The 144179-nt window shown below is 45.2% G+C and overlaps 2 protein-coding genes across 2 annotated transcripts in view; one reads left to right on the top strand and one right to left on the bottom strand.

Moving 5' to 3' along the window:
- The window catches only part of LOC135259900 (interferon-related developmental regulator 1-like), a 12242-nt gene extending 4194 nt beyond the window's left edge, over positions 1-8048 (bottom strand). Inside the window, exons 1-6 of the mRNA XM_064344822.1 lie at positions 7822-8048; positions 3950-4054; positions 3056-3137; positions 2119-2243; positions 991-1148; positions 648-698 (exon numbers count right to left, since the gene is read on the bottom strand). Coding sequence (XP_064200892.1) covers positions 648-698; positions 991-1148; positions 2119-2243; positions 3056-3137; positions 3950-4054; positions 7822-7858 — 558 coding nt within the window. The 5' untranslated portion in view covers positions 7859-8048. The remainder of the gene's footprint in view (positions 1-647; positions 699-990; positions 1149-2118; positions 2244-3055; positions 3138-3949; positions 4055-7821) is intronic.
- Positions 8049-35460: 27412 nt separating this feature from the next.
- Positions 35461-143225, top strand: LOC135258647 (dedicator of cytokinesis protein 4-like). Its single transcript, XM_064342090.1, has 54 exons — positions 35461-35634; positions 70189-70272; positions 73850-73890; positions 74236-74291; positions 75063-75159; positions 75611-75759; positions 77386-77470; positions 79484-79632; positions 85106-85187; positions 85761-85821; positions 86444-86576; positions 87431-87519; positions 92580-92705; positions 94350-94474; positions 95026-95188; positions 97533-97639; positions 99138-99291; positions 100024-100121; positions 100451-100534; positions 101407-101507; positions 103738-103819; positions 104483-104653; positions 107502-107694; positions 109525-109580; positions 109876-109884; positions 110982-111116; positions 112240-112338; positions 112946-113040; positions 113501-113576; positions 113962-114062; positions 114328-114386; positions 114663-114811; positions 115074-115159; positions 116353-116379; positions 116488-116583; positions 117283-117343; positions 118024-118117; positions 118359-118507; positions 119897-119983; positions 120738-120842; positions 121672-121813; positions 122930-123096; positions 123917-124003; positions 125436-125612; positions 126992-127075; positions 127860-127979; positions 128628-128749; positions 129491-129611; positions 130032-130113; positions 131967-132076; positions 132363-132435; positions 134270-134389; positions 135638-135699; positions 140593-143225. The coding sequence occupies exons 1-54, from the start codon at positions 35598-35600 to the stop codon at positions 140998-141000; spliced, it is 5826 nt and encodes a 1941-aa protein (XP_064198160.1). The 5' UTR covers positions 35461-35597; the 3' UTR covers positions 141001-143225.
- Positions 143226-144179: the final 954 nt, after the last annotated feature.

The raw sequence follows: 144179 nt of genomic DNA, 5'->3' as shown, positions 1-144179 counted from the left end.
ACGAGCGGCACCATCGCAGCAGCCCCGCAGGCGACGGACTGGGGTCCCCGAGCAAAGAGAGGGGGAGTGGGTGGAGAAACGCGCTTCGGGCAATGGACTCCAATCACGCCAGAGATACGCGCGTCAACGAAACGCACTGCGCAGCAGGATTCCACATCGCCGCTCACTAAAGGCTCTGCCACCACTGTATTCTGTACAGGCCCGGGTCGAATGTGCATTTTAAATGCAGTATCGTAGTATCAGAAGTGCTGAAGTCCAGCCATTATACATTGGCGTACAGTAGTGTTCAGACAGGACGATCTTATGAAAAATAATTCTTACGTGGGTGACATCCATATAGACCAGCGCTACTCAACTCCAGGTCCTAGAGGCATTTTCTCCAACCATGCCCTACACCACCCGATTTCACTTATTTTACCTCCTTGATTCAGGAAGTAAGCTCACTAGTGAAATCTCTTGCTGTAGTGCATGGGTGGAGTAAATACCTGCAGACACTGCAGCCTGCAGGACCTGGAGTTGAGTAGCCCTGAAATAAATTAAATCCAAGGAGACAAATTTCATAGCTTTTTCATGGACCATTTTCCAGGCTTTACTCATGATTGCTCATTATGCAGAGTTCTAAAAATGAGACCTAGCGCTATGCTTACCAAGATGTCGTCTTCAGCGACCAAACTGCAAATGCCCAAACTTGTTGTACACTGAAAAGATCAGAAAGGGGGGGGGGGGGGGTTAGGGAGGGACAACACAGATGCACAAGTCCTGAAGGGCCGGTGTGCGTGCCAGTTTTTCTTCCAATCAATTGTGGCTTTACAATCCAAACGTCAGTACCGAGCATACCAACACTGGTGCCAGACTACGCTAAAACATTTCCAAGAAAAGTAGTGTGCTGCTATAGTGAACGATAGTCAAAAACAGTACGGAGAATAAACGGTCGAGCCAGGGCTTGTCTCCACTGAAAATAACGCCGACTCCCTCTTGGCTCTCACTCACCGCTTGCCGAGCCTGAATGTTGGCAGTCCCGTCGTTGAGGATGTTCTTGAAGACGGGTTTGAGGGTCTTGAACACCTCCTCGCTCTCGATCCCGGAGCCCAGCTGGATGCAGAGGAGGCAGGCCAGGGAGGCGGCCGCCCGTTGCTCCTCCCCTTTGCCTTCAGGTGATAGGACGACACCGGTCAGTGGAAACAAGGCCACGCCCATCAGTACAACAGTCATTCCCGTGCTAATCTCCCAGACCTTTAGATTTGGGCTCCAACTCTGGACAGCCACTGTCAGCTGCTCTTTGTGGCTTCTTTTTAACTCGCCGTTAACGTAACCCTCGGAAACGAGGTTCAAGGACTCTAGCCAATGACAAGTGTACAGAAACACCAGCTTTTGGCTTGTCTCCACCCACTTCAATTTTAAAAAGACACAAACTGGGGTTGTGAGTGAGAGCACAATTATAAAAACTAGTCCAACTACTAAATCTTAACAATAAACAAACTATAAAGTACTACCGTTACTACCAACTGCTAAAATGCCAAATAGAGCCAAAGAATGATATACAAAATGGAACTGCAACAGAACAAGGAAAGACTAAATAAGATTTCTAGCTAAACTAATCTAGAGGCGGAGAAAGAAAAATAAAATAAATGGCCAAGCTCTCAGAACTCGACCATACACGGTTTGAAATGTGCAGGGCTCCAGGCGAAAGTAAACCGAAACCTTAGCGTTTTTTTCCTCCCTTTTTTTGGAGTCTGAAGCACAGCTTAATACGATTTGTTTCTTTACTATAGGACTAATATGATGTATCAAATTGAGACAGGATATTTTGAACTGGGGGGGGGGGGGGGGAACTATTTAGTGTTTATTACCACTGTGAAATGCTGAGATGCACTGAAAACCAAGAGACACTTCAGCCTTCCTGGACTGGAGATTCCAATCAGGCTGTAGCTCTCTACGCGGTTTTGCTTCATTACAGTATATTGTAATATCCATCTTAAGGTACACGATAGGAGGCTGTGATTGCCACTCTGAATACGATTGGCTGTTACAGAAATGAATGTGGAGTACTTTATGTAACTATACAGACAGCACTGAGCGAGGAGAGACAGCACAACAGGAAGAACACTGCTGAAATACCTTTCTTCAGACACCGCTCGATGCTGTCTGTGATGGTCATTCTCCTCTCCAGGATAAACTCGGACAGGATTTTGGTTGCCATGGCAGTCTTCAATCCGTCTAGAGCGCTCTGCCTGGTTTTAGCACTGTAAATGCAGAAAACGCACTTATGACTGAGTGTATCAGAATGCATCAGATAAGGATTGAAAGGTTTGGCAATTAAAGTCAGGGGGGGGGGGGGGGGAAGACTGTGTTAGTTCTGTGTTACTAATTGGAAAACACTGGACAAAATGCTTTGAACGGTATGGACTCCATCCTCAAATTGATGCCGAATGCAGTCTGTTGAGGAATTTGGATTAATGTTCAAATGTGTTGATATATGAAACTATATAAATAGCTCTTGAACCACTGCACTAAGCTGTATTGGCAAAACACCATGGTTTGTCTATACTGCCCTACAAAGCCTAACTGCAGTAACTACGCAAAGGGTAAAACTGAGAAAAATGGCTTTATAGTGATTTAACTGGCCAGTCAAATGGGTTATAGGTATACAAGTGATATTGCACTAATTGTACATGTATTCATGAGGTCATTTTTATGCCCAAAAACCATGACGGCTGGCCAGTTAAAACACTTTAAAGCCATTTCTCAGTTTTACCCTTTGCGTAGTTACTGCAGTTAGGCTTTGTAGGGCAGTATAGAAATTGGTCATTCAGGTTTTTCAAGCTGTGGCGTGCAAGTGGGTCCTATTCCAATCGAAATGGGTGTAACCGAGATTCCATTCTCAAAGGGCTCGATCAGAGGCTGCACTCAAAGTTACAGAGACAATTACGGTTCTTCCTGAGACTTCAGCCATTCTTATGATCCAAATTATCAAAGAGCAGCACTCCTACTCAAAGATGATGTACGAGTACAGTGGACTGGTGAGCACACAGAACAGCCTTGAACAGAAACGGACCTTTTATCCACAGTGCTGTCGATGAAACCCTTTAGCTTGTACTGGAAGTCCTCCAGGGCCACGTCCTCCGCCGCCTCTCCTCCTGCTCGCGAGAAAGGAATTTTAATTAAATGCCCAAGAGACAAAAATCTGTTAGGCAAATGTTCCTCCAGCATTAAGCGCCATTGATTTACTTCAGCCGGGAAATACCGAAGCTGAGCGTTAATGTGGCGAGCCTCATCTGCGGCTGCACAGTTGCTAGCTCGTGCACGGAATTCCACGGTATCACAGTTACAAACCCCGGTCTTCCGCTTTTCCTTGTTCTATTGATTTTGCCCAGTGCTTACCCTGCACAGCAGTCCATGGGGAGCCATTACGGCTCACACGGTTTGTCAGTTTCCATCACTGTACGCTTGGCAGATGCCCCTTTGCACAGGTTTCGGTTAGCCGGTTTCACCTTTTGACTTCCAGTCATTCAAGACCGGGCTTTACACAGTGCTAGATATGCTCTATTCCAGCAGTTCTCAAATTCAGTCCTGGGGGATCCCTGTGCATTCTTGTCTTCGTTACAGCTGGCCTCTTGATCAATGAATTTTGAACACTTGTATTTTTCATTTTAGAACATTTTCCTCAAACAACTGTCCCCAATCCACAGTCAGAGTCTATGGAGAGAGTATAATATCCTGTCTATTGAAACAGTGTAATATACAGTCAAGACCCTAGGAACCACAGACACTATATCCAGGTCTAATGGTGAATGCCCTGATTGTCAGTCAGTTGTTCTTAAATTGATAAACCATGGAGTTACGCAACCTTGTCCGAATGCTCTACTGTAGAATGCCAGTGCGCCTCCCACTCACCCCCCTCCCCCCCCCACCCCCCTCGTATGGGCACACCGGGTGACCAGTCGCTCACCGTCGTCCGCCACGCTGGCCGTCTCGCTGAAGCTGCTGCAGCGGCTGAGGGTTTCGATGGAGGCGTCCTCATCGCTGAACGGCTGCACTGCCCTCTGCTGGCCCCCTGTAGGCCCCAAAAACACACGAACACATGAGACGTTACTTAACTGGGGAGGGGTGGGGCAAATACGGTCTGTCAGATTTAGTCCTCAGCCCTCAACAATTCACCAGGAAATAAAATTGGACAGAAATTTTGATCAGTGATGGAACATTTTGATAGGTTAAAACAAGACATGTGACAGACAGCTTACTGTAGCTCCACTGATTACGGGCTTCAAACCTCACTCTCCCACCGTCACATGAAGAGACACCTTCCCACTGGGGTCCGTCATTCGCGAAGTTCGGTACGCGTTAGGTTGTACCGCTGTGGCCTATCCCCTTTCTAAAGAGGATTTGATACCAGCACTAGGAAGAATTTTATCACGCACACAGTCAGTGTGTGGAATAGTCTGCCAGGTCACATGGTAGAGGCAGGAACTCTGGGGATTTTCAAGACAAGGCTTGATACAGTGTTAGATACCATCTAGTCTGTTGGTAATCAGAGCACTAGGTACAATTTAGTTCAGGAAAGGGCAAGCATCGTTTGGCTGAATGGCCCGTTTTCTGCATTATGTTGTATTATGAGTTATACATTGTCAATCCAAAAGTCCAGGTATGAACTGAAAAATGATGGCATTTGTAGTTTGGCAAACTGCCAACGATACGCTTAAAACTATGCTTGGCACGCGAGTAGGAGTAGCCTTGATTACATTAAGCTAACACCACTTTCACCTGTCAAGGCCAAGAGGCAGTCTCAGAACACGCGTCTTATACACGGTTATTAAATTCTTCCACCTTACAGAGCACAAACACGTCTCCAACTTCCTCATCGAATCCTTCGAATGGTTATTCGAAAATGCATTAACTTTGTGACCTTTAAGCCCAGTTCCCTTTACAATTAAGAGTGGGAGGACTTGCTGCCATGGAAATATTACCGTGCTGTAACCAATGTGCTTAACATAGCCTATGTCCCATATTGATAACATGTGAACCACATATTGCGCTCCCCTCTTTCACAGATGAAACAGAAATCATAAGCAACATTCATACAGCCTTCCTCCCGTGCAGTGCCAAGAACAGAGTGTTATGCTACTTTTGTAAAGATGACAAAACTGGTGTTTGGGAGCAAGGTCTTAAATTGTAACTTTCACATGGAGAATTTGGTGTAGGCTAGAAGTTTTTGAACCAAATGAGGGATCTGATATCTGGTTGAGAGTGTAGTGCAGTGGTGTCAAACTCGTTGCCATGGAGGGCCGTGTGATGAGTATTGTCAGAGTTTTCATTATATTTCTGAATGGCTTCAATTGCAGTTAAAATCTATTGGCTTCAGAGTTAGAGGCTGAATGAGTAATTGGACTCGATTAAGGCAGCATTAATTGGTTGGAATGAAAACCTGCATACACACGGCCCTCCATGGCAACGAGTTTGACACCACTGGTGTAGTGTAATGGGTATGGTACTGGTCTTGTAGCCTAATGGTTGCAGGTTCGATTCCTGGGTGGGACATTGCCGCTGTACCTTTGAACAAGGTACTTCACCTGAATTCCTTCAGTATACATCCAGCTGGATAAATGGATACCATGTAAATGTATGTAAAAAGTTGTGCAAGTCGCTCTGGATAAGAGAATCTCCTAAATACCTGTAATGTCATTTCTTATCATTGTGGTTAAACAAGTTTAGTTAGTTACTCCATTGTAGAACAGTACATTCCATAATCTCCATATCAAACTGTGAAACATAGCATGCCAGCCAAAAAAAAAAAGGTAGTCAAACCCAGCTAGCGATATTAATGGGAAACAAACTGCAACCTTTTTTGGACACATTCCTTACCAGGGTTTCATCTAGTCATTTTAAAGCAAGCAGACCAAGTATCAAACTAATGCAGCAGTGCATTCATTATGACAGACCAAATAGCCTAATGCTACGACCTGTATTTACAGGCCAGAAGTCCACCCTTGTGAGGACCTGTTAGGTGGATTTCTGAAAGAGCATCACATGGGCCATTTTGAAGCCATGCATGTGCAGCACCTTCAGTTATAATAAGGAGTGCAGGTGGATTTTCCATTCTTCGCAGTTCATATAAATTGGAACAAACGACAGGCAGCAGCAACAATAATAATGGCAGCAAAACTAGCACCAAGTAAGGCTACAATTGTTTTCCAAGCAAAACAACCAAAATGACTTATTCCCTTGTTGCAATATAGGCACAATATTTGGGGGCGTGAAATTTTCAAGATCAGCTGCCAGGTAGGGTGCTAGGCAACACAACAAGGACACTGAGTATTACAGGCTACGTTAATAAGAACCACACTAAACCTGAATAGTTTTTGTTGTTGCCCCCCCAATTTTGCAATTACGGTTGCAATTAAGGATCTTTAGTCAATTTCATGACGCCTTCCCTCTCTGGCACATACGGACAAGAGTACTTGATGCCAAAAACACCCGTTTTGATTTCACCATAATCTCCGATTTAAAAAAACCCTGATCGCAGACTACATAAATGTACCGGATACTGACCATTTCCTGTGTTCATTATGGGGACTGGCCTAAAGGCTGTGGTAGTCTATACAAAGCTGGTTTTAAATCCTCTATCTCCTCAGGCTGAATCTAGTGAGACTCGCAGCGTTTGGCATCATCGATATACAACATAGTTAACTAGCTAGCTAACAAACAGAACTTTACAAGCACGTGTAGTCTATGTAACTAGACTAGCTACTTGGAATTTAAACGGGCCGTTTATGAGAGTTGATGCATTCAAAAATAAACGGACTCGAATTTTCCTTCATAACGTAATCTAGTCTTTCAAATATAAGGTAGAGCTGAATAACATTTCAGAACAAGCAACCGCAAACCCAATGCAGTACGATCTGGCAAAAATAAAATACAGTAAACCCTGAAGCAATTCACGAGGGCAACATTTTAGAACAAGCAATTAACGTTATAGTGAATCGGGTTTCCTTGACGTTTAGTCTAATTTAACGGGTTCAATTTAGGCTACGCCTTATGCAATCCTAGCTAGCTATGATGGCTGCTTAAAATGGGTCAGCTGTTCCCAAATCTAGGTAGTCGGCCTGTCCTCAAATAACCCCAGAGCTAGAGGAAGGTTCAACGTCCCGAATTCGAGACAAAATAAACACCCAGCCATCGCAAATGGAAAATAACTTAAATTAGTTAAGACAGATCAGAGATCTTAAGGATAAACTATTTGTTTCTCTACACTGGAACAATGTGTCCCCGGCAGTAGTCAAGAACGGAACACACTGGGACAAACGCCAAATTCTCTTACGTGGTGGTTAAGCACATCACGACAACAATCTTAATACCAGACGGACCGTTTTAGATGACAATGGGAGTTTCTAAACGACGAATTGGGTATAGGCCCCCATACCGTGTGTGTAACTTCAATAATTAATGGATTTCTTGCTACGCATTAGATCCATAATACATTGTTCCAGCTCAGTAAAGCTAGCTATCCACCGTACTGTCATTAGCCTGAATGCTCAAATTAGTCATTATAATATTCCGTCTTGAAATACTATGTGCGCAACTTCGCTCAAAATTCTAAACAAAATGCAATGGAACAACTTGGTATTTCTCAAGAAAATGATGGCTACCATCCAAATAAAACACAGGCAACAAACCGATGGGTAATGTAGTCGTGCTCACTGTAGGTCATCGTTGATCTGGTGACACGGAACGTCATACAAAGAACTACGTATCCCATGCTTCCTTTCGCGTAAAGCAGGGCTGGAACATGCTAACCAGTCAAAACAAACGGACACCGACTCTTACCTCGGTTACTCCTCTTCTTGGACCTTGGCATTTTCATACAAAATTATAAGAACGTTCACAAAAATCAGCCAATCGACGACCAATTTCTAGTGCAATGTCTCTTCAAATAAAAACCTTCAAGTAGCAGCGTTAACAAATAGGAGTTGAAAGCAGTCCCGGTGAAAATCTGTGGACAAAAACGATACATTTTCCCTCTAAAACTAGGGCTGAACGAAGCTTTGCTGGCAACAAGCTTTTATAGTGCCGACATGCGCTACGTATACGAGGAGGTCCTTAACGGGAAATCGAGCAGTTTGTCATTTATGTAGCCAATCCGGTTGCAGGGCACCATGTTTGTGATTGGCTGTGAGTTTGTCACGTTTGCTTGTCACGTCTCCATGCAGACAGGAAGAGAATAACGTTAAGACCAATGGTTATACCAAAAATTCCTACAAACGTCTAACCTGTCTTAATTCCATCTTTTATCGACTATCTTTTTGGGGCTTAAATCACCGGCGTAGCTAATAGCATACACACCAGATTTGAGTGTCAGGTAGCATCTAATAGCAGTGGTGTATGGTGATACTGTACATAAGTACTGATCTATTTCAATGTACTGTAAATATCCAAAAAACATAGAAGAACTGTATACTTCTCCACAGCCTATTATAGGCCTACACGGGTACAAGGTAACAGCAATACCTTTTCAAGATACTACAGCAATATGGTATTTCAACTGTTCTCAAGCCTACTTAATAAGCTATACATGTTCAGTGACCCACTCCATTTTAATTTTTTTTTAATTTTTACATATTTCAAAATAACTGCATGCACAGTACACGTGAGAGTTGCGGTGTTTGACTGTAAATTGAATTTGTTGGCTATTCCGTAGTCTTTTTTTTTTATTGTTTAAATGAAAAAAATAGTTATTTGTTTATTTGACAAGGTCAATGCATATTAAGAACATGCAGTATCTAAATCACTGAGGTTCTGTGTTGTGAGTGACTGTTCAGTACCACTGAAGCAACGTCTCAGGGCTCAGTAAAATGCTAAATGATACTACACCGCTTTCCTTTTCCAAATTTCTGATGAGGTTGCAAAATTAAAGAAACGCTATCTGCAAAGGAGGCCTGGTGCTGTGCCAAATTCACCTGCCACAATGTAGGAGATCTGGAAATTCAACTTGTGGAGGAAAATGCACTGCACACAGTTCTCTAACATTTATTTATCAGGAGTACCAGCCACTAGGCTATCAGACCTGAGGACCCCAGGGCTTTCCTCGCTGCCACCTTATCTGCTATGTACAGATGGGTCTAAATACAGTGTATACAGTACTTCTCACTTCAAGCATGGAAAATGGTTCTCTGTGTGGGTTCCATTCAGGAACTCATCTAAAACACTTTCTATTAAAGAGAAGAGTTGGGCTTTAGCTTGCCGTGAATTGATTGCATTAATGTATCACATGCAGCACTACACACAGAAACCTACTGGAAGCAAGTCCAGGATAATTCTGTATACAGTAAAATGTCATCCTTTCTCTCATTTCATATCTTGCACTGATCTGAAACTCAAATCGCTTTTCCACATGCGATGTTTGGTGAATTTCAAAGAAGTTGCGTGTCCTTTGAAAAATGTCAAAGTCTCCAATGCACATGTGCTTTTCTTGAGCTCATAAAAACGTCATATGGGAAACCTATCTCATATGTGCAGCTGCATGTCCCTTTGGTGCTCTAGTAGGTTCTGCGTCCAAGAAAAAAATAATCTTCTTTGCCTCAAAATGACAAAAAAGATTACAAATGTGAGTGTAGTGAAACCCATTTTAATGAAGAAGTAAATCTAGCTTTATATGTATGCCCCTATAAACACACATTGCATCTATTCTGCCAGTAATTCTGAACATGTAATAATGCCAGTTGGTTTCATTGTTCAGTAGTATCTTTTGGTGCACATCTCTACAGGTGATGCGGCCATGCATGTGTACTTGTACAGGGGAGCAGGATAAGGCTGTTGAAATCAAGAGGCTGTGTAGGAGGACAATTAGTGTAAGTGGACAACTGCTGTCACGCCATGCCATTTCAAATTAACATATAAATGGAACAGCGTGGAATACTGACTGTGTGTTTTCTGGCAACAGAACAACAGTATCAGAGTCAATTTATTATGGTGTCGGCTACTCGGAAACTTGTTGTCCCTACTAATGTTCTTGTTTTTTTTTTACATCCTGCCTAAAATAGGATTCTTCGGGGGAATAAAAAGTTTAATGGACCTTGCATAATGGCATTTAATTTCCATCATCTTCATCTCTGTCATTTTTTGCCTTGTGGATCAATTCGTATGCAATCCATCACAACTGGCACACGTTGTTGTGCCTGCTTGTACAGTGTGGATAAATGTTAATTTGTCAATGTTATTGGTCATTTAGTTCAATGGGATTATACTTTTGGTCCACACGGAACAAAGAGGTGCCTTTGACATTTCTGAGCACATAACCATTAAACTGTGCAGTTTACAGTGCCTTTGGGCAGCATTCAAGGATCATATGTGCTATTGTGTTGAATGATGCTGCTGTTCCAGTCACTCAAAATGTGCAATGCATTGTATTTTCTCTTTTACTTGCACTAGACCTGGGTCAAATACATATTTGTTTTGGATTCAAATACTTTTCTATGCTTTACTGATCATGTCTGGTGTATTGGAACCAATGAAATACTCTCAAAAAGTGCAAACCCCGCCTTCTGGTCATATTGGCAGGTTCAATTGCGCCTGGCCAAAACAAATACGTATTTGACCCAGATCTGACTTGCATCATACAACATGATGCACAGTACATTTCAACATAACTGTACTTCCTTATTCAGTGGGGTTGTACCATGTCCAAGTAATTGGTGCAATATAATATGGTGAAAGTCAACACAATTCTAGAAAACATACCTCTACAGTGTGAGGTGGGGGGGGGGGGGTGTTTCTGTACTATGCTGCAGGAGTCCAGCCAAAGTTAGCCAGCGCTGAAGGTGCCTCAACCAGTACAAATCGGCATTCAAACGAATGGGGCCTCCATACACACAGTCTCGTGTTCTCTTCTGTCATTGTTTGCAGTCGCTGCATCTGATTTACAAGCACATCAGCCGAAGCATGTGCACTCTGCTAAATCACACAAAAAGCATTGTAGATGGTAAAGCATCACGGAACAAAGTTTGAATGTGACTAGTAGGAGCCACACATACTCTATCAGTGTTAAAAATACTCTTATCAAAGTTGATTTTGTGCTCAACATTTTGCTGTGTATAGTCAGCCTGTGAATCAGTGTCTATTTTCCCACTGATGACAGCTGGCAACCTGTGAGTATCCTTAGGGATGAGTGGATGGGGGTATCTTATGCCTGGACTTAAATCCACCCTGTCTCGGGGAATGAAGGGTGAAGTCAGTTGTGTCCTGCAGCTGTGGAATCCCAGCCATAGTTGGCTAATGACGTAAATCAAAATTAAAATAGAAATATCTGGGCTACACAACTTCATACGTACCCGCACAGAGTGCCTTTACCGTCTGACTGGGAACCCCAGGCACACAATAACATACATTTGTACAATAAAACAGACACAGAGATGTCTGAACGTTTTTTTGTTCGTTTGTTTTTTGTTCGTTACCTCTGGGAGGATTGTGAAAGCCACTGTACTGGGAAACTGGTATTGAATTCAGTACTAAAGGTAGACTGCCCCCCTGACCTGCTTCACAAATCTTAAAACCTTCCTCTAAGTCAGATATATTTTACGCCGTCCTTTCACATTCTTCGGCTGTAACTCCTCAGTCTGATCAGAAAAAGGTGGTTTATGGGCTTATAAAACTCCTTGAGTGAACTGCCCAGAGATTTGAACTTTGGCTGACAGCAGTTTAGCAACCACATAGCGTGGATTCCAGCACCTTTGCTGTCTGTACAGAGACAAAGTTGTGGAGGAGAATAATGTATTGTATATAGTGCTTTTCAGGATTTCAAATCACCTTGCAGTGAAGCCAGTGAACCCACATGACACAAGAGATCATGCATGGCAGCCTTTTTGTTCTGAAAAGCTAACGGAATGTTCTATACTGCAAGCAGCCGGAGCTGCTTGAGGAACATCTTGGTTTTTCGCTGTTACCTTGGTGATCCCCACAGCCAGGGTCCTTCCTGAGAGTCCTCCAATCAGGAAGTGTTTGTAAATCCAAGTAACCAATCAGAAGTTTTCTTTGGTAAAATATTCAAAGAGGAATTCTTCTATGCCCTGTGGGTACATAGCATGATTCTAACTATTAAACCTCCTTAAAAAGAGGTCATTTGAGACTAGTAGGAACAGCATGTACTGTATTAAGAGTTGAAAGTAGTCTGGGAAATTTACATGTGAATGAAAGACTAAAGAAAGAACACAGTTCATTAAAGTGCAGGGGTAACTCAGGTTAGTCAGTGAACTAAGTTAAACCCTAAAAACAGCATAAATGGCCAAATAACTGTACAATGGAGCATGTATTGCTTTTTATTATATTAGTAGTAACACAGATATGTGGGACTCATCTGTTTACACATATTCTTAAAGAAAAGGGAAGCATAACGTAACCTACATGCCAGTATGTTTTATTCCTGAGCTCAGTGAACTATAAGATTATTACCACCATTTGGTACAGTAAGCATTATATTAACAGCTGGCAATTTATCATGAATATTTTCATACCTTAACAGTTCACTATGGAAGCAATAAAATAAGTTTCCAGCCTGTACAATTTGCCAAGTAGTAAAAGATTGTCAGTCAATCACACTTTATACAGGTTTATATTGGGCATGTTTCTAGGTTAATAACCACTGCTTGTGTCACAATGCTTACCAGTCAGAGTGACAGGTAGGGAAAGTCAATGCTGATGAACCTCAGTCTCCAAACTTTTTCATATCTCAATGTCAGACATTTGGAAGCACGGTAGAAGCCTCGAATGGAAATTACTTCATAAAAAAGTTAATAAAAACTCAGTGTATTAATTTGGAGATATGGACCCAGAGGGACTCGGAGCTGCCGTTCATGGACTGGCTCACGTTAGAGAGAAAAATGAAAATTGTGCCATTTGAAATACCATGGAACTGAATGAGAAGAAAAATAGAGTCTGCCTTAGAAAGAGTGACCATACAGGGGAAGTTACAGCACAGCACAAACATAATGAGTATCCACGCAAACAGGGAGTGTATGCATTTCCTGTTGCCTTCCTTCCTGTTTGAAAAAAATAAGAAGCATTATAGAAGTGTACATATGCATAAACAACAAGGTTAGTTTTGATGTAGTTGTACGATGGTCTCAAAAATTACTAAATGGAATTTTAAAAAACGTAATCGTAGTCAGCATGAAGACAAACACATAGCTGGACGTCTGGATGAGTGTTACTAAAGGGCTTAGGGTCAGTACCAGGGGTGTTGCAAGAAATTTTGGGCCCTGTGTAAATGCAGTCTCTGTCTTCTTAGTCCAGGCCTTTTGAGCTCCATCCCCCAAGGCCGCCCCCCCAGCATTCCCCCACTACAAACCCCTGGTCAGCACAGAGACATTCAAAATCTCATGGTTTCAGCTGTGGTTTGTGTGTGTGTGCATGCACGAGTGCTTGCCTGTGTTTGTATGCATTTGAGTGGGTGTGTGGGCCCCGTATGTAGTCCAGCGCGTCCTCTGTCTCGTTTATCCGGTGATCCCACCGTGACCCGTCGTGTCCTATTCAAGAGGCACTCAATCAGGCAAAACAACCAGCCGAGAGTCCCCGGCTGCCAGAGACACGTGGAGAGCAGAATCGTTCCTGACGTGCGGATGTGTCGCGGTGATGAGCAATCTCCTGCCTACGCTTTATCCCCCCCCCCTTAAATGATGGGGGTTACATCGCTCATAGCGCTCCCTGGGGGCCCTCGTCGGGGGCCCTCGCCAGCGGCTCGGCGAGATGGAGCACGCCTACAACGCGCCGGGGACAGAGGTCGGTGGAAGGCCGCCATCTTTGACAGATCTCCGACGTCCTCGGGAACAGGTAGCTTGCGGTGATTTATGCCGCGGGCTGCCTGGCCCGCCGGTTAGGGAGAAGCCGCTCGCCGGCGGTGGCAGGAATGCTGGGATATGAGGAGGTCTGGCCGGTGTGCGAGGGGAATACGTGGGGGGGTCAGCTGAAGTTGAGTTTCTATCACGGGAGCAAATGATAAAAATGCACAGAAACGTTGCCACAGTGGGGCAGCCATTGAATTAGCTACATGAAGATGCCACCAAGGAGCTGCTGTAGACTCACGTTTCAGGCCAAAAGGGTTGAGAGCTAACGTTTTCAAGCTGTGTGTGTGTGTGTGTGTGTGTGTGTGTGTGTGTATCTGTGAGCATCTGTGTGTGCAGATTTGTGAAGGCATGATTTTGCACGAGTGGCAGGTAGAGAAGCAGAAATGAACTTTCTACACAGTACTGTACCAAAATATTCTCATTGTTAATAGTATATTCAAAAATCAACATATTTGGTCTTCATTTTCCCAGTCTTACCATAAACTAAAGATGGGTCGCCCCCATAAAAAGATATATTGAGAGAGAGAGAGAGAGAGAGATATTCATTATTAAGAAGGATTCATTTCCCATTGCGGCTGCACAGACAGTGATCTTTGTGATGAAGGCTAGTATTGATTAGTTCAGTGTGCTGAATACTGAGAGACTCTAAGTCAGTCACCCCCTGCTGTGTTTCTGCATGATACCAGCATTTGAATTCAGCAGACAGCAGGCCTAATGTCATCTACCCAATATGCTCAATGTGAGGGGAGGCCAAGATTAACTTTAGCTTCCTGGAACCGAACTTCAGAGTTTGATTTTATAAATATTTCACTGAATCCATTGTGGCTTTTCCTGTGTAGTCTCAGTTAATGTGAACAGCAAATGAAACATCTATACCCAGAAACTGCACATTATTATTATTGGGTGTCATTGGTTGTAGCATATTAATCTGTTTGGCTATCGTATTATATTCAGGAGTTCAAATGCTTAAACTGACTAAATATGGGTATTTGAAGAAACCAGGTTTGACTCACAAACAGAATGTAAGAATTTTTACCAGCCAAAATGCAGCATGATTTTTCCACTAAATGTGCACATAAACGAATGAAATTGAATGTGAACAGGTACAGGAATGTGTGCAGAGTACAGAAATTTTGTTTGGTCAAGACCCGCTGATCGTGAAATGTCTTTTCCAGTTGCTAATTTAAGGATATCTGAAAACAGTAATTGAGAGGGGAACCACGCTGAATATTAGCCTACATAGTAGCATTTAATTACCCCCTTTTCCTGTTTTTCTGTCGTAATTAACGCGATATAAGCCGAATAACAAATTGAACCAATGGTTCCAAGTTTGAAAATATCCCCAGCAATAAGGCTTAATCTAGTCCTAATCGAATCACAACCGTGACCGAATGACACTGAGGTGTTTGAGGCCATCAAAACAGTCCCTACGTCATTTTTAGTCTGGGACAGGAATCCTTCCCTGGTTGACTGTTCCAACAAAACATTCCGTCAGCGTTCCAGCAGGAATCCTCCACCGAGGACGCGACCTCGCGACCATAAACAAACATGGTTCCGCCTCAGTCATTACAGCGTGTAATCAGGTGAACCTAATGACACGATAAAAGGCGTTAAATCCGGTTACAAATTACACCGTAACCGACTGATAACGGTTAAGCTTTTGAGATACAGCACAGTGCTCTTAGCAGTGATAGACAAATACGTTAGTGTTTACATTGAAAACAGTCTAAGCCCCCTAAATGGTACATTTAATAAAAACCTCCTGATTAAACACACACGTGGGGAGTAAATTAAGGTGCTGAAAAACTTCCAAAGTTAACATCAGTAGCACAGATTTGACGGAAACCAGCTCAGCAGCTTCTTTCTGCTTGATAAAACACATGGTTGCATTTAAGGATGTCACAAAGCAAGCTACAGCAATGCGATCCTGGGAAAGAATCAGATTTATTTCAAAACCTACAAATACCATTGCTATTTTTAAAGTTGCTACTATTCAATCCAAACTCTCTCTCTCTCTCTCTCTCTCTCTCACACACACACACACACACAGAATCGATTGTAGGTTTGTTGATGACATAGATAATAATGTGGTCACCACTGTTATATCTAATCTTGTGACGCTTCCTCTCTCCCGTGTGATTTGTCATGTCAGACAGTGCAGCTCTGCGAATAAAATCAATCCCAAATAGCATCATCCAGTTAAGCAAGTAAAGGTGACACTAGGGGGTGCTCTTCTTTCAAACAACCAAAAAATACCAAAGACGAGCAGCAAATATATACACAGTGATATTCAGGGCTGGAGACAGTAAACCACTACAGTCTTACCAAAATACTATATCAGATAATAATTTACATGTTATTTGTTTTTGTTTTTTTTTATCTTTTGAAAAATACTACTACTACTAATGCCAAAATAACTACTAAATAATACTTCTTTAATGCCTCAGAAGTCTATCTGGAACAGGGAATAATATTAAAGGCCATTGCATATGCACCCAGTTCGAAAGGGGTTGGTCATTAACATCAGACCAGGCAGAAATCTAGTCATTGACAGCTGTCATATCAATCAAGACTCCCACTGCCCGCCCACTCACCTGAGCTTTCGCCATTCCCACACTCGCTTCAGAAAGAAAGCACAGGAGCTGCACTGACAGTGTGTGTGTGTGCGTGCGTGCTTGTGTGTCTGCCAATCACGTCGCGGCAACACGAGAGGCAGTATTCACACGGCCGTGCGATTGGAATACCAATGACTGGTTCCAGAGGGGAAGCCTTTGAATATCAATCTGATCTGCGAACGGCACGGCGTTCAATAATTCATACGACTCAACCAAGGGTGTCGCATCAGGGAGAAAACATGCCACTCTTTCGGCGCGATGGAAGTCTCTACAGTACAAAATAAATAAATAAACCTTAACAAAATGGTGCTTCGAAGCTGCTAGACCATACCGAATCTTGATTTGATCTGTCGTACTGTTATTCTGAAGTGAAATTGCGACTGCTTTGATTTCAGTAGAGAGGAAAGCATAAGGTAAACGGGGAAAGCAGATCGACTGAAATTACGCACATAGCACAGGAAGAAAACGCGCCGCTCCAAAGCCTTTACTCTTCATTTCTGCTCCGCTTCCTTCATTTTTTTCAGTTCGGAATGCTCGATCCAGATCGTGGGCCTGTCGCGACACTTACTGCTTCCAAAAGCAGCAAAACATGTACTTTATAAAAACTTTAAACAGACAAGTACAATTCAATCACACTTGAGCATTCAAACATCATACAAGGATATTTCAAAGGAACCAAGTACATGCAACATGAAGGAAATCCATGTATAATACTCTCCACTCTTAAAGTTTTGGTTAATGGCACAGTATTTTGCAGTATTTTGGGCAATATGATACTGTGAAATAATTTTACTGCTTATTACCGTGAATGGCATGCATTATGTGCAACCATTTTGTATACATGGCAAGGGATATATGGGAAGTCCTCCATCAGAGTTGATTTAACACCAAACATTTTCCCGTGTCTGCTTCAGTCTCCATTTTCCAAGTTGGAGTGCACCGAGAGGGACAGACAGGCTGAGTTACTTCGACAGACAGAGAGAAGAGCGTTGGACGGAACCAGGCATTTGGACAGGCTCTCACGGCTGGAACGCGCGACAGGTTTCATATCTCCCAGTAGCAGGGCTCTCGGTCTTAAGGATTCCTCTGTAGGATGTTCGGGAGCCTCGCGGTACGCTGTGCCGTCAGTCACACGCAACCTGGAAACGTACTCTCTGTGACAGCTGAGGCTGAGCGGTGTAGCTCTGGCGAAAAATCCGTCTGAATGGGGAAATGCAAAATTTGCATGACTTTACATTTTTGCAGACACTCTTATCCACAGAAAATCCTGCAGATGATATTTTTTAAACATACAATTCTCTATACAAATATATGTTTCACTGAAGATATTCAGGTTAAGTGACTTGCTCGAGGCTACAACGGTAGAGCCTCGCCTGGGAATAAAACTCATAAGCTTTGAATACAAGCCCAGGTCCCTAACTATTAAACTATGATACGGTGTTCTGTTACCTTAAGTTACCTAGCATGCAGTGGTTAGCTCATCCCTACTCTTTGGTGGCCTGGATCCAGACTAGATTTATCCTGAACTTTGTCTCACGATGAAACGCTGGAAAATAAAATGCCAATTAAAGGGGTTTTAATGCTTTAAAAATTACTTGCTTTGAGTTCAACCATCGCCAACATTAAGTCACCAAACTGTGTGGGGGGATTGCGCTCGCATTTATTTTTTAAGTAAAAAATGACAAAATCTTGATGAAATTCAAGCCTGCACGGTATTTACCCTGCTTAAAATTCTCAGGGATTCACTAGGAGCCTTTGAGGTAAAACACCCGCATGTGGTGGGTCTGCCGGGATTCGAACCTTTGACCCTCTGGTGCAGGCGCAGCAGACAGTTTTCTTAATTCTCTGTCTCTCTAAATCCCAGTTTGGCCATGGAACTGAGGAGGAGACAAAAGGAGACGTTTTCTCAGATGGATCTTATCCTGTCACACCCTTCTCTGAGGGAGAGCATCTCAAACTGGGGTTTTAATTTAACAAAAAAGCAAAAAACAGCAAGCTGAACTCTCTTTTGCTCGCCCCTCTTCTTTCATCTGTGTTCTAACAGCAGAGGAGAATAAAGAGCACTTCTGGTCTGCATTTAGTAAATTTGTGACTGGCAGATTGTCATGCTTATTGCTGGAATGTATATTAGCATTCCTCATTCACTATCCATTTGTTACTGCTTTATATTGTGGGTATTTTGAACAGTTCACAACAGGGCTACATATTTCTGAATTCACTGGACTCGATGGTAATGTTCCCTGGTATGTGTAGGACCATATCTGCTTCGAATAAAACCACTGGGTATGTAATATGGAATATTGGCATAAAAATGTTTTGAAACCCTGTCAGACGTCTAGAAAGAGTTCATTCTAAAGGCAGCCAAAATGTATTTTGCCAGTTGCAGTTAAGCATATTGCATTACTGAAAATAAATCTGTCCAAATTCCTCTTGATGAAATAAGCTTTGGTCCTGACAGTTTTTAATCTGAGCAAATAAGAGACTAGCAAATGCTACTAGGGTGAATTTATACCTTTCCTTCAATTAGTTGCATCCCCCCCATGTTATATAGGCTACATTATTGCTGTAAATCATTTGAAAGAAATAAACTCTTAATACATTTTTCAACTAATATAAGACTTTTAGACTTCTTGAAATCTTCCATTACCATCAGCAGGAGTTTATACAATGGCAGTACTCTAACAATTGTAGCATTTCAGAGGAAATATGATGAGAAAAGCACATTTCTATCGGATGTTGTGGCGTGGTCATGCTTCACAGGGTGCAAAGCGTCGGCCGCAAAAATAAATAAATAAGTAAAAATGAAACGGCCTCAACAAAGCGCCTAACAGCATTGTGATGATGGATTGTAAAAGCTATTGGCCTTCATGACTGCTGGCGCTGAAAGCAAAGTCGACGCCTCACCCTCTGCCAGTCTGTTCCCCTCGCGGGAGAGCGGGCTAGCGCCTGGCGGCGCACGTGATGATCGCTTATCTCGGAGAGGTGCCGGGGCTATTGATCCACGCGGTTTTATTTGTGTCCGCGGGGCTGCAAACCCTCCACAAATCTCAGACACAATAACCCCGACTACGCCTCAACAAGACCAGAAAAATGAAGGGAAAAAGCCGAAGCTCCTATAAATCCCGTGGTGCAATCAACTTCGGCTTTCGCTCTAAAAGGAAAAAACTCATCTAAACCCAGCCGGTCAGAAACGGCCCGACAATCGTTGATGGACATAGTTTCCTGCAAGAAAAAAAGTTGTATTTTTTATATAAAAAATAATACTCTGCTATCGTATATGGCGTTATAAATCTTGCTGTCCGTTGGGAGCTTGGCTGCTCCTCTTCCTAACAGGACATTCTAAACATATCGCTTAATTTCTGGCAGGACATGAGGGTGAACTTCAAACTGTTTGGAGAGGCTTCTGGGGCACAGTTAAAGATGGGCAGGCTCACACTATTAATTAATAGTTCATATGATAGGAATACTAATTAATGTCAATTCACATTATTATTACACCGTGTGAAGATAGGTAACTTAAAACCAATAAAAGGCTGAGGCTTTCGGTTCCTAGTTTCTTAAACCAAGCGAAAAGAGTCCATGGCTGTCAACTAGGCCCATGAGACAATGACTGTACCAAATGCTCAGTCTCTCTGAATCTATGAATGGCCTGTTATTGTTGGGAATCGATCCCTGCTTGACCATTTCGGTCACCCTGGCCTCAGTCGTCCCAGTCTGAGTCCCTTCCTCCTCTCCCCCCACGGGAGAGTCTTAGTCATGGCAGCAACCTGCTGAGATACTGTCACATGGCATTATGGGATTTTTTTATTTCCCATTAGGAGCACCCGCTCCCTGATGTTCAATTTACTCCTAAGGCAAAAGATAGCCTCACATGGCCATGACACTGGAGCTGAGCACGTTCCTATGTGACAACAGCTATGATCATTAGCGGTGGTGACGTGTTAACAGTTCCACAGAGCTGGGGTTCCTGTCATTTTTTTTTTTTTATCTCAGTGGGTCTTTAAATGACCATCCTCTGTCTGAACACCTCCATCTGAGTAAAATGGTTCACTGTTAATGCTTTTATGCAACTCCCACTATAGGCTGCTACACAATGGCTATTTAACTCAGCAGTATGTATCTAAAATTATTAACTTCTTCAACACATAGTACACATGTTTTTGCGCAATGTAACAATATCAGAACATCATAATAGTTCCAAGGGTGTGTTTTGAAAGCCTGTGTTGTATTATTTTGAATGTAACAATGTAATTTATGATATATGGAAGCATGAACAATATAAGGGTTTGTTTGTTGTTATTATTCTTGCTTTGGACTTCTCAGGACTGCCTCACAGATCCAAGTTTGGGGACCTCTGTTACAGAGCGTATTCTGTCAGACTGAACTCGGAACAGTCAGTGTTGTCAGGCTGTGGGGATCTTTGGATGATTTCCTGTCAGGCCTACTCCAGGGCTTGTCAGAAGAAGCCTCTGGCTTTTCAGTAAATTCACAAGAATAGGAATAAGGATACACAGCAGTTTCACATTTCTACTGCACGCACCACCGTACTGTATGTTTTTTTCAGACAAAAGGAGGAAGCCAGGGCTGCCTTTGCCGGTGGTTTCCGAAACCATTATTTCCTCCTTCGGGATACAGAGCCGTTTCAGTAGAAGAGAACTCTTTTGGGGAAATTCCGCAATCCGTCCTCGTACAAAGTTTCCGTTCCCTATCCCACATATTTACTTTTCGCTAGAATAACTTTAAAACGCATTTATAAAAAGTGCTCCATTCTTTTCTAACCAAGCGAGAAATTATTAAAGAGGGAAGGAAAGAATAATGCCTTACACAGTAAATGCCCTTGCAATAAAAGCAGGGGCATTTAAATTGCCATACGTAACTACCTCAGCTGAGATGCCAGGAATGCGGGCTGCCTGTGAGTTGCCTAGCAACCCCTTTTGGCTTAAAGAGAAATTCTCGTCCAGATATGCGCGATGACATCAATTAAAGGCAGAATAATTTTAGACCTCTAGGAAAAACTTATGCTTCCTCAGTTCCCTATTTATTTATACGCTCACATGAATCTGAAATGCCAAACAGAAATTATAATAGTCCTGCTTATATTAATGTGCCAGCAATAAATAAAAAAAAACAGTGGAACATGATAAAGCATCCACAGTAGTAGTCAGGACTCTGGAGCTTGGAACAGGACTGCAAAGAAGCCAGGATTCAGGTGTTTCACTAACACCAACATTGCTCAATCGCCGGTCACATATACCATATACCTGTCTGTGAGCTCTCTAAAAGTTCACAGTCACCATCAATCCATTTGAGTGGAAGCTCTCTAACAGATCTTAGTTGCCATCCATTGGACTTCCTCTCTGATCTCACCAACTCATTGTCTAACTGGCTGACTGACTGACTGATTTATGGACAGATCATAGCAAACATCTATCATCAGCTGTCTATGTCTGGGAGCTCTGCACGGTCTGAAGATTAAAAATCCACATTTTGAGGAGTGCTCTTTTTTTCCCTTTAGTCGTTTAGTTGGGAATTAATTTTAGGGGGTAAATGCTGTACTTGTGCCTCTAGATCAGGCTTAAGTTTGAAGAGATATTAAAGACCATTTATTCCCCTCCTAAATGAATTGGAACTGATGTTCTCACTAAACGATGAAATTGAACATCGGCTTTGGTAATGGACGTGAAAAAACATACCAAGGACACGACCTCGGTGTTCTCTAGGGTAGTTACAGCCCTGCTTCCAGTCATTACACTGGAGCGGTAGGGCAGGTCAAACGCCCCACCCCCACCCCCCCGCCCCCAAATGGAACCAAGCTCATTCATGCGACTCAGAAAAGGGCAGCCATTTCGTATCGTGTGCCCCCCGATACATCTTTGAAGACGCGCCGAACTCGGCCGAGCTCGAGGAATTCGCCGCTGGCCTTTTCGCCGAGAGGAAAGGCCACCGGGTCCTCGCCTTCATCACGTCTGTCGCCATGGCGGCTGACAATGATAAACAATGACGATCGCGTGAGAATTAATTCAAATATACGCAGACGCCCCTTCACCTGGAGAGGACACGTAAATCTTTTATTTATGCCTCTGCGGACACTGAGCGATTAAAATCGATGACTGTAAAGAAAGAGGGATGATGTATATGAGCGTGAAATTATGATTTACTGTAAGTGACATCCTGGCAGTCGTTGAAACATAATTTCTGCCACACAGGCATCCGATAGCTCTGGAGCAGACAGTGACATAGCACACGCATGTGACAGGCTGAAATTAAATCTGGTTTTGCTCTATCTTTGGCCATCGCTCAATACACAGTACATGTCTTTAAAAAAAATTTTTTTGAGCTTTGTCCTCCCCAGATACATACTTGGCACTCTGCCCAAATGATATTCATGACAGCCTTTTTCTGGTGTGTTTAGAGAGCCGATCAATGTTAGTGTTTTTATTATTTTATTTTTTTTGTTGTTTTGTTTTTTGTGGTAGCGAGTAGACGTGAAGGAAACGGGGTTGTCTCTCCCTCTGGTACGTTCACTCAGAGGAGAAGCATTCCTCACACCGCACTCCTCAAGGCAATGAAAGAAGACCGTCAAATCTTCGCTGAATTAAAAGAGCCCTGTGTTCATTTTGATGATCTTAGGAAGGGAGGCGGGCAGGGTTGCATAGGGAGGTGGGGTGGGAGTTGGGAGAGGGATAGAGAGTGCGAGAGATCGCTCTGAGCAGTATTTAAATGAGACTGGCAGAGGAACACGCAGACAGAGCCGAATGAATACCCCTGCGTGTTCAGCCTCGTGCTCGTTTGCGCTCGTGGCCGCCGGGAAGACCGCGCTCTCCGCGCAATCCAGAAGGACGCGAACCGGGGGAAGAGGAAAACGCCGCCATTCCCCTCCTGTGTCTCTCCCGGCTTCCTGGCGGGTGGAGCAGACCCCATTCAGGGTGCGGGGATGGGATGGGACAGTGGCCCTTAAGAGCCCAGTCCGCACTGGTCGCCGGATCCAAATAGCAGGCCCCGCGTGGCTGATTGGCTGGATGGCGACGGGCGGGAGAGACGAGGCCAGAGAGGCGCGAGGTCGATCCCGGACGCCCAGCGTCTAGGGGACACCCGAAGACCCGCCTTCCATTACCTTCGCTCCTTGCCTCTCTGGATACAGGAGATGGGTTACTGGCACAGTAATTCCATTACGGAGATAAGAGAGGCCTTCCGAAGGCTCCGTGTTACCTTGGTTGCCAGGCTTTTAAAAGGCTCTTAGTGATTCATAAAAAAATGGTCATGATTTTTTTTTTCTTCTTCACTGAACCAATCTTTTTCATCTGTTCCGCAGAAAAGACTGCGGCTCACCACGTGTTCTTTTTTTTGTGCAGAACTGAAACACAGTGATTTAATGCACTCCTCAGTGGTCGCGTTCTACGCGTACAAATCGGTTTTGTTTCACACTTTTCATTGCGATCGCCACATCTCATCGAATGCCTTCTCAGTCATTCAGTTTTAAAATAATAATAATAATAAAAAGAACACCACCCAAATAAACTGCATTTGTAGAAGCCGCAAGAGCACCAGGGCAGGGAGCTCGCTCAGGACGAGCCATTTCCCCACAGCCCACAGCTTCATGGACTGCAACCTGTAAAATGCATGAAACCGTGAACCGATTTCCAGAAGGTTCTTTTTTTTTCCGTTTTTGCCTCCGTTTTTTGCTTTTGAGCCAAACACCTGCGTCACACCGTGGCCATGGAGGAGAGTACCGCAGGGGAGCGGCCCAGACTGCTTTGTTCTTACCTGCCTCCGGTGGGGGGGGGGGGCAGCAGCGGTGTCAGCGGTGGGTTGCCTGTAAACAATAACACCCCCTCTCTCTGCCCCCTTTCATCGATTCTTCTGACACAGACACAATGGTGGAATCCCATTCCCGCCATGGCAGAACGGGCTCTTTTCTGCATCGCCCGTAGCGCCGTCGCGAAAGCCGCCGCACGGACGTCCCCGCGCACCTGAGCTCCCCCCCCCCCCTCGCCACAGACAATCGATGCCCAACAATAAGCACTTATACTGTAGCTCTGCAAAATGGCCACCGTCATCACCGCTGCCTGAGTCCCCTCCATTAACAGTCCATCTTGATTACCCCCCCCTCCTCTGGTCAATACCGCCATTTAATGAGACACTCATGCTACGTTTGAACAGCAGGGCAATTAAAAGCAAGCTAACACATTAATGCATTACCTACTTTTCAGTTCTGCGCACGCTGTTAAAAAATGTCCTGACGCAAATTTAAATACTCTTTTTTTCCCCCTTTTAAAAACCTTCCCTTTCATATATAATTTAATGCTTACACTATAAGTAAGCTCCCATGGGCTTTCCAATAGAATTGACAAAATGTTTTTTTTCCTTAAGTAACATCCCCACAATGTGGTTTGAGAGCACACCTGACCTACATCTACCTCATGATCCGCTGGGGATGGACAATATCAATGGGGGAAAGGCATGCTGATGGCAACAACACATGATATGGTAAAATGTCCCAACTAGACTCATATGTGTTCTGTCAGTTGAATTAACACTGGACATTTTACTGTGCATGAGCAGAACATAACAAATGTACTACCACGACGCATGCAGCATTATACAGACATGCCGCTTGAGTTAAGTACAGCGCGTCAGAGCAAAAACGACTGCATTATTAATGAGTAAATGGATCGCCACCGCTGTACTGAGGTGGAATAATGTTCACGCAATGCAGCCACTGGTTGGACTGCAGAGGTCTACAGCACGTCAGGTGGATTGGCAGGAGAGCCTTCCTGTTTAATGTAGAAGTAAGAGGTCAGAACTGGTCAAATCACAGAGGTGGGATTTACCCCTGGGCATGGATTCAAAGATCGCCTGCGCTTAAATATTGGCTAGGAAATAAAAGCAAGCATTAGTTTTTTGTTTTTGCCAACACAGTTTGAAGTGTTGCTGAGAACAAGAGTTAAGCGATGCCCAAAACTAACTTGGCTAGCTGTGTTTTCTAAATAACTTTCAATTATTTTGAAGTCTAAGTTAAGGAAGGAAGTTGGTGGAATTGAGGTCTGTGCTGTCGCAGCTCACTTAAAGCCAGCGGTGGACTGTGATTGCCTGCCATGGCTTTGTTCGAGTCACTTCGCGGGAAACGCGTCCCGCGGCTTCATCCGATTGGCTCGGGAGAGTGTCGCAATTTTCTGCTCGGGGGAGCAGCAGACGGAGCAGCGCTATTCTGCGAGGTGCTTCCACGGATTTCGACAAGAGGAAAAACAAACTAGGCCAGGCTTGCTTCTCCCGCTCAGCGGCCATCCAGCTCGATCGCGACAGTACGCTTCCGCGCCGGGCGGGCGTCGAGTGCTCGGAAAACAAACTGAAAAAAAAACGGCCCGAAGCCCATTAACGCTCTGCCACCGGCACCCCGGAGTGACAGATCCGGGCCTTCGGAAACCGCGGGTGACGGCATCAGAGACGCATCATCCGCGCCGCTCCAGCACCACACGCATAATGCGGGAAGGTGGAAAAAAAGGGAAAGAAAAGGCAGTGTAAAAACATGCTTTTGTAGAGTGCAGCCTGTCTAGGGCTCCGGGCCCTCATCATGCATTCTGACAGCTGAGGTATATTTTGTGATGCAGCAGAATCCATACGGCGTCAGGCGTTATATCAGAGGAGTGAGCTGCGCTTTAATCCGTGGCAGCGTGTTGTGAGTGTGTTTTTTTTGTTGTTGCAGTATTAGAGGTAGAGGTAGACCCCTTGAGTCCCCCTGTTTTGTCAGACAGCCTCGCGGCGTCTCCTTCACAGCTGCAGGGACAGGCGACGCGGGACGGGCCCTCTCGCCGGCCTTGATCTGCGCGGGACGCCGGAGTGGCGGTGACAGACCCTCGCCACCGCTAAACGCGCAGCATTCTCAGCATCGCCGCGTCTCGCTCTCTGTCGCGGATACGGGAATGTCACACGTACAAATGCGCCAGCGCACTGTAGCTAATGAAAAAGGCTCCCATTTAATAATCGAAACATCAGGGTTCCTCTGGATGTGTACGAATGCACGCGTACAACACTTGCTTCCTTACGTGTTTATGCACATGCGTAATAACTGAAGCGGCTTAATTTGTGTAGCTCAACAATATGAAAGTGCGAAACAATTAGGATTAAAAAGCTTGCCACAGGGCAAAAAGGCAAAAACAGATAAAACGGTGATAAAAGAACCAAAGTAATACTAGAATAAAAATAAAAGATGAAAAAAAACTGGAGTAAAAGGTTAGCCGGAGTTAATAGAATGTTCATAAAAGGGCTTTAAAGCATGGATTTAGCAGCTCTCGTTTCTTAATGTATGGCAAGCTGTTTCACAGATTAGGAGCCTGAATGTTCTGTACTGTACGTGTGAACATTGAGTCAGCTGGTTCTCAGCCCAAGGTGGCACCATACTGGTCCTGATCCCTGTATAACTGGCTGAACAGAATGCTCTGCCTGTACCGGTCCCAGGCTGTATCAGTCCCAGTCTGTACTGGTTTCAGTGTCTATTGTTGTCTGTCCATAATAGTTCCAAACGGTACTAGTCCTAGTCAATGCCCATGCTCGACTGCACCGGTCCCAATTTATACCAGTTCCAGTCTGTATCGGTCCCAATCTGTACTGGTTTCAGTCTCTGTTGATACTAGTTCCAGTCTGTATCCAGCCAAGTCTAGGCTGATTCTAGACCTCACTGTTCCCCGTCTATACCAGTTCCAGTTTTTCTAAGTCGCAGTTTATACTTGTTTTAGCCATTATCAGTCCCAGGCTGCATCAGTCACAGGTCTACATTGTGCCCAGGCCTTGTATGAGGAAAAGCATTCTCCCACTCCTATCTATCTTTATTCTCCATCTATCTGTATCTCTCTGCAAACACACACTACCTGAGATTAAATGTCTACTTCCTGTTTGTTTGGTTTACATATTTCTAGTCATTCTTTAAATGCAGCACTATACTCAGTCTGCTATTAACCCAGTAAAAACTAAAATGGAGGTTAACAGTATGATTTATCACTAATGAAGACCCAAAACTCAATCAATGGTCAATGGTGCGATGCAGCTCTTTCTAGTTCTGGGTCAAATCAATGTGACCATACGACTGCGTATTGGGCCTTTTTTCTGTGGAAAGTAACAGTATATATTGTGAGCAACACAAATTATTTCTAGAGTCTTACAGACTTCTAGGAGCAAAAAAAAGTCAACCATTTGTTACGCCTTTCTTTTCTCAGTTCCCAGCATGCCCTGTAGTAACTGTTGTGGGCGGTGCCACGTTCTGGTTGTTTTTTGTGTGAAAGTATCCTGTTAAACTGCTGTGAAAGCAGCGCAGACTACGCCCAACCCCAGATTGACAGTTAATGGAGTCACAGTTGGGGTGAAGTCAGTAGCTAGGCTTCCCCAGGTGAGGATGTGCAGGTTGAGTCTCTGTGGTTTGGGGGTGGGGGTGCAGGGGAATGGGTTTTGAATGTTTTCAGTGTGTCAGAAGACACAGCACTTTCACAAGAAGCCATCTGTTTGGAGGATATGACTGCAGGTGGGTGTGGTGCCCCCCCCTCCCCCTCTGGGTTTTCTGCCAACACTACAAAAACAACTCAAATGAGGGGTTATACTCCAGCCATTACTCCCCACAGCACGTAAACTGAATCAACCACTAATCTTCTGAACGAATGTCATCTGGGACAAACAGTTATTTATTTGTGTGAGTAGCTGCCAATTGAGGCAACCACCCCTAAGAAAAACAGACTTTTTTGAGAGACAGAAGATAGTGTTCTAGGACATTCACCGGTTCTCACTTGAAAGCCTTAAGTGCAGTAGTTCTGTTTAATGGTGGAATAACCTGCAGTGCACATGCACTCAGTCTGTGTGGGATATTCATTCAGCCCATTTGAGGACTAAAGTGCTACTCTTGGCGCTTTACATAAGACAAGCACGTACTGTTATTCACTGATATATCGGATACACACGCACACATTACTTTCCAGTGTGCTAAAAAAAAGTCTGCCTATAGATTATTTTGATTTGCAAGTATGCATTGATTGATTTATCAATACAATTCGAAGCAAACCACAGTGAAGACATTCATTTTACACCCCCTAATTGTGTTACTTTCATGCTGCAGCTCCTACGGAGAGAAACGGCGGTTTTATTTTTAGAAGCGCGTGAATATGCTTACAATTCCAACAGCGAATAAAAGTGTTTGCGCACTGTCGCGTTCCAGCACAGTTCGACTCTAGTCTGTAGTAGCTCGCTGAAATGAATACGGCAAGCCTTTATTATGGACATAAAAGATTCGTGGGAAATGAACGTATGCTGGATTTGGAGCCGGCACTTACTTCTGGAGCATGCACGTGCTTCCAGCTGATTAAATCAGAAGCCGCTGTTCACTGTGATCTACGGAGCCACGTGACTGCAACAAACACGTAAATGGAAAGAGAAGTCGCGGAACTTGGCTGGTGCAGATGTCTTCGACTTGGCCTTGTGGCGCCTTTCAGCACTGAAGTGGGGGTATATTAAAATATGTGAATACATTTAGCAATGAAACTATTATATTGGAATGCCTTAATTTCACAGCACTGATCATTCCTATTTACAGATGTCCTGTTCTGAAAGGAATTGCTACAGTTTTAAATTGTAAATGGGCACCAAGGAGTCTTTACTTGAATTATTATTTTATATAACTCTATGTGGTAGTAATTTGCATTTGACCATATACCAAAGTGCTGGATATAGGCTATTATATTATATAGATATATATTAAATACATTCTATTTTCGTAAGGGTGTATATGATGGGACTCTGCATATTGCGGCATTAAGGTTTCTAGGGGAGGAAATCTTGGCAGTGAACCCCGGGGAATGTTTAATGTGGAAATTCTATGCACATCCATTTCCACAACTAAAAGTCATCCATGGAGCCCTGAAGCTATCAGAGAGTAATTACACATTGTGACATCACAATGGAACTGCTCCTGGACCCATTAAAAATAGAGGTGAAGGAGTATCCTTACCGTTACCTTCGCCTTCCCTTGGGGGTCACACAGTTATTCCCTGAGGGCCTCCTCAGACTACATCATATTTGCCCAATATTGGCCCGTTCCAACAGACGTGGGGCATCGGGAACGATAATGGGAGACGAAACCGGGGATGACAACCGGTCGTTGCATCTCGTGTAGTGTGACATGGTAGAGGACAGCAAATGCAACGTCTGGACCGCCTCAGGACACCCATGAAAGAACGATTAACATGTCAGAACTTTTTTGTGTGCCTTTGCCTAGTGTCACAGCTTTGGACTGAAGTTTGCTTTCCCCCGTGACGAGTTCAGTGACATTCACCAATCAGAGCACACTACACTGGAGAAGCATAGTGTGCTCTGATTGGACTGCAGCCCGCGAGAAGGCTCGAAAAGGAGCATGCTTTGGCTGCTCGGTGCATTGTGGCAACAGAGGAGGAATTTGTTGAACTGCGGCGAGAAAAGCCATGCAACGTGTGCCATGACAGGGTAATGAATAAAAAAAGTTAGCGTGGGATAGCAGAAGCACTAGAGCAAACTGGGAAGTCCCCTGAAGCTGCATGCTGCTTATCTGGTGGTCAAATGCTTATACATGCTAGCTTGTCTGGTAGTCATATGATTATGCATATAAAGTATCAGGGCTTGATTGATCGCACTACTAAACTAAAATCTGATTTAATTGCTTTCTTCCTAAAAAGGGGATATCTATGGAAAAAACAAAAGGGCATGTATTATTCACACATTAATCAGCCATTTAAACAGATGGGAGAAAAAGTAATCTTCTGGCAGAATTTAACAGTGTGTGTGTGCGTGTGTGTTTAATCCTGGCATGTGGCCAAACTGATGTAGTTCATTCTCACTCTGTACACACAGACACATGCGCATACTCACATACACATACACGCACACACACGTGTTGGTGAATATGTTGTTTCAGGTGTTTACAAACCCCCGTGCTGACTGCACGTTTTCTATCTCCATACCGTTATATGAATCTCCCTCCCCTCTTCATTTATTCATAACAGATCTCATCTTCATGAGATTCATTTCCACAGCAATGTCCCGACGTTAATGGCGTTTCCACACTACACAGAGACACAGAGAAACTGATAAAACGGTAACTAACGCAAAGTGCGTGCTGTTTGGTTTGTAGACAACGGTCTGCTGAACATTCGAACCACACTCCTCCCTCTTGGCAGGGACATGGCCCTTTTGTGTCCCACCATGACTAGGGGAGGGGGGCCCAGGGGGATCACAGATTTCAGTTCTCTGAGGTGGAATGACCTGTCATAGGCTGAGGGGATGTGCTGCAGGCCTGCAGTCTGAGGCAGTGGAGGGTGACGATTATACGGCAAATCAGTTGCGAGCACAGTTTAAAATGGGCTGTCAGGCCCCAATCAATGCACAAGCTTTGGGGAGGAAAAAGCTAAACTGAAACCAGAGGGCCTGGTTAATTATTACTGGACTTCGCTGGAACTTCTTGTTCTGCTTTATCTTAATAAGAGAATATCGGTGGCGGCTCACATCCTGCCTTCAAGTTTGAGAGAGAGAGGGGGGTGAGGGGGGAGGCAAATGGACAGACAGACCAACAGTGAAAGGAAAATTAGGACAGTGAAGTACATTTTCAAGGCTTGGAATTCATCAAGGTGGAAAACATTGGCATTTTCCATGCTTTTTCAAAAAGGCCTGGTGAATTTTTTAAAGGAATACCAAGACTTACATCAGTTCACCTGGTTCATGAATAAATTATTACGGGCAGGGAGTCATCTGTTCTCATTCACATACTGTGAAAGGCATGCTATGCAGGATTTCTTTCTTTGCTTCGCTCCTGTGTTTACAATCAAAAAGGTCTCCTCTTCTGTTCTTAGCTGCTCCATGTATCTATTGCAGCAAAAATCTCTTCCGCCACATGGGGAAAATAGTCCGACACTTTTACGGGCGACGAGGTGACACAGCCCCAGTGACGGCCAGCAAGGCCGATGACACGAAGGCTATGAATAAGCAGTCTATTCAGGGATCTGATGGGATTCCTGAATGCAGCACCAAGCTATGGGGGAACTTCTGGCTGCGTTTGGGAGACGGGGGCCTCCGATATCCATGTGCGCTCATTTATTCTTCATGTGCCTGTCTGACCGTGCGCCTGTGCAGAGAGGCTGTTTTTTCCCATCTTCCCCACCCAGAATCCCACTCAGGATCACCCCCCCCCACCCCCCTCCAGGTGTGTTTGATGCAGAGAAGGAGGGCCTGTTACTGCAGTGCCCGGTCCACAGTGGTAAACACTTGATCACGTGACATGCAGCCAATCAGAGAATCTACTACTACAATCCCACCTGACAATCAATGCTGGAAATATTACTGTGTGTGTGTGTGTTTGTGTGTGTGTACATTACACACTACGCAGCCACTGTAGGCAAATAAATAATATAAATAATATGAGTACTACTTAATTCCATATTAAGTGTTAGGATGTAGCAGCAATTATAACAGCCCGGACAGCCAGCAACTGCTGAACTAGAGAACATTTAGCATATGGTGCATGCAAATGAAATGCGCAGTTACCAAAAGGGATAGACGCAGGGGAAAAATACTATCACGAAACGGCACATGGAATGCGTGAATGTGCTCTGTCGATTAACGAGAATGATTTTCGTGACAGAAGAAGTGAATAAGTTCATATGCGAAAGAGATTGGGCACAGTACAAAGCTCCGCCTCTCCCCTTTGCCAAATACAGTAGGAGGTTAATGAGACCGAGGCACATTACTTCTCCTTGCAATGATGTAGAATCCTTCAAATGGAATAGATCAGAATGGGCGTGGCAAGCGTAAGGAATGGCAGCTCTTATCTCCCATCTCCGTGGTAACGTCTGTATTCTCTGAAATACGGTGTAAAAGACAAAAATGACTCACAAATCCCCACGACTGCAATTTTACCTGTCCGGTTTTATTAAAAGCATACTGAAAAAATTCTGGCTGTCTGTTTCTTTGAGAGTGTGGGGTGGGGGAGAGAGAGGAGATCGCATTCAGAGAACAGCACACACCTACACTGATCTCCAGGGATTTCAGGATGGATAACGGCTCTTGTAGACAGTACTTCCCCATGTGATTAGACAGGAGTCTCATCTCACACAGCACCTTCAAAACAGTAAACCGGATGAACGTGAGGAAGATGTATATTCCCTTATCAGATGTTAAGTGTGATTTAACTGAAACTGCTGAAATCTTTATTAACCTTGAAACCCAAATAGACCAGATGAGCAGAAACAACATTAATATGCTCACAATATCTTGCCTGCTCTACACTTCCATTAAAACTGATGGTCATAGCACTTTGCCTTAGTCTGTGTAATGCATTTAAAAATGTTCTCAGACTGCAGATGACAAACACAGTCCCTCTGAATCAAGACTGGTGATTTCTGCGAATGCTAATGATGGGGTTGTGCTTCATGAAGGGAACTGTTGTAGATGGCTTATACATGCAAAATGGGTGCAGTAGAGATACCAGCAAGAAGGCAAAACAAACAAAAGTGGGTTTCTGAAAGCAGCCCATTACTGATGCTTAGGCAAGCCATTACCAATGGTTTTTTTCGGGTCAGCCTTCCACCTACACGGTCTCTGACCTGTCACCACGCGTCTCTCATCTGTGCTGGCCCGGCTGTCCTTTCTGTCCCATTTCATCAGACTTCCGCTCATTTACATGGGGGAGAAAAACAACAGCACACCGACCGAACAGGATTCATGGGCACAACAACATGCCACCCCCGCTGAACGCAATCCGATCCCTCCCGATTCCTCAAACCCCCACCCCCCACCCCCCCCACGTGCTCCCTGGCACATCAAACAGCATTAGTGAGTGCGACAACATCAAAGTCTTTGCTTTGCCCCTTTCAGTTAAACCTATTTATTAGTCTAAATCCCGGTTGGTGCTGAGCTCTTTTACTTTGAAAAAATTTGTCATTCTACTCCTTCCTCTGCATTGCTGGAGCATTGTGACATCACAGGACACAGAATATACAATCACAGATACCCTAGAAAAAATAGTTTAAATTAGCCTTCAATCTGAATTGCTACAGCACATATCACATTTTTAAATAGCTTGAAAATTTAAAGTAAGAAAATAGCATCTAGTGAATGCCAAAAATGCAATGCAAATGTGCCGTTGCCCCATCCACGTGATGAAAAGACTTATCGTTAATGTGAAGCATTAGAGTTATTTACTTTACAGCAACTCTCTAATTGATTCCCATTCATGCACAATAAGTTTGAGTCACATTTGTGGGCAAAGTGGGGAACTCCCGCGCGAGATGGCGGTTTGAGTCAGTCCCTTGCAGATCCGCGGAGAGCCAGCGGGATCTGGTTTTCTCATTCCGCCGCTCATAAGCCCTCTTCAGATGGAAAATCCCTGCAGAACACACAATCTAGTCTCCACTGATTGCCAACCGCTGGGTCTTCGTCTCGAGGCCCATCCAGAATTTCATATTAATTGAGAGCGTTCACCCGCCACTGTAAATCTCGCCCGTCACCTGGTGAATTGACAACACAGGAGGTCTAGAATGCCTCGAGTAATTCTGTGAGATTTAAAATTTGTTGGAGGAAGGGTTCCACCCTGTCTGCTGTCGTGTTAGTAGCACATGCCGCTTCCCGGTGTGGGATGATTTGATGGCCTAAAATCAGCATATTGTTGTGGCCCCAAAGTGTTCCAAAAAATAAAAAAATAAAAACACTTGAATTGCATAGCCCAGTAATTGTTGTGTCCCTAAACAACTACACTTTACATGGTCATATAATAATAATCATAAATAAAATGAGAGCAGTTGCATCATGCAGCACATTCATGGCAAGCATGTGCTAAAGTGAATAAACAAAAAGAGAGAGAAAAACTGGATAATGTATGCATGACTCAGCGTGTGTGTATACACATATGCAGCGGCTGTAACAGTAATTCCCAGCAGTTGTGAACAGCTATAATGACTATAATTACAATGTATTTAGATTTTTTTCCCTAACTGAATGTGGTTTGGCATAGCCTACACACACAGCCTTTTTATATGTGCATGCCCTCACCAAAGGAGACCTGGTATTGCTTATATATATTATTATACAGCTTGCTTTACACAACCAGTGGCCAACAAGGCAATTGGGGAAAATATGGTCATTAGGAGTATTTTTAACTAAGTTTATCCTACTTTTAAAGACCTCCCCCAGCCCCAACATGGAAAATTAAATATAATACGAAAACAACAAAACAAGATATGTTAAAAAATGTATAAACGATAAAAATACACAATTAGTATGCAGTACGCCATTCTTGAGTTGGCTAATGATACGGTCGCTGAAATCTTCATAAGCTGCAAAATGCATTGGTCCCATATAGCCGACTTCTTCGTTAAATATGTATTTACTTTGATGTACATGGGTAAAGGGTGCGAATAGGGTATAGCCGTTAGTTTATAATGCTAACCAAATATAAGCAAGGTTTCTTCAGCACGCCTGCTTAAATGCATGCGTCTGTCTTCCAAGCATGTTACAATTTATCAGTAAAATTTTCTCCAAAAATCCATGCCAAGCACGATATTCACACTATGCCAACGAAGCGACTTACGACTAACTAGCTCGGAAGCTGTTTATACGGAGATTTTGATATTACAGCAGTTTTCTCGGTTATCGTTTACTATTAGATAACGTATTTAAATAACTTTCCGCACAACCGTGAAATCTCTACATTGGCTTTACCGGTGAACACAAACAAAAATATCAACTACAGTAACAAACAACCCACAACAAGATCCCCACTGCAAAACTATATCAGAAAAAATAGAACACAATCTGTTCATTTCTTTTAATCATTATAAACCGCCATGCTTTCATCTTGTTTCACGTGATACACTTAATTGAGCATAGACCAATGAGAATAGCAGATGACAAGAATGGATGATGGGATTCGAAGTCTTTCAATGTTTGTTTACGTCATTAAGTTTGACTACTCTTCCCACAATGCAGCGCCATTTTGTATGTGTGTGATAATGCATTGTAGTTCGCTCGAGCTCCTGCAATCAGAACAATGACTCCACGGCGGACGCTGAGGAGTCAGTAGAATGCGCTGTATCGCACACAGTTTTTCTGTTGTGATACTGTTTTTGCATGTTTCTTCAATGCGCAAATCATAATTATGTGGATACCTACAGAACACGAAAAATACGGCGTCGGTAAGTTCATTTGCGGATTTTTTTTTAATAAGCTATTTTAATAAATGGATAACTGATATATTAAATAGCGCTATACTGTGTGCAGCGCTACATTGCAACAAAATATAATATCGGATAATAACGGAATTCTTTATGAAGGTTACTACTTGGCGGTCTGAACAATAAATATGGAATGGCTCCCAACTGAGGATTTTTACGTACATTTAAACATGCACTTCATGATGTTTTATAAATAAAGTACAGATAATGGAACCAATATTGCAATTTACAGTTTCAGTTTGATTTTTTTATGTTTTTGTTTTTGGCATGGTGTTTCAATATTTAGCCTATTGTGGGGGATTCTTACAGTCTATCCTGAAACTAAACTAATAGACAGCTGTCTACGGTAAACCTATTTGGTAACCCATTAAACGAGGAGAAGAGATGTTCTGCACCTTCTCAAATGCAAACGTCAGCTGTGTTTTACTTCTTATTCTCTTGACCGTAATTTCTAAATTTTAACGACCGCTACCTGCCAATTCCTAGGACCTATATGTGTAATGGGAAAAAAGGTCTCGGATGACTACTGTTAATCCTGTAATAAATGTGTCCATCCTCTTGGTAAATTGACCTGTGGTTGGCAATCGGATGTTTGCAATGGTGTCACTGAGCAGCTCTGGTGAAATAATAATAATAATAATAATAATAATAATACAACCTAATTGTACATACGAAAGCGGACCGGGATAACAATGCAAAGGCGATAACAAAGAGCAACAACTAAGAATAAAAAGGTGTCAGTATCTGTATGGGAAATTCAGCAAGGGAAAATTAATTACACTTTTTGCAAAACGGTAAAGTCTTTAAACGCAGTCTCGTTCGTAGAAATGCATTGCACTGCTCAATGTATGTTGTGTTAAGACAAAGCTGAGAATGAGCTGTTCGGGTGGATGGAAGCAAGTGAATCTTTTCATTTCTTCACTGTCTGAAAGCTGCACTTTTTCCTAATGCCTCCAGAAGGAGCAGAGCATTGTCTAGTCTTAATTGTGCTCCCGGTGCCCAAGTGTTCAGATTCTGTCGCTTTCTCCCAAGTTATAGTTGCAGAGTCAGCTGCAGTCACACAGCTGGTATTCTGAATAAATTACATTGATTAGCCGTCCTACAGATTGTGAAAATATACCCCAGTTGGACAGGTTTTATCATTAGGAAACACGTTTTTTCCTCCCTGCAGTCTCCAAGGCATGCTCAGAAAAGCTTTTTGTTTCATTGTTTTCCCTTGCAGGCAGCAGGGAAAATGTTTGTGACTGTTATGCCATAATTAAAGAGGTTTAAATTGCTGTTATTTCATGTGGTATCTTTTGTGTGGTTGTCTTCCATTGGTTTTAGTCACGCAAGTGACGCAAGTGGGCAACACAGCCAATTATATATGCATTTGCCTTAAATTTATGGCGGACCCCATCATCACTGTCAGGTCTTGCAGGACCTCATCAGTTTTCAGGTCACCAGGTCAAAGGTTGGGGCCACAGACGCTGCTTTTTAAGGTTTTTCCATTTCCTGTCTCCAGCTCGGCTTTTTGCACACGGACCTCAGTGAAGCTCAGTGTTGATCCTCAAGGTCAAAAGGTCAAAGGTCAAAGTCTCAAATGGTCTTGCCACATTTTTCACTTACATGTATCTTATTACATGGACTAATATTTGTTCCGACAGAGAAGATAGTTCCCAACAAAGTAGGGGTGCATCTCTCGCAATGAGGACTGATAGTCTGTGGGCATGCCGTTGAAATGAACTAACATAACGGTAACTCCAGCTACTTTAAATCCACCCTGCCCCTACCCAAGAAAGTGTGGGTGGGCTTCAAGACTGGTATTTCATTGTAAAATGAGATTCTGAACCTTACAATACCTGCTAAAGACTGAATAGGGTGAAGCTGTTGTTTTGTACCTTGCTGACTAATTGACTAATGATGAAGTGTGATCTCATATGTGAAGCTCTATGGCCCCTTCTGTAGTCACAGCAAATTCCCTTCTATGGATGAGCCACTCAAGGGGGAAAAAATCCTTTTTATTCTCATTTTGCAATTTGTTTTTTATAATTACAATCACTTAGAATTAATATTCTCCTCGCATGACTGTGGCAGTATTCTAATGTGTTAAACTATTAGCATTTTCTTGACTATTGTGTAATAAGGGACGGCATGTCAGGGATTGTCTGAAAATCTTGTCTGTTGGATGCGTGGCTTCTGCGGTATCTGATCTACCAAGATGCTGTGTCAAGCGAATATATTTTATTTCTGCAACTTCGCCAAAAGCCAACGCTGCAGAATTAAACTGCTGCCTGTCCATAAAACATGACTGCCGTCCATGGGGAGTCCTGGAGAAAGCTGTCTATCAAAGAGCTGGTTTTCATTCACGGACTAGTGATTATGCCCCCCTACCCAGGAAAGTGTGAAGGAGCTCCAGGTCTGAATATTGTAAATTGAGACTAGAGAAGCATATGTCTTTTCCTTCTGATATGTTCTTTAAAAAGATGATGATGCCGTTCAATTTATCAAAGGGAGTTGTACTACATTTTGAAATTATACTTTGTGTGTTAAAACCCTATAAGACATCTGGTACAATATTATAATTATGTTCAGGCCTGTATGAATTTATGATTTCCTGCTTATATTTAGCACATTGACTGCATTTAGATGCCCTGTTTTTGGGTTTTGTTTGTCCTTGTCTGTCTTGCCCAGAGGTTTGATTTGAACTTAAGACATTCAGTGCCCAGACTATGATGCAAACTGTGTCGGAAAAGATGAGAATTTGGAGTTGAGTGGAAGAGGAGCTCGGCAGGTCCTGGAGCGTTGCTCCCACAGTTATTTTAAGGATGAACTCTCCAACCAGGAAGTGCAGGGAGTTAAAGTTAGATTCAGTGCTACAAAGGATGTATATTTAGATTGGAAGAATTCTGATCTGCTCAAAGTTATAGAATGTTTAGGAATGGTAGCGTGCTGTTGGGCTGAAAAGACAATCTGTCTCGAGAGAGTTGTCATCATGTTAGAGGAGGACCATGAGGGATGAAAAGCTGGGCTTCAGGTTTTGAACATGAAAAGCCGTGAGGTTTAAGTCAGTGTTACTCGGTTAATCTGTGAAGCAATACCCTGTATACCTATGTAATGCTTATTAACAGAAACAAATCTCTTGACCCTCAAACAGCGCCATTATTTCTGTATCATTATCATTACAAACCTAGTTTGTTTGTCTCTCGCTAAATAAACAAATGCAAGCTTTGATTTCCTCACCTTCCTGAAGCCTGAATATGTCTATGCTAAATCAGTTTGCTGCGATGTCTAATTGTCCCTTTGCGCTCAATTCTGTAAATTGCAACTGTGTCCTTGTTAATTGGATTGTAACTCTTTATCCTGTTCTTAGTGGGACTGATAAGCTTGATTTAATTAGAAAGGGAATGGAGGGGGTTCAGTGAGTTGACATTTCTTGTGACCCTTCAGTGACCAATGGCCGAAGGGGGTTTTTCTGTTGCGCAGTGCTAACCTTGGTATCGTGAGAACACCAGGACAAAGTGGCCTGGACACACCAAGCCCTCAGTGGAGGCTTTCAAAGCGGTCACCTTGAGGAGGAGGGAAGTGTTGAGCTCTCCTAGGTACCCTTTGGCACTTCCTGAGTCAACAACCGCGAGGACTGTTTAAACTCTGAGGTCACCTGTAAGGAGGTAGCCGTGTTATTATTTCCTTTTTCATGTTTTTCCCCCTTTTGTCTCCAAATTGAAAATGCCCAATCAGGCTCACACCGCAACACGCTTTGCAACCCTTGTTGCCGAATGAGGAGGGCCGAACGTGCGCTCCTCCGAAGCACAGAACGTTGCTTTTTTCACACGGTGATTGACAAGTCGGGCTCACACAGACATGAGCTGGAGGAGGACTTTTCACATGCGGCTCGAAAGCAAACGGCAGTGATACATCATCAGCCTCGCTGACTGAAACTCCATGGGTGATGCTCGGCCCCAATTATGCACGATACCATGGCCCTGCTAACAGCCACCGGCACTGCCGCGGGCAGCTGTGCTGTTTTGAACGGTTGCTCCAGGTTGTCTGCCTTCAGGTTCAAAATTACTCACAGGTTCAAATTACTGCAGGCTTATTGCTCACTGCTGCGTGATAGTAGTGGAAAACTTTATTGTCCCTCATGGAGAAATTGGTTTTCAGCTAAAAATAAAATAAAAATACAAACAACAACGCAATACGCTACATACAGTACAAATTCCGAGATAATACATTACATTAAAAATGATGAACGTGGACCGGAGTGGTTATTTGCTATTGAAAAAGGATATGATGGCAGGGATGAATGGCTGCCATTACCTGTCATTTTTGCCAAGGAGGTCAGAGAAGCCTTTACCGAGGAGATTGAACTCTGTCGATGGGGGGTGATGTGTTTGTTAATGTAGGAGGAATTGGATGTAAGTGCAAGGATGGAATTTGTGGTGTATGCTTCACCCAAAGGCTTACTCTTGCCTGATTTTTATTTTTATCAGTTGATTTGCAGTGTTTATGCAATTATTACAAATTTATTTTAGCTAAACCTTGAATGTGAGAAATTACTTTAAAGTGATTTATGTATACAAAACCGAATATTTTATAGATTATTGCTACTAAATTGTCAAACTGAAGCCATCATTTTTGAACAGCAAAGGTTCTGAAATGACAGGGATAATGCCTTTTAAAATTATTCTGATTTTGAATTATCGTGATTTTGAATCATCTTATAACTGAGCCACATTTATGATGTGAATTATCATTATTATTTTTTGGAGTGGAGATTAGCGGTAATTAATGCAATGTGTTTGGAGAGTTTTACCTTGAATTTGAACAGCTGTTACCCTCTCTACAGGTTTCTACAGAAATCAATCAAAGAGACACCAAATTTATACCATCTGGTGTCTTGGAGGCAAAAAATCACTTGAATTCAGCAATTCAGATGAAAACAGAGAAATGCCTGCTGCTAGAGAATCTAGTCTAGATCAGGATTCGGATTCTTAATAGATGTGAAATGTAGTTAGCAAATATTCATATGAACAAATGCCTCAACCCTGAAAAAAGTTTAAGTTCCTGTTGGTATAAATGTCATATTTCCCGATCAGATTATTTAAGAAAAGTCAAAAACTTTGAAACCACAACATTTGATTGCCTGTGTTTATGTCTGATGTGACATTTACTGTCTGCTTGTAGGGATCCTACACCCACAAATCTTTATCATTCATGAAATATAAATGGAGTCCAGCAGGGACTGTGTGAATGCTCATTAGTGTGTGGTTTTTTGTCATTACCCAGGTTAACTCGAAGCAGAGGCTGAAGATTGATATTTCACTTCAGCCTTTTTTTGTGTTTGACAGATTTTATAGACTTTGAGATCAAATTACATCACATTTCACAAGAGCGATTTTCAATGGAAGTGAACCAGATTTTCTTTTCAAAACATACAAAGGATCAAATATCCATGTGATTGTAGCCATAGGAAGACTTATGTATAATCTGCAGAAGGGCGTGTGAGGGCTAATTATAGCTGAATATTAAAGATGGCCACTGTTACCTGACGTCAAAGTAGCAGCAGTCTTTAAAGGTAGCGTGTATCGGTCATCAAACTGAGTGTGTGCTTCAACGCTTAATTAACAACAGTTAATAAAATTGAATCCTGCTAGCATTCAAGATCTGTTTGGTTAGCTTTTGTGAAGATTCTACCCCCCACCCCACCTTAATTTGCTCAGAATTGTTTCCACAGCCAGCGTTCCATCCTGATCATTCTGCTAAGCCAGTAGGTGCTCTTCAAGCTTTAAGAGCTAAGCTTTTTTAATATAAAAAAAAGAAACACGTTTTAATTCAGGCTGCCAGTGCCGACTTCATGCTCGATAACTGTCCTCTTGTCGGTGGAGCTCTTGCGGTTGGCTTCAGCACAAGAAAACGCGCTTTGTGGAAGTGAGTCCCCTGCTTCTCGTTCCGTCTCCCCTCTTGGGGCACCTCCTGGTGGTAATAAGATAACAGAGGGCCCCCGAAATTTGCAGAGGCCACATTAGCCCCTCTCTCAGACACATGGTCCGTTCGGAAGTTGGAGGAGAAGAAGAAGTAGAAGGAGAAGGAGAAGAAGGTTGCGAAAATCATCGTCATCGCATGAGCGGAGGCTCACATGAAGATTTTCTCAACCTTTCTGGATAAAAATAACCTTTGACCTTCTCCTCACAAGACCGGCAGAAGGAGCACTGAAATAGAGACAATGACGGAAAGTCCGTTCCTGCCGCAGTTTGGAAACACCAGTGAAAAAACAATGACGTTTCAGCGTCCTGCCCAGATGAACCCGTACCGTTTCTGCTGTATTTATAGCCAGGAGGGATTTATTTACGCGCTGACAGTCAGGCGAGTCTCGAAAGGTTAAAATCCTCCCTCTGAAAAAAGGGTCGAACTTCGCTTCGTTTTTCAAAACTTTGCCTTCCCTTTTTTTTGTACTTCATAGACTAGATGGAAAAATGGAGATTTTCATTAGCGGGACGCTTAATTGCCTTGGAAACGAGTGGACGGGTGAAAGGTCTGTGCTTACAGCGCTTGGGGCAGATTTCGGGGCTCGGTGGCTGCTGTCAGTCTCTCCCTGGGGGAGGGGTATCAGGTGGGGGGTGTCAGGGGAGGTGGTGGCGGTGGTGGTGGTGTGGGCTGGGGTGTGGAAACTAATCGTGTCAGATGCCACCCTGGTCTGTGCCTCTGGGATTTGCAGATTGTTCGGCATGGCTGAAGGCCCTCGGGTCATTCCTTCATCGTGACATGCCCAGAGAGAGGGGGGGAGAGAGAGAGAGATAGATGGAGAGAGAGAGAGAGAGAGAGGGAGAGAGATCGCCCCTCACCAGATGGGGGGCGTGGCTTCCAACGCCTCCTCGTTTGTGATTGCTTCTTCATCCGCTCCCCTGTTGCGATTATTCAGAAATAATGCAGAGGAAGGAGCTGAGGGAGTGAATGGTAGGCCTTTCCCCTCCTCCTTCTGCCCCTCCTCCTCCTCCTCCTCCTCCTCAAGCCCCCCACATGTGAATTCACTAGCCCTTTGGGGATCAGAGAGGGGGAGGTGAGAGGTATTTTGTGTTTCACATGTTTTATGTGGGCTACATGTCACTGTCCACACCCACATACACACACACGCTCACATAAAAAAAAAAATCCATGGCTAATCCACACAACAAAAAAAAATTATCTTCTTCTCTTTGTTGCAACCATATTAATTAATTTGATGGCATCAGTAAACAGAGTAGAATCCTCAATTTGAAATAGTTTGGCTGCTGTGGAAGGGAACAGAATCTCACACGCATCTGCCTTACTGTACTCTGTCCAATCTTTACCCAGTTATAAGTAAGTATGTCACTCGAAACCATCCACCCCAACATGCTAATGATTATTGCAAGTGGGTCTACAAAAACCGTAGTGAAATGTGAAATAACGGCTTGCACACAAACACGTACGCACAGGAAGAGGAAGGTGCAATTTTTACATTTAGCAGTCTATATTTTTCTCTTTGAGTCATAGGTCAGGTCTATTTGTTGAATGTGTGTGGGGTTATTTTATGAACAACTGCACCGTGCTGGCAAAAGGAGACATAATGTCAGCACAGCTTCACTGCCTACCTGAGTGTGTGTTTCTCTTGAGCCTCGATCACTCGGTAATATCTTGGCAAGGCTTTGCGCTATGTAAATACCCTCCAAAAAAAATTTTTTTTTACCTTCAAAGGAATAAATTGACTGCCTTTTTTTGTTTTTGAAGAAACATACAGCACAAGCATTGTGGGTAGTGGGCAGGTTGGCATATGAATATGATAGGCCCACATTTTCCTCTTTTTTTTTGGCTCCTTTGTTGTTGACCTTTTGAGTGTCGTGTGACGGCGAACCCCGGAGGAGTTTCCTAAAAAGCGCAGCCTGTTCGCCCCTCGCGCTCCTTTACTGAACACCTGGTTCCGCGGCGCTCTCTGCCAGACGGATCCGGGCCCGAGGCCGCACTCCCGAGTCCAAGCCCGTCCCAGAACTGCACCCACCCCCCCCACCCCCCGGTTTTGTGTCAGGTGACGACCCCAGCTGGGGGGTGGGGGGGGGCTGTTCGGTTGGTGGGGCGGTGGGGGTCTGCGTAAGTGAAACCATGGCAACGGCGACTCTTGCTGCAAGGCTGCCACGCTGTCCTTTGTGCAGCTTGAATCATTCTTCCACCCAGGTGCACTGGGCGCATCATTGAACGTCCTGGAGTATGAGAGAGAGTGAGACAAAGAGAGAAGGAGAGAGAGAGAGAGAGAGAGAGAGAGAGACAAACAGAGAGGGAGAGAGGGAGGGAGGCTGGGTGACTGCTCTGTCCAAAGTATGGTCCTCTTCTCTAGATAACAGAGATGCCACACACAAAATGCGATATTCCTGTAAAGTGATGGACATTCCAGCCAGTGCTGAATCGCTGGCTGAAAGCACTGTAGCACACAGTCTGGAGTTTGAATTCTAAAATAAGGGCTTGACCACCTTGCGTTTTGCAGGCCAAGCAAAAAAAAAAAAAAAAACTACTCAGGAAATAAAATGTATGATCTCAACAGTGTCGCTGAGGTTCTGCTTTCACTTCCACTTATGCTGAAAAATAAAATTAAAAAAAACCTGCACGGCGGAGAATTACGTGTGTTGGCATTACACACAGTTCGTTCTGCATCGTCAGCTCCTGCTTATGCGTTCCCTTATGTCTTTTTTAAAATATTGAGTTGATCTTTCGCCGGTGTGGTTTTGTGGGAGAAGGACGCTCTTTTTCACTTCTGCCACGTTTCGAGCAGCTGCTGCAGGGAGGTATTCTAGCAACTCTCATCGAGGTGGCTCGCCACCCACTTCACAGGTGTCTGTTCTGGTGTGTCTATGGTTCACAGCTTGGGTTTTTAGCAGAGTGTCTGTGGTCAGTGCACTTTTGACCTCCCCGAGCCATCCCCCCACCTCGCGATTTTTTATTTATTTATTTTGAAATACAACCCAACCCTTTTTAACTTATGATAGGGGTCCCCAGAGTGCCTTTGAGCCTGTTTGGGGGGCCCTGGATTAAAACCAGTTGAAGGCCCCTGACTTAAGAGTATTGTTGCTATGATTTGTCATTTACCTGAATGTGATTAACTTGTTCTGTGTTCCTTCATTTTAACATAAACACGTAGCTTGCCATTCACCTGTCGAAACAAGACTGTCAGTAGAACGAGTGAGATATGGTCGTATCACCGCAGTGTAATTGTTTGATTATATGCCCCTTAGTGAATGTGGATTTATTGTTGCCCGCGACGACGCGATAACAACCCGTGAACTTAGCCTGTGGTTAGGAGCGTGTGTCATTGGTGATGTGACGCATTGACGCCTTGGTGATCTAACACCGTGAGCGTGTTAGCGGGGGTTGTAGGTGGATGCTTACTCACCGACAACACAACACCTTCGTCGTGGCGAACAATCGCCACTGTGTTTAATGAGTCATATGTCCCTGAGCCATATGCACCTATGAGTGCCCTTGTTGCTACATTGCTTATTTTACCCTGCCCTCCAGCAAATACCCATTCATTTGAAAACGCAGAATTAAGTTTATTGTTTGCCTTGCTGTAACTTCATGACAATGCAGTGTGCCTTCATACCCTCAACTTCCAGTCCTGAAGACGCAAAATGTCATCTGCGTTAGCCTTGAACATTCAGCGATCCCGCATCGTGTGGATTTTACTCATAGATGAGCACACTGTATTTGTGTTAGATGTTGGGCATGGTTAGCGAATGAGCTCGGATGATGTGGCAGGAACCTCCAGGTCTCACTGATAAAAGCAAGCTTGTGCTGTATAACAAAAGTAAAAAATAAATAAATTAATAAACCTATCTACCTTTCTATCCTCCTCCCCTCTCCCAAATCCCTTGCTCAACGCCTGCATGTATAAAACATACAGTAAACATGAAGGCTTTGGGACCCTTTGACCTGGTGATGAACAAGGGTGTGTAGGTGTAGATCTCTGGGCGGAAGGTTATCGTGGAGGTCCTCTGCCCATGTATGAACATGGATGACAGGCTGAGGAGGGGGGAGCAGTGATATGGCCCCGCACACAGGCCGTGAGCCTGACCGAGAGGTAGAGATCCCTTCCCTGAAAGTGGAGGTTATGGTCCCTGTGTGGTAGGTCTGTGTGTCTCCCCACGATCCCCCACTTGCTGCCCCCCACCCGCCACCCTCCTTAGACTCTGCCTGTCTCCCAGTCACACTCAGCTCTGCTGTTCTCCTCCACAGAGAGAGAGAGAGAAAGAGGGAGAGAGAGAGAGAGTGTGTGAAAGAGTGACAGTTACATTGAGTGAGAAAGAAAAAGAGAATGCGCAAGACTGAGAGACAGAGAGTAGCAGATTTAGCGTAAGTGAGAACAAGAGAGGGAATGAGAGACAGTGAGAGAGAATGAGAGAAAGAGAATGAGACAGTGAGAGAGGAAGAGACAGAGATGGAGTGCGAAAGAGAGACAGAAAATGAGAGGCAATTAGAGGGAAGGAGAGAGAGAAAACAATGTCTGGAGATATTGCCACAGCTCCTTTAGCGTACTTGAGATTTTTTCAAAATTCTTGTTCCATTGCAATATGTGAATATTTATCCCACCGGTAGCTGCGATGAATATTTATAGTTGCAAAGTGGTTGTCCGTCTTGATGATGCGAGTCCCGGTAATGGAGTGTAGGCTGCATAGTCATGTAAAAATAGGACTCCAAGCTGTGCAACAATTCATTATGGGTTTTATCTTGAATTTAACAGCTCATTATAATTTTGTATGGACCGAATGACTGTAGTAATTATACAAGGCATTGGCATACTGATTTTGTTATTAGTGTTGATTGTATTGGCCAGATGCTGTGGTGTTTCTTGGCTTCAGCTCCTACTCTGTCAGCTCTGTGGACCATTGTTTATTGTCACTTGATGTAAGCATTGATATATCCACCGGAGTACCAGCAGGCTAAAGCTTAGAGCTGTCGTCACAATGCTACTTCATTCCAGCCATGTAGGAGTATTCATAGATTTCACCACCTCGATATCCAGTCTCCTGATGCCAAGTGAAGCTAATCCAGATCCCAGACAAGTACAAACCACTGGCATGGAGAAACTCATTGAGGGGGGAGGTACAGGAAGTGACATAATGTGAAAGCAGTGTATTGACAGTTGCAGTGTGATTGCATCACTGGTTGTTGGGAAGGGAGATGTGTCTCAGTGCTGAACTAATTAAAATCCTGTCACCCCAAGATTCAAACTAACCCCCACCCCCCTCTCCCTCCTGGCTGCTGGCTGAGGTTGTCACTAGTGCACTTGGATTTTAATCAAATTTTTAAAAAATGATTAAAGACTCATTTCATATGCATGTTATTAAATCAGTAAACAGGTTTGGGCCAAAAATTCAGAAAAAAAAAACGGCAAAACAAAACAGATTAAAAAACAACAGCAGAGGAATAACCATTTGTCTGAAAGCTGTTGCCTCTTTGTTTGTATGGCAGCATTTTAACAATTTTAAATTTGAATTGGCTGTGTCTCTTGACAACTGTCTGCATTTCATTTTAACACATCAACACGGACCTTTTTTTCTTTTTGTAAAGTTTAACTAGCGTAGCGTTGGCATCTAAATCTCAAAGACGGAAGCAGCCTCGTCAAAGCTTCTTGAGGTACTGAAAAGCTCTCCAAAGAGCACTGCATTGTATTTACCAAGGGAGGTGGCTTCTCCTTCATCATTTACTGGAATTTGGATTTCCTTTTCATCCCAGCATTCATTCAGCCAAGAGGTGGATGGAAACAGGCAGTAGAATATTCCTCCGTACATCATCACAGCATTTTACACATTTGTTTTTCCTCCTGCTAGTTTTTTTTTACAGCTGTTGTTTTTTGGCTATTGTAGTTTTAAAAAAATGTTATATCATTTCTTCCTCTTAAATAAAAACAAGGCCAAACCATGATATCAAGAATCTCTCTTTTTCGGGGGCCGCTGGGTTGCTTGTGCTCTTAAGGTAGTGTTTCGGTGCATGGATGGGCCCCATAGTCTGATATCGAATCCGGACTCTGCCAGCGGTGGTTGTTGTTGGTCACCGCACGGAACGATGTATAACTGGCTCTAACTTCGCCTGGGGGGGGAAGGGTTTCAGCCGGCGAAGATGACGATCGTCTCACCGTGCACCGAGGGCGACCGCTGCTCAGTCAAGACCCCCCTGCGTGAAACGTCTTCCTCTGACTCATGTCCGTGCAAGTCCGGCTTGCAATCCGCGGTGCGTCTGAAAGCGGCGGCCGCTTCACCCGCTTCGGGGGGAGTGTGCACGCTTGTCTTTAGCCCTCCCGAATTGACGGTTGAGGTTGTGATGAGCGTTGTAGCGTGAGCGTGATTGGGCATTCAAAATTGGGAGAAAAGGTGGGCGGTGTCTTGCTTCACAGTTTTCACAAGGAGTGCCATTTTATCTGCTGTCTGCTGCTGCTGAGTACTGTGCAAATACCTGTGTTGTACACACATGCCAAAAGCTTCCGAGTGATGTATTCTGGTTTCTGCGAAAACGCTAAAAAAATGATTGGCTGGCATATCCAAGGCAGCTTGTGCTGTCATTATCTCTGCATCTTTGACCGAGCCACTTCCGATGATTTGCAGTACGGGGCACTACTGTATGTGACTTAATGGCCTCCAGCACAATGGGGAACTATTTTATTCATATGTCATCCTGTGATGTGTGAATGACAGCTGTCCAGGGGGGTTTTAAACTCCATCTTGAGTGTCCCTCTACATATGCTGGAATCACATTTTCAACCCCAGAAATGTTACGAGCTGTTAATTAACCTTAATTAGACACCTTTAATGCCAATTGAGGGATGATATTACCGCATTACATCAGAAATAGCTGTGTGTGCCGCGAAGAATAAGTGTCCTGTACTCACCTCTAGTGCTTTCATTTACTGTAATGTGCTTTATCCTCCTAAGACCTGGACATTCATTAATGTCCCCTGTAGGGGACATGAGTCTCTGGTCTTAATGTGAAAAACCATATATGGCTATCTTGTAATACTGTGTGTGGCCTGTAGGGTGTAAAATAGTAATTGGCTCTCCTGTAGTACTGGTCGACCTGTCAAGTGTAAAATAGACACTGGCTCTCCTGTAGTACTGTGTGGCCTGTGAGGTGTAAAACGGGCTCTAGCTCACAGCTGAGCACATATGAATAACACACTCTTCAGCTACGGCGCTACTGGTGTTTGGTTGCAGGTGGCACAGAAGTGATTCGAGAGGTACGACTTGCCTTGCTCGGAGCGCTGTCTTGGCTTCAGCTGCAGAAAGAAGGGAATTGCTCGCCCTTCCCTGTGCATCGTGCGCCACAGGGAGCTTTTATTCGCCGCAGGGCAAGCCGATATTTCCTCATTAACCAGGAATCTTTAACCCCTTTAGGGTTGTTCACCGAATGCCCTTTATTCTGCTTCCTCTCCCCAGGAGCGCGAGTTTAGAGCCGGGTGAAGGGCAGTTGAGCTGAAAATGGCTGAAGCCGGTCTCTCTTTGTGTGGATGTGGGGATGAAGAGGCTTGTGAATGCCTTGCTGCAGGCTGTTTGCACAGTTCAGCCTGTACAGGGTTGCTCATTTGGGGAAGATGGGGAACTGAGACTTAATGCGTGTGTGTGTTTGTGCGTGTTTGCGTATGTTCATGTGTGTCTGCACGCGCACATTGTGTGTGCTTGAGCATGTTTGTGTGTGTGTGTTTGTATACCTAAATAGATTACAGTCCTATTTAAATTATGTGCAAATGTGACTCTCTATGTGCAAATGTTACAGCACACTACTGGATATTTAACAAACGATGACTTTAACAAACTGGAAGCCTGTTTAGTCTATATGTGTGTAAATGTCTATCCAGTACTATTGCCTCAGCAAAATTCCTTGATTGAGCAGAACACCCCATTATGGGTTCCTGATATTCAGCGGTTAAAATTATGATGCTAAATGTATGGAGTTGCGTTCTTGATGGTGTGTTGAGGGTTACTAGAGAGATAATGTGGCATGAATGTCTTAAATTGCAAAGAATTTTCGGTTGGCACATTTATTCTCCCTATACACAGTCAGATATATGATTAATTTGGGAGTTAGATGTTTTCCACAAAAAAAAAAAAATTACATCCAAAGTTTCATGCTAATAAGAGTTTTTCCATTTTAAAGATGATTTGACACTGTTTTATGAAAACAGAACAGATTTTAACAGGCTGCTTATGACAGTATCCTATGTGCGTGTGTGTGTGTGTGTGTGTGTGTGTGTGATCCTCTCTCCTGCTGACAGTAATTGTGATATACTCCATATCAGTGTAATTGGAAAGGCTTTCATTGATTATTTTCAGCTGTTGCCCATAAGTCAATGTCCTGTTGAAACTGCTGTCACGGAATCAGCTGCTGCTAAATTAGCTCGGACGCTTTCTATGAGTACACGTTTCCTCTTCAGCCAGCAGTGTATGGCCAAAGTGGACAACACGTCTGATGCTCAAATATGACAGTGGTCTATTTGAGCTATTACCATGACCTACGTCTTGAGCTTCAATGACCACATTGGCAGCACCAAACCCGTCTAACAGCAATGCTCATTTCTTATGACACACTCAAACACTCGTTCGCATGCAGACATATTCAGGTTGTGACTCATTTTAACATTTGAAGATTTAGCCTAGCTATTGTGACAACTTATGATGAATTCATAAAGATCTATTTATAATAATCTTTTAATATGGTTCACTCTAGAGTTGGGGTGGATATTTCTGTTCTTGGCTAAATTGGCTAATTAGCTAGTTTGCTCTCAGTTTAGATATTAATCATGAATGGTTTTGTAAGCCGCGTTTCCACCGCAGGAACTATACCCCGGAACTAGGAACCTTTTGAGGAACTCAGTGCGTTTCCACCGCAGGAACTAGGGTCTAAATTTAGTTCTGGGGGCTTTGTTTTACCCCCCAAAACGTTCCTGCTCGGGGGGTAGTACTTTCCGAAAGTACAGGAACCTTTTGGGTGGAGCTTGCAGCGCTGAACATTTCTGATTGGTCGAGTACTCGTAGCATTTGTGTTGTATTTATTTTCCGCCATTACCCGCCATGTTTGAAAATGCAGCGGAAAACCAATTTATTTTCATAATAACTTCAAATCAAACTTGTATGTTATGCGGCGCAGTAGCCTACTTTTGGTTATAGCCTGCCAACGTCTTGAAATTATAACGTGTGCTCTTCTGTTCTTTTCTTGCTTTAGTATTCGTTTTATAAAATGCTAAGCATTCGTGCTGGGACAGCATATTACGTAGGCTACCAAAACATTCAAACGGATTAATTCGGTTGCTGAATATTTTCTTCCGGATTTTCTTTGTTAGCCCGTTGTTGACTCAAAACTTTTGATACAGTTATGTGAGGTATGCGGTAGTTCTGCATAATTAACATTGGTGATACAGTACAAGCAAACTGGAAATCACCTTCCGCACTTTTTATCCGGGTAAAATAACAGGTTAATTCTAGTAATCTTCCCTTTAGCTTTTTCAGACTGCCGTAATTTTACTCAATTTTACTGCCATTTTTCAATTCCACGAAAAGACCAGGAAGACTATGGACTCATTTATGGTGCATGGTTCGCATCTGGAGGGCACACTTCGCTGCTCGGCTAGCAGTAACTTCGAAGGAAAGCAAACGGTGGCTGTACCACTACTAATTTACATTTTCACGCAAGTCCGAGTTTTCGTTCTATTCTTGTCATTTTGCGATTAGCCTATATGGAATTGACGACGAGAAAGTAATAAAACAGCAAATTGTTTACAACGTGTGCATGTTTTCTGCTGTTAATGAATGTGTTTGAGAGGATATATGAAAATCAATAAATACAAAAGTAACCATATATAGTCATTGTTGGTAACCCGTTGTATATAAGTGGAATAAACCCCTCCGGGCTGTCCCGGTTATTAGAAAATAATGTAGGCTACTTCGGTGGTAGTATGGGGTTACGGAAGAAATCATATGACAGATGGACCGACGACAACGTCAGTGAGCTAATTTGCCTAATCTTCGCGGTACTTTAGACCCCGGTGGAAACGCAGACAACCATTGGCTGAAGGAACCTTTTAGTTCCTGGTAAAGTAGTTCCTGGGACTGAAAGTTCCGGGTAATTTTGGTGGAAACGCGGCTATTGATAATGTTGTAATTGGAATTGAGTACCTAGGGGTCACTTTTTCTCAGTTGTACATAAGCAATGTTTTTAGTAATTAAACTTTTGTTTCAATGCTGATCCAATTCAGTCTTCTTACCTTTTATGGAAATGCAATACACTGCACTATAATGCATGCCTGAACTTAACACAGTATATAATATTAAATGCCATCAACAGCAATGTATTTATCTAACAATATTTCAATATCTGAAAGTGGAAGTAATTTGTATATGTATCCTTATATTGTCAAGCATTACAGTATCCTTTCTGATCTTGATCATTTATTTCTTTCAGTGAATTTCAGTGTATTCCATTTCTGCCAAGGCTATTGGGTGACATCATCGGGGGGTTGGGGGGTGGGGTTATTTTATTCCCTACAGTGTGACTCTTTACCCAGTTGAACAGACCAGACAGAGAACTGGACTCAGACTAGACTGTAATTCATCCCGGTAGCCAGATGCATCCTGGGATGTGTCACCAGTTCCCCTTTCCCTCGTATCACACCGTCTCCCCCCCGTCCATAGGTTGAACATTACATGCGGTGATGTAATCGACGCACAGTCGTCAGATGTGCCGGAGCATTTTTAAAGCAGGCTGTGTTTGGTCACGTGATGGCGGAGAACGGATTCAGTCGTGTATTAGTATTTCACACAGACTTTGCGGGGTGCACATATTACGCAGGCTTTATAGGGCTCATGTGCGTTGGGCTGCAGTTTAATGCAGTACCGCTTGAAATGACACATATTCCTCCTTCACAGAATATTACTGGGGCTGGATGGCAGGGAGATGATTTTCATTCCTGTTATCTCATTCTCCTTGTCTGTCTGTCTCTCCTTTTCCCTCAATGAACTCTCCAGCAGTTTTTGATTTGTTGCCGCATTGCGCGTTGTTAGGCTGATATTGCGATGCTGGGAGAAAATTTTACCTACGTGTTGAAATGCGTGGAACAATGGCACGAGTGTGAGTTTAAGGATCAGTCTGTGCCTGATGCAGGCAGTCTTTTTTTTTTACAGTTAGACTGCAGCGATGCGTCTAGATGGCGTGTTGTGAAATCTTGGCTCAGCTCAGTCTAATTTTACACTCTTCCGTCTAATGCTTGTGCAAACTTTTCTTTTTCAGAGACGACAGTGAATGTGTTTTGAGCACGAGGGCAGTCTCTAATCATTGTGTATTTGTGTGTGATGCAAAATTGTTCTTGTATCTTTTTGTATTGTATCTCCTTTCACATTACATATATATATTTATAATTTTTCACCTCTCCAAATGTTTCCGGACAACGTACCCTCCATTTCGTGTTTCTTGCCGGATTAGCGAGTGTTCAGCGCCAGCCTTGGCTTTGTGCTGTGCCTGGCAGCTGTTTCTGACAATGCCCCAGGATTTTGCCGCAAACAATTATTAAAATATAATTGGCTAATCTTCAAAACAAGCAGCAGGAGTGCCTGTTCCATTAGTGCACTTCCAGTAAACCCTACACAATGCTACTGTTCTAATGAAAAGTATGTTTGTTTTATAAAAGAGAAGCGAGTTCCTTATTTGATTTGTATCCTGTGAAATCCTTCAACTGAAGCTACCTGGCAGGCTCAGAATATTGAAGTTTTGGCATCAAAATATCTAATTCTTCAGCAGTAGGAGATCCTGTTAATTCATTCTGTTGATTAGAGTTTTTTATTTATTTTTCTTAACATTAGCAGAAGCTCTCCTCATAATCCTCTCAAAGCCTCTTTCTCGCATGGATCCAGCCAAAATAGAAAATAAAAAAAATGGCACCAAGAAGTAGCATCAACGCGATACCGTTTTAACCAGCCCGGACGGTGGAGGCATTCAGAACATGCCGACCCCCACTGCACCTAGGAGTCTGTAAGCGAAAGAGAGCGAGGATTATGAAGAGAAGCCCAAACATATTTTCCCACTGGGGCTGTGGTGTGCTGTTGCCGGTTCCTCCAGCCGGGTGGAAAGTTTCTTTTTCGGAATAAGACACGTGGAACACGCTGCCCTCTTCATCTCCAGCCGAAGGACACGTGGGAACGGCCCGTGGTGGGAGGGGGGGGGGGGGCGAGGGCGGTCGTTAAGCTGATCCAGATCAGCTGGGGAGGGAGAGCCGCCAACTTGTGCGGCTTAGCTGATCTGAGGTCAGATAGACGCGCTGGAAAAGCAAACAAAACTCGGAGAGAGGCCGAAGGGATCAGATGTGTCCCCTTGTGTTTTGGGCACCGCTGAAATCAGGGGGGAATGGTTATTTTAAACAAACACCGTGGAGGTGAAATGTGATTATAGGTTGTGCGCTGCCAAAGGGGAATGGTTAGGGAACTGGGCTTGTAAATCAGGGGTTGCAGGTTTAGTTCCCAGGAGGGGCACTGCCACTGTACGCTTGAGAAGCTCTACTTACCCTCAATTGCTTCAGTAAATGTCCAGCTGTGTGAATGGACTGTGTGTAAAATTGTACTTGTTCTTGCAAAATGTAAATGCAAGTTGTTTTCCACTCTGAATATTGACAATATTTATGCTTAAGTTATTAATTCAATGAGCCTCATTCATAAAACATTTCTTAAATAATTCTTACTTCTCTTCTTAAAATGTTCCTACAAATGACTAATATGGGATTCATGACACATGTGCAGACCTTTGTTTCGTGAATGAGGCCCAATGCATTTAGCATTGAGCAGCGGGGATGAGAGCTGAGAATCAGGCTGCAATGCAAGTGAACATTTCAAGGTTAGGAAAGGACAGAAAACGTGTTCAGCCTCTTGCACAATGACTCTTCCAGCCCCACCCTAAAAGCCCAGGAAAGGTGTATGGCTGGACCCTTAAATCTGCAGGAGTGCAGATTTAAGGGTCCAGATTTAAGGATGAACAGAAAAAGAAAAGGGGGATAAAAAAGGAAAGGTCAGTTGTTACATTTTCTTTTTCCGAAAAGCTTCTTTCTGCTCGGAGACGAAACGCGTGTGCGCGGAGTTTTAAGAGCTTGTTTGTTCAACGAGACCAGAGATGGCAGCTCGTTTAAACTTGCGCGTTACATCACCTCTGGGGATGTGTAAAGGGGGGAGCACAATCGCTTTTATTCATTCGGCATTCCCAGCTCTCTCCTCGTATTCCGAGAACGGTGGGGGGGGGGGCGGAAAAAATGTAAATAAACAACGCGGATCCTGCTTAATCTCCTCGCGCTGCGGATTGTGTTTTGTTTGTTTCGTTTAATAAGTTGCAGGCGGCCAGGAGCGGTGTGAACCGTTTGCCGCTGGCCCAGTTAATGGACGAAACTGGGGCGCTGTTTTTTTTTTTTTTTGACTCCATTAATCGCGCTTCTCTATTGATTTGTCCTGTATGGGCCCAGGCATGAATAATTTATCTCAGATCCGCCACTTTGACTCGCTGTCTGTAGCTGCCGTGTCAGAATTAGCAGGGCACCGCTTCTCTGGCTTTCCATTGGCTCTTTGAGCCCTCCCTCCCCCCCACACATTCAGTTTCAGCTTCTCCATGGCAATGGTCCTTCTAATTCTTTCTTTATGATGTTGCAATGGACATGCATATCATATAAGAGCAATTACAAAATAATGTGTTGTTTTAAAAGAAGTAATTGTTTCTATAACACCGTGGTGTAGTTCACCCAGTGCCGTAGTTATCCAGATAAATAGCTGTAATTGCTGCGGAGTGTGATGCTTGTAATAACCTCTGCATGGAAAGGAAAGCCTTATGGGTAATGGCTGGCGTTCCGCGGGAGTCTAATTAATATGCTCCGAGACGAGTCTGAGTCTCCTCTCTCCCCGAGCCGCACTGGTAATTCTGTGAGGAGCGTGCTGAGGGTACGAGGGCCCGCGTTTCCCTACAGGGGTTAGCGCTGCCAAGGCCTCGACGCGCTGACGGGTTCTCTAGCTCCTCGCGCCTTGAACCCCCCCCCCACCGCCTGCGTAATCCCCCCCCCGCTCTGGCTTGAGTCCCACCTCTGCTGTCTTCTGCGTGTGCGATTCCGAGTGGTAAACTTAAAGTCAGCTCTGTCAGACAGCGATTGTGCAGATGGGCCAAATTCATCACATCACGTCCAATGAATGAAATCGTGATAAATGGGTATTTTTGTGAATGGCCGGATTTAGACATTACACATTACAACTCGGACATGAGCCCTCAAGTCTCGGGTGACTAATGGGTCTCCTACACGGGAAGTGCATGGCACCAAAAGCCATTCGGCTTTTTTCTGGGACTAGCTAAAATAATGCTGTCACTCTTGAGAGAGTGGGTGGTCTTTTTCTATAACTTCCAGAAAAGAACTTCCACAAATAACTTAATTACAAGCAGCTGTTGTAAGCTTGTGCTGAGTTATGAGGATGCGGCATAGCCACCTGAACTCTGAATAAATAAAAGATCAATACAGCATTCTTAATGAAAACTAAACGTAGGCGTTATTACCAAAAATATGCACTTCAGACTTTTCCACCAGCCGACTGACTGGGATCTTGTTAAGGCATTTCTAGCAGCAGTAATTAGCCGTTCACATCCATATAATTAAGCACACAAATGAACGTTCAAACAGTTTGAACTCAGGGGCTTTGCAGTGCTGGCTGTACAGCTTATGTGCTCCCGCGCTATTCTCTCCATTGAAAACAACGAAGGGTATGTCAAAACGCCTTTGCGCGTTTGTGTGAAATACCCATAATCCCGCTGGTCCCCCCCCTCCCCCCCCCCCCCGAAATCCCCGGTGCCGCGAGGCCGTGGGACGCGGTCGGCAGAGCGTGCCTCGCGGTCGAAACGCGCTCTCCGCTCCAGAGGCATCTCAACCACGCCGCTCTCTCTCTCTCTCTCTCTCTCTCTCTGGCAGGAGGCACCGGCTCCCCCGGGAGTTTAAACATTCGCCCAATTTAGTCTCAGCGCTTCTCGTGCCCACTGACGGTGTGTGTGTGTGTGTTTTTCTCTGTCTTTCAGGATGAACACGCCCTCCATTGAAGAGATAAAGATAGAACAGGCTGTCTTTCTGAAAACCGTATGGCCATTAATTATGATTCTTAAGACAGTGGCCTGGATTCAGACTACATTGTATTTTAATAAACACTTTGGCTCGCTGCTAATTTTCACTTAGATGGATCACTTTGACGAGCACGGCGACCAGCAGAATTAACTCACCTAACAAGGTCTGAATTTATTTGGAAGTGAGCATTTTACAGTGAACGATGTTCCTCCACTTGCTGTGGACCTACATTTGTTTGATGGGTAACTGTGGTGCGGTCACTGGCCTGTAGGGGTTGTGTTCAATGCCCCAGGCTGAGGGTCAGACCCTGAACTGTAGCGGCGCGTCCGTTAGAAGGCTGCACCTTTGTGTATTGACTCCGCTGAAATGGAGCAGATGTCCTTCCGTCATCTGGTGTAACATAGGGCAAGGCTGGGCGGGCCTCCCCACCATAGCTGTGTGCTCGAAACAACGAAAGGTGACCTTTTAAGGGAGCATGCTCCAAACTGCTCAATCAAGGATGACAAAGCCGCTTCATTTAGATTTGTGCTGTCTGTCTTGAACTGTGTGGAGACGTAGCAGGCCAGCCCTCATGTGCAGGTGACAGGTAAATCCTTTTTTTCCCCCCATAGCCAGAGGCGAGGCAAGTTTTAGTTACACTGCATGTTAATTAAACTTTATTAATCACAGAACCGTGAGACACTGGTGATACAACTGATGATGCAATCTTTCTCTTTATGCATCAGTCTTTAAAATGGCACATTTGGAGATACAGGGTTTTTTTCAACGATGCTTACGATAATCTAACGAGGGAAAAAACACTGTGTGTGTGTGTGTTTGTTTTTTGTTTTTAGTCTGCAGTTAGGCTAAAGGTGTTTTTATTACTGGCGCCAATGGCCTGCGGTAGGCCGTGAGGTTTTTCACACCTCCGGTGTCAGAAAGCCGCATCTGATGCAGCTCGTTTGGTCGTGTAGCAGAGCGGTGTCAGGCTGAGCTCTTTGCGGTGCTGGCCTTTATAAATAATTTTATTTCCTGTTAAGTGGGTGCAGAGTCGGTTGAGACATAGGTGACAAGAGTGGCCGCCTAGGGCACCAGCCAAGGAGGAAACGAATATATAGAAATCCACATTCTCTCTCTCACCCCCCCCCCCCCCCCACAGTCTCCGGTCACTCCCACACCCCACCCTCCTGGTCTGTAATCTTGCCTAGGGTGGCAGAAAAGCTAGTGCTGTGCTTCACTGGGTGGAGAGTGACCAGAGGGGAGGGTCAAAGTTCCAGGAACCCCCCCCCCCCCCAAAAAAAATTGTATATATGTTTTTCCTTTGCCTTATCTCTTTGCTTTGCCCTTGGGTGGGTGGGTAGAACTATTACTCACACTAATGAACAGAGAAATAATACCCCACCCCCGCCTCATGACCACCTCCCCCAGTCCCCCTCACAAAAACACTCCAAATTTAAACGGGGTGAAATTTAGCTTTTTCTTCCTCGTCTCAGGGAGAAAAAAAAAAAACCCCCAAAAAAAGCAGCGCAAACGTTTGCGGGAAACGATATCACATCACCGCCAAGTGTTTTACCAGATGGTTACAAATGGTTGTCTGTGGAGTTGTACCGTTAAACTTGAAACCTGTCAGGACGCTGCGGGGAGCAACAACCTGTCACCATCGAACCTGAAAAGGATGGAGAATTACCTCAGGTTACCCTGGAGCCTGGTGTTCACTGTTTCCACAGAAACCTGGTAATCAGACCATCACTGCAACATCTGCTTGTTCTGCTTTTGTCTGCGGTTGACATGGTCTGCAACGTACATGAAAGGACAGATAAATGTCAGAGCTGTTAGCCAATTTGCTAGATCTTCTGCCCTCCCAAACTGCACTTGTGAACTTAATTAAGGAGTATGTGGCACTCGGTCATACCCGAGTATATACTCACATGCTTGTTGATAATTGGTGGACTCCCATGTTTAATTGGTGGTGCCACAGTTCTCAACTGAAATTCCAGAGGCCCAAGGATTTTGCATATTGGACTACACCCCCTGTTTGATCAGGGATATCGTCCCTGTAATGTCTGGATTTGGCAGGTCCTTCAGCCAGTCTGTCCCCGCATTCTGATTGGCCGAAGTTTGACGCCCTCCCGTGGAGCTGCCGCCCCCCCCCCCCTGCACCCCGTGGTGTGGTTTCGCACATGCCCCTGGTGCTGCTAAACTGTTAAATTTGTGTCGGGCCACTGTCAGTCAGACGGGCTTTTATTGCATAATTAGCTCTCCCAGTCCTGAGCAGCAGATTGCAAATTCCCCGCAATGAACGCCCAATAGTGTCGTGTGTCCCTGAGCTCTACGGTGAGACTGTGGCCTGCCTGGCCCTTCGTCATGGAAATGGCGTCGTATTATTATATATTTAAATGCTTTTTTTAACCCTTTCTCCTCCCACTTTGGAATGGCAAACTGTATCCCTTCAGCGCTCTCCATTCCAAACTCCACTGTTGATTCAGGAAACAAGCATGCGCTATGGGTATAGTGGCATACATCTCTTTGATGGCACTGATTTGATTGTTGCTTATGACAACAATGGAATCAGACGGTTTTTAGCCACGTTAAATGGACATTCTTTTATTAACGTTTTAGCTAAAGCTGCTTGATAAATGCTAATATCCAAAATTGTACTGCTATGCATATGTCAATGTATTAATTTCCTTAAGGATGAGGAAACTGGACAGGAAAATCTTCCCAAAAAAACAAAAACAAATTAAAAACCCATAAAAATGTCTCAGATATACCCAGAAAAGTGTTTAATGTACAGCACATCTTGTAGTCTGCAGCCAGCTGTCTCGTTTAGATGACAGACATGCTCACTTGTTTTGGCTTACGCATGACTGAGCCTTATATTTTCAAGCCTTCCCTTAAATCAGTTTTGAGGTAGTGCATCTACGGAGCTAGCTACGGTTAGCGCTGACTGGTAGGTCAGTTTGTATGGATGAGTTGTCTGTGTGCGCATGGCTATCTGAGAATTTTTTTTCTGTTAGGCTAGCCTTCACATTGTGATGTGTGTGTGTGCATGTGTGCGCATCTTTGTGTGTGTGTCTATGTGTGTTTGGGAGGGGGTCTTGCAGAATCTTAATGGAGAACTTCATTAATTCTGGAGATGCAAACAGAGTATGTGCAGCCCGGTGCTTCTTAAGGCATCTATTGTGGAGGTGTCCTCAGAGAGGGAGAAGAAGGATGGGCGGGGTGGTGTGACAGAAAGAAGAAAGAGAGGAAAGAGAGAGAGGGGTGGCGAGAGGAGAGATAGTGGGAGAGAAGAGTGAAGGAATGGGAAAAAGAGAGAGAGGGGGCAGTGACAGGGAGATACAGACACAGAGACAGTGTGATGGAAAGAGAGAGACAGACAGAGAGAGCGGTAGAAAGAGACAGAGAGAGAGATAACTCTAGCGGGACGTGTTTACGGTAGTGTGCATCCGAGTGAGTCCTGTCTGACCCCGGTGTCCCTCTGACCCGATTGCTGGACCCAAACCAAGTCCACCACCAGCTGTGCGTCACACAACGCGCCCTTTCCGCCGCACGGTCAGCGGAGCTGCAGTTCGGCTTTAGTCACAGTCAGGCCGTTAGCCACAGCCCGTTAGCCACACCCTGCCGGCGTTTTAAGGAGCCGGAGCTGCCTTTTCTCAGCCTCCCGGGAGACTCCGCCCTCAGAGTGTGAGCCAGCTTGCCCAGCAGATTTGAGTTTGTTCCCCTATTTTTCATGCTCTAGTCAACTCCTTCTTTGCAAAAAAGAAAATAACAATAAAAAACCGGCTATAATGAGGATGAACCCGGACACGTTTGTGTCCCTCCGGACGGGATTTGGGAGGGGCCAGGGATGCTGCTGTGCCTCACGCACCTTATCTGCTGAGCCTAGCGCAGGTTATCAGGGACTGTGTTGCCTGTGTAGGTTAACAACTGCGTTTCCTCTAAATGATAACTGACTGTTTCCTGTGCACCTGAACAACGATTATTTCTTGTGTGCATTGACATCTGCATTTCCTGCATGCATTAGTAATGGCTGTGTGTCCTGTGCCTGTTAGCAATGACTGCATTTCCTGTGCACATTAACAACTACATGTCCCACGCACATTAATAAAATCCATTCGAAGCCACTAACTTGTTTGTGCGTTTTCTGATCTCTGGCACAGCTTTTGACTTAAAAAGTCAATGGCAAAATGAAAAATATTATAATAGCTACTGAAGACCTTTTGGCCTGAGGGCGAGTGTATTTAAACGGATACGGCTTCGTTGTCCGCTATCTGCCCTTAATGTTTCCCCCAAGAAGCGGCCAGCGCTAATCAGATAAAGTAGCGCTACCGCGCTAGCCTCGGGTTCGGCTCGTTGGCCCTCCCCTGCTGTGACGCGAGGCCGCTGAGGAGGAGATCCGCGGTTCAGTAACGGCCGAGGGTCTCAGAGACTTGTCATGCCTGCGAAACCTTCGGACATTTTGTGCCCGTAAGCAAACCGTATGGCCTTAGCGGTTCAGTGGATTCTGTGAAGAAGTTGGATCCTATTCAACATCTGTCACACCGTAGACATTTGGCTTTGAAACTGAGAGGGTTTAAATTTTTAAAGAAGTAAAAAATAAAATAAAATTATGCAAGGTCGATGATTTACTGTATTCTAGTAGCTGGTAGGGGAAATTCAGTATATTCATACACCATGTATGTCAAGAGATTGTGACTGTGAAGTATTTTATCCCAGTATGTATGAGGCGATGTCTCATCTTTTACTGGTATATGTAAGAGGTGACATATCCCAGCATCCCAGACATACCCTCACCCCCCACTCTCTCTCCCATCCTGCACTGACATCATCATTTTCAGAAAGATGTCCTCCAGCAACCGTTGCCAGGCATCCCTCTTAGAATGTCTCGTTGGGTTTTATGAGCGGATTGTCTGCTCCCTGGTGAGTCGTAGCCTGAGGCATATACATTTCTTCTGAAGGGGAGGGGAGGGGGGGGGAGTCTTTGGCAACACGGCCTTTGGCTACGGTTGTCCCCCCTGGTTCACAACCGACGCGGCACGCTCGTTAGCACGGTGCCCCCGACGCTAAACGGCGTCAGCCGCGTAGCCCCCGCCCCCCTTTCATCTCGGTCCCGCGCGGCTGCTGGTCGGGTTCTCGCACGTCCTCTCGTTACCGCGAAACGCCAGAGAGTCCGTCCTTCAGCGGGGGGAACGTTGACGGCCAGCCGAAACGCGCCGGGAGAAAGGACGTCAGAACGTGCAGCGGTCTGCTTTTCTCTTTATCAGTCTGTCAGAGACGGAAGGAACGGGGGGGGGGGGGGGGGGGGTTAAATCTAATATGGATGAGTTTGTGGTTTGCAAAGGCAGGTACCTACCACACCTCACTCACATTCTGCTGCCTAACACCAAAGGCGGTTTTTACGCCCCTGTGCTACAGACGCATAGCAAAGATGCTTCATTGTTTTGAAGCCTCTGAGGTCTGAGGTTTGCAGTTCTGTAGGCTACCGATGGGATTTCCTTGTTCTCAATTACCGAAATATGGAAATGCACATCCAGTTAGGGGCTCCGGTGGTCTGTCAGCCCAGGTTACATTTATTTATTTATTTACAGGTAACCTAGCACCGCCGTTGTGCATTTTGAGGTAGCAGCGAAACTTTGCCTGTTGTTTTTCCGCGACGATCAACATATATTCTGGTTAAAACTTTGCAGCTTAGCACCGCAGAGCGCTGTCGCATTTGTTATGCCCTCGCATCTTTGTTTGGAACCACAAAAGTGCCGCACCTCTTCTCCTGTTGTTAGTTTTTCGTGACCCTGCGAGCGTTTGGTATTTAAATTTGGAGGGCCCGCTCTCGCGTGGGGACGTAATAAATCACACCTCCCACACTGAGCGCAGTGGGAAGATCGGGGAACCAGAGAGGTAATTAGATTCGGAGAGCCGCGCGCGAGGGTGGAAGTCGGTCCTCTAATTTTTTATGCTGAAACAAAGGGGCAGATGCAGCTCCGATTTAACCTCCCACTCGCGCGCTCTCGGCTTTTTTGCGAACAGAGCCCTCGTACCCCCGCGGGATCTCTGCGGTACTCCTGCTGCGAGGCTGGCGGCGGAGGACGCTCCGGGACGATGGGCGCGAGGAGCGCGCGTGCGCGAGGCGTCCGTTTTCCGCTCCCAGATACCTCACGGCGGGCGAATCCGAGAGGAAATGAGTTTGGGAAATGTTGTAGCGGGCTGTCTGCTGAAGCAATCCGTCTCGGAGAGGGGGACTCGGAGCGCCCCGTGTTTTTGGGTTGTGTCCCGCCCCACCTCCTCCGAATTCACATGCTGGCTCCGTCTGAATGGGTTTCACAGTGAGTTTGGACCTCAACAAAAAGAATAGCCATATACACCATTCTAAACTGTCAATACTGTAACGGTGCGAAGGACACCTAATGAAGCTACTCACTGTTAGTGAGTCTTGCAGTCAGTAAAAATACCCCGCACCAATGCAACCTGACAGTGAAAAGTGTATTAAACATCTGCAACGACCATCCAAAGGAATAGGTCTATACAAAAGCAATTTGTGTTATGCAAATCGAATTCAACTACTGTAATACAGTCCCATGAGGGTAATTCAGAGATCAAGAGTCTGCAGAAGGGAAGTAAGTAAGCTTGACAGTGCTGCGGCTGGCTCGCTTGTCTGGTTTCCAACAGCGATTTCACAGTCTTGCGCCGTACGCTGGGAACTCTCCAGCGTCTTTTATCTCGCGCGTTTGAATTATGGGAGACCAGCGAGACGTGAGGAGCGGTCTGCGGGCCGGCCGGCACCTCCGACCATATGCCAGCTCTTGCCTCCTCCCCCACCCCCCACACCCCGCGCGAGCCGGGGTTCCGGCCCCCCCGCCGTGGCAGTTTCTCGGTTGTGGGCACTTCTCTGTCTGTCGCCTCCCTCTGCTTTCCACACCCCGAGTGACGCAAGACAGAAGGAGGGCAGACCGTCCCGCTGTCCCTTCGAGAGAAAAAAGAAATGGATTCTACGAGATGGCAATCTCCAGGTGCCGCAGGGGTGATGTTCTTTTCGGGGTCTGTGCAAACTCACACCCCTTACACAGCAGAGGGGCTTCGTAGCCGTGATGCTGGCTACTGCCCCTGAGAGAGCAGAGCAGGAGGTCAGGGGTCAAAATGAGCAGGATGTCATGGCCATATTAGGCAGTTTGGCCCACATTAACTATTAAATGCACATAAATCAAATAAATTTTTTTCTCTACCGAATCTTCAGGGTATTTTGTATTTCCCTCTTCCATGTTTAGTAAGCAGGTCTACAGTCTATCTGATTTATGACTATGGAAATGTAAAGTGCTGGAAGATTTCCTTGTTTTCCATACGCTGCTTTTTTCTGTTTGCCTTCTATACCTTTCCCGTTTGTAAAATCATACGCCACCACGGTGCTGCATTGTTTTAAACTCACACTTATTCTGGCACTAATATGAAGAAACTGAAGTGTGTAACGTGTGTCAATGAATAGTCATGTGCGTTCATAGGCTATTTATGTAATGCGTATTCGTAAGTTATTTAATTAATATTGGCCGTATATCAGTCAGAATGTCAGCCACATTTGTGCGACAGTGGAATACATAATTGATGTGAATAAAAGCAATACAAAGCAGCCAAAGTGTGGAAAGGGAGTATTTTCAGTACTCATAGTATAATAGTATAGGGAGTATATTCAATATTTCATACTCAGAGATGTTTCCCAGTCAGCCAAGTAACGGGTTTAAAATGTAGTGGAAAGTTAGGCTGCAGGTCTGGACCTTTTTTCCAGTGTGGCTGGAGGTATCTGATTTTGGAAGGATGAGAAGGCAGGAGCCTTTGCTGATGGGGCTTTCGGTACCTGATCCCGTTGAGACGCGGTTTCGGGCCGTGGATGTGCCCGGGGTTATTGTTTCTCCAGATGACCTGGCCGCGGCTGCGTTTGGCCGTCGGTCCAACACCTCAGAGATCCGCATTTTAAACGGTCCCGAAGATGCGCTGGCGAAGAGTGAGAGATCCTGTCCATGTCCCAGCATGCACTCCTGCATGAAATGTTTGCGGAGCTTGGAGCATGGCTCCCTCTCCGTAGCCCGTCAGCTCAGAGAAGCGGGGGTGGGTAACCCAAAGAACCGGCCAGAGGTTAGTGTTCGGGTCTGGGTGTGTTATCTGCCATTGCTATGCGGTTTGTCTGTGGTGATACCATCAGCATCATTGGGAACAGGGTCCCATATTACATAGATGGTTTTAAATTTTATTGGGTTATCTTTAACAAAAAAAAAGAAAAATATTGAGCCTATCTTTAATGATTAACGAGTTCCTGAAAAAAAAACACTATTTCTTCCCGGGCGTATTGTCAGGATCCACAATCCCTTTTGAGAGCGCGTGATTGAAAAAGAGGAGGTGAAAGCCGGCCAGCAGTTTTTCTGAGTCTCCCTTCGGCAGGGGGATAGATTGAGTTCACCCGTGCTGTGGGCCGTCCTGATTGCATCGTGGGTAAGGTCTCAGGCAGTCAGGCTCCGGCGTCGCTGCAGTGCGTTCTGGGACGACAGCGCCATTTGAGGCGGGTCAATCCTCCTCCCATCAATCAACCCGCTGAAAGGCATTTCTGCCCGAGTTCAGCGGTACTTTGCGAACCCCTCTGCTATATAAGAGACAGCCCGTCAGATATCTTGGACTGGTGTTGCATCTTTACGCATCTTAATGGCCAGATCTTCTCAATTTACATGCAAACATATGACCACGTAATGATGAGAATAGGCCATCCTTCCCTTCTGGGCTGGGTCCAGCACTGCGTCAAACCAGGTCATGAATGCCCTTAGGTTCCTCTGCCATCTACTACAATACCAGGAAAGCTGTACCTCACATAGACAGCTCTCTGTGTAAAAAAAAAAGATATTTTTGATGTCAGTGTGGAATTTACCTGAAGAACTAATTTACACCTGTGTGTTCGAACAGTGTGATTTCTGCGCCTGTGCACATGACAATTCACAGTCGCTCTGTGTGATTGACGTGGTGAAAAATGGGAAAATACCGTGATTTCCCGCTCATATCTGAAGGTGTGCATGGACTATTTGTTCACTTTCCCCGAGAGGAACAAATGCTTCATGGCACTTTAATATTTGGAAGTAATGGGTTCAACCACTCGACTGGCCGTATGAAATAGGCGTAAAATTGCCCTGGGTTCGATATTATGAATAATTGCAAAGCAAACTGGTTCAGTTAGATATTTAAATTATGTGTTGTTCAGTCGTGAACGTGGACCACAGTTGAACTGACATTACGTTTGATCTGGATTCTCTGTAAAGACAACAGCTTTGAAATGGTTCCATGCCCCTTTAATTCCCCACGTTAAGAGTCTGCAGAACAAGCTGGTATTAATTAGATGGCTAATCAGCCTTAATCCTGTCATTCTAAGTGATACTGTAGTATTTTATGGTGTTATTTAATTGCTGAATTTTATAGTGCAAAGAGAGTCCAGGTGAATTCTTCATGCTTAGTGGGAGATCTGACAGACAGCCATGCTGAGAATTCCAGCCTAAGCTGGTCATGCTAGTTTAATCTGGGTTTTTGATGCTTCTAGCTGGTCAACCATCTGTTCACCAACTGACCAACCTAGATAGTCAGCTAGTCCACTAGTTTGACCACCAGCTAACTCTAATGGTTTAACCAACTTTAACCAGCTTTGTCCAGCTAGAGACCAACCTTGACCAGCCATAGACCAGCTAGATGTGTCGAAAGACTTAAACCAGCTTAGACTCCCAGCTGGTTTTAGCTGGAATTTTCAGCGGAGGGATACTGCCGTCTCTTTGCCCGGGATTTCTTCTTGGCTATGATCACCTCTCTGGCAACGTGTATCACGCATTACCCTTGAAGTCATTTGACCGAGGTATTGATATTGCTAAAGCAGAGATACATATCTGTGGGCTGGCCTGCGAGTCTACGGGAGGTCCATAGTCCAGTCGTATGGTAGCCCAACATTCATTTTCTCTTCATTTAGATTGGCCAAGAAGGCAATGAATACACAGAAAATGGGAAAGATTGTGCGTATGCCACAGAGGGTGGAAGTATTTGAACTGGAAATTAAATACAGGTTATCAGGCCATACATTATGGCAGCCTGGTCTAATGGCTGGGGAGCTGGGCTCGCAACTCAGGAGGCTGCTGATTCGATTTCTAGGTGAGAGACTGCTGCTGTTCCACTGAGGAACGCGCATGAATTGTCTGAGCAACTATCCAGCTGTATAAACGGAGCCTGTGTGTTAAAAAGTAATCTGTGCAAGTAGCTCTGGATAAGAGCGTCTGCTAAATATCTCACCACCGAGACACGGACATTTAGGACAAACGGGCCTCTTTAACCTCAGATGGAGCCTTTTTCTTTGTCTCGTGCTCCTATTCTTGTTCTCTTCCTCTGCTGGCACAGAGAGCGCCAACATTTCCTTAGCAACAGACAAAACAAGCGGGGCTGCTAATGATAGCTACAAAAAAAGAAGTGCTGCTTTTTCAGTAAGTCCACGGTGTGCGAGGGCTAGTGTGAAGAATAAAATTAGCACTTACATTAAGGCCATTGATTTATTCATGTCCATATTTTGTCCATTTCATATTATTGGTTTTGGGGGATTTATTATTATTTTTTTACATTTTTTGTATTGACGACCTATCTCCAATTCCTCATTTTCAGCAGTAAACCAATCCACTGCGGATTCACATTGTAGTCACTTTGATCAAATTGGCCAATGGCGTGAGAGTACAGTAACGCTAGCCAGTGTCTGTTGGTCAGGGGCCAGCTGCAGTGCCTGTGTTCCAGGGCAGGTGCACATCAGAATTCAGTTCCATGGCAGATCCCAGATTTCGAGGGGAGGGGCTCAGCATCTTTTAAGATTGTGAATGGTGAGATGTTACAAATTGCCGGGGGAGCTTCCGACAAGGCGTCATCAATCAGCCTGTACTTAACGTGCCGTCTGACACAAGTCCACTCAATCGATGTATCAGGGGGAGGGCAGGGAGGGGAGGAGGCATTCCTCCAGTGCGGTCCCTGTGAAGACTCCCGTCTTGAAGACTTACTATTACCAGCAATTGCTTTCCATTTTAATCACAGGGTCTATTTTATTAAGTTAAATATATCATTAATGAGCCCAAACATACTTAGATGGATATGGATTGAATGCAAATGGGAAGTCCCCTGTGTAAACATGGAAAAACCAGGAAGCAACAGTATGTAACTACACAAAGGGTATTTCACAATACCACTTATTGCTAATTCATTGTTTGTAAACTTCTACTTCAAAGGTAGCATGAAGTATTCCCATTTTCTCTGTACGTTATAAACCTCTGTGTGTTTTGTAACATGTAGAGTTTGACTTCATAACACCCCCCCCAATATAAATAATTCATATTTATTTGGCAGAAGGGTCAACCGACCTCCTATCAAGATCCAGAAATTTACATGCTAATTAGGCTATGAATAATGCATGAGTATTATTGAAGCTGAGTATCATTAGTTTCATTGTCTGTCACAATGAAAACGAGAGAAGGGCTGTCTAAAGTAAAGGTAAAAGCACTTCTCACTCCTTTGCCCTTAGGTTAAGTACATAACTGTTTGTTTTTCAAAAACCCAGGAAGTTCAGTAGCCATTGTTATGTAATTGCTATTGGCATTGCGTGTGTGTGTGTGTGTTTTCAATCAACAAGCTGTCGTGTAGTAGGTTGTAGGTTAATAACAATTGCATCAACATTTCTTGAATGTTGTAAGGCATTTCAAATCTAGTGTTTATAAAAAAAACCTTTAGAGAACATATCAATTGCAATTTTCTTGCTCATTAAAAAGCAAATAGAGGAGGAAAACAGGCAAACAAAGTCATTTTACTCCCACTACCCATTATTCATGATACCAATTTGTATTTAGGATTTATTTGGTATTTGGATTTAAGAGCTTTCACTTGTTGCTTTTCCGTGAAGATGGAGCCGGTTTGCATGGGCGACCTTTAAGGCCCGACGCCCCAGGCTTCGGACACATCCCTCCTGGGTAAGAGGCTTACTGTACTCAATATGAACCAGCGACGGCAGTGCTCAGCCTCAAGTGGCGGCTTAAAGCGACAGTAATCTTCCTGAATGTCTCTCCGTACGGCGGGCTAATCTAACCCTCCCCCTCAAACTTATTCCGCTGCTACTGAGCTTTCGGATTAGGAGCGCAGGACGGACTTTAAGGGCCAGCGATCAGGGATGCTGAAGAGGAGCTGTCTGTGGTGTGCTCAGTGGGTGTGGTGTGTAAACTGTGTTAACCTGGTGAGGCCAGATGGGAATGAACAGGGTGTGTGTGTGTGTGTGCACAAATGTGCTTGTGTGTGTGTGTGTGTGTGTGTGTGTATGTGTGGTATGTGTTTTTATGCAGGCATGTAAGTGTGTGCATGCATATGCATGCGTGTTTGTGTGAGCCTGCGTGTGTGTTTGTGTGAAATCGTAGGTACATGTTTGTGTATTTCTGTGTGTATGTTTTCACACTGACCTTTTGCACTGCATTTCTGTGAATCTCTTTCTTGAGAAGAAACAAAATCACCTTTTGAGTGCCAGTACCTTTGGCAGCGTTCCACTGCTGTTAGCAAACACACAAGCAGATTGCCCGGGCAAATTTTTTTCCGTGGTAGAAATTAACTTCAGGCTGAATAATTTTCCATTTTGCAGCTAAAATTGTTCCATGCATTTTACATATTTATTATTCATGTATTAAGAAGTGAAATTGCAAAGTCAAAGCACATTACACATATGGATGGGATCAAGTCAGTATTGTGACATCACAGGAAGTCATCCGGAGTGTCTGATTTCGCTTCTGCTTCTGACACGGTTCAGAGTGACACATGGGCAGATGGGCTTGCAGGATCATATGGTTCTGGGTCACTGTGTCATCTGTGCAGCTTTGCTGGAGCTGCATCATCTCCACTGCTTTTTTTTTAATATACCCCGATTACTTTAGAGATCAGAGCTTACCGCCGTGTTTTAGCAACCGAGTGTAATGCCACAAATGAATCTAATGAGTGTGCTAAAGCCTTTCAGTTGCTCCGGGCAATTTCCCAGCCCTTGGCAAATGGCAAAAAAAAAAAAAAAACACTTCCATTCTCATACTTTGCAACCCAGAAATAGGACTGGAGTGAGTGCGAGTTGCATTCTGGGAGTAGATTTGAGAGCTTCTTTCAGGGCCTGTTTTGATGGCGGATCATCTTCAGAACAGGAAATGCGACCTCTTATTCTCCAGTCTGCGTTTCCCTTCCAGCTGTACCAAGCTTCCAATGACCTTTTTCTGAACAGACAAGATTTCCACAAATCTTTAAATCTTTATATATGGAATTAATGACCATAAAACTTCAATAACCTTACAGGGCAGCGAGATAGTGGCAAGCATTGTAATGTGCAATATTGTAAACTCACGTTTTGTTCAGCGGGAATTACAGGTGTACCTTTTGTCTTGCAGTGCTGGCAAGCTTTCGGGGGACTGTTCAACATGGCTTACCACTGGAGATTGGTGACACGGTGCAGATATTGGAGAAATGTGAAGGTAACTACTCGTTTTCTTCCCTTTTACGTACAAGTTCCTTCTTAAAAACAAAGTATACTTTCAGCAGCTGTGTGCGTTATAGATGAACATTGGGGGTTTTTAAATAGCATTTTTGTTGGCTAAGTGCTACTCAGTAAATATGCTAGCTTATCGCAGGATTGTGAGGCTTAAATTAATAGAATGTAGGGAAGCTCTGAGGACCGGTGAGACATTTTTCTTTGCTGTGAACTGGGAAGAGGTTATTTTCAGACCGTAAGCCGCACAACACATTACACGCAAGTAGAAAATTCTAATTTCGTTCAGATTTTCTGTTGCTCTTTTTTGAGGCACATTGTGTGGATAGCTATTTTATGCCTCATGACATGAAATACAGTCTAAAAAAAAACGAATTTATTATTCGAAAAACAAATAATGTTAATGACAGTGTCCACAACAAAGTTTAAATTACGTATGTTTGAAGTTTATTATGGGGATTCGCATTGGCTCACCTATATGAATAGAATAGCTTTAAAGTCATGTCACTGCATTCTGTACAGTCTTACAGTGTCACAGTAGTGTCCATAGCGTCCATGCGCAATCATAATTAATTAAGGCTTAATTATGTATGGTATATTGGGGGAGTTGTTTTTTTGTCTATTCATAACACTTCTATGAATAGTTAGCTATTCAGTTCGGTCTTCATGTGAAGCTGTTTCCTGCAGCATGTAGCACATATACCTACGCTGGCAGCGCACAGATCACTCATTCCCGCCATCTAGGCCTGGGCGGTGGGTTTCACACAAAAAGGCAGGGTTTCACCCCAGCAGCCCGTAGGATTTCCTGTTTCCGCTGCAGTGTCACTCTGAAGAAACAGTCCTCCCTCTGCTTGTGCATGTGCACATTTTCATTTCCTGTTATTCTCGTGGCCTGGCTGCGCTTGTCTTAACACTTTTTGTGCGGAAGTTCTGGTTTTCCACAAATAAGAAAAACATTATTTTTATTAGATGTCTGCAGGTTTAACTGCAGTCCTGGAGGGCCGCAGTGTCTGCAGGTTTAACTCCAGTCCTGGAGGGCCGCAGTGTCTGCAGGTTTAACTCCAGTCCTGGAGGGCCGCAGTTTTGGCAGGTTTAACTCCAGTCCTGGAGGGCCGCAGTTTTGGCAGGTTTAAATCCAGTCTTGGAGGGCTGCAGTGTTTGCAGGTTTAACTCCAGTCTTGGAGGGCTTCAGTGTCTGCAGGTTTTGTGGTTTCCTGTTCAATCAGATGCCAGACTTAATTAAGTGCTAAAATGCTGAAACACTTTTGAAACCAACCAGCACTGTCACCATCCAAGAACTCAAGTTCTTATTTACTTTTCTTGGGATGCAGGTACATAGATACATACTCCTTTGTAATAATGATGATCATCGTCATTTTCATCACCGCCATCATAAGCATTCATACTTTCACCAGTAATGAGAATAATACAAATAATGATGATAAAAATCATAATAATAATCATAACCCTGCTCTTAACAAAGATAATACTTTGGGTATGCACATAGAGAGATAGAAAGTCTGCATGATATGACAATGTGTTTATTTCCGTTATTCTTCCTGCAAACTACCTCCCCTCATCATATGTAGAAATGTGCAGAATGGATCTGAAGAGCATAAAGCACACATTGGTGTAACGATCTTCATATAATATGCTTTCATTGAGGCCAAGTAGAGCCTGTGTATTCATTTAAATTGGATCAGTTGATGGTTCAGATTGCGGGATGCTGAAACAGAATTCCTCCAGACCCTGCACAAATCAATAGGCACATTTGATGTTGAAAGACCTGTATTATCCCTATCTAGGTTTGTATTACCCCCAGTTCTGACCTTGTATTATCTGATAACGATTTATATATAGCTGAAATATGTCATAATGGAATATGTCAGAATGAAATGTATAAAGAGTGAGATTCCTGGCCAATTATATGATCAAAATTCTTGAATTTAAAAATGCATGTGTGATCAAGATGAACAGTCATCCCTATTTTTGTGCTGAGGGAGGAAACGTTGGCAGCATGTGGACTAAACCTCATGGAGTGTTAGATTTGACAGATTTGTCTGAGGCAGGGTGTGATGTCACTGAACGAGTGTGATGTCATGCTGGGCGGGATTACATGGTTTCTGTGATCTAAGCATGTGGACAGTTTACAGCCAGCTTGCTTAAGCCACACGTGAAGTGTCTCCAAGGGCCTTTGTCTTTCCTGGAAAAAGTCCCAGAGTCCCCATACCCTGCACCACAGTCTGGTCCAGCTTAACTCAGTGTGAATGCTCAACAAAGTAAATATTTCAATCTGCTGAATAATTAAATGCTATCATATCTGTTTGACTTAAAACCTTGACAGACTATCTTCACTTTTTTTTTTAATATGCTTGGCTTAATCATTTTATCATGCTTGCGTTTATGGCAAGAGGCCAACTGGTGGTTGAAAGGTTAACATTTTACTAAATTCCCCTTCTCTTATACTAGTTATCTCGTATACATCAGTGCCATTATTTCATGTGTATAACTCATTTTCTCATGCATATAAACATGTCTACGTGGTGTTTATTATTTCGTATTACATGTTCAGTTAAGTCCTTACAAACCCTTCCTTCGCATCCTTCCTATAATAAAGCGAGCTCTCCCCCTCGCTTGATAAGTCAATCATTTTTTTTCTAGTGGATGCTTAGTGATGTTAGTGTACTGGGCATGCAAGTTCAATTCCCAGCTGGGGCACTGCTTCTGCTTGAGCAGAGGTACTTAACTGCAGGATTTCTGGCCTTGTTGTGGTCCTGCATTTACAGTCAAAGAATGTGCTTAACCCGGATATTCAACCTTGAATGTATTGTATGTAGAAGAATGTAAGCTGTATAAGTTAAGAGAGTCTTGACATTAAGTTCCTAAAATGTTAATACAGTAGCAGTATTCCACAAAAGCATTCTCATTTTACTGAGCGGTTAGAAGGTTGAATGCTAGCGTTTCTCATCTGCAGCTTGTTCAGCTGCTGATGGAAGCAGGTCCTTGCTGTCAGATGCGCGCTAATGGGTGTTGGTTTTTGTGCCCACTTCGTGGCCTCTGAGCGAATATCATGGCAAAATGGCATGTGCCATGTGCTGAAATAAAGACGTTTAGACATCTTGCCTTTTGCGTTTGCCCTTGGTGGTGCAGGCTGCAGAGTGGTGTATTGAGGTGTTTGTTATAGAGTTGTTCTTAAAGCTGATGTGCTGGTTATAACTGGGTTGTTTACTGGCCTGTCATTTTAATAAGAGAACCGAAAACCCAGAATTAAGGTCATTTTTTTCCTGTGCCAGGCTAGGAGGGCAAGGTGGCAGATCCCATGGTTACTGATCAGGCATTAATAATAAGAATAATAACATTATTATTATTATTATTACTATTATCCTTTGATTCTTTAGTGCCAATAAAATTATTCTGGCAAAATTTATCTTTCATGTATGCACATGTATGTACATGTTATTATTAACCCTCACGCTCATGATAAATACAGTAAAGATAAAGTAAAGAAAGGACAACAGTGGAACCAGAGCACTGTGCTTAAACTATCATTCTTGTCTCTGCAGGGTGGTACAGAGGGTTCATTCTCAAGAATCCTAATGCTAAGGTGGGTGTATATTCTTTATTGCTAATGTTCTTAGAAGCTGTTTTAAATTTTAATTAAAAGGGGATCTAATTCCTATGTCACTGTGAACCTATACTTACAACATGACTCAAAATCAGAGATTTTGAAAGTCACTATTTCACAGATGTCTGGAAGTAGGCTGGAACGCACATATGCAGGCACGCACACACGCGTCTATGTGCTTGATTACCAATGAAACATTTACTGTCTTCACAATATACGTATTTTGTGTATTCTGACAGATTGTACATGATTGCAGTACTACACCATACAGATCAGTACAGTGGTCTAATGGCATGTTTGTCTCCTTGTTTGCCTTTCCCACAGGGTATTTTCCCTTCAAGTTACATTCACTTGAAAAACGCTCACATCCGGAACAAAGGGTTAGTAACGACTTGTGTCCTGCGATTACAGCTGACAGGATTCACCGATTATTCAACAGCAAGTCGCGGCTCTCGCCTGTAAAATGAGATCGTTTCGTCTAATCACCATGGCGGTTCGATTTCGCTGTCAAGTCGGATGAACCTGGCGATTCCGTGTCTAACATTTTAATTCTTCTGCATTGCTGAAGAACAGTGAGGTTATTTCATGAGAAACAACGTCAGCATTGTTGAATTATAGACATGACTTCTTTAGATTATGTTAAATTAGGTTTATGAGGGAAACAATACTCAAAAGATTATTCACGCAAATAAAATCAGAAAAGGAAACTACATACCAAAGAAAGCCTTCAATTCTCATTAGCAATGACTTTGTATTTGAGAATTTGGCACAGAAGCTTTCAAGCTTTCTTTAACATGAACATATGACAGGGGAAGGACCTCTATATATAGCCTATACATCAGTCACCTAATGACAGTGCCTTCAGTTCTCAGGTCGTAAAGAAACCGCAACAGATAACGTCATCAGAATACCATTAGGTTAAATAACAGAATCCACAGAATCTAAGTGGTTCTACAGGCGCTTAAGGGTGCACATTACCTGCTGGTGTACGATATCATAGATGAAACTGAGCGGCCTCTCTGTGTTTAGTCCTGGTTTATTTTTGCTGTGATATTTATTGTAGTGCTGTCTGTGTGTGGGGGGTGGGGCCTGGTGGTTGTGTGTTCATAGAGGGGTGAAAACAGGTGCCGTTGTTTGCGTTTGTCTCACAGACAGTTTGAGACCGTCATTCCCACCGAAGACTCTGTCATCACGGAGATGACATCGACCTTGAGAGACTGGGGAACCATGTGGAAGCAGCTTTATGTGGTAAACACTGCTCTCTGCGCGCGTGCACTCACACACACACACACACGAGCACACACACATATACACACGCACACACATACACACACACTCACACACTCACACACACACACACATATACACACACGAGCACACACACATACACACACGCACACATATACACACGAGCACACACACACGCACACACTCACTAACTCACACACACACACAAATGAGCACACACACACGCACACACTCACTAACTCACACACACACACACACACACACCATGGTCCAGACTTAGCAGCAATTCCCTAGGTATAATATAGAATAATGTGCGTTTGAGTGTGTGTTTGTGTGTGTGTGTGGACTTGTGTGTGTGTGTATGTGCGCACCTGTGTGTGTGTGTGTGTGTGTGTAGGCACCTCTCTCTATGGTACTTTATGACATGGCGTTCTCTCTCTCTTTTCTGTAGAAGAGCGAGGGAGACCTGTTCCATCGGCTCTGGCACGTGATGAACGAGATCCTGGACCTGCGGCGGCAGGTGCTTGTGGGTCACCTGACCCACGACCGCATGAAGGACGTCAAGCAGCACATCACCGCCCGCCTGGACTGGGGAAACGAGTGAGTGAGAGAGAGAGAGGGAGGGAGGGGGAGAAAGTGAGAGAGAAAAAGAGGGGAGAGAGTCAGAAAGTGAGTGAATATATGTGGAGTGGCGGAGTGAGTGAGCAAGAGAGAGGGAGGGGGAACGTGAGAGAGAAAAAAAGGGGAGAGAGTGAAAAAGTGAGTGAATATATGTGTGAGAGTGAGTGATCGAGCGAGTGAGTGAGTGAATGAATGAACCAGTGAGTGAGTGAGTGAATGAGAGAGAAGGAAAGAAAGAGGCTCACTGAAAAATCAGAGTTCTCTGTATCCCCATGTCCGTGTCCCCAAGACACACAGCCTGGTCCAGAACGCCCCGCTCTTCCTCTCATTGGACAATTCAGCGCACACGTATTTCCCTGCCGGCCGTCTCTGGCCCTCTCCTGCCCTCCGTTGGCCCTCCGCCGGCCCTCCGCCGGCTCTTGCGTCGCGCGTGTGAAAGTCTCCATGTCGCTGGCTGCTGCCATGCCCCTGGTGGAAGTGTTACTACGGCTACGGAATCCTCCGCCAACACCCCCTCCGCCTCCACGCACGCTCACTCATTCACGCTCAGCTTATGAATGGAACAGGTGTTAGGTGACAGTGCCGCCATTGTGGCTCTCCGGGTGACGCCGGCGGGATTTGTAATTTGTTTGCACGGCACTGGGTGATTCTTACTGGATGGCAGGAGCGTGGGGTAATTTAGCAAATTTGGGGTACGTTTGTTTATCACGTGCTTCCCCGGACAGGATGAACTTTGTGAGTGTTAGATCTCGTTGTTCCCTCGTCTATCTTTGCAGATACAGGACGGTAACAAAACACAAAATGGGGAAAGTTATCTTGGCCAAGGTGTGTGTGTTTGGATTTGGTGCCTTCAGAGTTAAAGTCATGCCCCAAATTAAACAGAGGGGCTGCCTAAACGTACATATTTTAGCTTACTGACCCATTTGCAGTGCAGATATATGAGAATAACAGTGCCGGCTGTGGTGAGCACACAGTGGGTGATAGGGTTTTTTCTCATGCACACATTTCCTATGTAGGTTTCAGCTGAAAGCTGCATTAGTCAAAAGCCACATTATCTACCGCATGTAGAATGCTCTGTTGAGAAATATGGTAACACGTTACAATAAGGTCACATGAATTAGCATTAACTTGTGTAGTTGTTAACATGAATTAATAAAAATATATTAATTAAGCATGACATGTAGTAAGTAGTTAACAAATACATGAACTAATCCCAATATGAATTGGCATTAACTAATGCAGTTGTTAGCATGAACAACAAAGCTGTACAGATTAACGTTTCAGTAGTGAGTAGTTAGCAACTGCATTAGTTAATGCCAATTTATATTAATGTGGTACAAATCCTAGCTAGCTGTAAATAATTTTGACTGGATTGTCAGCAAATTATTTTAGCGAGTGTTGTTTTTTTGTCATTTACTGACGATGAAACGGCTTAGCCTGGACCTGCTCTGTAAACTGAATGGACGCGGTTACGTTTGAGCTGATTTGGTACAGCGATGCTGTTCTCTGTGTGACAGACTCTTTCTGCGTGTGCATTGTGACGTGGTGTCTAGGCTGAATGGGTGCAGTGATGCGTTTTTTATTTATTTACGTGTGTTCTGACAGACAGCTGGGTTTGGACCTGGTCCCCAGGAAGGAGTTCAGCATGGTGGACCCGGATGACATCAGCGTCACTGAGCTCTACAAGCTGGTGGGTACAGCGCAACCTTCCCTCCTCCTCCTCCTCCTCCTCCTCCTCCTGCATGGAAGCTCCGCGTCGCCATGACAACCGCGGCACTGCCTAGCGCACTGAAATTCCGCTCCGTCTTCGCATAATAGAGCCACTTAATGCAGCTTGGTAAACAAAGGGTCTTTTGGGGATGAAAGCATAATTTGCATCTGTTATGGGCCGTTTCAAGAAATGATGCTAATTAAAAGCAGGAAGGAAAAGAGATCTAGGAAATGACCCAATTGTCTGTTGCCGAATAGAGAAACGCAAAAATATGCTTTCGTATAAGTTTGACGGCAGTATGACTCAATTACATCATTCAACGTTGCGTAAATGGGATTTTCGTACCTTGGTGCCCCGTGATTAAATTATCTGTCTGTCGTAGGAGGAGGCTAATCTTTAATACAATTATATGCAGCTTACATTAAAAAAGGAGCAAATAGGTTTTAATCCCTGTACGTGCGTGTGCTGCGGCTGGCTGTAATGGCTCAGATCAGACGGAAGATTAGCTTCGTTAATAAAGCCCTTATCGGCCGAAGCAGAAGCTAAACCCTCTCAGTGCGCTTTACAATCATCTGTACATTCTGAAATGGAGAGAAATGGACAGAAATAAAAAGAGAGAGAGAGAGGGGGGGAGTGCTGGATCTAGGGCTCTATCTCTGTCTATCTCTCTTTCTCTATTACAGGCATTTAGCAGACGCTCTTATCCAGAGCAACTTACACAACTTTTTAGACCTGGACATATACTGAAGTATCGTGCTCAAGGGTACAACAACAGGTTGTACAACCTTTAGGTTACCTGCCCAGTTCCTTACCCATTATGCTACACTGCCACCAGGCCAAAGAACATGATGTACTGCACTTCCTACCGTGTTGACAAGAGAAATATCTGTGTTCTTCTCTCTGTTTGAGCCTCTTTGATGGTGTTACGCAAAAATCTTGTTTCTCAGAAAAATGGAAGTGGCAGAAACAGTTCCTTTTTTTACATTCACAATCACTGTACTGCGGCTACAGTCATGAGGTTTTGAATAAACTTTATTGTTCGTTCAATTAGCTTGATGTGAAAGAACAAAAAACCCTGGCTACCAGTGAATGCAGGAGATTTTTCAATGTCACTGACTGGCAACAAAAACCGAACCCATTGATGAGCATTTGACAATCAAGACGCAGGTTCCAGTGGTGGGGGGTGGAGGAGTGGGGGGGTCAGGGTGCTTAGTTGCGACACATGGCTGTTCTCGACTCACATGCAGAGGCAGTCCATGATGAAAGGAGGCCGTAGAGAGCTGGAGTTGGTTTAGCAGGAGTTCCTTCACTTCCCTGTCCTCCCATCAACCCCTCCCCCCACCCCCCCACCTCCGTCCCCTCGATGGTGAAACAACTGTCCCCAAACAGTCAGAAAGGTGGCTTTTTTCAGTGTTTCTGACTTTTTAAAAAGCAAAAACAAACAAAAAAAAAAAGCTAACCTTTCCCTCCTGTTATTTTGCCGATCCTGATGCATACACCTTGATGGTGGCCCTTATTTGATTGTAACTTTGCCCATCCCTAGCTCTGGTAGTTGTTAGACTAAAAGCATATGCAAAATGATTAAAATACATTTTTCTGACTTAGATATCCAAGACTCTCTCAGACACTGTTGGCCTGTGGTGATGGTGAAGGTGCCAGCTGGTGTTTCAGTGATGAACACCACAGCGTGTTGTATGAGTCTCATTTTATTAAGTCAACTATACAGTTTGGACACCCTGATCATACAGCTTTTCAAATGATTCAACTACAATATTCATTTGTTTTTTAATTCATTTTTAATCCAGTTATATATAATAATCCAGCATATAACATTATATCCAGTTGTAAAGACAGAACCTTGATTTCCAGTTTAGTTTCTCTTGCTTTTAACAGCCGTTCGTCTTCTTTAGCCGTCTCCTCTGTGCGGCGTGCTGACCGCTCGTTGCCGTAGCGCGTTGACCTTCGGCCCTCGTTCTGCCCGTGCGTTCGCAGATGGAGCACAGGCACCGGCAGAAGGAGACGCCGGTGCCCGCCAGCACGCATCACCTGTTCCTCCAGGTGAAGAGTCTGATGAGCTCCAACCTGGGGGAGGAACTGGAGGCCTTTTTCTCCATCTACGACGGCAAGGAAAACGCACTCAGGCCTCTTACTAATGGTAACTCAGGCGTACTCTGCTGTCTCACCTCTGTCTAAACTTCAGTATCTCAGCGACGTCTGCTGTCTCAGCCTCTGTACTAACCTGGTAAACTCAGGCGTAGCGTCTGCTGTCTCACCCTCTGTACTAACTAGGTCAACTCAGGCAGGAGATCTACTCTCCAGGCTGATTTTTGAAGAATTTTATTACTTCCCATAATTTTTTGTTTCATCATTCTTTTATTCTTTTATTTTCATTGTATGAACTTTGGGCTGCAGAACTGCATCATTATTGTTATTATGTTTGTAAATGGCACTGTACAAAAATAATTGCTTGCTCGATTGATTGCATGAATTTAATCTGCTGAAGAATTCTAAGCAAAGGCAAAAAAAAGAGTGTTTACACAAATTGTGTTAAGAAGGCAATTATTTGATGGCCTGGCTTTTGAGAAGTATTGATGGTCTGTTTTTGTTTGATTGTCAATTCCTTGAATGAGGAGACAAACATTTAAGAATTTGAGCGGGGATGCCTTAATGGCCATCAGTTAATTGAATCCTTTGTGTTTTCTAATACGCAGTCTGAGGGTAGAATCGAGAGCTGCTTTGGTTAACCTAAAAGACAGAAGAAGTGTTAGCCTGAGCTGATGACTGTGTGGGCTAATTTCCCTCTGCAAATAATATGCTTTATGGCTCATATTTTAAGTTTGAGGCATTCTTAGACAGTGTAGTCCAGCAGTGGGGCCGTAGCGTTACGGAGAGTATGGAGGCTTTTAACAAGAACACAGAGCTCCGTGGGGTTATGAGGCTGGTTACTTAGCAACACCGCTCATTTCAGTGGATGCAATGCATTGCGCATTGCCTATTTGCAGTAAAAGCTGTTATCTCACCCCTCTGCTTTTGCACACACGCACGTATGCACGCACACAAACGTGCACGCACGCATGCACTCTGACAAGCACACACACGCACACTCAAAGACAAATGCATGCATGCACACACACGCACACACACACACACACACGAATGCCAAATTATGCACTCACATACAATGGATTTTTTTAAAACGGCTTGTTGGACCTTATAGACTTTGACAGTGTCACACTGGGAGCCGGTAGTCATTAGGCATCAGGGCTCATATACACAGATGGCTTATGCAAGTTCAGACATTTGCTGAGTGATGCTCTTTTAACTTGGAGCAGCTGCAGGATGGTTTCTGTGGGCTTTGCTGAGAAGTGTGTTGGTGGAAGAGTAGGGCTGTGTTTAAAGAGCCTTTTTTTCCACCGTTTCCTTCTCTTTTTATCTCCTCTGTTTTATCTGGAAAGTGCCCTGAGCACTTGTAAATAATTATGTTATTATTTTATTTATTTGGTGATGATGCTGGGTAGTTTGCTTAAGCAATTCATCTGCATAGTCTCTTATTTGTTTGTACCATTCCCCACTGGATAGCCCACCAGTTTGTCTAGATTTAGCACACCCATTTATTCTTATGCCCCTACGGTGTGAAGCATCTTTCCCATTCCTGCATCTGTGCATGTAGTCCTTCTTATGCACAAATATTAATAAAAGCGTGTTATGATTCATGAGTTTTATGGCGGCAGTGCAGCTTCCGGCAGCTGCTACACACATACGAACAAACATTTATTACGATGTTTGTGCTTTGCGTGCAAAATGATACATCGGCCTAATATTCAGTAACTGGGAATTTCAGCTTCTTCATGGGTAAATAATAATTTCACATGGTTCTTACCACGTCATGTCAGAGGAGTTAGATAGGCCTTGCGTGTTTGACCGTTGTCTATTGGTCAGTAAAATTGGAACGCTGTTCTTTCATTAAATGCAATTACCAGGGGCAATTGGCACAAACCTTATTACAGTATAATTATATTAAATCTGACCTTTCACTGTTTGCATGATGCATAACCTAAAATTAACATTATGCACACTATGTGCTGGTTGTCAGCTAAGATGGTCTCCCTCTTGGGTGTAATGCTTTTCAGTTCTTGCCTGGGGAGTTACTGTATCTCCTAGCTGTTTGAATGCATTACCCGCCCTCTTTGTGCATTTTCTGCTAATGAATCTGTTTGGGTGATGTGTTTGGTTTTCAGTTTTTCCTTTTTGCTGGTATTAGGCTCTCTTACTTTTATGAATTGCTGTAGCCATTGTAGGCTAACAATACACAGTGTTTGTGTTCATTACCTGGACAATTTCCCAGCTCATAGAAACAGAGATTAAACAATCATTTTCATTATTTTATTACCAATGAGTCAGTGCAGATTCATATTTTTTTTCACACTGGCATGCTTGCGGACATCAGTTTGTGTTTGGGTGTAAATTTCATTTGTCCAACTGTTGTGTGTTCTTCTGCATTGTTTGCCTTTGCAGTGGCCTTATGGCATATTGTAGTTTTGCCTAATTGCTAATTGCTTGTTATAATGAAGGGGGGGGAGCCTGGTTAAAGAGTGTGGTTTTTTTTTGGGGGGGGGGGGGTAGTTTTGGTCTGCACAGCAGGGGATCCCCTCTTGCCTGTCCCCCTGGAAGCTGGGCTGATTCGGGGGGCCGTGGCACAGCTCCAGAGGAGGCACGAGCTGTTTCCTCTCTCCTGGCCGTTCGCCAGTTGATTATTCGGTGGCTCTCTTTTTTCGGAGCCCGGATCTGAGCGGCACCAGCTGCGTGTTGGGCTGCGCTCTGTCTCGGGCCTGGCGGGGCCCGCGCTGGTGCCATCTGCCTCTCTCTGAACCGCGGCACCTGGCGTATGCTCAGTACCGCCAAAACAGCGAGGAAGGGAGCGGGAGAAGAACGAAGGGAACTGATTCCTCGCCTCTCCTCCCCTCTCCCCTCCTCTCCTCTCTTATCCTCTCCCTCTCCTCCCCTCTCTTCTCTTCTCCTCTCCTCCCCTCTCTTCTCCTCTCCCTCTCCTCCCCTCTTCTCTTCTGCCTATCCTCTCCTCTCTCCTCCTCTCCCTTTCCTCCCCTCTCTTCTCTCTTTCTCACTCTCCTCTCTTCTCCTCTCCCTCTCCTCTCTTTTTCTCTCTTCATCTCTCCCTCTCTTCTCCTCTCCTCCCCACCCCACTGCTCCCCTGCAGTTGCAGTCTTTACGGCTCAAATTGTTGTGAGCCAGCCAGGCTCGATACCTGCGCTGTCTGTCAGGAAAATCAGCTGCTGTTCTCTTTCCTGTGTGGCAGAGGACTATCAAGGGCAGTGCTGTGTTTGGCAGTGAAGCCAGCCTGTTTCTGGATTATATGTGTGTTTCCAGATGTGTGTAGCGGTGTATGTGTGTGTGTGTGCACATGGGTGTGTGTTTGTGTGTGTGTGTGTGTGTCTGTGTGTGTACTTGCACATGCGTGCGTGTGTGTGCATGTGTGTGTGTGCGTGCACTGAGGGCTGTGTTGCTGTGGGGTTTTTTAAAAACTGAACTCTACCCGTGTTGAGACCTTCCTCGGGGTCCAGAGAAGCGGTGAGGATCCCGTCCAAGCCGCCAAACCCCCGCCGCCCGCGCTCCCCCCCGCACAGGTCACGAGGGTGGCAGGGACAGCGGACATTTTGGGCTAGCGGGGACGGCCCCGGCCTGCGCGCTCAAACGGATTTTCTCTGGCGCGGTTACGTTCCCCCACGAGCCGCGGACATGAAACGGCGGCGTCGGGAGCCACCGGCCGGCCCGGCACAAAGCCTGCATTGTGGCGCGGCGGTATTATGCGTGATGCGGTGTGGCGTATGACACGGGCTGGTACTGGCGGTATTTTTGGCAGGACGGCGATGGCCAACAACCAGACAAACGCCGAGGACCAGCGGACGTTCGCATGAAAGGGATATGGGAATTTGGTGGGGGGGGGGGGGGCGATCTGCTAATTGGAGGTTGGGATTTCCGCGGCGGTGTTTTAATTAGCGCCTGCCGCGCAAGGCGAGGACTTAATGCGGCGGTATTTCTGAGCGGCTCGGAGCTCGGTCTGTGCCAGGCCAGGGGCCGTTGCCGGGGGCCGTTGCCGTAGTCCCCGTTGACGGGGCTTTGCGGGTCTTACCTCTCCGGCGGCTGTGAATGTCACGTAAAGGGATTATCCCCTCGTTCCGCCGTACCGCGAGCGGGACTTCAGCCGCGGGGAATGAGGAACGCGAATCTCCCTCCTCCTCCTCCTCCCCTGTCCTCTAAACTCCCAGCATCCTCAAAAAAATCCCCATTTTCCGGCCACTTTTATGAGTAATGAGCGTGGAAATGAGGAGAGCGGGGAGACCAAACGGGAAACGCCGGCGCGAGATCTCGTGCCGAGGAACGATTACGGAAGAGGAAATTAACCGGGCGTGAATCGGGGGCGGAAGAGGACGCGGTGCCCTCTGCGGCGGACCCCCGCTGCGGCGTGGTTCGGTGTGTCGCGGCCGACGGCGGCTCGAACCGATAGGCTGTCAGGTGCGCGCTTTATAAAAGGACGCCCCTGCTTTAGAAGGATGGATTCATTTGCTTTGATCCGCAGAGCGTGCGCCGGGCGCGTCTGCGAAGACCTTCCCCGAGGAAGAGGGTTTGATTTCAGCGACGGCGACGCTCCGCTCGCGTTCGCCGCGCGACCCGTGACAGTTAGCTTCCTTATCGCCGCGGAGACGAACTGCCTCCTGTCACCGGCGGGCACTTCAGTACCCGGCGCTCCGGCGTCTGAGCGCTTCTCACGTTCACGCTTCTCTCCGGCCTTCTGGAGGGAAGAGTGTTTCCTGTGTCCCGATTTCACCAAAAAAGTGTCAGCGTCTATCGCGGTTTAGTGCTTCGTCTCTCGGCTTCGCTCGAGAGATGACGGGTCAGGCGCGGCGTACGTGCCTTTTGTTACGTTCAAAAGCGTCGCGAGAAGAAAAGAAGTGCCCGTACGTGTTACTTTGCACTTCACTCTGAAACTACAGAAGGTTTTTCCCCCTGCGGTAAAGGTGTGCCCTTGTGATTGCGTACCTGTTACCTCCATTTTGGTTCTCATTCACACTCTCGTGTATCTTACCCCAGTGTCCCAGGTTTGCATGAGAGTATTTACAAACTAAATAATTCTAATGATTCCTGTGGTATGTGCCACCCTGTAGCCTGTCCAGTCAGCTAGAAGCTTTTGTTACATTTTTATCATTTTCAGGAAATTAAATCATAATTTTGGAAGCATTACATACAAGGAATCTTTTTTTTATTATCACTCTTGATGTGGAGTTCATTATTCAGCTGAGGGGGGGAAGAAAACCCTCTGAAATCTTCCCGGAGGGGGTCTCTCAGTAGATGAGAGAGTTTCATCAGCAGACAGACCTCTCTCGGTAATTATTGAGCAGATAAGGTTCTCCGGCTAAGCGTAACGCGCGCTTTCGCCTGTTCGCGTTCGCCTGTTCGCGTTCGCCTGCGCGAGGCGCCGGCCGCGCGGGATTAGTGGGTCTGCTTCCCCGCGGCGTTCACTGGAAGCCCGGGCCGCGCGGTTAATCCCCCCCTCCCCCGCCCCGTCTCTCCTCATAATTCGCCGTCTTATCTCCGCAGTGAAAGGTTCTTTGTGAGGCTGAACAAGCAGGGAGTGCCCAAGTCCCCGGAGAAGTCGGAGAGACAGTGCACCCTCTTTGTGGCGAGTATCCGTGACGCGCCCGTTGGAGAACGCATCCATTATTTAACCGTTTGGCCTGTCTGAAGGGCTCCCTTATTCCAAACACAACCGTCCCGCTTTGTCCCTGAGTTACTGAACAACATTGTCGATTAGCTTTATTTGGCGTTTTGGTTTCGCTTTCTGTGGACCAAATTGTCTATATCCAGCTTGTGCAAATTGTTATTGTAACTTCTTTACCCCTCTGGTTCTGTAAAGGGCTGTCCTTTAACTGTAACACAGTTTCGTAGATTCTGTAAGGACGTTAGATCATATTTACATGTTTACAGGGAAAAGCCATTTGGGACCTGGAAATATTAAAATTCTCACTTTTCACACAGTTGTCCACTTCACACTTCATGAATGAACCTTTTTAAAGTAGGATTATAACTTAAAAAAAAAAAAAAGAACTTGATAAACACAGACATGTAAACTTTGTGTGCGTAATGAGCTTTTATGCATGTTTATGTTTCCTTACAGATAACTGTATTCTTAGATTATTGTTCAAAAATGTGTAAAATGTGAACAGAAATGATTGTTGAATCACTTTCTTTGTAGGATTTGGGCAGCGGCGATCTAAGAAAGGATGTGTATATTGTAGTTCACATTATACGAATTGGTAAGACCTGCTGGTTTGCCTTTCCTTACAGAGTGTGTGGTCTGTATTTGTGCCAGTTACTTATAATTTGTAGTTCCTTTATAGTCTGTAGTTGGTTATATATAGCTGCAGCCCTGTATATTGTGTTTCAGTCACTCATCCATATGAAACACGGTGACTGCATATCTTATGTTTGTGTGTGTAAGTCATAAGATCTCTCTGGTCATGTGATATCAAACTCCAGTCCCGGAAGGCCATAGTGTCTGCTGGTCTTTTGGTTGGCTAAAGAGTCCACTCACCTTGTTTCCGAGACTTACACTGCCAGCTAATGGAAAGGAATTCACAAGAATCCTGCAGAAACTGCATATCTCCCGGACTCATGTTTGAAATCACTGTTGAATATCATTTTTCAAACCTATCCAAAAAAATGGATTTCCTTGCTCTGAAAAAGGGGGTGGTTTAGCATGTGATGGGCTAAGCTGTGCTCAGTCGGTGCATATAAATGCCCGATAATGGCAAGGCCGTGTCTAGTGGACCGGGCCTGGGGTTCGTGATTCCCGCTCCAGGCGTGGGTCCACGTGGGTCGGCCTTTCTCTGGGTTCGGGTTCGAGTCACAGGGGAGCCCCCCCGGCTGTGTTTTCAGGGCGCATGGGGGCGGGGGAGAAGAAGAGCGTCTGCAGCGTTCAGTACCGCCGCCCGTTCGGCTGCGCCGTGGTCAGCATCGCCGACCTCCTGACCTCCGACTGCAAGGACGACCACATCCTCAAGGTTTACACGTGAGTGCGTCTGCACACCGCCCTTCACGCGCCCCGCTCCACCACTTACGCCAACGGGCCGAGGAGAAATCGAGATACGAGCTTGAACTTTTTTCATTTTTCCTGCCGCCATTTAACGATTTTTCACTGTCCAGCCGTCTGTCATGCAATAAAATCTGTTAATTAAACTCTGTTTATATGAGTCCTAAAGGTAGCAACTGTGGACTGCCGGAGTAAGATCTATATATCATGGCAGTATCTATCTGTGTCAGAGTCGAGTTGACACTGAACATTTTGCTGTTATATGCTTCAAGTATTTTTATTTTATAAGGTTATAAACTTTCACCGTATGGGCCTTTTGTCAGTGTCCATCTTCAAACTTTTTTAAAGGATTTTTTTTGGTTTTTATTTTAGCCACATAGATAAGCATTTTTCATCTTTATGAGGTCATAACCTTTCACTGGGTGTCTGTTCACTGGTTGTCTCTTATCACCACTGTACAAACAAGGGGTCCACGTTTTGCAGGTCGGTTATATCAGTGCGTCGTCTCTGTCAAACGCTGGAGAGGTTACAATAAGTGCACCAATGGGAATTCAGTCACCAGCCTCCACCAGATGTGTGAGCCCAGTGCACATACTCCCTAGCCAATCCACGTGTTCTAGAAATGGCTATTGACCGAAGAGCAGATTGCCCTAGATGTCCATAAAAATAGGTGGGGAGGACTTTGCTGAACACATACATCCTTTGTTACGCCTGGGTGTGTTGACCTGGTCGTCCTTGTGCGATAGTCGGGTAGTTTTATGGGTCTGTGTAAATAAAGCCATTATTTGTGAGTCATATTTTATTTATTTTTTAATCGTATATTTTTTTTGCAGATGCAATACAGAAAATGAATGGTATCAGATACACGAGAACATCATCCGGAAAGTGAACTCCAGATACAACCTCTCCGGCTCCAACACCGGTGAGTTCTGTTTCGCCTCTGTTCAGCCATGAGAAATGCGAGCGCTGGAGCATCTTAAATAAAGGACGAAACTGTTTTCAATGCTTGACGGCACGGAACCGCCCGCTGGTTATTCAGAGGTGTCTGTTTGAAGGAGGCGCCAGATTCATCCGCTGCAAGGCCAGTCATTACACATTTTCATTTCTGAAGTGAAAGCACAGATCGAGTCATTAGGAGAGCGTGAGGTTCGAAACGCCCTCTTTATCGAGGCCTCGAAAGGTACGCGACCGTGAATTCAGACGCCGGGGATTTTTGAAAAGAGAAGAAACCGCCGCGTTAGCTCCTCGCTGAATCCCACGAGGTCCGTTAAAAAAAGAACCGAAGCAGCGTTTTCGGAGAGAACGCTTCCTGGCCCAATATTTGGAGGGAGGCGGATATAAATAGCTCGCCGTCTTAAATGAAAAGTCAGATTTTCTCACCCGGCGACGAGATTTGTGAAGCCGCAGCAGCTCTTGTGAGAGAGCGATGAAGTGCGTTGCTTTTATCAGACCCGCCATCTGCATGTTGCATAAACTCCACACTGCCTCCTTCTTTCTCAGCTGGAACTGTTGTGGTTTTGCATTAATGTTTTTTTTTTTTTTCCAACTGCTCTTTTTTGCATAAGATTTGTCAATTGAAAACGGTATGGGTTCCCTATTAATGCTGTGTAATTTACCGGCTTTAAATGATGAAATTGATTGGGGAAATTATTCGGGTCCGAAATGCGTGACTGATGCATGGCGAAATTTATTCAATCACCTGATTCCTCGTTTCCCAAAAACCACTTTCGACCCTGTCTGTTGTTGTTAGTGTTTTTTTTGTCTTTAGGTTCTAGTGGAAATGCCTTTGTAGTCATGGCATGAGAATGTTCAAAAGAGGTTAAATTCAGGGAACAAGTTTATTTTTATTTATTCTTCTTCCTTAGACATTTGTTTTTATTTAGTGTTTTTTTTCCCCTTTCGTGCCATTGTCTCCTATGTGAATGCATCTCCTTGCATCCTGTCATCTGAAAAATAATAAATCCCAAAAAACACGTTCGTGTACCGAATCCCCTGAGACGAACCAGGACATTAATCATTGAACCGCCTTCGGTGAGACAAGAAATCTCACTTCTGGGGAGAAAAAACCAGCGACTGTATTATTAAAGTGACCATCTATATTATGTGCTCTTCGCTAACTTTCGCTTGCCAGTTAGCATATTTTCTCCTTTCTGTCATTTGGTTTCTCTGAGTTTGTGACAGAGGGAGGCAAGAGGGATGGATGGGGAGTGCTGTGAATTTTAATAAAGAGAAAAGCCAGTCTGGGCCTCTGCGCTGAGTTTGCCATTCTGTTTGAGTGCAGTGTTCTGGAATACGGCACGTCAGGTTTCTGTGAAACGTTTTTGGCGGGAAATGTAGTCGCAGTGTTCAGGGAAGTGTGGTTTCTTTTCTCTTACGAGACTATTTGTTTGTTATAGGTATGTGTAAAAACTTGGATTTTTCTGACATTGATAAAGTTTTTTGTTGAGGTGGGATAATTTAGGCATCCCTGACCAAGAGAAGTAGAAAATTTAGGGGAATTAAATCATGTTGAAAAAGAACGACACGGAGACTTGCAGAAAAAACACAGTTGATGCATTTCACATACATTGGTCTCTAGGTAACCTTCACCTCTGTATTTGTGCTAATTAATGCCAACTTATTCTGGCTAAGGGAGTAGCGGGACAACATTGTGCAATTAATTGCGAATTTGCTTTCCCGCTATAACTGAATTATTGTAAATGGGACTTCTCTTGCCCTTAACCGCTAAACAGTGTTAATTAGACGTACAGGCGGCTGTAATTGAATGCCTGTCCGGGGACGGCGTCATCGAGAGAGCTTAACACAGAGAGCCTCACTCTTCATCCTGGCTTTGAGAAACCAGGAGAGGCAGTCCTTCTCCATTAGTCTGTTATGCATTATCGCCTTTCATTTCTGCAGTGGCAAACCTTTCCATTTATTCATTTCTGGACAGGGAGGCATTTAATGGAAAGCCTGAAGAGAGCGTTCTTCACCTGCTTGTTAGAGTAGGGGGTATGCCACGTGTCTCTTTAAGGAGCCACGGGGACTTCAGGTGTCCCTGTGCTTACCATGCCATATTTAAGAGGCATCTTTTAGCCTTTGAAATTTTTCATCGTGGCTGTAGATTAGTCTGAGGTCTGGTTCAGCGAAACAGAGCGAGAGAGAGGGAGAGAGAAATGAGACAGTGGGTCTCCAGACTTTCACTATTACGACGAGCCTGAGCAGTTCGATATGTGAACTGGTTAAAAATATCTTCTGATTTTATGAAGCACCGAATCCTGTATTTTTTATTATGAGTAACAGCGCTGTATGATTCTGTGTATGTGCACGTTTTGTTTCTAAACTGTCAGTACTAAAATGTTGTTAATTAAAAACGCGATTCGTTTTCGTATCAGGTATCAAGAACTCTAAATTGAGTTTCAGCACTGATGATGGAGAGGGCTGAGTAATATCTTGCGAAATTCAGTAATTTTGAAATGTACGTTTTTGGCCGTATCGCCAGGGGAACAATTAAAATATGAGTAGCTCTCTGTTTAAGCAGGAGTGTAACCTGGGGAGCTTTTACTGGCTGCTTCACCCGCTCTCTTCTTCAATTTACCTACCAATTAATGCGCAGGTGGGGAAAAGCACTCACTCATTTAGAGAGGCTTGTGGAGAGGAGGGAGCTGTGCTCTCCTTCAGTTGATCAAAATAAAAGGAATGGGGAAGAAAATAGCACTGCGACTGAAGGAGGAAGGGAAAAAATGAGCGAGTAGTGACAGAGAGAAACAGAGAGAGAGAGATGGAGAAAAAGAGAGACTGAGAGAGAGAGAAGAGAAAAGAGAGAGACGAGAGGGGGAGAGAGAAGGAGATGGAGGGAGAAGAGAGAGAGAAGAGAAGACAGAAAGAGAAGGACGGAGAGAAGAGAGAGAGAAAGAGAGAGCGAAGGAGAGAGAGAGAGAAAGAGAGAGTCTGAAGGAGAGGGAGAGACAGAGAGAATGAGAGAGACAGAGAGGAAGAGAGAAAGATAGAGACTGAGAGAGAGAGGGAGACAGAGAGGAAGAGAGAAAGATAGAGACTGAGAGAGAGAGGGAGACAGAGAGGAAGAGAAGGCTACAGTGAAAGAAAGAGAGGGAAATGAGGGTGAGTTACGGCAGCCTTAATGGGGTGAATGGGAACGAGCCCCTTTACCGCTCGTCCTGTCACGGCTTCCCCCGTCCTGCCGGGACCGTCACCGTGGCGCTTAAACGCGCGGCGGGATGTGGCGGGGTGCCCCTCTCGCTGAATTATTCGCCCTTTCACCGCGCGCGGGCAGGCACTTCTTGGGCTGAGCCGTGGCGGGAATGGATGACTGCTGTCTTTGTTGCCTGGAGTCGCTGGTGAGGACCACTCCTGCTCGCCCTGGTGACAGTGTGTGTGTGTGTGTGTGTGTGTGTGTGTGTGTGTGTGTGTGTGTGTGTGTGTGTGAGTGTGTGTGTGTGTGAGAGAGAGAGAGAGTGCGAGTGTCTGTGCGAGTGTTTGTGTGTGTGTGTTTGTGAGAGAGGCAGAAAAAGAGTGTGTGCGTGTGTGTGTGTGAGAGAGAGTCAAAGATTGCATGTGTGTATGTGTGTTTATGTGTGTGTGTGTATGTGTTTGTGAGAGAGAGAGAGAATGAGTGTGTGTGTGTTTTGTGCATTTGTGTGTGTGTGTGAGAGAGAGTGAGAGTAAGAGAAAGAGTTCATGTGTGTGTGTATGTGTGAATGTGTGTGTTTATGTGTTTCTGAGAGAGACAGAGAAAGTGTGTGCGTGTGTGTGTGTGTGTGTGTTTATCTCTGTGGCCGCCCTTATCTGTCTCAGCCGCAGAGAGAGCTTGCCTTCTCTGGCTTTGCCAGGACAGTATCACTGTGCCTTTCTGAAAGACACAACTGCGATAATGTGAACTGAAATCCAACAGGATTAAGGTACCGGCCAAAACTACTTCCCACAGGAGAAATGCAGCATCTGACGCTATTGTACCCAAACCGTTTTTACACACAGTCCATTTAAACAGATGGATGTTTTACTGAATCAATTCAGGTTAATTAGCTTTGCACATACAATGGCAGTGTCCCACCTGGGAATCAAACCCCCAACCTCTCTGTTAACAGCAGACCTCCCATTTAGCTATACTGTCACATATTTGGCTTTGAGAGAGGGTTTGAATTTTCAGCAAACCACAAACCATCTGAAATGCGGTCGTGTTCTGTTTGCTGCCATTCTGACAAGCTGTGTTTGTCGGAAAGCAGTGGCGCGACACAGGCCGGATAGTGTACGATAGTTTTGGCGTCTCTCACTTGAATTTCCTACCTTATTTTGCCCCTTTAAACTCTTTCAGCCACTTAAAAATGTATGTTTTTTCTGGGATGTACAGATATCGGTGAACTCTTGAACGGATCGTCACATCAGATTTCTTTTCCGGACATTTGAGGCGGGAGTAGCGGTTTATCTCCCCATGTCGGGCCGTAGAGGAGGAGAGATAAAGTTCACTGTATTGAGACTTACAGAGAAACAGCACCCTAATGCAGCGTTATTGTGTTTTATCGATCCCGCCTCTGCTAGAAGGTTAAAGAAAAGAAAATGAAAGTTTTTTTATATGTTGCGGTTGTCCAGATACTGTATCTCACGCGCCACGTCTTTTATCCAAAGCATGACCCTTTGACCCAACTGTGTAGACCCATGCCACTGGAAGTGGAAATGGGCTCACAGTGAGGACTATATGTTCAGTGAGTTGATCAGTTTACCATCCAGCATTGTGAGGTCCAGTTCCTTTTAAGACACGCCCTGGTTATTGTTGGCTGCAGAGGACAGGGAGGATGATGTGGGTCGCTGTACCCAGAACCTGGAGCCTTACCTGCATGTGTGTATACAGCAGGTGGTGAAACCTTACCTGTATGTGTGTTTACAACAGATCAGATCTCTACGGTAATTGTTGATTTGATGTCTCTGACCTGCAGTGTCTCTGTTTGTGTGTGTGTGTGTGTGTGTGTGTGTGTGTTGTGCTTGCAGGCCTCGCTGTCTCGCTCCAGCTGCTACACGGAGACATTGAGCAGATCAGGAGGGAGTACATGGTCCTGTTCACGCGGGGCGTGTCCATCACTAAGAAAATGGGCTTCTCTGATATCATCATGCCAGGTAAGTGTCTGCCCTCCTCACCACTGCTCACTCAGGCATGCGGAGAGAGAGAGAGAGAGAGAGGGAGAGAGAGAGGGAGAGAGAGTATGTCCTTGCTGATTCACTCTGGCACCAGTGCCTGTAGAGGGACTCATGATGGCACTTCTGCAGTGTGTGTGTGTGTGTGTGTGTGTGTGCGTGTGTGCGTGTGTGTGTGTGCGTGTGTGTGTGTGTGCGTGTGTGTGTGTGTGTGTGCGTGTGTGCATCTGCAGTATCGGGTGCTTGTACACACAACATCACTCGGGAGAATTCACCTACTGTACGACTGAACCAATCTGGCAGGCTTTGGTGAAGAAAGGGAACGGCCTGTGTTTTTTTCTCACTAAAGGCAACAGAACTGCCCACAAAACACGTCTCACCAGGGGGCAAAAGTCCAAGCTAGCCGAGGCTGTGTTAGGATTTAATAATACAATGCTAACAGTGTACGCTGGGGCGAAGTGGTGGGAGTTAACACACCAAAAAAGAACCCGTTCAGCTGATTTATTCTGTTTTATATAAAGCTCTGATGAAAGTGCTTGGTTTACTGCAGACATGAAGAGCTGCTCTTAGGCTTGAACTCTTTATTTTTAAAGTTTAGCGTGCCTCCCTTCCCCAGTTCTGGAAGCACATTGCAGCTGACGGCTCTTTCTCTCGTCTCCTGTCCTCTTCTTCCTCTGTTCAGCCTTTCATTTCCTCTCTGGGGGGGGATGTGGTCTCTCTCTTTCTCTCTCTCCCTCCCTCTCTCTCGCTCTCTTTCCCTCTTTCTCCCCCCCATCTCCGTGTCTCTTTCTCGCGAGGCCTTTGAGCGTGGCTCCATTGCGTGCCTCTTCAGTCCACCGCGTATAGACCCTCCCCTTCCCTCTCCCTGCAGACCGCGTGTCACTGTCAATGCTTAGTGGTGCTTGGAGTGAGCGCTTTGAGGTCATGAAAGCGCTATACGAATGCAGTCCACGCTGCAATAAAGCCACGTCAGTCAGTGTCAGTTTCCTGTTTCTGTTAACCCGTTGAATCAGTGATTGACAGCTGCGTTCCTCTCCCTGGAAACCAATAAAACAAGCAGACTTGCCTAGCTGTTGCAGCCAACATATTCTGCTGTATGTACTGGCCAAACGTTCAACTCCTTTGAGCCTTCCATCCTCTGTAGTTTCATGTCCTGGAGGTTCCAGCCAAAAATAAGGGGTTCAAGTGCTGCCCAAACTACGATGATTTTCTGTCTTAGACCTGTTGCCTTCATGAATATTCATGACAAACCATCAAATATGTTCAGGTTTAATTTCTACAAGGGCAGACAACTTTTAGTGTTGAAACACCCTTAGCTTACAAACTTGTCAGCAGATAGAGTTGGTTCATATATTTCAACATATATTTCAACTACGTTAGGCTGAATCCCTGTTAAGTGTGTTAAAGCTGTGCCAAATGTGTTAAAGCTATGTTAAATGTGTTAAACCTGTGTTAAGTGTGTTAAATCTGTGTTAAAGCCATGTTGAGTGTGTTAGCTGTGTTAAGTGTGTTAAATCTGTGTTAAAGCCATGCTAAGTGTGTTAAAGCTGTGATAATTTGTTAAAGCTGAGCTGAGTTGAGCTCAGTGAGGCAGAGTGTGAAGCTGTTTGTTTTTCTGACCCACAGGTGAGATGAGGAATGATTTATACATCACTCTGGAGAAAGGAGAGTTTGAGAAAGGGGGCAAGAGCGTGGCCAGAAATGTGGAGATTACTGTGTATTTGCTGGATATCGATGGACAGATTCTCAAGGTAAACCATTATTCTGAACACACCCTTTCAGTTAAAAAATAAAATAAAATCTGTAAGATTCTGTTGTCAGATTCAGAAGAATGATCCTTGTTGTATGATTGAAATTAACTCAAATTTAAACATTGCCCTAAATGGTATACTATATCTGTCATTTTGTGATACAGTATGCTTAAAAAGAATAAGTCTTTATTCAAGCATTTTTTGTTTTATATTTTAATGTGAAGAGAAATTTCATTCAGGAATGCATTCACTCATTAAATGAATCGTGAGAGGGAGGTTTTAAGAGTCTCTGTTGTAGAATGATTGGTGATGAGGCCAATCTAGACTGTTCTGACACTCTGAGGTTTTCCTGTTTAAAGCATTTCATGTTCGAGCATGGTTTACCCTGCCCAGGAAGTTCCCTCTCTGTGTGTGTGTGTGTGTGTGAGCATATCAGTGAGCATGTCTGACCGCGTGTGCGTCTGCATCTATAAGCATGCCTGTGGTCTGTGAGTGTGTGTGTGTGTGTGCGTGTGCGAGAATGCTCCTGATTCCTTCTCCCCCCTTCTCAGAGCTTGGTCTCCTTGGGTTCTGGAGAGCCGGGGGGCGACGAGTTCCACTCCTTTGTGCTGTATCACAACAACAGCCCGCGCTGGGCGGAGCAGATCAAGCTGCCCATCCCTGTGGACATGTTCCGAGGGTCACACGTGCGCTTCGAGTTCAGGCACTGCTCCAGTAAGCGCCGGCCTCTCCGTCCCTTAGTACAGTGTTACAGTATCGCGTTTTATAACCCAGCACGCTCCCTCATCCACAGCCACTTACAAACCGTACTACATTTAATAACCCAGCACGCTCCCTCATCCACAGCCACTTACAAACCGTTCTACATTTAATAACCCAGCACGCTTCCTTATCCACAGCCACATACAAACCATACCACATTTAATAACCCAGCACTCTGCCTTATCCACAGCCACATACAAACCATACCACATTTAATAACCCAGCACTCTGCCTTATCCACAGCCACATACAAACCATACCGCTTTCAATAACCCAGCACACTCCCTCGTCCACTGCCACTTACAAACCGAACCACATTTAGTAAACCCAGCACGCTCCTTTATCCACAGCCACATACAAACCATAGTGCATTTAATGACCCAGCACCCTGCTTTCTCCACTGGCAGTTTACTATTATTATTATTATTATTATCATTATTATTATTGTTATTGTTGTTATTATTATTGCACAGCATGCAGTATCATACTTCTTTGAGATACGGTGGATATTATCACGTTTTCGTGGCAGTTGTTAATATCACTGACTGTGGGAACGCAATGGTCTTGACCTGAGGGAAGTGACTAATTTGAGCATGCGCTGCTTTTCAAGGGAGGCCAGTGATATTATTACAATTTTTTAAAAAAAACAATAGACCACAATAAAAATAGATGGCTGATTTCTCTGACATTCTTGGAGGGGATTTTTGAAGCATAAATTGTGGCATCCTCGCAGCGAAGGGGGCTGTTTTAGCCCAGGGGGGTTTTGGAAGCAGGCGTGGGGGTGGATTTTTGCCTTGCAGTGGCTGTTTGGAAGGGCGCTGTGGTATTTAACTTCTGTCGGTGAGCGAGGCCGTCTCCTCTGAATCTTCGTCAGTGTGCTCTCTTTGCCCCGCCTGCTGAATTCACGCACTATCCCTGCTCTTTACACATCAAAGGCACTGTACCACTTTCTCAAAACGAAACTGCACGCTTGTGCCGAAATGAGACAATTCATGATAATAACACATTTCTGTAGGTCACAGACAAGACCAATGTTCTCAGATTTTTTTACAAAAATGGCATATCTTGAGCTCCTGACGTGTTAAACTTTAGGTTTCAAAACCAGTCACGATTTATTTTTTGGGGAGATCGTTATCGATATACAGTAAACTCCCTCATAACCTCAACCCACATAATTTGCCTACCAGATTATCTGATACCCTTATTTACCGGTAAATGCAAAAAATATTAGGACAGCGACATAGTTTTTGGTGATTTGGCTCTGTTCGCAAGCACATTTGGATTTGAAATAAAATGATGAATATAAGGATAAAGTGCAAACTTTCATCTTTATTTTGAGTGTATTTACGCCCATATTGGATGGTCCATATAGCCCTTTTTATACGTAATCCCCCCGAATGCAAGAATTATGTCACTGTCCCAATACTTTTGCATTATTTCATGCGAGTGCCATGCGCTAGCGGCACATCCGTACTCAGGCTGTGGTGAAGTTAGGTCCTCACGGAGGATGAAATGCTGGAACAGATGATCTGTGACAGAGAAGATCCTGCGTTTTGGTGCACGAGGAAATCGTCGTGGGGATGAACGGAGCCTCTCCAAAGAGCGCTGGCTCCGGAAGCTCGTACGGTTAGCACGTGCCGTCCGCGTCCTCCTCTTGGCTGGATCGGAGGCTTCCAGGAAGGCTTGGACCGGCTCAGGCTAAAGCCCGATCCAGCGGGACCGCTCCTAATCACAGCCCCGATACGAGCTGCGATGCGAGCCAAGAAGCCCAGATAGCGTCGAACAAGGATTAATGAATTGTTCCGATTCCAGAATCCCCCCGTGTGCCCGCTTTCCGAAAATCGCCCTGCATACTGTAACTACGCTGTGACAGCCCGCAATCTGTTCCTTGTTCGTTGCATTTCACGGAGGCTAATTCTCAAGTGTTTCTGTTAACGTGTTAAACGAACTTGAAAATGTTCTAATGTTTTTGATTTATTCTTGTGCAGTGTTCATGCCATGACTGTAATATCATAGCAAGTTAAATCAAATACATTGGTTTTAAATAAGCCTTTTGAAAAATAAACAGAAGGATTTTATTTTTTCATATTCACATGCTGAAACTACATCAGCTGCTATGCTTATTTAAATATTTACCGGTTTATCTGACCTTTCATGTGTCCATCTCCCCTCTGATCCCACTGAGGTCAGTTACTGCGTGCTTTTCAGTGCTTGTTTATAATACTGCAGCTCAGTTGCAGGCGTGTGTGGGTAGCGTGTGTACTGCATTAGGAAATGAACCCTGTGTTTTTCACAGCGAAAGATAAGGGAGAGAAGAAGCTGTTTGGCTTCTCCTTCATCCCTCTGATGCAGGAGGATGGACGGACACTTCCGGACGGCACCCATGAACTCATAGTGCATAAGGTAGCAATGTGTGTGTGTGACTGTGTGTGTGTGTGTGTGTATACACGTGTGTGTGTGTGTGTGCGTACACGTGTGTGGCTGTGTGCGTACACGTGTGTGTGTACATGTATCTGTGTGTGTGTGTGTGTGAGTGCACGTGCGAGTACCCATGCGTGCATGTGCACATGTGAGTGTCTTTGTTAATTAATGATGAAAAGACTATCTTTAGTTAATTGTTTAAAATTAATTACACCGCATGTGCTAATATTTCCGGTGAGGTGACCAAATTTAATCAGATGCCCTATAGAGACGGGCTTGCTGCAGCTTCATTTGGGAAGATTGGTGGTAAATCCTTCGGTTCTTAACAGGGAATCAATGCCATGATAAGGAATTTACTGACCCTTGACCACACCGCCATGATTTTTCTTAGGTTTCCTGTTTTACTTCAGCATGCTTCACTTAATCATTGACTCTCAGACAGGTCTTTAAACTCGCCATTTGTTCTGTGTGCGTGTGTGTGCGTGTGTGTGAGTGAGTGTGCGTGTGTGTGAATGCGCGTGCGTGTGTGTGTGTGTGTGTGTGCGCGTGTGCGCGTGCGCGTGCATGTCTGTGTGAATGCATGTCTGTATGTGTGTACATGTGTGTCTGTGTAGGCGTATGTATGTGTGTGTGCGTGTGTATATTTTTTAAATATCATCACCAGACTATATAGTTTGTTTCCTGAATGATAGATTGCATTTAATCCTTTTTAGCACAATGGCGTCATGCTTTCATATTATAAGCAACATGTGAAATGAACATGACCCAATTATGGTTTGACACTATGGTAGTGGTAATAGCCAGAAAATTTGTTTAAATTTCATTTTTATGGATGTTATTTGGTATACTGAATATTGTGATTATGGTGCAGTTAGAAATTATATTTTCTTTAGTGAATGTAATTTCTGGTCTAATGATGAACGCATTATATAAAATTTGAACAGAAAGCATTTTAAAGCATCTGGGTGTCAGGTTTAAGGGAGTTTGGCAGTAGGGGCTTCTGTGGCTAGAAAGACAGGTCACAGCTGGCCCAGTTAATTGTTTGCATATAAACACCCGCCATGTTGTTCCTGCTCACGCTGTGGTGGGGCGTTAGAACACAGAGATAAAGCCCATCCCCTCGCACTCTCCTTCTGAACCTGCTGCTTTTGTCGCAATGTTATACTGTGACACTCAGTGGCTATTTCTCTCTTTCCCTCTATCCCTCCCTTCTTCTTTTTATCTCCCCCTTCTCTTTCACTCACTCTGTCTTCTTTTTCTCCCTCTTTTTTTCCCTGTTAACTCTCTCCCCATTTATTCTCTCTCCATCTCCACTCCCTCTGTATCTATTCCTCATTTTCTCTCTCCATCTCTCTCAATCTCTTTCTCGGTTTGTCTCTCTCTCTCATAAATCTCTCCTATATGTCCCCATCTCTCTCTCCGTCTCTCTCTCTCTGTCCCTTCCTCTTTCTGTCTCTCTCTCTCTCTCTCTCTCTCGCAGTGCGAGGAGAATGCTAATCTGCAAGACTCCGCCCGCTACCTCAAGCTGCCGTTCTCTAAAGCCAATCTCCCGGGAAACAACCAGGCCGTGAAAAGCACCAAGGAGTCCTTTTGGATCACCTCGTTCCTCTGCTCCACTAAACTCACTCAAAACGGTACGCCGCGATCCGGAAGACGAGAACCCCGCGTTCCCGTTCCGCTGCTCCGCGGTTCCCCCGCCAGCGGCCCGCTAGCCCCCTTAATGTCCTTTCAAGGTGACGCGCAACGGGACAAACGATGTCCAGCGTACAGCGCCACACAAAGTGACAGAGAACTGTGCGCACTTCCTATTGGCTCACCAAGAAGTATATACGGGAATCTTCCTTCTCTAAAGTGGAAAATGGTTAACTATGCGACCGGGCATGAATGGCTCATTTTGCTGCTTGTTGCTTTGTGGGAGGAACATAAGAGGATCTGCGGCTTTATAAGTTTTCAACATCAATAGCAGAGTAAGACTTAAGAAGAGGTGCATTGACAGCAGAGTGTAGATTTCAGTCATAACAACTGCAGTTCAGTAATGGCGGTTGAACACCGCAAGAGAATTAAGGGTTTTGTCAGCGTCGAATCAGTGAAGCGTTTCTGCCGGATCCTTTTTTCTGTTACGAAAACAAGCAGTCACACATTACTGAAGACAAGCTGGATGTGTGTCCTGAACAGGATCTATGTATCTTTTTTATTTGTTTTTGCTGTTTCTGCCAGTGTGTAAAACATGAACTGAAAATGGAAATGAAAATGATAATGATGGTGATGATGATGATGTTGATAATAATGGTGGTGGTGGTGGTGAAGATGATGACAATGATGATGGTGATGATGATGAAGATGAGGATGCCTACTCCTCCCTGCAGGCGATATGCTGGACCTGCTGAAGTGGAGGGCCCATCCGGAGCGGATAAACGACAGCCTGACCAAGCTCAAGGAGATCGACGGCTCGGAAATAGTCAAGGTGGACCACAGCACAGACCCTTTACACACACCAGATATTCAACTCCCGCTTTCCTTCTGTCCTCTCAGCTTCTTAACTACAGGCGGTTCCGGATGAGACTCCAGTGCTGTATTACGGCATGTAACGTCCACGCCCCTCATTAATATTCATAAGAGGTGTCAAATTTAAATATTTTGGTGATAGCGATAGAACTGACCATGTTAAGAACACGGAGCATCTGGTGTGTTTAAGGAGTCTGTCACTACGCACATAGGCCCTCACTGTCTGTGCTTTTTGTGTGAGTTTTCACTCAAGTGCTGTCAGTTTGAACCTTTTCTCCTTTCTCGCAGTTTTTACAGGACACACTGGACACGCTCTTCGGAATCTTAGACGAAAATTCTCAGAGATACGGGTTGAAGGTTTTTGATTGCTTAGTAAGTTCTCATTCTGTCTCATTTTGACATCCCTTGCACAGCGTCACGGCCTATTGCAAGCCCGGCCTATTTATTCAGAAACGGTCTTTATTTTCTCTCTCATGAGAAGAACTAGTGACAGTTCTGCTCTGTGGTCTGTGGTTGCTCAGAAAAAAAAGGAACACGTTTAATGATTGGAAGTGTAGGTCAGAGAACATGTGCTTTCTGCTGTAAAACCGCACGGCTAGTATTGATACCGAGAGCCGCTTTCTCGTACATCCCAGATCGATATCCAGAGAAATCCGCTTATCCCCAGAGGACAAGATGCAGACGTCTCTGCTCTTTTGCCATCCGGCTGCTCTGTAATTCAGATCAGATCTGCGGCTTCAGAAACTGCACTGTACATTTCACTAAATGTAAAAGCATCGCTGTTTACTTGGGAGGCACTTAAATCCATCTAGCTTTGAGTCATTTACTTTTTTTAAAATATGCATATTTTTTGTAATTGTTACCCATTATTGTTATTAGTCACGTACCACAGTGGTAACCCTGTTCCTGGAGATCTACCATCCTGTAGGTTTCCATTCCAACCATAATTTGGCACACTTGATTCTACTAAATAGCAGCTTAACAAGATCTCAAGCTGTTGAATGAAGCGTGCTTTGTTGGGGTTGGAATGAATACCTACAGGACGTTCAATTTCCAGGAACAGGGCTGGTTACCACTGATCTACGGAATTTAACTGTAGCAAATCAGTTAAAGAGCAATACTTTGTGAAATGGTACAGGAGCATTCACCCGATACTGTACATGTCTTTAACCAACGGCATTATGGGTATATGCCACACTGTACCATACTCTGAATCTATTTATTGTTTCTCCTTGTTTACCCAGGTTCACATTATAAATTTGCTGCAGGACAGCAAATTCCAGCATTTTAAACCGGTTATGGACACCTACATCGAGAGCCATTTTGCCGGAGCTCTGTCATACAGGTAAAGATAAGTGTAATGGATACAAATGTATTTATATGGCCCATTATGCAAAACATATATCACAATAAAATTCACAGCAGACCCCAGCCTACCCCAGAAAAACAAGCCTATGGCAACAGTGGCAAGGAAAAGCTGGAGGGATGCGATAAGGGGGGAAGTTTTTGCTGGAAACAGACTCAATGGGGGTCCCATCCTCCTCCTGCTGACTCGGGGAAACGGAACTGTGTTTCCTGCCTGTTACCCATAGTAACTGTCAACCCCCTCCCCCCCCTAACCTGAAATACATGTTTTTAAAATAAATACCTTGCCTTCCGGCCAATAGTATTGTTTTTTTACTTCAAGGCAGAAGTCATTATTTTAATTTATATTGTGGAATGTGCAGTTGCTCTAGTGGGGGGGAGGGGTGGGGGTTTCCTGCTCTTAGTCGGAGTTTAGGTTAAGGCAGTGCCTCATATAGCTCTCACACTGCCTCTGCATTTTCGCTTCCTCTTGCTGAAATGGGAATGAGGGTCGGCCATTTTGCAGTGACTGGCTTCCTGGTGGGTGAGGGGGCGGGGACAGGTGCAGGGGGGCGGAGTTAATTAAGTGTGAATTAATCACCTGTGTGTGACGGACTGCAGTGGGAGGGGTGTGAATGTGTCTGCGGCGTAGGAAGCAGACAGGACCGACATTCAACTGTCAGCACACTGCCATTCACATAATAACACACGCGTGCACACACACACACACGCACACACACAGTCTGTCAGCACACAGTCATGCACAATGCATGCATGCACTCCTGCACACACATACACACACACACACACACACAATACAGATGTCAGAACTGTGCCCATACCAAAGACACCCTGTACAGTTCACTTTTATTTCATTTATGTTATACAAGAAAAAAGTTATACATTTGATACAAATTAGCCTTGGCTCAAATCAGTTTAAATATGACATTCCTGTGACTGCAGGTTTGGAAGATGTGGTATATAAAAGTGCTGGTTATATAGCATTTAGCACATAGAATATGTTTTATCCATATTTCACTCTTAAAACAGTTTGATTTTAAAGGCCCCCAAGGCACGATTTAACATTGGGAGTTTCTTCGAGGATAGTCAAAGTCCGCAGAGAGACTTAGTGGAGATGGGAGCTTCGAGCGGAGGCTGGAATCTGTCCCAGACGAAGCCGCACGCGCGCCTCGGTCTGAGGGGAACGGTGCCGAGCTGCCGTCCGAGGGCAGGGGAGGCGCAGTCCGTCTCTCCACAGGCTGCCCGACTGCCAAGGTTACTGGATATTTTAATCAGAGTCTGCGGTGCTATTCTGGGAACAGAACCAGGCAGGAACCGCCGCGCGGTTATTAATTTTAGAAAACGAAACGTGCGGCTCATCGGCCGGCTATGAAAGGAATGGATTTGTGTTATTTTTCTTCTGTCCGCGAGAAGAATTAAAGTATTGCGGTGTTCGTCTCAGGTTTTTTTAGTTTGGCTCAAAGTATGCTTTTTTTTCGATTATTAGTGTCATAAAAGCAGTAAATATGATTATTTCTCCATGTCGATATTTTACCCGCAAACCATACACTGGATTTAATCACTAAAGCAGTACGTTGGCGTCACAAGATGGAGGATATAGTTAAAACAGATCGGCATGCTGTAAATATAGCAAACGTATATTCCCTTGTGGAAATGAAATTCTTGTTTATTCTTCTTGCTGAAGTCTCTCTGCCACTTAACTCTGCATTAAGCTCAAATTTGCATACCTGACTGGTTAATTTAGTACATTAGCGCATGGCGATGCATATGTGCACCAATAACTCAGGATGTATTATTTCTCCGCCACTGCGTTGAGTTTGCACAGCAGTAGTGCAAGGTCATCTTCATTAGGCCCCAGGATGGGACTGACAGCTTACTGTGCAGAAATTAATTTTATTTCAGCCTGCTCTGAGTTATATATACATAACTGTCAGTGCTTTCTTTCAAGTCTTGTATTCAAATGCTAATGTGTGTATATACACACATTCAAGATTGCGCATACTTCAGCTACATTGGTGTTCACACACACACACACACGCATGCACATGCATGCATATACACCCACATGCACATACTCACACTGCATATGCGCAAATGCACACCAGCATGTTAGCAGCACACACGTAACATTCTCCCGACCGCTTCCAAAAAAACGCATTAGTGAATGAACCGCCGTGTCACATCCACCACTTTCCGCCGCTTGTTCCCAGGGATCTGATCAAGGTGCTGAAGTGGTACGTGGACCGCATCGTAGACGCCGAACACCAGGAGCACATCCAGCAGGTCCTAAAGGTGAGACCACCTGCGCAGACGTGACGCACAAACCATTCGGTACGATTGTTCTGCCATGTATTTTGTCCACACACATTACATTACATTACAGGCAGTTAGCAGACGCTCTTATCCAGAGCGACGTACAACAAGTGCATTAGTTCAAGGTTGCAGAGGTGCAGAAAAACACACTGGAGTGCTGTTATCCAGCGGCAGGAGAGAGGAACGCGCAGAGCTCGCCTTTATAAATGCGGCGTTGAGTTACGCATGCATGTCACCAGCTGCATTTAGGAGCACGCTGAGTTCAGCGCTCGCTCAAGGCTACGCGCGCCCGGATTTCTAACCGCAGCTCTCCTCCGCCGCTCGCGCGTTTCCTGTTTGTCACGACTTTTATCTCGCGAGCAGCGAGTGGCCGTCCATTAACCCGTCCTGTCGTTTTTTGTCTGTGCGGTTTTTTAATATACCGCAATGGCCCCGGGCTCGCCAACGTTTCGACAACACGTCAATTTTAATATTGTGTGCATCATGCATAATGAGCCAGTGTTACAGTGTTTTTTTTTTGTTGCCCTCATTATATTGTAGCAGTGTTTCACTGGTGAATTTCACCTCTTGTCTCCCATGTATTTTAACCTCCCTGCTGGTTTTAATGGTGCCCATGTCTTGATTTGAATTCTCCTCCCTCAGGCTACGGAGTACATCTTTAAATACATTATTCAGTCGCGCCGCTTGTTCTCCTTGGCAACGGGTGGGCAGAATGAGGAGGAGTTCCGCTGCTGCATCCACGAGCTCTTCATGTCCATCCGATTCTTCCTCTCCCAGGAGAACAAAGGGACCAGTCCTGTTGCCCAGACTCAGGTAAGGCTAACCCTGTCACCCAGACACAGGTAAGGCTAGTCCTGTCACCCAGACACAGGCAAGGCTAGCTGTGTTACCCAGACACAGGTAAGGCTAGCCCTGTCACCCAGACTCAGGTAAGGCTAGCACTGTCACCCAGACACAGGCAAGGCTAGCTGTGTTACCAGAACACAGGTAAGGCCCATCTCACAGTACAGAACACAGCTCAATCACCAGCGTTACTTCATCGACCTGCTGTAAGCGACAGGATATCTGAATGGTGTACAGTCTTGTCCATGACGGGCTGGTGTGGGTGCACGTCTTTGTTCTTTTCCAGCACAAAAACACCCGATACACTCAGTCAGGGTCTTGATTGAAGACCATGATTACTTAATCGGTTGAGTCAGGTATTTTCATTGCTGGACTAGAACAGAAGCCTCTGTCCATACCAGCCTTTCTCTGATGAACTCCTGGCATAGCTAATTCCAGCCAGTGGCGCTCAGGACTTCCTTTATAAAGAAGCTGCAGCTAATTCCATCTGTGCGCTTTTTTTTTGGGAAACCAGAGGTGTGTAATCGAGACAGATTTGAGAGGCGGAGCGGCATTCTGGAAGTAAGGAACTCCAGTACCAGGAAATTAAGTCCTGAAACCCATTACGGAGCGACTGTTGTTTTATTTTATATTTTTATACACCAAGCTGTTTTTCAGTCAGGCAAAGCCCTGGAGACATAAATAATAATAAATCATATTTCATGGCTGTTTGGGAAAAACACAGCATGGCAGTGTTTTTCAATTAACGCGGAAGACATCGCCAGTGAACAAAAGCACCCACGGACGCCCAGGCGAATAATCCGAATTACACGGATGGCGTGTGGGTGATTTTTATTTATTTCTCCAGCGCCTCCTTTCTCGAAGGCTGCTGCTTTTTTGCCTGTACGCAGCGAGCCTCGTTTCTTGGTGTTCCCCTGGACTTCCCCCCCTAGGAACGCCTTCCAACTGTGATGTCACTTCCTGCCACGCGCCGCCCTGCTGGCAGCGTTTAGCCCGTGCTGTCCTCTTCCTCGAGGGCCCTGACCAACTCCTCATTACTGTCTGCCATTCTCACTAAAACATAGTAGCCTGCTTCCCCACCCCCCGAAAGATATATGCCCCCCTGAGCAGTTGGAGCTTAACATAGACCCTGCTGAGAGCTAAACTCACTGGCAGGTCTCTCTGCTCGTAGTTCTCTCCCATGTGTTTCAGCTCCATTCTGTCTGCTTTACTATATGCATCACGTCGTATTTGTTTACCAGCGTTGGAGCCTCTAGAGCCCTTAGCATTTGGCTTGCACATTTCAGGTCTAAATTTACTGCTCTGCCTGCAGGTAGTTAGGCCCATCGTGCAGGAATATAGGACAGTGACCTGGCAAATGAGGACAATACTGCCCTGAGATTGTTAGGTGCGAGACCTACATTTTTCAGCACAGTTGGAGAAGTCTGAAGTCAGACAAAGCACGCGAGCATACACACATACAGCTCCACCATAAGCACACATACAGACACACACACACACACACACACACACAGGGTTGTGCTTACAGGTCAGACAGCTGTATGCTACATGTGATCTTAACATAGGGCAGGGCAGTAACTGGGTGAGAATGCAGGCCAGACCACCGGGCCTTTTCAAATCCATATTAATCCCCCTCACGCGCCCCCCCCTCCATAATCCACACCGGCCCGGTCCAGCCGCGGATCCCGGGGTGGGCTGTGTACGGGACGGCCTCCCCCTCGTATCAAGGCCACAGTGTTTACGGTCTCAGAGGTCCGTGTTCGGCCCGCTGGATTAGGACAGGGCAAAGTAATCCTGCTACAAAGGGGTGTTCTTTTGTGGGTCGCCCGGGCGACCGTAACACCGCACTGCAGTGTTGCCCCGCCCAACCTACCCGTGCCTCTCCAACGAACGCCTGTAACCTTGTCTTTTCCCCAAAGCGCCCCTAGAGTTAAGCACCTGAAAAGGAGAGAGGTGTAGTCATATGAATCTGTGACTGTTTTTATTCCGAGTCTGACCAGCTGGAATTGAGGCTGCTTTGCTTTGTATGAAGGCTATAGATTACAGTGCTGTGGGGGGTATTGTGATTTCTGTTTAGCATGTGGGTCAGAGAGCATTAATCTGGTATTAATTTCGCTGCTGTATAGGGAATGAATAAAATAAAAAGATTATTTGTCTTATAGACGAATGGCTGTGAAAGAGAGTAAACAAACAGGGGAATTTTCCCTGAATTGGCAGTTTTTCTTTTTTCTTTTTTGGTATGACATACATTAGCATATGTCTGCAGTTGCAATACAGCACAGAATGAGATATGCCTGACAGCAAGCTGTCTTTGAAAGCTCCTGCAGACAGTGATGTTGATTCATCTTAACTTTATGATTTGTCCATGACACTGCAGTCAAGGTTTTTGAAAATGTAATTTTTTCAAAAACCTTCAAGGTAGTTTTCAGTAGCCTTCAAGGTGTTCTTTGTGGGAAATGCTTTTTGCATATCGTTCCTGAAAAGGTTATTTGGCTGGAAAAACCTTTAAGGGATCATTCCTGTCATTCTTTTATATACAAAGATTTTTGAGTACTGTTCCTGAAAATGTCCTGTAGCGAGAAGATGTCACTCAAACACATTCCTCGTGTAGGTTTTTAAAAAAATATCTCTCCAGAAAAGGTTCTGGATCAATAAGATCTCTTGGACCTCAGTGTTAAACAATTTGCATACGGATTCTTGCCTGTCATTCCAGTAAAAGGAGCTGTGGCTGTAAGGTCTTCCTGGTGCTGTTGAATGCTGGGATGCGTGCGTGTGTTTTGTGGGTGAGCCGTGTGTGTGTGTTTCGGCCGTCCCTCAGGCGGTGTTCCTGAGGACGTTCCCGGCGGTGTACCAGGAGCTCCTGAAGATCTTCAGCGTGCGGGAGGTGGCGAGCTTCGTGCGGGAGACGCTGGGCAGCCTGCCCGTCCTCGCGCAGGCGGAGTGCCCCCTGGAGGCCGTCAAGCTGCAGTGCATCGCCAAGACCGTGGAGAGCCAGCTGTACACCAACCCCGGTGCGCGGCGCCTAACGCAGTCTCACTGCAGTCAACACAGCGATCACGAGACTATGACATCACACATAACACTACCACATACAATCACCAACACAGCTACACGATCGCATTACTGTATCAACCAAGGAGATCAATACTTGACTTACACTTGACACAAACCTTCTAGTCAGAACCAGATTTTAAATGCTTGTGCCACATCTGTGCTACAGGTTGAGGTGTACGCAGGGCATGTAAGATGCATTGGCAGTCATTGTGGCTGTCTGTGGAACTCATAATGTCAAGAGCTCATGCTATTAACCTCCATTTTGTGCATTCATCTGATAAAGCAAGTCTTTCGATACAGTACTTTGATTTTTAAGGGCTTGTTTTGCCTTTCATGTTTTAATCGTGTTTCAGCATTCATTTTTATAATTTAGATGGTAATGATTATAAAGGTATGTAAAATTTGAAAAACCAACCACATAAATTTTTGTGAGGTTGCTAGAAAATATCCTGAAACTCATGTTAAATATATTTTATATTATATCTGGCTAATTTTTTTGTGTGTTTGCCTTGTGGCATAACTTATGAGCAGTAATTTAATATAATTAAACTGAATCTGAACTGAATATTGACACAAAGCACATGATGTTTCCTAACGTCTCAGAATTAAAGGTCAAATCATTTTCTGTCTGCTGTGTGCCATTCCAGACAGTAAGCTAATTTGGTCTTCTGTAGGAACATAGACAGACTGATGGTGCATATTTTAATTAAGGTTTTAATTATTTCAATCCTAAGTCATTAATTTGATTGGTGTCTTTAAAAAAAAAAACAGATTTCAGGCTGTATGCCTACTCTAAGACATACATAAAACTAGCCGCTGAAAGTGCGGTCTGACAAGGGTCACACAGACTTATGCAGTGAAATTAAGGTCTTTTTTTACTAAGGCTGCAGCTAATTGCGCAATCAACGGATGGGAATGCCTGCTTATGGAGAAGAGCTTAAAAGTCTCAGTTAAAAAAACAACAACTCCTGTTTAGTGCATTGAATATCTTCATTAGATGTGGGGAAGATTTTCTGTAAGAGTTGACGTAACGCTGGACGTTTTACCCTCTGTGATTCTCGTCGCAAAGATTCTCTCAGTGCACCCGTGTCTCCGTCTTGCTCCCACCTCGCACCTTGATTTACGTAACCTGCTCTTTGGAGGCCGAGAAATTTCACGCACTTTCAGTTCAGTGGAATAGATAATCAGCCACACTTACAGTATCCCCGCCCTTTTATTTGCACGATTCTCCCTTAAATGCATATGCATTAAGGAGAGAAGCACACCTTGCGATGACTCGCCTAGATGACACACATACTCTGCTTCCAGGACCGTGGGCCTGTTTGACTAATAATGTGTCACATCTGCGCCTGAAACTGGTGTCAAGAGGCTTAGTAAACCTGGCCCTTATTGTGTTTGACTCTGTATATTCAGAACCAGCTACTGCTAACTAGAATAGTTTTGTATTGTGTGAGTAATGTAGAGTAATTCAGCGCAGTCAGTTATGACCTACGAGGTTGCCCTAAATCATTACTGTTATGCTTACAGTGCCATACAGTAGTCTCCTCCACTGGTGAAACTCTGATCTGAAGATATAACATATTTTCTATTCTAGAAGATGTTGCCTCTGCAGAAATTTGTCTGGAAGCCATCGCGACCTTAATATTTCCTGCACATTGTAAAGTCGACCTTGAGCATACCAGTGTGGTCGTATGCACGTACTGTACGCTGAGCAGAAGGAGGTGTACCCGAACGCGAGCGAGTGATTGCTGTTGACCGTGTTTATTTTTGTCTTTAACCGCTCCCAGAGTCCAGGTGCATTCTGCTACCTGTGGTCCTGCACCAGCTGCAGGTGCACATGCAGGCAGGGGAGCGGTCATGTCGATCCTCGAGCATGTTCACTTCAAGAGGACAATGTGGATTCTCCTTACGTACATTCATCATCACATTCCATTACTTCACCTGGTCTCAATCAAAAGGACAGCACAGTGAGTGGGATTCTCCATTACAGTTACATTACATTACATCACATTCCATTACATTACAGCTGGGGTCTCAAACTCAAAAAGGACAGCACAGTGAGTGGGATTCTCCATTACAATTACATTACATTACATTACACTACATTACATTATAGCAACGGTCTCAAACTCAAAAAGGACAGCACAGTGAGTGGGACCCTCCATTACAATTAAAAATCTAATTACATTACATTCGATTACAGCAGGGGTCTCGCACTCAGGTCCTGGAGGGCCGCAGTCTCTGCCGGCTTTTAATTCGGCAGCCAATTTAGGCCTTGGGAACAAGGTGTCCGGATTCTTTAGCCAATCAGTGGCCTAATTTGAGCACTTACTGTAAGTGCAGGAACAACATCAGAAACCCGCGCACGCAGCGGCCCTCCGGGATTCGAGTCTGAGAAAACCGCCATCGCGTCGCGGGCATTTAGCAGACGCTCTCACTCAGAGCGAGCCGGAAAAGCTGCTCTCACTTCTGGGGCCCCCACTAATTACCGCGCGGCTGAAATTGTGTGGAAGAGAAGCAGCGGCGCGCTTGTTTCCTTAAGAGGACACGGTTGGTTTATCGCGGCTTGTTTCCGTGCCGTTGGGGCGCGATATTCCCCGGGAATCCGCACCGCTGTGCAGCTTAACTGGGTGTCACGGCACGGGCCCCCGCAAACCGAAATTGGCTCCGACTGTTAACTGGCGCCTTTGGGTGAAGCAGCGGCTGACTCTGTGAAATTTAAGCACAGGGAAGTGATCTCAGATGTAATAAAGGCGAAGGGGGCGATTGCAAATCTGATTCGTTTTGAATACGGGGAAACAGAAGGTCTGATTATATTGGCGTTATATGTATTTGATGCTGATTTGGATGATGCTGGAAAGATTTTATGTCTGTATATTACCATACGGGTAATGTGAGATACGTTCTAATGAAAACATCTGACATTAATAGAGTCCATGTTTTAATTGGAGTATCTCTTCCTGTTTGCTACTCTGACTATCGGCATGGAAAGAGGATGTAAGGTGCCCCGGCCAATCAAACGGAGCGAGACGCTAGCCGTTTCTGACACGTCTAACTAAAACCGGCGTGAGATGAAGCGGCGGTTGGGAACGCAGGGCGGTCTGCCGTGTGTGGTCTTTTCCCACATACTTCTTCCCTTCCCATCATGCACTGCACCTGTCAGGGCCACTTTGCGTTCGGCGGGGGGTGTGTGGATTCATACGGGGGAGACGGACCCCTGGTCATTGGCTCTCTCTGCACGCAGGAGTTCTCGCTCCCGGAGGAGGTGCCCATGATCGTGGAGAGCCTGCTGAGCGTGATCCTGAGGACCATCCTGGAGATCACCAACCGGCCGCAGCCGGCGGGAACCGCCCTCCGCCTGCAGTTCCAGGACGTCACGGTAAGGCCTGCGGGTGTGCCTGGACCCGGCGGAGGTGACGGTACATTACACTGCATTACACTGCATTACACTGTATCCCATTTACCTGTCTGAGATTGCATTTACGTTGCACTGCATCAGCGATAACAAACTCTGTTCCTGGAGATCTACCATCTTACAGGTTTTCACTCCAACCCTAGTTTGACACGCCTGACACGACTAATTAGCCACTCAATGCAGATCTTTAGCTGTTGAATGAGGTGTTAGGTTTGGAGTGAAAGCCTACAGGACGATAGATCTCCAGGGACATGGTTGGTTGCCACTGCACTACGTTATGTTACGTTCAATTACCTGAGGTTGTGTTTGCATTACATTCATTAAGCAGAGCTAGAGAGGAGAACAGAATGTAAGTGCGTCCATCCTCCTGAATTATTTGAGTATTCGTGGCAGACCTGGCTGTCAGAATAGACATGAAGACATATTTAGATTGTTAGAGTGTTGCTCCAGCATTTATAGCACTTGCTATTTTGCAAAACCTGCCCCTAAATTAGGTTTGTAAGAAAAAACAAATAACAACTAACAAGGAAAATACTCGGATATATTCATGTGTCTGAGTGTGATGTATACACATGTAGAATTTAGGTAATAATTCATGAATTCATTGCATCTTAGGCTGAATGTTTTTGCCATAATGACGTATCTGAATCAGATGAAGGTGTTGTGCTTTATATCACTCTGAACAAAATATTTCATCCTTCAGAGGGAAAATATTGCTGTAAATATAAATGCAAGTACTGATTACTGCGCGGTTTTGCCCTCATCAAACACAGCCGACACAAAGGTCTGTCTCTCCAGCTGCAAATCTACACTGACGAATGTACGCGTCACGCAACATCGCGTCATATTCGTTTTGTCAAACGCCGCGTGGGCCGTACGCAAATTTGAATGAGTGTCGCTTTGTTTTGCGTGCGGCTGTCAGGCAGACTGGGACAGGCTATTAGGCTGACAGGCGCGCTAGCTGCATTAGCGTCACCGCGCGGCGCGCGCTTGTCAGCTGTTGGCGAAACACGGGGGGGTTTGTTGGGTCCTAACGGTGCGTTTCCTCTCTTTTTCTTTGTTTTTTTGTTTGTCCTCATGATGTCAGGGGGAGTTTGTGGCATGTCTCCTGGCCCTGCTGAGACAGATGACGGATAAGCACTATCTGCAGCTTCTGGAGAGCTTCACCAATAAGGACGATTTGAGGGTGAGGCCTTCCGGTCGCTCAGCTCACGGGCACCTCTGTCGATTGTTTATGAATATGCTCATATCAGGAAATAGCGTGGCGGCGAAGCCATGGAAATGGAGGCAGCGCAGACTGGAATGACTCAGTCTATCGGGTAAAATTTAATTTATGAACCTGTCCTCGCATCTCCATTTTCTCCGGCACAGAATGAAAACTTGCCTCTGTGAAATTGGATTGATTCGGCACAGCACGATTGATTACGAATAATTAAAACCTGTTGGGGAAAAAGATTATGTCTGTTTGAATGAGGCAGCTCTGAAAACAGTAACACCTCTTCCACATGCACGCACACACACAGACATACACACAGACACACATACACCCACACACAGACACACACGCATACATGCGCACACACATGCTCACACACAGACACACACACTTACACGCGTACACACACACCCACTCGCGCACACACACACCACCACACACTCACGTACACACAGACCTCCGATTCTAACAAATGTGTTTTGGACTCAGACCGCGACCTTTGCTGCAGATCTGTAAATGTCACATAACCCTCCTTTGTGACACTGTTCTCTCCTTCCTCTCGCTGCTCATCTTCCAGGACTTCCTCCTCCAGATCTTCACCGTCTTTCGGATTCTCATTCGGCCGGAGATGTTCCCCAAAGACTGGACCGTGATGCGACTGGTCACCAACAAGTGAGTCCCCCATTTTCCCTCAAATCATCAGAAGGACCGGACTTCCTTTGAAGCCGCTGGGCCAGTTTCACAAACACAGATTAAGCTTAGTCCTGGACTAAACTGAGATTTGTATGCAGGATCTCCATTCAAACTTTTAGTCTAGGGCTAGGCTTAGTCTGTGTCTGTGAAAGGGGCCCATTGCGTCACAGGGTGCTTCACGTGTGAATGTCAAAGGAAACAGTACAGTGAGTACAGGAAGAGAATGTTTACATTTCAGAGCAAAAAAACATGCAGTACCATTACAGGGTAGGAGAACCTATACAAACCCAGCTCCTCAGTGTTAGCATATAGGGATCAGGATCTATGAGCTGATCCACCCATTGTCATTGCTATTTCCATCATAAGCTTAAACCTCGTCATATCTAAATGTTACAGAGTTGAATGATGTTGGATTGGCCTCTTTTTCTCTCTCTGTCAGTGTGATCATCACCACAGTGCTGTATCTGTCGGATGCGCTGAGGAAGAACTTCCTGAACGATAAGTTTGATTACAAGGTGAGAGGACCTGCGGCTTCTGTGGGCTAATCTCACTTCTTTGCCCTTCATGTCTGTACCCATTATGTCATGAGGACAGAGTGTAGAGAAAGCAGTGCCTGCTAACCAATGCAATCACACACACGCACCCACATACACACACGCGCACACGCATACATGCATGTACGCTCACGCGCACACACACACTCACGCACTCACAGACACACACGCTCACTCACACGTATATGCACACGCGCGTAAACACGCACACAAACACGCACCTATGACTGATGGCATATGGTAGTTCCACCCATTTTTGGTTCCAGTCAATACTGTTGGCTGACACACACACACGCATGCCGCTGTAGTGCCATGCTGTTTGAAACACACTGTGTGTTTCTCCCAGGTGTGGGACTCCTACTTTTACCTCTCCGTCATCTTCATAAACCAGCCCTGCCTTCAGCTGGAAATGTTCCCCCCGTCCAAGAGGAAGAAGATTCTGGAAAAGTAAGGGGTGCTGTGTGCAATGTTGTGGGCTCTGCTGTCTGAGTCTGTCCTCTCTCTAACCACCTTGCCTTCTCTCTTTCTCTCACTCTTTCTCTCTCGCTCTCTCTTTTGTATTCTGCTTCTCACCTCTGACCCTTTTCCTCTCTCCGTCTTTTTCCCTGTCACCTTCTTTCTCCGTCTTCCTCCTGCTTCTCTCTTTCTTTCCTGGTCTCTCTCTCTCTCTCTCTCTCCCCCTCCCGCTCTCCCTCTCTCTTTCTGTGCTCAGATATGGAGACATGCGAGTAATGATGGGCTGTGAGATCTTCAGCATGTGGCAGAACCTGGGTGAGTGACTCACTTGACCAGAGGCAGGAAACACATTTCCACATAAAAACAAAGGCCTACAGGATGCAAGGAATTGTGGGAAGTTGGATGATTCATCGGTTACACAAGTTCACAGTTTGGTTTTGAACCCAGATTGTTCTAGTGGTGACTGTGACTACGACCACACATCTTACCAGGACTATGACCGTGACCAAGATCCTGATAATGCTCGTGATGTGATCGTAACTTCATTCATGACCATGAAAAGACCGACATCGCCTTAATTTATAATTTCAGGCGAGCACAAGCTGCACTTCATCCCGGCCATGATAGGCCCGTTCCTGGAGGTGACCCTGGTCCCGCAGCCAGACCTCCGAAACGTCATGATCCCCATCTTCCACGACATGATGGACTGGGAGCAGCGCAGGAGCGGCAACTTCAAACAGGTGCCCAGGGCACTGTCGCCCCCCAGTGGCAGATCTGGGAACAGCGGCCTCAGCCATCCAGCTGCTGTGAAATTCATTTGAAATTTAATTTATTTAGACATTTTGAAAGCTCCGACAGTGAGTAGTAGTGGCACTTTAAAATTCACAAACTTCCCGAATTGATTAAATTGTAATGAAATTGATCATGAACCTGTGGTAGATATTAGGGTCAGCTGGTACACTGGTGCTTTTGATCATGTGACCTGTGAACGTTCTTTCTCAGGTGGAGGCGAAGCTGATAGACAAACTGGACAGCCTGATGTCCGATGGCAAGGGGGACGAAACGTACAGAGAGCTTTTCAACAGCATGTGAGTCTCAGTATTTCACCGTTAGGGATAGAGGGTGACGGCATGCTCCAAGATACAAGCGGGGGAAAATTAACTTAATGCACTATATATATTATGTGTGCATGTGTGTGTGTGTCTGTTTGTGTATGTGCATGTGTATACGCATGCCTATGTGTGAAACGTGAGTGGTGCGTCCGTGCACGTTATGGGCATGTGTATCAGCCTGGTACTGTTTGAGCCTGTTCTCTGACGATCTGTAATCCTGCGAACTGAAATCTCACTTGGTTGCCCATTCGCTGTTTCTCACAGCAACAGATTAACCCCCCATCTCCCCATCCCCACCCCCCTACCCTCCTCGCACTCTGCATCGTGACATGACCCATGACCCGCCGTGTTCTGTGGACCTGTTCACACAGCGCGCTCCAGCGACTCATGGTGTCTGCTACGCGGTGGGCTTTGTGGAGAAGGTGTTACGCATAAAAGAGGGGGAGGAGGGGGTGGGCAGGTCTGCAGAGAGGGATGGAGGGACTGGGGGATGGAGGGATGGAGGGGGGGTGGACGCGTTGAATGCCAGTCCCTCCCCCTCGGCTCGCAGTGAGAGCTCACGGTCTCTGTGCCCTCTGGTTTGCTGGTGTCTTTGCTTGTCCTCTGTGCTGTTTGCGGTGGAGTGTGAGTGAGCATGTGTGTGCTAACCTGGGTTTCCTGCCCTCACGGTCTGTGTTGCTGCAACCGTAAAAAACATTCTTATTCTGCTTCTCCCTCTCTCCCTCTTTCTGTTTCCCTCTCACCCTCTTTCCTCCTCCCCTCCCTCACTCTCTCACCCTCTCTCTCAGTGCCCATTTCATACAACTGAAAATGCAGACTGCAATGTAATAATAATAATAATAATAATAATATTTCAATGCAGTACTGTCCTCAGTCTTCATGTGTGGCTGTGCTTTTAGCTCTTTACTGACCTTTTACCTAGTTCACTGAGTAGCCAGTGGTTTTGATGTGGTTGCCAAGGATGAGCTACTTTGTCACTATGCCAACAGTGGCAACCAGTGACTCTATTCTTTTATTTTTATACTCTTCTTCAGGTTCCTTCCTTTGTATTTGTCCTCCTGAACACTAATGTGACTAATATTGTACTAACGGGCGTGAGTGTGTGTGTCTGTGCGCTGGCATTAATATTATTAACATGAATCTGTTCTGCCACTGCTCTCCTGGAGTAGAATTCCCCTTTTCGGGCCCTACCCTAGGTAAGATGTGTTACTTATTTTGTGCTGGTGGGTGGTGGTGGGCGGAGTCGGGAGCCCCCCGGGGGTGTGGCCAGGACGTGGTGAGAATGCGGCATGCCTGTGTTTCAGCCTGCTGAAGAAGATCGAGAGGGAGACGTGGAGAGAGAGCGGCATCTCGCTGATCGCCACCGTCACTCGCCTGATGGAGAGACTGCTGGACTACAGGTGCGGCAGGACAGGAAACGCACACACGTGCACACACATGCACACACACACACACACATGCACACATGCACACATGCACACACACACACACACACACACATACACGCTCACACACACACATGCACACATGCACACACATACGCCATGTGTGCTCACACACATACACTCACACACACACACATGCATACACATACGCCATGTGTGCTCACACACATACACTCACACACACACATACACGCTCATGCACACACACATGCACACATGCACACACATACGCCATGTGTGCTCACACACATACACTCACACACACACACACATGCACACATGCATACACATACGCCATGTGTGCTCACACACATACACTCACACACACACATACACGCTCATGCACACACAAGCTCACACACACATATGCACGCACACATGCTCACATACACATACACACTCAAAACAAACACGCACGCATGCACACACACACACACATACACATACACACTCAAAACAAACACACACGCATACACACACACGCTCACTTGCACACGCGCATACACACATTCACACATACACACACTTATACACACACATGCACACTTACACTCACATACACACGTACAGGCACACACGCTCACACACTCACACAAGGACACACTCATATTTCTTCTCTGCTTAACTGTAATGACGTCTGTGTCTCACCCACAGGGACTGTATGAAGCTGGGAGAGGTGGACGGAAAGAAGATTGGCTGCACTGTCAGTCTGCTGGTCAGTACAGATCATTTATACAGTATCATGTTACCTAACACTGGTACTGTCAGTCTACCGGTCAATACAGATCATTTATACTGAATCATGTTGCTTAACACTGGTACTGTCAGTGCTATTTAGTAAAGATTATTTATGCCATGATCACTTTCTATGGAATCCCCTGTCACACACAGTGTGTACCTGCCTGAATTTATTATTTTTACAAAATAAAAACTTCTGTTATTTGCATATTAGTTTTTCATTCTGTTTGGTCAAGGTCTGTAGTTCTGTGGCTGTGGTGGCTTCCTTCACGCAGACTGTTTGACTCTCTTATTTAACAGGCATGATTATCTCTGGTGTTGTTTTTAATAAGGCAGCAGGGGGAATAAGGGCTGCCTGTTATCTAGCCAGCTCCGTGTTTTCAGTCTTTTCCCTCTGCGTTATTCCTTTGTTCTTTCTGCAACCTTTGTGCGCACGGGAGGGGGGGGGGGGTGGGTCTTTAAACGGCGCACCGTCGCGTTTCCCCGCTACGCCACCGCCGCTATCCCGCGAAGGCCGGCCCCCACGCTCGCGTGGGCGGTGTGCCGGGGCCTCGTTAACGGCCTGTCACGTTGCCGTGAGCAACATACGATCATGTGGGCTTCTCTCTCTCCCCCCCTCCCCTTCCTCCCCCCCCCGCCCCACACACACACCTTCAGAACTTCTACAAGACGGAGCTGAACAAAGAGGAGATGTACATCCGCTACATCCACAAGCTGTACGACCTGCACCTGAAGGCACAGAACTACACAGGTAGCGAGCCGTGGGCGGGGTTAGGCTCTGTGCCCCGTGCTGTGGGGGGGGGGGGGGGGGGGCGTATGGGGTGGGTGGGTATTTATGTGGTCAGCCTCTGATTACGCCTGTCTTTTGTGCCTGTGCCCAGTAAACATAAAATAAAACACACTGTATGGGTAATGGCCTTGGTGCAAAGCGTGGATGTTGTGGTGGTGATGTCATACCCTGCCCCCCGCCCCGCCCCCACTCCCTCCCCCAGAGGCCTCTTACACGCTGCTGCTGTACGACGAGCTGCTGGAGTGGTCCGACCGGCCGCTCAGAGAGTTCCTCAGCTACCCCATGCAGAGCGAGTGGCAGAGGAAGGAGTACCTGCACCAGTCGATCATCCAGAACTTCGACAGGGGCAAGGTCAGTCACCTGCACCTGTCAATCATATAAAACTTTGACAGGCGCAAGGTCAGCCACCTACACCTGCCAATCATATAGAACCTTGTGCAGAACCAAGGTGTAGATCCCCCTGGCAGTCTCTCTCTGTCTCTTTCGCGTTTTCTCCCTCTCTTTGTCTTTCTCCCTCTCCCTCCCTCCCTCTCTCTCTCTCTCTCTCTCTCTCCCCGTCTCTGTCTCTGTGTTCCTCTCCCTTTCTCTCCATCTATTCCTCTGTCGCTTTATCTGTCTCTCTCCTTTCTTTTCTCTGTATGTGTCTGCATTATTTGCGAAAACCCCAGGCTAATGACTGTGGAGCTGCATGTCCTGACACACCTTTTCCTGATGCGTTTTACACGCTGCACTTTAGCTGCTTATGCCCACTTATCCAGAGTGTCTCCACACAGCTCACATCCTTTTTACATATGATCCAATTATGCAGCTGGACGCTTTACTGAAGCGATTAAGGTTGAGTGCCTCGCTCATGGGTGCAATGGCAGCGTCCAGCTATGGGAATGGAACGTTGGAGCTACACGCCCGGTTCCCTGTCCACTGCTGCCCAATCAGGCGTATCCATGCTACCATGACCCTGGAAGAACACGGCTGTAAGGTTCACATGGGCGGGGAAGCCACGACATTCACAAACCCGCTCAAACGATAAACCGCCATGCTGTTTTAATATGCAACGCAGAGAGAGATGAACTCATAAGTGACAACTCCGAAAGACGAAACGATTGAATTTTCAAGTCAAGGAAGGAAAAAAAAATGAAGATGGAAAGAGCGATTTGCGGTATTGATCTGGAGACCTTTCGTTGCGTGTGGCATTTCCATTCGTCTTGCGTCCGTGAGCGCTGCTGCTCTGAGCGTGGGAGGCCACGGGATGAGGCGTCCTCCGTTTAATTAGAGAAGTGGCGAGACGCTGGGCCGGCGCTGCGAGCCGCGCTGTCTCTGCTGCTTCTCTGCTGCCCCCCGGTGGACGGAGTGTGTAGTGCACAGAGACTGTGCGCAGCCATCCACGGGCGATTCTGCAGGATAAGCAAGGGCCTCATCGTGACTTGAATAACGACGATTCGATTGCCTTTTCGGGAATTGGTTTCCCTTTTTCGGAGGGTCACATTCAAACAGTCAACATGGGACACGCTTCAGTGAAGCTATTAGGCAGTTCCAGGCCTTGCGGTGTTAAAAAAAGAATCTCAGTAATGGATTTTTAGTCCATGGTGCAAAGTAATAACAAAGACATCGGTTAAAAACGTGGTGGGATGTGACACGAAGGGTGTGAGGATGCAATATATAACCCGTTAACTGCTGTGTAAGCACTCTGCCGAGGACTAATGTTTGAAATTTAATATTGTTTAAATCTTTATCTTATTGCAGTGCTGGGAGAATGGCATTATTCTGTGCCGGGAGTTGGCTGACCAGCACGAGGCCTACTACGACTACAGGAACCTCAGCAAAATGCGGGTGATGTGCCTTTCTCATTACGATGTCATAATTGACTGCTCGTGTCACAACTGCGCATTACTCAACTGTACATTACAATTGTAGAGCTGACAAAGGCAGCGATTCGTTAAATCTATAAATGTAATTGATGGCTGTTTATCGTTAATTGCCCATTAAAGTTGATTGTTATTTTCACGTTTGTTTCATTTTGAATTGCTTTGTGCGTCTCTGTAATTTGAACAAATGCTGATGTATGGTTCATTGCGCGTTTTTGGCATATCGATTTCTGTGCCTTTGAGATTCAGTGCTGTTGTGCTTTTCACATTATGGGGCAACTTTGCTTTGTGGAAAGGCAGTTAATCAAGCTTGACTACTACAAAGAACGAAGTGTCTATTTTAGAGAAGGTGTGTCATTGAACATCATCCCCTGAAAGACCCATATGCCACATTGGAGTGATATTAAAGCATTAATTGTGCAGTAGCTCCTCAGGTTTCTGTTCACATTTTCCCTTCATATAGCCAGTTAGTTCAGCCAGAACCCAATCATTATATGCAGTGACAATGTGTGGAATGAAATTAGGTAGGGACTCCAAGGGATCAGGTAGTTAAGTCAGATACAGGGGGATGACTAGGTGAGCATATGTACAGAGTTTGTTATTTTATGGGAATTTCGCCCTATTCTTTCAAAACAAAATGGCGCAGGATCTTTAATGACCCCTGTTGAGTCAGGGTCTTGCCTTTAACAGTCGTCCTGAGGATCGTCTCTTGTTTTCAGATGATGGAGGCTTCGCTATACGACAAAATCATGGACCAGCAGCGGCTGGAGCCCGAGTTCTTCAGAGTCGGCTTTTACGGGAAAAAGTTCCCCTTCTTTTTAAGGGTAAGAGAGTGTCTGGTTGACGTATCCGTTTGTGTGCAATTGCTATCTTTCATTGGCTTAGATGAGCTCACCTTGGGTAAAAACCACAATGTTTTTCGTGCCAATGTTCAGGGATCTGGAAATAAGATTGCAGTTTTAATTTATACCTGCCACCCATGCTTTGTTGGGTGAATTAAGAGTGATTCTCACATTCTCTAATCATTTCTCCGTAATAGTTCAGTATTTCTACAAACAATGAAAGAAGATATCTGCTGTAGCGTGAGCCATAGAGACAGAAAAAACAATATTTAAAAACAAATGGACTGAATATAATTCCCCAGCTATCTCAAACGGGGAGCAGATGTTTCAGAAGTAAGTGTGCACTGGGGACATTCTGTGATGTTTAGGAAGGGCGATTTTATTTTTTAGAACGGATACACAAGTTTCCCCTAGGTGGCAGTATAAACCACACAATTCCCAGATGAAACATTAAACTCAGCCATTAAAAGAGCAATATTTTCACTCAAACAAGATGGATCACAATAACATAAAAAAAAAAAAGCCAACAATAAAGCACCTTCTGGCGCAGAGTTTGGTGTATTCATTTAATACGGGGCCGTATATATGGGCTGTATGTATCCAGGAGGCATCCCCAGAGAGCTGTAAACGTCGGTTAAATTTGCCCCCAGGGCTTAGCCGGTACTGCGTCCCGTGAACGAAGGACGTTTTCAGGCAGAACTCGCATCGGAGTCCGCTGAAGTGTTCCTCCCTCCTCTCCCCTCCTCTCCTCCCCCTCTCCCTCCCTCCGTCCCTCCGTCCCTCCGTCCTTCCCTCCTTCCCTCCCGGGCAGAATAAGGAGTTTGTGTGCCGGGGGCACGACTACGAGCGTCTGGAGGCCTTCCAGCAGCGCATGCTGAACGAGTTCCCCCAGGCCATCGCCATGCAGCACGTCAACCAACCCGACGACACCATCTTCCAGGCCGACGCCCAGTGTATCCTCCCGCCCAATCGCAACGCTCTGTTTCCTTATGCTGCTCACACTCTCAGAAAGAGGGGTACATTTTTCTCCTTTTGGGAACAAATTTGCCAAATGTACCCTGACAGTACAATAATGTTCTATTTGGATGCTAATAAGTACCTTTAATAAGCAAAAAAGGTAGAAATGAATTATGTGCTGCTGGCCAGGGGTGTAAGTTCATGTACCTACTGGGTACCACTCCAGTCATGAGCATTTGTACTATTAAAGGCAATTTTCCATTACCTTTTTTTACGGGGCAAAGGGACATGCTTTAAGTGTAACGGTTAGGGAACTGGCCTTGTAACCTGGAAGTTGCAGGTTTGATTCCCAGATAGGACACTGCCGCTGTATGTTGGAGCCAGGTACTCAACCTGTACTGCTTCAGTGCAGCGGTATAACTCTATGGTAAACATGCTTATATACAAAATATAAGTTAGGAACTGCCTTGTACCTGGAGGTTGCAGGTTTGATTCCCAGATGGGACACTGCCGCTGTATGTTGGAGCCAGGTACTCAACCTGTACTGCTTCAGTGCAGTGGTATAAACTCCTATGTTAAAATACTATGTAGTACTATACAAAAATAATAATATAATTTGCTAGTATTCTGCAGAGGTAGCGATGTCCGTAATATCTTTTCCTGGTGAATCTTCAGGGTAAAGTTGTGCTGTGTGGGAGGACACCTTTCCTATTCAGAGCCGTTTAGGGCAAGTCATTACCGGATGCTGATACGCGCGAGGCCTGGACATCTGCGCGATGTCCGCCTTTCTCCTGTGTGCAATTAGAGCAGACAGCGCTCGTCAAACCGCATTAGTGGGACTCATCCGCCTTATCCTTGTCAGTAATGAATCACTTCCCCCTGGAATGATTTTACGCGCAGCTCAAATCTGTGTGCGTGTGTGTGTGTGTGTGTGTGTGTGTGTGTGTGCGTGTGTGCGAGTATATGTGTGTATGTCTGTGTGCATGTGAGAGAGAGAGCTATTCTCTTCATGGGGCCCTCAAACTGGCCCTCTAGTCTGTCTGTCCATCCCATGACATCACCATGGTTGAGTTGTGTCCGGTTTTTAGCCTTGACCGCGACCGCGCGTGCAGACCTCCAAATCTACGCGGTCACCCCAATCCCGGAGAGTCAGAGCGTCCTGCAGAGGGACGGGGTCCCCGACAACATCAAGAGCTTCTACAAGGTCAACCACATCTGGAGGTTCCGCTACGATCGGCCCTTCCACAAGGGCACCAAGGACAAGGAGAACGAGTTCAAGGTCAGGCATGTGTGCACACACGATCCTGTCTTACTGCTTATTCCTCTCTCAATCTCTCCCTCTGTTTTTCTCTATCTCTCTCTCCTTTTCTCTCTTCCTCCTCCCCTCCGCCTCCTGCCTCCCCTCCCTCATCCTTTTTCCTTCTAACTCCCCCCCCCACCCCCCCTCCTCTCTCTGTCTCTGTCCCCCCATCATTTATTCCTGCTTGTCTCTATGGTCACACCACGTCCTTCTCAGGTGTGCTCAGTGATGCATTATTGAAAGCGACTTTGGTGAGCTTAATTAAACTCTGAAAGCCAGGAGCCAGTGCGATTTGAGGAGCTCATTTCTCAGTTGGAAGGGTGAAAAAAAGTGTGTCATCTCCTTTGAAGGCTTGAAGGCTTAGTTCTCCTAAGGTCCCTCCTGGATATGATATTTGATATTTGATATTTGAGCTGGCATTTTAAAAGCAAAAGGGGCAGTGCATGAGACTGAGTTTAAAGGGAAATAAATTCCTGTAGGTAAAACGATGACTTCAGAGGTCCTCATAGCATTTCATCTGATCTTTATCTTCGCTCTTTGCCGGTTCTACCATTGATGGAGATGTTCTGTCTGGACTGCATGTGCTATGGGAGATACTGTAGGGCCTGGAGTTTCGGGGTCTGTACTGCGGGACTATTCTTAGCCTGGAAGAGACATCACAGAGACAGACGCAAGTGCGTTTGACAGGCCGGTGAGGAGGTCAGGTTGCCACACACTCGTGTGTGGGGTTGCCACACGTCCGTAGGGTTGTATCGCACACGTGATGACGCGTGTTCTCTGTACCCGTGTGTTTCCACAGAGCCTCTGGGTGGAGCGAACCACACTAACTCTGGTTCAGAGCCTGCCTGGCATCTCCCGCTGGTTTGAGGTGGAGAAGCGTGAATTGGTGAGTATATGGCCTGCCCTGCCAATACCTAGTGCAACTTAAGAGGTTGCAGGTTTAAATCCCAAGTGGTTGCATTTGTAATATGAACTGTAGTGGGTGTTTGTAGTTCTTAAATGATGGATCAAAAGTGACACACGTAAAGAAACATTACTTGAATATGTAAATTAGGAAATGAAATGTATTTGTTATTTAAGTGAATTGTGGGCTCAGAAATGTTGTGAACCCCAGTGCTCAGGTAACGGAACTGGCCTTGCAAACCATGTGGGAAATGCACTGTGTGTACCCCTGAGTAAGGTCGTTAGCCTGAGTGAGAATATCCAGCCGTATAAATGGATCGCGTGTTAACAGTAACAGGGAGCTGCATAAGTCCCTCTAGCTAAGCCCATAAATAAATGATAAAGTAATGTCACACTGAGGCTACACTGACATATATGTACCCTGGGAACCATAACTAAATTTTTAAATAACTTGTGTAATGACATCATTGATAGTGACATTCGAACGTCCTGCTTCGTCGTCTCAGCGCGGCGGTGTCGCGCAGAAGCATCGCTTCTCACGCAGCGCTTTGAAACGTGACCGGGCTGCGCAGCTGCGTCTGCCCGGCCATTGCGGTGCTTCTGGGTCGGTTCCTGAAAAAAGGAGGCGGTTAGTTTCCGTTTCAGAGCCCCGTTCCCTCTGAAGCGGGGAGCTGAGGTGAGGTAGGACGAGCTGCAGGCGGGGAGAGACGGTCGGCGGCCGCTCGCGAGTTGGAATGGGATAATTGTCCCGTTGCGTTCCTGGGCTTCTTTCCATTTGGCGGGCGCTGTGCTAGTCGCAGCCAGCAGAGGGAGGTGTTGTGCAGAGGACGGGTGTGAGGACGTGTGGGTGCTCTCAAAGGCACACTTGTGAAGCCTGACTTTCTCAAAACAGCTATGGCAACGTACACATGTACATAAACTCACACAAACACATGCACACTCTGTTCAATGTTTAAAAATGTGCATGCTATTTCTCAGAACAAAACAGTCCTGTGAAAAACGCTATAGAATTACCTGTGAAAAATAATAATAGAATTATCAAAGGACACGCAGACAAGCACACATTCTCTCCTACATATGGTATGTCAACAGTGTCTATATCTGGTATGTCTATAGTGTCTGTAGTCTCCCAAGATTGAGATGAATCCCTTGGAGAACACTGTAGACACACTCTCTCAGACACTCTCTCTTACACCCACACACATCCACACACACGTACACACTCTCAATCTCTCTCTCGTACACACACACACACACACAATCTCTCTCTCTCAAACACTCTCAAACACACAAGCAACTCACACACTCAATCTCTCTCCTCTCTTTCTCGAATGCTCTCTCTCCCTCTCTCACACACACACACACACACACACACACACTGCAGTGTGTGAACAGCATATGCTCTGTTTTCCCAGATCGAGATGAGTCCCTTGGAGAACGCCATAGAAGTGATGGAAAATAAGAACCTGCAGCTGCGGTCGCTGATCTCTCAGTGTCAAACCCGCCAAATGAACAACATCAACCCCCTCACCATGTGCCTGAACGGAGTCATCGACGCCGCCGTCAACGGGGGGCTGACGCGCTACCAAGAGGTACCCCTCCTCGAAACCGTCTCCATCCGCCAATCAGTCTCCGCCTCGAACTCTCATCCGCAATCATCTCGCCAAACCAACACCAGCCACCAATCAGTCCCCAGCTTAAAACCAACACCAGCCACCAATCAGTCCCCGACACCAGCTGCCAATCAGCCATCCAGCCAACCTCTCAGCCTCCAAAGTTTTTTTAAAAATAATTATTTAAAGCTTCATTTGACATCAGTTAGGTATCCCCACTATGTTAACAAAAAGCGATTTCCAAAACAAATGTTTCTTCAGTTAATCTGTTTTGTTCCGAATATTAACATTCCTCTGAAATAATCCTTTATTTTCACTTCAAGTTATTCTGGTTCTTAAACTAATTCAATAGCTGTGCATACACGGAAATCATGAGCACATTCTGTGTGCATCAGTTAAATCCTAAGATTTACACAAATTGGTGACGCTGCCGCAACGCTTTAATTTCTTCAGCAAAATGCTCGTGTTGTTCAATGCCTCTGTAGACTGCGCAAAGCCATTTGCGAACAAGTACTGGAGATAAATGACAGAATTGCATTTAGGCAATCTTTCTGCCTCGTCTTCGTTGTGATAACTCTGTGAGATATTAAGCACCGATTTTGCTGATATAGGTTTTTTTTTTTTTCTTGCTTTCGCGCGGTACAAATTGTCGTTGAATTTTTCATGCCGTCTCTATAGAGACAAACGGCGGGGGGGGTGGAGGGGGGGAGGGTCCGCCACCGGGAGAAATTTCCGACTCGTCTTTAGAGTTCCCTCCGTTATTATGCGGAACAATCGAGTTAAGCGCTCGCGTAACGTTGTTAACGTCATGTTCCATCAGCGCGCCGCGCATTTACGGCTTTGGCATTCAGACGAGTCCGCGCTCCCGCGCAGCTGCGGGCCGTGCGGATCGCGGGGACTGACAGACAGACGTAAATATGTATAAGGGGGGAATCTAATGACGGCTCCCTTTTGTGCCGGCATGCTGTGAGTGACAGGGCGCATTCAGACGTTCGTGTACCCTTTTATGGTTTTCGCCGTTAATCGTTTCGACGCGCGTTCGGGGCAGTTGTGGGAGCGGCCCGAAACGTGTAACGGGGAGAGGAAAGGCAGGTTTGCTAATCGTCAAAAAACAGATTGTATTTCTGAAAAGGTAAAAAATAGAAACAAGCTGACAGAATACACAAGGGGGCCAGTGAGCTGTATTACTGCAGAGAATAAAAGTCAGTCATTAGCACTGCCTGCTTTAAAGCCTTGGTTTCTCTAGATGATCGGACCTGGGGGTGTCTTCTGCACTGGGGGTAGAGCATGGATACCCCGCTCTGTGGGGCCATCCAGGGCTCAGATGGGGGTTCATGGTTCGTCTCTCCCCCCTGCAGGCCTTTTTTGTGAAGGACTACATAGTGAACCACCCGGAGGACGGAGAGAAAATCGGACGCCTAAGAGAGCTGATGTTTGAACAGGTGAGTGATGCAGGAGACCTTGGAGTGACCTCTAACCTTGTCCCTGCACTACATTACATCACAAACTGATGCCCTTATTCTTTTACATAATGTCCACTTCATTCTCAATTCATTCAAGTTAAGCGTCTTGATCGGGGGAACAACGGCAGTGTCCTGCCTAGGAATCAAACCCGCAACCTTTAGGTTACTGTACAGGGCCAGTATCCTAACCCTTACTCTGTTGCCTTAATGGTCAGTCACCTCTTAGAATGCCATTCTCCACATTTAATGCTGTGGCTCCTTTAAAGTGGAACTAGCGTTAACATGGAATTAGCATAAACAATTTTCCCCTATTTAAGCCTGTCCACCGGTCCCTTGGCACTTCTACTGCTGGTGTACACCATTAATAATGCTACAGATATAGTGCGCTGAGCATTAATGTGCTACTGCTTTAATTAAATTCCCGACAGTGCGGTACTTGTTTTTGACAATATATATAACTGCATCATTGTGTTTTTACACTGACTTTTTGTTTGGACTATGTCACAGTCAATTACTGCAACGCAATTCAAGGTGACACTCTGTGAATGTCCGTATTGATGTTCATGCTGTACGACCGTGTTGAGCACGTTACGTAACACATCACTTTTATGTTATGAGAGCATCTAATGAAACGTTTTAATCTCGCAATAATGTAATAACGACCAAAGGCTCGCGCTGATTTTTTCAAAGTGATGTTGAAGTGAAGTGATTAAAGTAAAGTGAAGTGATTAAAAGTGTAAAAAAAAACTAAACTGTCTCACAGGCGCACATCTTAGAGTACGGGTTGACGGTGCACGAGAAATTCGTGCCGCAGGACATGAGGCCTCTGCACAAAAAGCTGGTGGATCAGTTTCACTTGATGAAGTCCAGTCTCGGAATACAGGTAATCCACTGTCTTCGCTTTGGATTCCATAAAACCTTCCTTTCTCTCTGACAGAATTATGCTTTGCATTTCAAAAGCTGCTTAGTTCCCGCAATGCCGGTGGGAAATGTAATGGAACAGATAATACAGGACGTACAGTTAACAGATTGCAGTTATATAGTCTGTCACACACACATTACATATAGTACATTGCACGCCTTCTAATGTGCTGCTATGAGTTCACGAAAATCCCATTTTTGCACATCACCATTTACCATTCGGTTGAGGCCTTTTAAAAAACAATTTGTTCCGTTTCGTAACCGAAGCTTTAACAGGAAATCGTGCTGAAAGTACATAAGAACGGTGATGAGAGAAGGCCATTCAGCCCCTGTTTTACATTTTAAATTCATCACTCAAAGTTAAGGACAATGTGCCATGACAGCTGAGATTGAATGGCCACCCCCTCAGTTCCAAAAAAAAAAAACCCAGCGTTTCCCATGAAATCAGAAAATGTTATCAAAGCAGTTGCCGTGGAGTCATAAATCACACGGCTCCGTCTCTCGTTCCCCCCCCCTTTTCTCCCCTCCTCCGCTCGTTCCGATTGGCTGCCTTCCCGCTCCGCTCGCTGTGATTGGCCTCCTCCCCTCTCCGCTCGTTTCCGATTGGCAGGAGTTTCCGGCCTACGTGCGCGCCAGCCCCATCCACTTTACCAACGGCAGCCCGCGCACCTGCCGGAACTCTGTACCCAACATCATCAGCCCAGAGGGGGCCCGTGTGGTGGCCAGGCGCAGGTGAGAGTGAGTGTGTGTGTGTGTCTGTGTGTGTGTGTGTGTGTGTGTGTGTGAGTGTGTGTCAGCCCCCTGTCTTTCTGTCTGAGGAGAAAGTGTGTGTGTATGTGCCAACCCCCTGTCTCTCTGCCTGAGGACAGTGTGTGTGTGTGTGCCAGCCAGCCCATTGTCTTTCTGTCTGAGGACAGTGTGTGTGAGTGTGTGTGTGTCAGCCCCCTGTGTCTCTTTGCCTGAGGACTGTGTGCGTGTGTGTGTGTGTGTGTGTGTACACCCTCCGTTATTCCTGCTGACTTTGTTTAAGACTGTTTGCTCCTTACCCAGAATAACAGTGTTTCCCAGGCGGCTCTTAATGAGAGTCTTGATCATACTTAAGGCTTTACACACATTCCTGAGAAGCACTGGTCTGGGGGAAAAAGTTCATAATTAAAGAAAAAAAAAACATGCTATCTTTTTTTTTCTTTCTCAAAACAATGTGGCTCCTTATCTTTTAAACAGCTCCATGCAACTCTTATGGAATGCCTGTTTAATATAACTGAAACATTCCATTTCAGCATTCAGGAGAAGTTTTTATCCAGCGTGATTAAAATTCTTACATGCTCTTTTTTGTGAGGGACAGTAGCCACAGGGTGGGGCATTAAACCGGTCCTGTTGGATAAAGACCTTGTTAATGTTGACAGACTGCTCTCCGTTCTGAAAGCCTGCTGTGATTTTTGTGTGTCCCCCTCCCACCGCCTCCCCGCTCAGCCCCCTCAGCTACCCGGCCGTCAACCGCTACTCCTCATCCTCGCTGTCCTCCCAGGCCTCTAACGAAGTGAGCAACATCACGGGCCAATCGGAGAGCTCGGACGAAGTCTTCAACATGCAGGTACACGGCACCCAAGTCGCAGGTACCCGGTAGAGCTTTGGATTTAGTCTTTACATGCAGGTGTACCCTTTTCCACATGCAGGTAGACTACCCAACGGGCAGGTACTCGGTAGAGATATAGACCCAGTCTTTAAACCTGCAGGTAAACCATAGAGCTCTAAGACAGATGTTTAGTGCACAAGTACACTGTACAACTTACACAGTTTACATTATTTTACATGCAGTTTTATGTATACATCTTCACATGTACTGGAGCAATTCAGGTTGAGTGCCTTTGCTTTAGGGTACAATACAAATCTAAGATAAAAACAACCACAGTCTTGGACACAGGAAATAAAAAAGCACCCGAGTGGCGTTACCCTGGCGATGGGTGACGTCGCCAGGGTAACGCCACTCTTTCCCCTCGTGTTCCGTCCACAGCCAAGCCCATCTACCTCAAGCCTGAGCTCCAATCATTCGGCTTCTCCCAATGTGACAAGCTCCGCCCCCTCCAGTGCCAGAGGTAAGGACGGTTACCGAGACGCACTGCTTCTCCCCAGCCAACGTGCCGTAAGAGCTGTTCTAGAGGACTGCAACTGCGGACAAAAAGTACTAATACAAAGTTATACAAAGTTATACAAGTTAAACAGATTTAACAACAGCAGATTCAAAAGGGGAACTCTTATCTCCCATAATAAATGAAATAGCACTTTCTGGAACATATTTGTTTGATGAAAAAGAGAAAAAAGTTGCTAAAGTTAAGATATAATAATTACTTACTTTCCAAAGCTTCGAGGCACTCTTGATGGAGGAAGGCAAATTAGTTAATAATTCATTTGCTGGGCATAACCACAGGTATATTAAAACAGGCAGCAAAACAAAAAACACCCTTAAAAAAGGCTGAGCTGTGCTGGAAAGTGTCAGCATTTTTTGCTCGTTGTTCAGGTATTTCAGTGTATCTGTGGATATGCCTAATGAATAAAGGATTTCTGAAACTTCTAATTCTACTTCCTCTGTTGAGAGCTTCGGGTAGTGTGTCCAGTTTTTATATGTTAATTTTGCCTACTTTTTTCTTTTTTTGTCTAATGAAAAGCACTCTCAAAGAGATATCTCCAGTATCTGTTGCGCTAAATGTAGTACTTCAGTTCAGATGGGACATCAATTCTCTCCTTAGTGTGATGTGATGTCAGTCAAACACTGACATTCATATTTTCTGTGCTCCCATCATGAGACTACAGAAGACTTTCCAGGCTGAGTCCTGTCAGTCTAACAAGGTGATAATTTGCTGAGGGTAAATTTCGCGCAGATATTTTTTTTACACAGTAAGTTGTCGATGTGTAGCACTGCTTGCCAGGTCATGTAGTAGAGGGGAGGGTCCTGTAAAAGTCTAGTCTGGAGGTAAATGATGACAGTAGACAGCCTGAACACCCTGTTCTGATCACTGTGCGTTCTGATGTCCTTGTGTAATGGAGGCGCCCCTGACAAACCCCGCACCAGATTGTTAGGCATTTGGCAGAATGGGGTCAAACTCGTTTAGGAATTGGCCCGCAGTCCGGGCACCGAGAGGACCGGCGTTCGCCGCCGAAACGCCGGCCGTCCTGCGCACGTTCTCCCGTACCGGGCGGGACGAAGGCCAGGCCAGATCCCCGCCCCCACCCTCCGCCACCAGACATGGCGGTTCGAGCGGCGCCGTGGCAGCAGGGCGTGGTCCCTCCCGCCACGGAGGCTCGTTACTCACCATCAGCCCGCTTAGCGAGGTGGCTAACGCTCGCTGGATACGGCCGCGGCTAACGCAGCGCGCAGGCTGTTAGCGCTGTTAGCGCGCAGCCCCCAGGACCCTCGCGCTAAACCGCCACGTCCGCGCGTGTCATATCCCTTTATTAAATGAGCGCGTGGGGAGATCTAATAGTTAGCACCTTGCGCTAGCGTGTGGGTTTTCTCCATTAAGCGAGTGCGAAGGGGCCGCGGCTAAGTGGTTCGTGTGTCGTACGCCTCTATTAGATGAGTGCGGAGGGGGGCTCTGATAGCTCGCCCCCCCCTCGTGCTAGCGCGTCGCGTGCGCGGGTACAGCTGTTAGCTCCCCGCGTTAGATCCGTAATGTTTCGTGGCGTTTTGTTGCGTTTAGTGCGTCAGCGTCAAATGTCTGCCCGGGGACAGCTGCTGGCTGGCCGAACTCCCGTGCGGCCTCATGTCGTTTGTCTCCACTAAGCGGTTGTTTGGGAGTGGGGGGGGGGGAGGGGGGCGGTTGGTGGGGGTGTTAGTTTGCAACCTGCCGCTGCTGTCATTGTTAAATCAGGCTGTGGGGTGTACGGGGACAGTTGACAGTTTGCTGTGTGCCCCCCCTCCACTCCATTCCCCTCCCCTCCCCTCCTGCAGGGTCACCCCTCCTGTCTGACAAACACAAGCATTCCAGAGAGAACTCCTGCCTTTCTCCACGGGACAGGCCCTGCAGTGCCATCTACCCGAATGCGCAGGACCCCACGCAGGTGAGAATGTACAGTGTACCATAACACCACACAGGCACTGTTAAGATTATGCATTTTAAATTCCATTTACTTAACTCAGGTGAGAATATAAGCCGCTGCTTCACACAGATAAGAATGCACACCTCAGCTCCTAAGATCCTATGCAGATGATATTATTTGTACCACAAGCGCAAAAGAACATCAGTGCCCTATCAGTCCACAAAAGGAGATAAGGCACTACATCTCCCAGAGACCCCTACATGGTGTAGAACAGGAGTCACACGATCCTCATACTTTCCCTTTTCAGAGGTCACTGCCACATCAGATAGGGGACACCTCATTGCCACGGAGTGACCCCAACCTCTCTACGCCTGACAAAGGTAAGAGAGCGTCTAACAATGATCTCAAAACACTACCTGTCTTTTCAAACGTGAATCTGTTCAAGCAGGACTACTTAAAAGGCTATTTATAATACAGTGAATTTAAAATGGCCGAAGGCCATGTATGTTTGAGGGATTGTTTTATTGTGAAGGGAGAGTCAGGTTTCATTATGAATCCCATAATGGTAGGAGCCCTCAATGAGCTGTCCACATTTGATTCCTACCAATCAAAAAGGACTTTCCCTCCAGCAGGACACAGTGTTTGGTTTGAACCAATCAGTCATCGGTGATAGCTTTAGGTAGCCCCGCCCATTTTTGGTTCAGTGCCATTTAATGGCTGTCAGACACAAAGTTTGTCTTCTTGAGTTATCCGTGCAGGCTTTCCTGGCATCGGGAGAGCACTGGCAGAAAATCTGTCCATCTAAATTCCAGTCTGAGCGCAAGAGAACAAAAGGCAGAAACGGTGTCCTCACTGCACCCAAGTCATCACGCATAATTATTGGCTTTTAAAATGACACTTTTATCTTCTAAGTATCTGCACATAACCCACGCCTTGAATAATTTCAGCGAGGATGTTAAATGCATGACTGAGACGGAGCGGCGACCCAGCCCGCGCGCTCCGTCCAATGAAATCATCTCTCGGGTCAGGTGGCGCGGTTTAAATATAGCCGGCCTCGCTGCCAGGAACTTGAGTGGCGTGGCTGTTGACAGCTGCCGCGGTTGTCTGGGAAACGCTAGGTGGCCCACTTTAATTTTCATCTCTGCGCTTTGAAAGGCTGGGAGGAATGATTAATGAGTAGGCAGCCCGTGCAGCCTGGCATTATTTTCACTCAAATAAAAAATAAAGAGGAATTGTGATTTGGCCACGCGATGTTTTAAGTGGGTGTGTGCACCATTCCAAGAGACACCCAGTGCCCAAAGTGTGCGCTGTTTTCTTGATTATGTTTGTACTTTTTTTTTTTTTTTTTTTGAGTAAGGCTCTTCCAGGCGAAAATCCAAATCACGAAATTGATAAATGTTCGCGCTTTTTTGAAGTCGTTTCAAGAATATTCAGCACAATCAGCGGTTTTTTTTCCACCCCAATTTTTTTAGAGAGGCGTTTGAAACTGCCTTGTATGCCATTAAAAAGAACAAAATGCATTTGATTACTTTCCCTTTTTTTTCTTTCCCAGAACTCCCACGTAAAAGGTTGAGGGGTTCGTTTCTAAAATGAAACTCACGTTTTGGAGTGCAGATTTTCCTGACTCATATTCTGTTATCGTCCAAATTGGGAGCAGCGTATGAATATGGATGCTTGAGCGAACTCAGGAGAACGCTTGGTATTATTCCTCAGCTCAGCTAGTCATTTTACAGGCCATTAGAATATAAATTAGGATTTGCCGAACAGGTTTTTAATCACGGCTGCGACTTCATTCTTCAGGTTAAGCTGAAATTAACACATTTTGGGGAAGGTGCGCGTTTCGGGTTATTCAGTCTAGTTTTTGTTTTCGTTTATTTCATTGGGGATGAACTGAAAACACTGGATCAGCAAATGAAAATACAAAAATGTGTATTATTATGTGTTTGTTTAACCTGTATGGTTTTTTAATTGCAGTGTGTGTAAATGGGGAGTGGCAGTATTATCTGTTTAAATGCCTAGGATCACAACAGGTTGTGCCAATTTGCAATGAAAATGTGTGAGATTTTGCTAACGTATCATTGTATTTTATTGTTTGTGAATATATTGTAGTGTTTTCACATGAGACATTGTAGCTTTCAAGCTGTTTTTGATTGGCTGTAATTGACCAAATTATTGACCAAATAATTGACCTGATATATCTTTTGTATATTGAAGTAGTGAACCCCAACCCGAGTAGCTGGAGTCTAGACAGTGCTAAGGAAGCTAACACACAAATATCAGACACTGTTGGAAAGTTGGTATCGCCCCCTGTCCCTCCTAGGCCACCGTACCCAGGTAAACATGACTTTAAAGACGCAGTAAAACATTTCCTATGTCTCAAAGCTGGCTCTAACATTTTCCACGCCTTTTTTTGACTAAAACTCCATTGTGGCTTAAAGCACCGGCTTCCCGTCTGCTTCCTTGTCCTCTACAGCTTTTCATCCTTCGCCCCCCCCCCCCAACCCGCCCCATCCTCAAAGCTTCATCAGAATCAGAGTCTGATCTGCTTCTTTCTGGTGGTGCTAAGCATTCTGTGCAACTGTTAAGCTGTTTCCATCCATGAACCTGCACATAATAAACACTGTTATCTGTTTGCTGACTGCAATCAACTGTAAGGAAAAAAGATGCATCTTTTTTTAATGGCCTAAGCATACATTGTTATCCAGAGTGATTTACCATTTTACCTAGTATCTATTTTTACAGCTGGATAAAAATTGAAGCGATTCAAGTTAAGTGCTATGCTCAAGGTGCAAAAGCAATGCCCCACCTGGGAATTGAACCTGCAACCTCTGGGTTATAAGCCTCGTTTCTTACCATTATATAACCTGCTGCCCGATTTGACACATTTATCTTTCCCACCACTGTACTGCTGTCCTTCCGAGATAGAAAAGGGATCGCTGAGCTCTTTTGCAATTATTATTAATGGTGTGTGTGTGTGTGTATGTATGTGTGTGTGTGTGTGTGTGTCTGTGTGTCTGTGTGTGTGTGTATGTATGTGTGTCTGCGTGTGCGTGTGTGTGTGTGTTGACAATACTTTTTCACTGTACGTGTAGCATAATCAGATTATAGCCGACAGCAGGAAAACAAAATGGGAGGCAGGATTCCTGCTGTTCTCTCACCCAAATTCTGGCCATCCTCCGTGAGATCAGCCTTCCCGGCTCTGGAGAAGCGTCCCGTTTTAATCTGGACCGAGTCCGGCTTCCCCCTCGGACCTCTCTGTCCTCGCTGTCGGAGCGGGACGGGGGCCGCGCTTTTTAAATTCCGAAACAGATGGGCCGTTTCGGAGTCCGTTTCCCCTCCCCGCGAGCCGCGCGGCTCCACGCCATTAGCTGCGCGTGCCGCGCGCGGGTGGGTCCGGCCGCGGGGCCTGAGCCCGCGCTGGCGTCCGGCGGTCACGCGCGTTAGCGGCTAGCGGCTTTGGCGCTTTCTGTCCATAGCTCACGTTTCTGCACGCTTCACTCCTGTAGCTGGCCAGCATGTGCACATCTCACATCCGGCCTTTCGGGGGCGTAACGTGCTGTTTTTATTTTTTACCTTTAACAGGATCGCCGGCCAGGAACTTGAGGTCCCTGTCCCCCGTGCAGACAACCAGGTCTCCCCAAAAGGTTTGTGGCCCCCCCAATGCATCTCTATGGTCTGGTTTTCAGTCAGAAATTTCCCTTTCCCACTTTACAAATAGATTTAAGTGAAACACAGGTGTAACGCTTCACAAACACAGGCCGGTGATTTATATTATTTTTTGGTGAAGAAAATAATATATTTGAATCAAAGCTAATGAGGGACAATTCTGAATGAGTCCAGATTTCTTATGAAAACATCCTCTCCTCTTCTCTCCTTTCTTTTCTTTCTCTTCCCACTCCTCTTCGTTTGCCTATCTCCTCCTCCTCTCCCCCTTCTCACCTCTCCCTTCATCATCTCTCCTTTCTCATCTCTTCTTTTCCCCTTTACTCCTTCTTCTCTCCTTTCCTCAACTCTCTTCTCCCCTCCTCCTGTCCTCCCCCCGCTCTCCTGATGATGCTGGCAGCATTATGCAGCATTAGCAGACACAGAGAGTACGGTAGCAGCAGACACAGAGAGTACGGTAGCAGCAGACACAGAGAGTACGGTAGCAGCAGACACAGAGAGTACTGTAACCACAGTAAACCACAGTAAAATTAGGCCTGCGGAGATGAAGCAGAGGACACCGAGGCCCTCTGGGAGGCCGTCTGGGCAGATGTGACAGAGCTCGGCTCCAGTTCCGGCTGCGGTGCAGTTCGGTTCCGCGTGTTCCAGGCTCGTCCGTCTGGGCGGCAGCCCCAGGCGAGTCCTTCTTCCCCAGCTGCCCCCCTGCCATCTGGAGGCCGGTCCCGAAAAGTGAAGGGCTTCATGTGACAGGCAGCACACAACATCACGTCCTGACACGGTGTACACAGGGAGCTCTCACACTGTGGCCAGTGTCTGCGTATGGATATCAGAGATATCTGAGTCCTTTCATTCCTCAGATGCAGATGTGGATATCGATGTGGATATGGTGTACACTGGCTGTACGTTTAACCTTTTAGATGCTAGTTTATGCAGACCCTACAGAACACTGACAATTTTTTAAAAGAAACAGTGCTGTATATTTTCAGCAAGTTTTCAGAACAAAAATTCTGCTTATGTATGATAGGGAGTATATTTTTCTGAAATTTGTCAGTCATCTTTTTTTTTTTTTTTTTTACTTTTCCTGATCCTTAGCATTTAAGCATTACAAAAATGCATTCTACACATCTGACTAAGAATTGTGTCAATTTGCTCAGTCCCGGTTCTCGTAGATACCCAGGTTATTGACACTTTGGTGTAGCTTTGCCATCATGGCCTTTTACATCACTTTGGGCCAAGAAAAATCTGTCAAATTCCAGCAGACAGTAATCATCTCAGAAATTCCTTTCTGTGAACTCAGCATTTCCACAAATGCAGAAAAGTGGGGGTACTCCCCTGCTAAGCACCCCAGTAATGTGCCACCTGGGGTGCGTGAGGGGTACATGGGTAACGGGAGGCCCCACTAATGAAAGCAGGTTTTCTTGTGAGCAGCAGATGGGAAACATACTGGGTTAGCATATCTGGTGATTCTCTTCTGTTATTAATTAATTTAGATTATTTATTTATTTTTTGCATGGAACCTCTGTGTAATCTGCATGATCAGTGTCCCCGGCTCTGGTGTCAGGCCGCACTGAATCCGGGTCTAATCGCCGTTATTGGTATTCTCTTATTCCGCTGTCTAGCTGGGCACATTGATTTCTGACATGGGACGTCGCCCATCTGATAATGTGACCAATTAGACATCCGTCCCACCCCCCGTTCTGGCAGAGTGCCGTGCTAGTGCACCATTACGAGCCTGAGCCGATTGATTTGGCAGAGCGTAATCAGTAATCCCATAAACCGACTGGCGGAAATGAGTAGCGTAACCTGGAACGACTGTTACGTACGCCTGTCTGCGCAGAAAAACACACGGTCGAATTTGATTGGACGAAACAGGTGTCCGTTTTTCAAACGTCCGCGCTCGAGCGTTTTCTCCGAAAAGGTCGTCGTTCCCCCGTATGACGTGACTGAGCCTAAGAGCGTACTGTATACTCATACTTGCTTCTGAGATTCGGAACGCTCGTGAAATTACATTAGCAGTTTCGGCAATGTAAGCAGGAAGCAACTGTGTAAATTTAGGCAGCTAATATCAACACAAAATAATTAGCAATAATTCATAATAAAGCAATTAAATTAACACGGCAATTACAATGGATCATTATGAAAATGTTCAGTGCCTAACATGAATGCTTTCTGAGCTAATCTGGATAAGCCATAAACAAGGCATACAGAGTAATTACAGCATGCTAATGTTAACAGCATAGGCTATTTTGTTAATCGGACTAACCCTGAATAGTCCGCTTAATGTTGTCAAAGCTACATAACTATGATTGAAGTAATATTGCCATGGGTTGCTGAGCATATGCATGAACAGCATATTTCACACAGACTTTGGTCTGGCACTCTTTAGTATATTTAAAATGCTTAGATTAAATTAAATTAAAAATAAGTCATAAAATTCAAAACGTCTCTGTTTATGCTTGACCATTTTCAGTGGAAGATGTTACTTGCCAAATTTTGCAATCATACAGAAGAATTTTGTTCTTGCTGTTGTTGAAAAATAGGTGTTTTCTTAAAAAATGTTTCAGCAATGTGCAATAATTTTAACAGCGTGTAAATGGTTCAAGTATTGCCATTAACTATTTGACCCAGGTCAGTTTTTGCAGTGTGACATGTGTAATGGTTTCACCCCTCCTCAGTCTATTCAATTAACCCAATCTGGTCTCAGAAATGGTGACATCGTTCCGTTAATGGAAACGCATGTAAAAATACCCGGAACGCTGCCCCCTGGGAAAGTTCCGTGGACTCATTGTTCCGCTGTAATGTTGTGAGAGGCTGTAGGACGGGCTGCCCTTGCTCGGTGGCACGTCCCCTTTCTGTTATACGCACCGATCCTTTTTATTCAGCATCCAGAACTCACGCCGCTTTCTGAACCCTTCCCTCGCCGTCTCAGAGGTACAGTAACGCTGTTGACAGTCGCAGTGATTCACTGCCAGGACGAGATTTTCGACACAATCTCACACCCCACTGCTCGTGCTACCCAAAGAAAATATGCTTCCTCCCCTGCTTCAAGGGTAGCAGGTTGTATTTTTGGGTACACAGCCTGATTTATACTTCGTTGCACGACTCTGTCAACAAGCGACGTGCGACAAAAATTTAAAATTAATATAAAAGTTTTGCATTAATACTTTGGGGAAGGCTGGGCGAGGGTTGTTGTCTCTAACGAGTTGCCGAACTGCTGATGTTTACATCTGTGAAAACATGGCGGTGCCCAGTGAAATTACTGAGAAACAGAGGAGGAATACATTTGATATGTACTTTTGTTTAAAATAATGACGTGAACAGAAAAAAGAAGGTGGTCTGTCACTCAGGTAAACCAAAAATAATAGTGAGAAAAAATGTATCCGTGACAATGAATTTCAGTGTTCCATTAGGCTGCCCAGTCAGCACTGGGCGACAAAGTATGACCTTCTGTGACATAACAAAATTCTATAGGTGCGCGACACTAACAAAATGTATTGTGGGACATTTTTCAGTTTGGAAATGCTTAATTTTTGTCATACTACTCTTGTCAAAAGGGTCGTGCGACGAAGTATAAATCGGGCCTAAGTTCTGTTTTTTTTTCTTGAATCAGAAGTAGAAATGTAACTAAAAATAAATAAATCCTTAAATCAGAAGATAAAATATATCTAAAGAGCGCATAGATTTAAGAGAACCTCAAATGTATCTGGAGAGCAGATTGAAGTACTTCCTGTGCTGTTAGATAAACAGCACTTTTGTGAGCGGTATTGAACATAGCAAGTGTCAACAAAGATGCTGCATCAAAAAATTCCTACTTTTTTTTTTTGGTAAGTGGTTGACTGGAATTGATCTGTTTTGATTGGTCAAGGAATGGATTTCCTAGAATGTGTGTGGAGGTGAAGATGAGAGGAAGCGAGTGGGGGGGGGGGGCAGTGAGGGGGTGCCCTCTCCCCTGTTTTCTCTCATCCAGGCAGCTCTCTACTCTTACCAATATATCCCAATATATCCCACCAACGGGGTGTGCCGACCGACCTCTCTCAACGAGGCTTACCGGAACAAGCCGGAATAAACACTTCTCGGAAACAACACGTTGCGTCTCGATTCTCTGCCCGGGCCTTCGCCGCTGTTCTCAGAAGCGGATGTGCCGGGAGCCGCTTCTGCCAGGCGCCTCGTTCACAGCCGCCAAAGCCGAAACCCCGGCCTCAGGCGAGCGGGCGAGCGGGCGAGCGAGCGAGCGGCGTTGGGTCTGTCAGGGCCGGAAGCGTTGGCCTCTCGCTTTTTTGTTGCCTTTAAACTGTCAGATCGGAAAACAAAACGGCTGTTACCGTGCCAACGGTGTTCCGCGCTCCACCTGTCAAACGTGATTGAGGGCGGCACTGCAAACCGATGAAATACTCCGCCAGTGTGCCGTATCAACCACCCAGGCACCATAACAAAAAAAGGGTTGATTTTCAGGAAGATGGATAAGCTTCTTTTCTTTTTATTTTTCCTGGAAATTATTTGCTTTTTTTCTCTCGACTTCTTAGATATGAGAAGGACAGACTGGAATATAAATATCTGGTCTCTGCATGGAGTCTATGGTCTAATTGTGGAGAAACCATTTTGACAGCGGATGGGTTTTTAAAGAAAAATCGCAGCATATTGTGTTTTCTCATTCCAGTGCACAGTATTGGTTGATGAAGTGGAAATCTGCAATCTGTCCTGTGTCAATTTCAGTGCTTTACCCACCTCCCTCTTCCTCCTTCATCCCCCTCTCTCTCTCTCTCTCTCTGTCTCTGTCTCTCTCTCTCATATATATGGGTGGTGTTTTCTGTCTCTGTGGGATTGTAAAGCCAGGTTGTTGTTTTGACCTGTCCTTGGTCCTTTCCTCCCTGCAGGGCTCAGCTCCACCGTTCACACCCTCCCCCACAGAGTGCCAGTCGTCTGGGCTTGTGTCCAACTCGCCAGCCCTGTCGGGCAGCTACAGCAGCGGCATCTCCTCCCTGAGCCGCTGCAGCGTCTCGGAAACCTCTGGAATCGAGGCACCACCTGGCGACCACGCACTCACCACCTCCATCTCCAGCGGCTCGGACGAGCTCATTCGCCGGGAGAACAAAACCCCGCCCCCTTACAGCGTGTACGAACGGAACAACCCTCGCCGGCCCGTACCTCTGCCTCACAGCCTGTCTATCCCACCCAGTATCGACCCCCCCGCCCTGCCCCCCAAACCCCACCAGCAACGCCCCGGCCGGATGGAACCTGTATCCCGGCCCCGCCCACTGCCCAGGAAGGTCTCACAGCTGTAGCGCTGCTTCCTGGGTTAGACTCCGCCCAGGAAGGTCACGCAGCTGTAGCGCTGGTTCCTGGGTTAGACTGTGTACAGGAAGGTCACGCAGCTGTAGCGCTGCTTCCTGGGTTAGACTCCACCCAGGAAGGTCACGCAGCTGTAGCGTTGCTTCCTGGGGTAGAGTCCACACAGGAAGGTCTTGCAGCTGTAGCACTGCTTCTCGGGTTAGACTCCACCCAGGAAGGTCACACAGCTGTACTGCTGCTTCCTGGGTTAGACTCCACCCCAGAAGGTCTGGCAGCTGTAACGCTGCTTACTGGGTTAGACTCCGCCCAGGAAGGGCTGACTGCTGTACCGCTGCTTCCTGGGTTAGACTCTGCCCAGGATGGTCTCGCAGCTGTTGATAGATAGACCTGATTTTATTATTTGCACAACTACACTTTTACTGGGTTTGTTAAACCCCCATGGCTTCAGTGGGAGACAGTGAGAGAATAAAGCCGAAACAGAACTTTAAAGCGAGCGTTCTATTAACAGCACCATTCAGTACTTCGCGTCTGGCAGGTCCACATTTTAAATTATCACATTTACAGGAAAAAAGTTCTGAAAACTAACACATTCTTATGTATTTTTGATAGATGCAAAAAAAAAAAAAAAATGCAAGTAAATGTATATATTGGATAAAAAAGATAATACAGGGTTTTTTGCCTTAAATATTAAAGAAAAGTAGAATCTCTGTGAAGGTTTATTGTGAGTTATGCTGCTCACTGGTTTTACTCTCTACCTTTCTAGATGGCTCATAAAGGTGCTAGATATTTCCTGTACAACATTCAGTGTAGCCCAGTATCTAACAGTCAGTCCCGACCAATGGTTTGGTGTCCCGTATATTAAATCTGTGGGTTTCCAAGTTTTGTGCCAAAGGACCATATATGCTTTTACTGTAACTAGGACTTTAGATCCCAACTGAGTGACTGGAAACGTGCTACTGAAGTTTGGCCGGACTGTGACAGTGCCCAGTGGTGTTCTTTTCCATTTTATGTACAGTACTGAACATTATACTGTAGAGATGAGCTGTATAACATTTTTGTGTACAGTATGTTAAAGCAGTATTTGGATTCTTGCTTGCATGAGGTCTGTATAAAGCAATATTAGCACTGTACCATGAGGAAATAGGGTTATGCAGACAAAGCACAAACAAATATCAGAGATATCCTGGCAGGATTGCTACTGTAAATCACTTTTAATCCACTGATGAAGCAGTCACTTCCTCATCGCCGTGGGCATTTGCTCATTTGATATATTGTGAGATACACTGTACAGTACATTTTAGATGCTGTCATGCTAGACTGCCAGCGAGCCCATACAGAAAAGGGCTTCCATTCCTAAAACACAACTTAATACATTGTCTTTGAAAAGCTTTTTGTCGACATTTTATGTAAAGCAATGTTTAGCTACTTGTTTATACTGGCAAACTTTTTTTAAAGGGGTTTTTCCTATTTGTCCCGCTCAAAAGAACTTGCTGACAGAACGTACTGCATTCCTTACCCGTTTTACAGTATATAGATAATAGCTGTGGGCCCAGTGCGCCCACAATTTGAAAGTGTTTAATCGTGAGCAAACATCGGCTGGGATTCAGTCAACATTCGTCCATAAGTTTGACTAACAAAAACCAGATTTTTTTTTTCTTCCCACAAACATAGTTCGGAGAGTTTAGTAATCACTGAAACTAACTTGCCAAGCTGACTTTCTGAAGGGAAGAGTGTAACGGCTGAGTTTACTTGTAAGCCAAAGTTAAGGATAGATTTTGATTGAATGCAGGCCAATGTTTTGCAATATTTCAGTGGAAAATATTGATTGCTTTAAATCAGTGACCAGTTTTTTCAATATTAACCACAGTATTCTTTGTATGTTTCACTTTTTTGTATGTTTTTTTGTTTTGTTGTGAATTTGGGATACAATATTTACATTAATCAGTACTTGTGAAAGTGTAAATTACTTAATGAGATTGTTGTAAGTACGCCAAATATCTTGTCTATTAAAATTATTGTACATAAAGTACTGTGTTTTTAACAAAATGTAGCCATATTGAATTTACCGCTTTGAATGTTGCAAGGACAAATTTGAATTATAAATGTTAAATATGTATATGTTTTAGTGAGTGTTTAAGAATGAAAGCAATGCGTCACTGCACCTAACGCATTTACATGCTTGAATAACGCCATTTAATAAAAACATTTTCAACAAGAACAGTTTGCATAAATTAGTATCCCATTATATCGGAAGGAAAGGGGGAGTTAGTAGAAATTTTTATTATTTGGCTATCTGATGGAACCAAATACATACAATATTGTGGAGACTGCTGGACTATCAAGATATCATGATCCATATTTTCATTCTGTCATCACTTCACCTCTGAAAACAAGCTTTTTATTTGATGACTGCACACTACACTGTGTAATTTACATTTTTTAATACCTATTGTCTCGCTGCACACATTAACTTTAAAAGAATACTAAATCTAAATCTAAATCTAGAGCATGCTACGGTAAGGTAAGGAATGTACTTTGTTCAGCTTCACATCATGCTAACTATATAGACAAAATTATTTGAATTGAAGGGGGAAATAAGTACAATAGAATGGGGAATGGAAACATACACCTTGATTTTGAGCATGACAGACAACCCAGAACACTTTTAAATATATGCACATTTATACAGAGCTCCGAGTTCCTCCTTACTCATTATTCACGAGGAGATGATCTTGACCCTGTTGTCACTGTTAGAATTAATGCGCGATTTATAAGAAATTAATGCGAACATACTTGCCTTGAGAGGCCATGAATTAAAAGGGGCCGGTCATTATCGCACTTTTATTTCTCTCAACCTCTGTCACGTGGAGGAGGAATGCCCGACACCTTCTGGAGCATTTAGCCCCTTTCCTCATTTGTTCGTTTCCCCAGTTTTAATTAGCATACATTCCCATTAAAAGGCATTGGATAAAAGATCGGCATAATTTAAGTGCCATTGCCTGAGATGAGTGTGACTGACTCAGGCTTTATCCCAAAGACTGTCGTGTAAGAAGTGGACTGGGCCTCCCTTTTGGGTGACTTTACCCATCATTCCAAGTTAGCACAGCTTACTGTCGCCATGGTTTCCGTGACCCACAATAATGTAAAATGAAGGGTATTGCTATGGGACAGT

Source organism: Anguilla rostrata, chromosome 7 (genome assembly GCF_018555375.3).
Source record: "Anguilla rostrata isolate EN2019 chromosome 7, ASM1855537v3, whole genome shotgun sequence".
NCBI lineage: Eukaryota > Metazoa > Chordata > Actinopteri > Anguilliformes > Anguillidae > Anguilla > Anguilla rostrata.
Note: the sequence above shows the minus strand (reverse complement) of the source record. Positions and strands in the feature narration are given on the sequence as shown.

Excerpts from the sequence above, each read along its gene's own strand:
- LOC135258647 (XM_064342090.1), top strand. The coding sequence starts at position 35,598 with ATGTGGATACCTACAGAACACGAAAAATACGGCGTCG. Across the intron at positions 107,695-109,524 it reads CCAGCTGTACACCAACCCCG|AGTCCAGGTGCATTCTGCTA; the intron begins GTGCGCGGCGCC and ends AACCGCTCCCAG. Across the intron at positions 128,750-129,490 it reads CGTGTGGTGGCCAGGCGCAG|CCCCCTCAGCTACCCGGCCG; the intron begins GTGAGAGTGAGT and ends CTCCCCGCTCAG.